The 136,054-nt window shown below is 33.1% G+C and overlaps 1 protein-coding gene across 1 annotated transcript; it reads right to left on the bottom strand.

Moving 5' to 3' along the window:
• Positions 1 to 27,989: 27,989 nt before the first annotated feature.
• Positions 27,990 to 99,028, bottom strand: LOC124366033 (neural Wiskott-Aldrich syndrome protein). The gene is made up of 2 exons (XM_046822237.1): positions 98,960 to 99,028; positions 27,990 to 30,682 (listed from the first exon to the last, which is right to left on the bottom strand). The coding sequence occupies exons 1-2, from the start codon at positions 98,981 to 98,983 to the stop codon at positions 29,774 to 29,776; spliced, it is 933 nt and encodes a 310-aa protein (XP_046678193.1). The 5' UTR covers positions 98,984 to 99,028; the 3' UTR covers positions 27,990 to 29,773.
• Between the last annotated feature and the right edge of the window lie 37,026 nt (positions 99,029 to 136,054).

Here is a 136,054-nt window from a genome sequence, read left to right as displayed (position 1 = left end):
ATATTTATTTTGTTAGACTTCGTCTGTTTTAATGACCAAAGGTATAACTGGCTTTATCAAAATTATAATATTCTAAAGAAAATTTCCATTTCATTTTGGATTCTACTACATTGTTGAAAACTCCTGGAAAGTTGGAACACTGGCTGGGATATAGAATGCTTTACTTAATATGCAAAATTTACAGACTGTGTTAAAAAACCATCAGTTAAAATACTTATTCTAATTTTTACACATCCAGATATGAAATGTTTAAACATAAATAACACCTATCCGACAGTTTATTATCACAAAACATTTACTTAGTATTTAAACAAAACAATCGAGTTGAAATTGTCTTCTCTCTTTATTGATAACTGTCTTCTGAAATTCTGTTTACAATTAAATATATATATATATATCCATATTTATTGTATACAGCATGGTTTGGTTTCTTAAATCGAATGACAATTATTTCAAAAGGTAAATGGCTATTTATTTTATTCCGATTTGATCCTGCTATCCCTAACAAAACAGAAACTGATAATATATATACAATATTAATAGGAATAAAGTTGACGTTCTTCTTCTTCTCTTAGAAATAGAGTGAACTTACTCCTATAATTTCCTTACTTGTTTGTCTTTTTGTGTCGGTTAAATTTAATCAAAATACCCGCTGAATATGTTTTTCTTTAATATATCTATTACAATAATATGGACTTAGATCACACTTATAGTAGTAGTAATGAAAACATTGACAGCAAAGAGTTGAAACTTAAAAGAGATCAGGTCGATGAGGAGTATGATTCTAATAAAAATGGGTTAGCAACCAAAACTAATGTTAAAAAAGTTTTATTAAAAGGTAATATACAGCTAAAAATAAAGGACCATATGAAATAATTATTCAAAATAAAGAAAAATACAAATTAAACCCATTTTAAGTAGGAAAAATAATCAAACAACATCACAATGATATAGATTTTATTACACGTGCCGGTAATAATCTATCAGTCACTTGCAAAAATTACACTGCAGCAAATAACTTAATTGATTCACAACAATTACTGAACTACAATGTTTTTGTACCCTCCAATCTTCCAGAATTTATTAAACTTAATTGTGTTCGTATGAAGGTTGAAACTTTTGTTATTCCTGTTAAACAGTGCTTCAGATGCTTTTCATACGGACACGTGGCTAGTTCACCATGTAAAAATGATAGATTATGCAGAGATTGTGGAGACAAATTCCATTCAGAATCTGAACCTTGTTCACAACCTAAGAAATGTGTACATTGCTATGGTCCACATAGTTAGTAGTTCATCTAAGTTTTGCCCAGAGTTCAAAAGGCAGAAACTTATTAAAAACAGAACAGAATGAGTGCTAATAAGGAAGATTATTTTACTGCTAGTGCACACTATCCTATAACCTATAAAATAACAAGAGATAACCGTTTTATAAAACAATCTTATGCAGAAAAAAATAAAACAAACAAAAAATAAAACAATGATGCGGATGATCCAGAACTACCTGTAACTGGCAATAACAAACCATCTTACTAAAATCCTAATACTAGATTTTCACCTCTGAGTGATCTAGTTGAAAATGATAATAGTTCTAGTTATAGCACCTACACTTACAGAAAACCTAGATCTAAAGTGAATACCTTAAGCTACAGTAGTAACATGAATTCCAGACAAATCGCTTCAAATAGATATGGTAACACAAACAAGCCAAATCAAGGTACATGTTCAGATATCATTGAAAAAACACACTCTTCACAGTCAACAGACAATGAAAGTAATAGAGAGCAGTTAAAAACTCTTTTGCAGAATAAAATTAACGAGTTAATAAGGGGTAAATGCCTTAAAATTAACCTATCAAATACTAACACAGCAAAAAAAAAAATGAAGAGATCTTTTCATCTTACCTTATAGGTCTAAATAAAGATAACATAAGCAAAGGTAAAAATGTAAGACCTCCTGAAAGACCGAACAAAAAAGGTATAAATAGTAAATGCAGTATCATTTCTAAAACTAAATAATGTCAACCTTACTTAACCTTCATCAATGTAATTTGAGATCTCTGAAATCAAATTATCCGGAGATCATACAAATTAATGGTAACAAAAATGATTAATTTTAAGCAACCCCTACAAGGAGCAATACTAGCAGTAATTCATTACATAGTACCACAGGCTCCAAATAAACTGTTAGGCCTAACCAACTTTCTAAGTCGGATTAATACTAACAATATTAGCAATCCACTAAAGTATATGTTATATTAACAACCATGGAAATACACAATTTAAAAGTATTTCAGTGGAATGCCAGGTCATTGAAACATAAATGGCCTGAGGTAATGCGATTCTTTTCCAAAAAGGGCATTCATATTGGTGTTATACAAGACACTTGGCTAACCAATCAGGTCAAGTTGATTGACAACAATTATTATCTACTAAGACTAGACAGATTTGATGGATATGGTAGCATAGCACTAATAGTACACAACGCCATAACTACTCAAGTAGTTAGAGAAATACAGAATACAGAATCTACCCAACTCCTTAGTATTATCACCACCAATTTGAAATATCCAATTAAAATCATAAACTTGTATAGCACCAATAAGAAAATAAACAAGGAATTTTGGTTTCAAAATTTATTTTTTTATGATAAAGGGTATACTCTAGTTTGCGGTGATTTCAATGCCCACCACCCTTTTTGGGGTTGCAATAAAGCTAACAGTAGAGGTAATGATATATACAACCATTACAATAACTCCCTATTCATACTTGCAAACTCAAATAATCCAACCACAACTCCAGCTTTATCCCAACAACAGTCTATAATAGATTTAACGTTTATTACACCTAAGTTACATTAAACGATGCTCAGTTGGGATATATTACATGATCCAATGGGGAGTGATCATTTTCCAATTTCAATCAGCTTTCAAATTAATCAATAAATTTTATTCTAACATAAATCCAAACAAGAATTATACTAGAAATGTTAAGAGAGCTAATTGGGAAATGTATACGAGTACAAGCTACATAGAGCAGGTGTTGGCAGATATCCCTGACCATTCATCGGTAGATATAAATACATTTTATAACTTGATGAATGATGCAATAAATATTGCAACTCCTTGTGTAAGAAAAGCAAACAAAACGGAAAATTTAGGCTTTGTTTCTAAAACTTGGTGGACTGAAAAATGTTCTCTGGCAGTTGCTCATCGAAGGCTGTCTTTTAAAATATTTAAACAAAATATGACTGCACTTACATATAGAAATTATCAAATTGCTCAACTCAAAGCTCAGGAAGTAATTCAACAAGCGAAAAAAACAGGGTTGGTCTAATCTATGCAATCAGATTAGTGACAGAAAGTCATCAACCTATGCTTGGAAAATTATTAAAAAGCTAAAGAACAATACAATGGCCTACAATCATGAATTTGATAAAAATATTGAATTGGCAGAAATAAATTTTACATATTGTTCCAGATTATTTAGCACAAGTCAATGAAATTAACTCCCTTAATCAATATTAACAGCCAAAGAAGCTTTCTTGAGGATAGTTTTAATATGAAAGAACTTCATAATACTATTTATTCTAAGAAAAAGGATACATCGCCAGAATTAGATGGAGTCACATACAGTATGATAAAGAACCTCCCAATGAGTGCACTCTATATTCTGCTAAACTGTTACAATAGTATATGGAACTATAAAATGGAATTACCTATTCAATGGAAAGAAATAATAATAATATCTATTCTTAAACCTAATAAAATAAAGGTAATGAATAGTCATATAGGCCTATCTCATTAATCTTCTGTCTAATGAAGATCATGAATACAATGATCAAGAATAGGTTTGAGTGGCTAGTTTACAAGCAAAAAATCATTCCTGAAAATCAATTTGGATTTCGGAAGAAGCGTGGCTGCTCAGATTATTTACTTTCCACATTTACTAACCACAGATATACAGGTTGCGCTATCAAACTGTTAGGTGTGATAATAGATAATAAACTGTCATTTTCAGATCATATAAATAACCTATGCAACCAATGTCAAAAATACATAAATATCCTTAAACTGTTAGCATGTGGAAGACAGGGATCTCATCCGGACCTCATAATTAAAGTATACAGAGGTCTCATACTTGCTAAACTGGATTATTGTAGTTTTTTGATTGGTCATGTATCTGCGAAGTTACTAAATAAACGTGAAGTTATACAAAATCAAGCCTTGAGGATAACCATGAATGCATTTAAATCTACACCTATCATAGCTTTACAAACCGAAACATCAACATTACCATTAAGTATGAAGCGTACTACCGTTGCAGAAAGAGTCATATACAAAATAGTATTTGATCAAGAACATCCAGCACACTATAAAATTAATTATATCTCAATCTGTTAATCAGCATGTCACGTTATTCGAAGAATAAGAAAATCCCCCTGTATATAAAAGCCATACATAAGATTGGTGAAGTGGATCATAATTACTTTGACCATAAACTTAAAATACCAAACCACTGGGATTTGGACCGTCCAATTTTATTACCCAATCCAAATGTAGTATTTAATACATTAATAGATAATGAAAGGTACAGTAAAAAGACCTGTAATACGGCTGTAATTCATCAGGGCATAAATAGTATGTTTGTAACAAAATATAAAGATTGTTTGGCAGTTTTCACAGATGGTTCAAAATGCAATGAAAGGTTGGAGCTGCTGTTTATATTCAATCACTCCAAATAGAACGCAAATTTAAGCTAAGCCAGCATATGTCGAGTTACTCTGCAGAAATATATGCAATATATTTAGCAGTTGAGTTTGTTCTGCCTTTAAATGAAATCAGCATAGTTATATGCACTGACTCTTTATCATCTATCATGGCATTAAAAAACTGCAGTAAAGGACATAAAGAAAGTGGTATTATTATGATGATTTTAAACTGTTTGTGGAAACACAGAAAAGAATACGTATATTCAATGGATACCTGGACATATAGGAATCCAGTATAACGAGAGAGTGGACAAATTAGCAAAGGAAGCAGCTAATGATGGAGTAGAATCACAATACCTGCCAGTACCTATTGATGATTTAAAGCCTTCCAGAAAAAATGTTATGGTGTACAATTTACAAACCTCTTACAACAATCCTCAAAAGCTGGGTGGTTTAAACAGATACAGAGCCACTTTACAAAATACCCATGGTTTAAACATGTAATTTTAGCAGGTGGGAAAATCATTAATATCAGTAGATTGAGGCTGCGTCATGGCAATGTAAATGCATGTCTATACAGAATAAAAATATATTTCACTCCACTATGCATAAACTGCACAATGGCTAAGATAGAGACGATGGAACATATTTTGCTGGAATGTCCTAAGTACTCTTATGCCAGACAACTTAGCTACAAAAAAAATCAATCAAGATACAAAGCCAATCTACAGAATTCGAAAATTATACTATTATCGATTTGCTGCGAAAAGCAGACACTCAAATTTATAAATAAATGAATGAATTAAAAAAAAAAAAAAATAGTAAATAGAAACCATGTAAATTTGATTAGGGTATGGAACACTTAGAATACATGTTTGTTTCCTTAATGGCCTAGGTTCTTGTTCCGTTGTCCTTCCTTTCGGATTAGGTTATGCCTGACGGGCACCTGGCAGAGAAGAACATCAAAACCTCTATCCTAAAATCCAATCAAAAAGAAATCCTTAGATTTTCCTTCTCTTAACTAACCATAAAATTACACTAAACAGGTTAGAAATCATGGTTCTAAGGTATGATTTTACTCTACAAAGATTTCATCAAAAACATACAAAACAAAATAAACATTTGAGAGTCTAATAGCAATAAAGTTAATTATTAAAAAAAAACATGGCTTGGAAAATGCAAAGACTAACTAAATGTCCTTAGTTTAACCGGTAATATGTTTATGTAGGCTAGTTGTGATTCACTTTATAACTTTGTTGGTAAAAATGTGGGAGATCTTAACTTAACAACTTTATTATTTGTACAGACAACCACAAGGTTCATGTTTAAAAAGTAAATACGGCAAATAACATTATAATATATATAATTAAGTTATAACAAGTGTACAACGTGACCGCGTTATAAGTTTATAAAGGCCAGCCAACAGGCAAAAAGAAGAAGAAAAAAATATTTCTTATTTCTTGCTAGTCACTTCACTGTACTATAAAGCGTTGATGAGATAAAATAAATTTGGAACTATTAAATAAATTGAAATTCTTTGTTTGAAGTTAGGTTTTGACGATGGAAGGAAACAGGATATTTTTCCGGACATTTACCATCGTTCAGTGATACAAAAATCAGTAACACTACGTTTTGACATACCGTAAATAATGAATTATAATATTTTATAGGCCTATTTGATGGTCACTTCTTACATAGTTTTCCGCGGCGAGTTAAACATACACTTCCGATATACGTGTTGTGATATATGTTACAAAAATTGGCCTGTCTCAGTCACGAAGTCAAAATACCACAACCTTTGTCCGTAAGTAATAATTTTGCATTATCGTACCTATATGCTAGTTATTAATCCGAGATTTTACTATAAATAATATCCTTAATTTCAGCGTCCCACTTTCGACTGTGCTGGCATTTGAACTCTTTTCTTCTCGTGCTCGTGAATCGTTGCATCCTCGGTTCATTTTCTCTTATTTTGGTTATTTTTTATTTCTTTTCGTCCTTTTTAAGTGGCAGTCCATAGCCGCACGCTGCAATTGCTAACTACATGTTTATGTACTAATTGTCTTCTCACCTGACGAAGAGCATAGATTTCAATCCTCGAAACGTTGAGTTATACTTTTTGTAACATATAAGATAGCAAATGTCCAAACCCTTGTGCAAATGGTTTACCCTTCGAACCTTCCATTGTATATAACAAACTTTAAAAAGGAACCTTGATGTATTGTGTATTAAATGATAATAATAATTCAGTTTTTGCCTAGCTTGTTTTTGATGATTGAAACCAAGTTACACGTGCTCAACCCTCCTCGTGAAGCAGATATTAATTGATGTTATAACAAATTAGTTTGGAGTTGTTTCATATCGCCCATGCTTACTTATGTTGGCAACACTTTTTGGTTAATTTCGTGATAGTAACAACTCGTGGTAATCATCTAATAATATTCATGGAGCCAAGATATTTGGCCATCCAGTTAAAATTCCCAAGTATTTTTTGTGGAAAGTTATTGAGGAAGCTTGTGAGGTTAGAAAGGGAATGTCAAAAGGACTGAGTTTTTTGTCAGTCAGTCAGCGATATTCGTACCAGGAAAAGTGTCAGTACGTAACACCAGAGCGGTATAATCAGTGATTATTATCAGCTGTGACGGCTAAGATTAATTTATTAGTGTAGATCCCATGCACTCTGGTACAAGAGATTAGTTTGAAAACGCTGTTTCTTGTATCCGTATAAAAACGGCCAAATGGATAGTGGTGGAAGCATTGCTAAATTTTACCTTTTGTACACTAATATTAATAATTGATTACCTTAGTAGCAAGAAAACATCACTTTTTTGGTGAAAAAAAAAATAGTCACAATTATTACTTAAGGAGTGTTTACTAAAAAAGTCGTTATTTCGATATACCTTTAAACGTCCAAGGCTACTACTGTGGTCCATTAAAAGTGGATGGATACTAATCTATCCAAGTCCAATTTCAATATAACATTTGTTCTTTTTGCAGAAGAACGTCGTTAGGTTTATATAAATACCACTGGACATTGCCATAGCATTAGTTTAATTCTAAATTACCATATGTTGAACAATAAATTAGGCTTTTCGAAAACCATCGCGTACAACTATTAATACAAAATCGTTTGATTCATTACTAGCTGGTAAAATGGAACAAAAGTGGAAAGTTACCATTAGAACTTTCTTTATGGAACTTTCTATACAGTAGTATATAATCAAATTTACTTACAATAAAAAAAAAACATATTGAGTTTAGAAACACATGATCTAATTTTATTTATGCACATAATATAATTCCCGCAATATTGATGACAACAGTATTCAGAGTATACTTGGTGTTGAGAGCAGGCCTGAGAATAGAGGTAGGATGAAGTGTTATAATCCCTCAAATCCCATAATGCTGGTGCAGGGTTAAGCTAACAAAGCCAGGATTACTGAACATATACCAGGGGAACAGATCATCGTGTTCCACAAATAAATTCCAATAAAGGATTTAACATTTTTGGAACGTTGACCTAGCAAATACAAATTATAACATATATCCTATTCTAAAATATTTTATTGAATACACTATTTTCAAATATCAAAATACTTAATTGGTTGAAATAAATGCTATTGAGGGTTTTTATTTAATGATTTTCTTAGTGGCGATTTCACTCACTCGTTGCCACCATCGATCCCCTCACTAGCCAATGACATAAGATTACTAGAACTTTTGGCCTAGAAAAACAGCCCTGAGGCCGAAGAATGCTGGTTTAAAAATTCTGGTAAAATTAAACAACTTGAGTTTGCCTTTTTTGAAAATGGGCTAAATCTTCATCCATATAATGTATATTGTTACAACAATCGAAAGAGTCTATCATAAGAAATGTACGGGAATTCTTTGACCCACATTTACTTTTAATACATACATGCAGAACTCTAAAGAAATGACAAGTCTGGCACAGCAAGCTGGGAAAGCAGAAAATTTTCCTTCTTTCGCACATCTACTACAACCTCTAGAAGATTCCGGTATACCCTCAAAAAGAATACCTTGCACTGCCTCGGTTGAAATATTTGTTTATCCAGACAGTGGTGGATACTCAAGATGGCTACTAGCCTTCTGTTGAAGAACCATAAAAGGTGTTTTTATATTGAAAATCGACGATCCACTTAATAAGACCCAAGTATCTCCAAGTTTTTGAAACAACGCTGCTAACAATTGAATGTTCTTAACACGAATATCCAGTTATACCTAGATTAGTTGATGTTATTGTTCCCAGGTACTTGATAATTAACGTTTATTTTATTAACACGTAACTACTGTGTATCTCGTACTATCGATTCTTTGTGATTGTGAGGCAGTGTAATTTAATTTAGAAAATCCTAATTACTAATTGATTGCAGAGCTAATTAAATTTAATCGTACTTCCGGCGATCGGTAGAGATGACAATATTGTCAGTGTAAAGATCTACATTTCGGTTTAGCATGGACGTAATACCGTTATTTATAAACAACAGTATAAAATATTTTCCAAATTGGAGCCTTGGGACCGAAAGACTACAAACCAAAGTGACTCACAAAAACGCGTGAATTTGAACAGCACACGTTACTTTCTTTGTGTGGTTATATATTGAAAATTCATATTTATGCATACGAAGACATAGTCAACTTACTGTATTCTGACTTTTGCTTCAGAACTTTTGCTAATTTACTCTAACCTCTGACTTTGATGAATTTTAGAACATATTGCGATTAATTTCCCAGTACATTAACGTAATCGAATACATTCGTCCAAAATTTCCGTGTTTCACAGTAACAAATCCCTATCCTCATATTGAGAATAATTCTTTCAGTAGAATACTAAATTTAAAACTAAATTTCTGTATGACACAAGAATTTACGGTGATAGCAAAACCAATAACTGACTAATATATTGAAAATGGTGTGAATTGAGGTGTAATTCAGATAGTTTTGGATCTTATTTGGTAAAGGAGTTGAAAACTTGCTTTGTTATTTTGAATGTATAATGAAGGTACGGTTTTTATGACCAAGAATTTAATTTTAATCAGTCACATTATGTAAGATATCCATAACAGATTTCCCTTCGTTAAAATCAAATGGTAATGATGTGTTTTAAAATAAAAGAACTCAAAGTTAAAAAACTTTAATTTGTAGGTACATTAATAGTCTCCAAATGCCTTAAAGAATTTAAGTTTTGTATACTCACCAATCATCAAATGATTTATTTTATATGTTAAATTCTGAATGACATTTCAATTAATTTTTGTTTTTCATACGAGTATTATTATATAATTGTAATTTTCTGTTATACAATACTATAATATATTATTCTAAACTTATTAAAATTAAATAATGAGTTTATAATAAATAAGAGAGACGTATAGCATGGATTCAAAGTGTTTTATGAAGGTAATCGAGATTTTAATATAAATCTTCCATCAAAGAAAGTACATATCTTGTTACTCTTAGCACTTCGATGGCTGTTAATTTGTTTGGCGACGATCTCGTCTGAATTCGGACGAACTTAAAGGGAAAACTCCTATCTGTAACGGTAGAGTAGATTGCTTCGCCCCCACCCCCGCAATCCATCCCTCATACAGTAATATTGCGGTTCCATCTCTTTCTCACTCAATAACTGATTTGTTTGTTAACATCGTCAATATCCATGTTTGGACCCGGTCCACTCCCTGTGATATAGACAACGTCCCCGTTTATATTACCGTCCAACCCCAATGGCATGTTTCATCTAAATAAAAATAATGGTCTTCATCAACTTTTTGTTTCTCTCTTACAGTTAGATGAACTGTAATGTTGCCGATTCAAGTAATTAATTGACTCACAGAGATGTGTGATATGGTACAAACCTGCTGGTATTTCTTATCATAAGACAAATTTAATGTGTTACAGTTAAGCTTCGCTAAATAAATGAGAGCTTCGCAGTTTTCTCTTCTCAAGACCTATAAATAGGTATGCAGAAAATTTGCAGAAACGAGCACTTTTAGGATGAGTCATTAACGAATCTAATGCCGCTCGTTGTTCGTAAATTCTATTCTTGTTCGGCTCTCTTTGTATCGAAATTGTGACGTATGAACAGATTCATACGTGAAACTTTACTCAAGTACATCTATGAACACAAAGGAGTCACAAATCTGTGCTTGCTATAGGATTTAAAGATAGTATAATAGGTGTGCCTAAATTATTTATAGACATATTCGAGTGTATTTCCTGAGCTTGAAATAATAAAGATAGTTTAGTATTTTTATCTGTGTCAATGTCTTTATTACAAAATCAATAAAAAATCAATTGTTTATGTTGGCGAAAAAGTTATTAAGGACTCGTCAGGGCCTTCTTGGAATCATATCATTGTTTATCCGTCTGTTTATGCGATAATTCTTGACGAAAGACCCTAGAGACTTGAAACTTAGTACGTACTTTTTTCTTCGTCCAAGGAAGAACTCTATCGATTTTTTAGGTTAAAATGTCGAAGCCAATGTCTGTCTGTTTTTCGGTGTACCCGTCTGTGCAATTGTTTCAAGGAGTTAATACGTGTATCGAGTATGGTTTGGTCTAAGGAACATTTCTACTGATTTTTAAGTCATCATTTCAAACAGCCGCTAAGAAAGGAAACATTTATAGTCAGTTCGGTATAGAATTTCGGTACATTCTGCCGTGTTCTTCGATACTACGATGTCACATCAGGAAGCCGACACGACAATTGCTACAGTAAAAAAACGTTTTATCTATTTCTTAAATTGTTAAAATTTTATCTCGTTGAGAGAGCCGATGACCAAATGGTCTAAGAGTGGTCCGATAGTTTGAGATAGCGCGGGTCCAAATCCTGTCTGTGACCTTTGTACTTTTTATCAGCGCCATCGACTTTGTACTGTATCGGCTCTCCCTCTTATTCCGTTTGATAAGATCCTCGCAAAGGCCATTGACCCATGAGGACGAAAAGAATAAGGTTCAAAAGGAGACCGTCCTCTCCTTAAAACAAGTAATAACTAACTTCAAATATTACCGGAAAGAAGGTAAAACATTTTTGTTGAAGCGTTGTGGTTTGAACAGGTTTTAATGTGTTTTCACTAACTACAATGTTATTCTATAATATAAATCGCGGCGTGCACGCTAGCTTGAAAACCTACTACGATTAATTTAGAAAGATAAATGAGTATATGCTGCGTTGCTGAATGTTCTATTTTCAGTTGAACCATGCAAGTTAGTTTTCCGAGACAGTATATTCTATATCCAACATTTTTTAAAGATGAAACTATTGTAAATGTAATTATCCAAGGCTGCCCAAAAGTAGATCATGTGTTATAATTTACAGATTTAGGATTTCTTTGTCAGGCAAACTATTCAAATATGATAGGTTAGTACACTATTCTTAAATATCAATGTAGCAAAGAATCATATTTGTACAACAAACCTGATACAGCATTTTTTTATTAGTTATAAGTATAATTATTTTTAACAATTCATAATTTTTTTAACAAAAAGAAGGTATTTGTAGGGTTGGATGAAGCTGTTTTAATTGAATTATTGTGTGTTTATTTAACACTTTAAGGCTTTAAGTTTGTTAAGATAACAAAACTGTGAGCTGAGGAAAGAAAATATTGTTTCATATTATTGTAACTATTTTGGTACCAACCCATTTTGAGTCCTACCAAAACTGGAGTGATTAACGATCCATAATATCTTTCCTATGAATAATTACTCTACCAATTTCACAAAGAACTAGTTTATACGTGTTTACAGTGCAAATTGTCTATCGGCTGCAGGTTTAACTAAATATTACATTTATAAAATGTAACCTTTTTATTTTGTTTGAATATTTTAAGGAAGTAGTATTGTTTGCTTCAAGGAAATAATATAAACCCTCAATAACGGTATACAAATACTCACAGGAACTTCATTAGTCGTAACATAGTATTGTTTAGCACTAAGAGCCAAATTTCAAGTAATGTATATGGAGCAGAAAATTATATAAGACAATGCTGATATAAAGTGATTTCATAATTGCAGCATTGTCACTTCATGTTTTTCACTTAATAATACAAAGATTCCGAAACATTTACTCAGGCAGCCGAGTAGGAACTTCATGAGGTTGGTAAATACCTACAGAGCTTTAGATGCGCTCTCTTCAAATAGATTACCTGCTGTCGAAGCTTCTTGGATATACTAGTGTATTTACTTAAATTATATCCACCATTCATATTGTTGAAGATTCATATTTTCTATGTATTCGTGTTTGTTTCTTACTGTTATATATTCACGATTTAAATTCTTACTGTTTCCTGTTCATATCAATACTCTTTCCAAAAGATCGGAAAATACACGAAGGAAGATTCGCCATATAACGTGATTATCAATGTAAATATTATTACAATGATACATTAACTATATTATTGTTAGCAATATTAAAATATGCATTATAGTAAATAATAAGAATGACACTCTAATTTAGCATTAATCCGGTAGAGAAAGTGAGATTTTAACAACTGAAACCCAGCAGCCTTGGACTTATCCACGAAGTCACCTCTCTCTCTCACATTTAAATTAAAGCTAGAAATGGCAAAATTGTAAACTTAATCCAACAACTAAAAGAATTTTTGTTTTAATAACCACCAACTTGTCTGTATCATTAGTTTACAAACGTTTACAAGGAATGCAAGCTGATTTTTATACATTATTGAATTACTCATGGAGCTTAATGCTGAAATTTCAATTCTATCAGTTTGGTTGTTCGCACGAAACATCATTAACTAACTGACCAAAATACTTGGAATTGTGCATTTAGCTTCATTTCTACATGATGAACACTGAGTTCGGTGATGGTGCTTTACTACGTGGGATTGGGTTGAGCGTTATCAAATATGTTTACATTGGTCTTATGAGTAACTATGATTGCAGCGAGAAAATAGCTGAATAAATCTATCTTATATATATATATATATATATATATATATGCGAATGTTTGTTTGTATGTTCCGTTATAACTCTGGAATCAATGCACGAAACATCGTAAAATTTTGTACAGTGATTCTACACCTTCCTGGAAGTAACATAGGCATACATACTAGAGTAAATTTGGTCCAATTTAAATAGTTTATTTAATTAATTTTTTTAATTATAAATCGTTGTTGATGTTTTATATTGGATCCGACAGACTGCGCTACGACACATAATACAAAGCGAACTGATACTTAACAGCTGTTAATACTTTCAGCTGAAGTTCATCAAAGAGGCAGAAACATTTGTTTACATTTAAAATTTAGAAAATTTTTATTGTAAAGTGCTTGATCAGTAGTGTAATGCAGGTTGCATAGAAGACGTCATTGCCTAATTTTAAATTCAGATTGCACCAATGATCAATAATAATATATAAAAAATGAATGTTTGTGTGTTTGTCCTTTATAGACTCAGAAACTATTGGACCGATCACTATGAAAATTTGTATTTAAGGTTTATATGCAATGCCCATTGATGTAACTCACCACCAGGCTGTACTGCAAGATATAAAAGTTATCAAAGCGCCTGCACATTGTAAACTGCAATTACGACACAGTTACGTATATTAAATAGCCAAACACTGTTTGAAGGCAAAGAAATATACGGGCAAAGCTTAAGAGACGCGTGCGAAGCCGCGGGAAACAGCTAGTACATTTCTAAACAAGCTGAACATAATCATATGAGATTTTGACATGTGACATATTAATTCTTTATTTGGCGGTATATAGTGAGTGCTTTTTACACATGTGATTACACACAGTCAGGATAGTATAAAGGGGGTAATAAAAAAGTTGGCCTGGCTATGGATTTTCATGTTTTATGTGTGATTCTAAGCTAAAGATTAAGACTACATTTTCTCCAATTTCCACTTCGTTTGGCTACTAGCCGACATATTGTGTTTTTATTAACAAATTATTATCTTTAAAACTAGTAAAGCTAAAGAAACCAATTTTGGAACATAGATTTAAATAGGTAAGAGGAAAATAAAAAAATAATTCTGTTATTTTGTTTAATATTAACAAAATTGCGTATGTTGAAAATTTGTAAAGTCAAGTAACAAAAAACCCAGTATAGTTATGAGATACTTACTAGACACCAAATACTTGGAGAATTATTTTGCAATTCCAACGGTACTAGCTTTAACGAAATCCGTCAAGGCATAAGCGAGCACAACCACTTTAAAGGTACGCTTGCACAAACTGTGAGCAGAACAATTTTATCTTTTGATAGGCGCCAGCTGTTATTCATACGTAAAGAGAATAACAATGGAGTAGAAAGGCAATGTTAAAAGTCAGTGACAAGATCTGATTTCAGTGCACCTCACGGAAATATTTATTATATAAACACTGCCATGAAACCTAACTCAATGTACAAAGTTTGAATGTATCTTGTGGCAAAATATCTCGAGAAGGAACATCCCTAGAATTTAAATTTTGCATGAAACTTCATTTCTACACTATGTTCTATGTTTGATTTACTGACAATGTTCTATGTATGTATATGTCTTTGAACAAAAAAATTTTGATTTGGTTGATTGACACAAAGAAAAGAATGAGTTGTATGGTTGTGCATGTTCAACCATGCAATTTCGCTGATCGTCATCGAAGCCCAGCACTCAGTAGGCTGACACAATTTTTCTTTTGTTTACTAGATGAATGTTAACATTTCTTACCTGTATATCTGTCCGCAGGGCATCTAGAGAATTAAATGGGCTATAGATTTTAAATTTTGCATGCAACCTCAGTGAAGCCTGTTGTGAGTGGTGTGGCGTATTCCTAGCTTGTTTACAAAACGTTACAAAAAGAACGCATACTATACTGTTAGTATATAAAGTTATATTTATATTTTCAAAGTAACTTTAAATAACTGTAAACAAAATACTGTAATTAAAACAACTGGATTATGAAAGCAAATATTTGGACGTGGCTTAAAGAAACGAGACGCCTAGTGTCATCATATTCGTACCATATAAACTATATTTCAGTTTTGTTTTACAGTTTCGTATTTTGAACAACTGACAGACCCCTACTGATAGGTAGATAAAAAAGTGTTATAGTTCACTTATAATGCAAGTAGCAACAGTAAGTTCCAGTTCTAATCCGTAAGTTTGTTCTCTTCTCAGGTCCGTATTTCCACCGGTTTTCCGAACAATTTTACCAGGGCTTTTTTCGTTCCATTATGGCACCCGTTCAAACTTTAAAAAGTCACAACTCCATTATTTATGAGGCTAGAGAAACAATAAAGTGTTCTGGAATGCTCATGAAATGTCCTAACTAATATCTCAGTTTTTGTATTATTGAGTACATATAAGTTCGGTGATAGTAAGTACATAATATTTAAGTTCTCACAAAACTACCTACTTCTTCCGACTGAACCGGGAGGAGTAGTTCAATTTATTCTTACAAAGTTATTAAAAAATATACTATATATCAGAAGTAAATCTATACATACCTATTATATTGAGATTTGTTTTATAACCACAAACTTTTCATAAAAGTTTAATTTTAATCACTTAGTTAGGATTTAAGCTTTATTTATTACAGACATTTCCATTTCGCAATTTTACAATGCGTAAGCAAAAACTGCCTGAAACCACTGACGTAGCTTGAGCACATCAGCCTTTAAGTCCTTTAATGAATCCTCTGTAAATCTCTAGATGTGTCAGCACGGTTGTAATACGTCTTTGACGCTTAGCTCATTTTAATTGTTACGGGAATGCACGCTTTTTAATTTGAGGCTGTTCATCTTACAGTTTCATCATTTAATGGTCCAATATTGATGCACCTTACTTTTCGGAATCGAATTGGCTCTAAATTAGTAAAAAACAAATCAGTTTGAAAGAAAATTTATAATTAAGTAATTAAGAGTTTATATAAAAAAGTTCATAAATCTTTATTATTACCAAATTTTACTTACAAAACCAAATTTCTATCGTTATTCGATAAGAGTTTTTCATATTCATAACATCATTCACATTGTATATGAATGTTAATATTTTTGTAATACGATCATAAACCCTCACATTGTTCCTAGAACGCTGAATTTAATCTACATTATTATAAACCTTCAAAAACTTTGATGCCATTAAAGTTCAGAGCTAAAAAAATTAACATTCTTCGTACCACTTTTAAATTCCCCACAGAGCCTTTGAATTTTGTCTTTTCATCAGAATAAAAACACGCAGAGCTAGAAAACATTTGAAATCATGTATGAATCCTGAAAATATAGTTTTATTAAAAAATCGGTTATCATCATTTACAATAAAAATAGATAAAACAAATTGCTGCATAGTATAAAATAAATACAGATTTTAAGTAAAGAATAAATAAAGAGTAAAAAAGTATAACTTACTTTCAGCATGTAGAAATATAAGTAGTCACAATTTACGTTTTTTTCTATACGGGGTATAGTTATACACAATTTTTCAGTGAAATGCTATACAGCCCTTAATACATCTATGGAGACATACGAACACACGAGTATTTCTGGCAGTAATCCTGTGTAGAAATTCTCCTAAAAATTCGTTTCTCATATGCTTTAAATATTTTAAAAACATAGACACACCATAAAACATTAATTACAGACATATCTTTAAAAATGTACCTAAAAGGTTCCCAAGCAACCCACCATGCATGACATTAAGACTTTTCTTCTGTATTTGGCTGATACCATTCACATTTTATAGTCTATTGCCACATTATATATTAGATAAAAAACTAGCCAAGAAACGATACAAAAAGTTCATTTGGACCGTCTTGCCGTTGCCGACTTTTTCAATCTTTTCAGTGTAGGAAGTGTCAACAATGGTCTTTATGGATAAAATTGCACTATCATTTTTTTCGTTACATTTTTTACTATTCTCAGACACTTTTGTAGACTTAAAAGTTATGGATTCATTGTTTACGCAACCATTCCCAATCAATAACTTTGCAACAGCCGTGAGATTAGATTAAAATGAGTCTGTCCCTAACACCTCGTCATGAGTATGTGAGTAGAATTTGGGTAGTAGCCTAACTCAAAATGTAAGTATCTGAGGGTAACCTATCAAAACGAAGTTCGAGGATAACAACAATCGGCGTACAGGTATAGATACCTATATACTATTGATTATACTTCTTCTACCAAAGTATCATTTACAATAACGTTTAAAACACGTTCAAGTTTATCAGCGCATGTGGAAGTTGCTATATCCTTTGGTTTGATTAAAATTGAACTTATTATAAACAAAATGATTGATTTTGAATTATTTCTGTTTATTGCTTTATGTCATTTAAGTACTAACATACTATCGGATAATTTCATAAAAGTCGGTTTTAGATATTTTCAGCATTAAAACAGTTACCACTAGCATATTACTTGACAGCTTTTATACAACGATGAGCCACCGTTGTTCATGTAATTCAAGAATTGAAAAGTAATAATTATGAGTACTTGATTACGTCGTAGCTCATTCAATTTATCTTGAATTAGGTTGGTGGCGTGCACAGATTGTGCGAGTGTAACATTCCTCGCTGACCATAATTTAATTGGTGAGGTTGTACTATACTATGGCCACGAAGTAGAAAACTCTCAAGACGTGTAGGAACACTTCGTGTTTGTTTCCCCTTCGCCAGACATTCTACAGTAATAGCATCCTTCTAATTATTATTACTACGTATGTTACCAATTTTACCTTCTATGAATTAAATTGCTAGGGAGTCGGTTGACAAAAAATCTAAAAAAAAAAAAAAAAAAAAATATTATTTGCTTTTTTAAATCTGTAGACTCTCCTGTTTAATTTGGTGCAAATTTTATTTAAATCGGCCAACAATATCACACCCAAATATAATATTATGTAAATGGCTTCAACATATCTTGGCTATGTTTATGCAATCTTTAAAAGAGTTTTCTGAAAATTCTTGTTTTTCTTTGTTTAGGAACACGTTTCTCTAAAACCACTCAACATATTTTGATGATTTAAAAAATATTTTGTTCCTCGTAATTAGAGCAATGTTTATAGCACAGCAAATTGTTGTATGTAGTCTAATAATAAATAAAAAAAGTTATTTATGAAAAAAAATTGACTTTTATACAAAAAATATTTTTAATATTTCAATTTATGCTATGGAAATTTGCTGTGCTGTAAATGTAGATAAGAAATAGCAGAGTCAAATAAAAAAACTTTATCTTGATATGTTTATTGGTTATTGAGAAACATGTTCCTAAACTTATCTAATTTAACATGTGCGCTATATAGTCAACCGACTCCCCTTAAGTTGTGTCAAAAACATTACATTATGCTTGAAAATGTATATATTTCTTAGTATACGAAATTTATGAGATCGCTAAAAGAGTTTGGATACTCTTATTCCGGGTCTTCCCAAATGATTCAGACATTTCCTCAACTACATACAATTGAGACACTTTTTAAGAGTTATTGAGAAAATTTCCATCTCTTCATGCTCTCGCTGCACCAATATCCGAAAAATAACGTGTTAATGCTCAGCAGGACGCTTCTTATAGCTTAGGAGTTAGCTCTCAGCCTATAACCCCAGGGGCCCGGGTTCGAATCCTGATTTGGGTACGGTATTTTTGTACGCTATCAGATAATTAACTGAGTCTAGTATGAAGGAAGTAATCAGCTAAACAATTGCAGGATAGAGATGGAATTATTAAAAAGTGGTTCTTTTCAAGGAACAAACACACAATGTTATCAACGATTTTAGGGATTCATTTAAATATTTGAATCGCGTGATCAGGTCATTGATCAATATGTTGACAGTCTTTTTTCTAGTCTAGTTTAAATACATGGTGATAACATATTTATAATTAATTTGGTTGTAAAAGGTCAAAAACAGTTGTAGAAATAATTAACATTTAATACATTCTTTACAATATGCAAGGATGATATACTGTAATAAGATAGATTTGCAAATGTTCTTAACTAGTTATCATTGGAATTAATCTGTCTGTGACCTCATGCCATAATATTAGTTACCACAGAGGATTAGAGCTAGTAACATCTGTGCAATATTTAAATACAGTATGAATTAAATTCTTTCATGAATACTCAGTTCTTTTCGGGTAACACTGAGACCTGATTTATAACTGACCACACGTTGTGAAAAAATGTTACAAATAAACAAATATAGTGAATTGCCACCCAAATATTCTCTTACGATCTGGATGCACTCGAATGACGAAGGAACCCCAGTTGTGGGCAGGCGACAATAAACTCACTGAAAGCGCTCGTGGATGCGGAGGTATAGGTGTGGGGATCGTTTCAATATCCACGGCCACATGAATATACATAACGGTTCAATTAGCACACCATCCCCTCCCCCTCCTTACCACCCCTCCCCCTTAACACCCCGGGCGAGATTATTACATGACAAAATGAGACACATTTCAACACCGGGCCTTTGAAAAAACGCTACTGAAATCCCGCAGGATACAATTTAATCGTGAAACGTTTAAACTAGGAGTATTCTTCCTGTAACAGGCTGAGTGAACAAATTGATAATAAAACGTTAGTAAATACAAAATTACTCATCAACCGTTTGTTATCCAAAACACAGACTGTTTAATAGTGTCGAAACTTATTTCCGTGCTTTCTAAACAAAAATATAAGTGTATTTTTTTAATTACGACATTAAAATATATCAATACCAGAAAATACGCGTGGTGTCGTTCGAAATTTCCTGCTTAACAACTGGGACATCGCATTGATACTTTTTAAGTGGTATTCTATACACTCCTGTGATAAGTGATTATTCCTTGAAGGTTTTTGAATTTTCTGATCCATTTTCGAATTGTGAGGCCCTGAAGTAGGGGGTGAAACAGTTTTTTATAAGTACCAATGAAATACATCGAATTTCTCTGCAAAATTCTATAACATTTGAAAGGATAGGATACTGCAATTATTGCAGTAGAAATATTGTAGGCAGTGCTGAAAAGTAATAAAGTCTAAGTTCGTAGATTTTTTTGTGAAAGAACTTATAATGTAATATGATGGGGCCCTTCTTGTTCAGTATTATATCTTCATCGCCTCAGTTGAGTTTATAAATAGCCTCACCGCCCATCCCAGAGTCTTTGCTATTTCTCTCGGTGTTAAGGTACATGTAAACCTGATACAGTATACTCTATATGCTATGCTTTCCAATCTCTGTTCGTTATATCCATCATATTTTCTTGGTTTAATGTAGGATCTGTAATGTTTTTTATATACCTAATCAATATCGAATATCTCCAGTTCTAAACGAATTTCCACTGTTCCCTTAATGGTTTTCGGCCAAACAAAATTGCACTTTGCTTTTAGTGCATTACCGTTAATCCCCATTTTCAATGTCTCACTATGCTTGTTTGTTTCTGCAATGTAATCGCAGAGCGAATGATTTGTTGAATCATGTTCGTGTCCGGTCCTCCATTTTTTCCGTCAGCTAATGTAAATATGCCGTCCCACAATGTCTAAAACTAACTTCGAGTATCTAAATTAATTAAGTGAATTTTCGCATTTAATAGGATTAAAATAGTGTATGGCACCAATTTAATATGGAGTATGACAACAGTTTACCCCAAATTAGGCTACTGGTACCTATAGTTTTTGTCCTAACACCTCATTACCGTGTATTTATTGACTGTATTTGGTCATAATGGTTGCAATATTCTACATTCTACAGGCAAATGTGAGTTATTGGTGTGTATGACAACAGTTTAAGAGGGTCCGGCCAGGGCAAAGTTTTTTCAAAAAGTTTTAAAAAAGTTTTGTTTCTAAATTACTTGTGACTACTTTAATATACGATAACGCCATATTTATTAATCATATAATGCTTTTGTTTAATACTTTGATTTAACATTCACGTTGGTAAAGGCTTCAAATTTCTAACTTATGGACTATACTTTTCTGACTGACGCAATGAATGTTTTTGTTATATAGTAATAGATTTGAAGTGAAATCCTGGTTATTTTGTTTTGGTGCGTTTGAACCCATGGTACATCATATTGCATTCAACCACATATGACGTTTGAACCACGTCAGTGTTATTGTTGTTTGGGGTTTTGTTTACGAAATTGTCATTCCAAAATCATAATAGTCTTTTGAATGGAAGTAGCAAAAAAGTTTGATATGAAACTCAGATGCATCTATGCTCTCCGAGCTATCGGTAGTGGCAAAGTGCAACCAATACATTTTGCGGTATTAAGAGCTTGCCAAATCCTCTTAGAATTTGTTGATACATAGATCATCTTGAGTATGCTGAAAAAAATCTTTGTTTCGACTCAATGAAGAGTCTTTTGCCCTAAACAATAGAAGAAGAGATTTAGTGTTACATAGCAACATAGAAGCCATACCTCTCTAAATGGAGTAGTGACTGCAACAGTGGTTGGTTCCGGAAGAATAGTTGATTATGAGGTCCTTTCCAAACACTGCAGATGTAAAAATAAATATGACAATACAAATGATGATTCATGTTCAGCTAACAGTTCAGGAGTCATTAGAGGAATGGAAAATCTGGGGGTAAAAACATTTCTGAGATATAGGCTACGTATGACGCACGTTATGTCTAATACCTTGGATATGGGACTCCAAAGCTTTCAATAATGTATCAGAGTTGAAAGTCTATGTGGGATAGACTGTCCTATTACAAAGTTAGAGTGTATAGGCCACGTACAGAATGTTTGGGGTCCAGACTAAGAATTCTTAAGTTAAAAAGAACTGATACAATATTTGCCGATTGAAAAAGCTTAGCTGGCCGAGGTAGATTGACGGATAATGCAATTAAAAGTTAGTTTACTATGGTCTAGGTATCAGAAGACATATTAACAAAAACTCTACAGTTGAAGATATGTCCAAGGCAGTATGGGCAGGGCATTTTCATGTTATCTCGAGTGAAGAAAGACCTAATCACGGTTAAGCCCACCTGGCACTGAAAGCTAGTTTAAATTTATACAAACTGAAGCTAGAAAAGAAAGTTACAACATCAGGATCAATTTCACCTCCCTAAAGAAGTACTGCTTACCATTAGCCTTGTTTTAAAATATGTGTGACAAACAGTTACAGCAAAAGTATTTGTACGGCAAAATTCAGAACACGAATGAATAGGTAAATGGCGTAATTTGGTCAAGACTACCCAAAACAATATTTGCTAGTCTAAAAACTCTCAAGTTTGGTGTTGCAGAAGCCATTACATCCTTCAATGAAGGCGCAGTTACAAAGTGGAGAGTTCTTGAGATTAATTAATAATTAATCTATTAATTAATTAATTAATAATCAAAATTCAAAATTCAACAATAGTGGAGTATACAAATTAAATTGCAACGATTGTCAATCCCACTATATTGGACAAACCGGCCGATCCTTCAAAATTAGATTTAATGAACACATAAAAGCATTGAAAACATCGTCAAATTTAAAATATGCAGACCATTTAAATAACACCGGCCATACATACACTAACATCGAAAACAATCTTGAAATTTTACACACAAGCAAAAAAAGTCGCTTATTATGTACTTTAGAACATTTTGAAATCTACAAAAGTGCCAAAATTAATCATAATATATTATTAAATGACAAAGATTTTCTAACAAAAAATGTATTATTCGACATACTTTTAAACAATATACTTTAATATTATGTGTGATCGTACATTGATCACACATAAAATGAAATACAACAAATTTAGCCACCAAGGTAGTGAAAAAACACATGACAAATTGGTTTTAATTATTTATTTTCATAGCTTAACCTTAGTACCTGAAGATGAAATCACAGATTTCGAAATGTACATAGTAACAAAAATAAAAGTTTACAAAAAAGTGTTAAAAGGTTTATTTATATTGTATTATACATGTTCTTGAGAAGTTGGATCTAAAAGCCGGAGAAAAATGCATCAAGAGGATGAATCTTATTGACAGTGAAAGAACTCATCGGGCAAAAAATAAATTGGATGAACTTACTTGGATGAAGGCAAATAAGAAGATGCTAGCAGCAAAGAGCAAGCTTGAAGGGAATCTTGAAGAGGAAGACGCAGAAGCAGGTTCTTCAGGTTTTTTATTTTTTTAAGGGAGACGCCGATCTCCTTTTAAGCCTTATTCTGCCCATCCTCATGGCCCACTGGCCTGTGCGAGGATCTTATCAAATAGTATAAAGGGAGAGTCGATACAGTACAAGGTTGAAAGTACTGATAAAAAGTGCAACGTCACAGACAGGATTCGAACCTGCCCTATCTCTGACAGACTCAAAGTCCAACTTCTTAGACCGCTCGGCAATTGGCACGTCAGATGCTAGTAAGTTTACAAGTATACGGGTAGATTTTCTTAACATGCTTGTTACCGAAATCATTTATATTTATTAACGTATATACCTTATTCTCAAAAACTAAAAGAGATAAAAATATGAAATGTTTACCGTGTGTCCTCATGACAGTATCACAACTTTCTAACATTATAATAACAAAACAATATTTACACTCTAAAGCCTAAGTTATAAAATAACGTATTTATGAAATTCTACAAAAAATATATAATTCTGTTCCAAATATTATAGATAAAATTATAAAAGAAATTAGGAGAAATCCATGTGTTAAAGCCATGACAACATACCTAAGATCAACTCCTAAAAATTATAGCTTTATATGTTTAATAGTCTTTCTACAAAAGGAACATGAACTTTAATAAAATAACATACGTTGTATAGCCCAGGCCGAACTCCGTTAAAGCGACAAGAATATTCATAAGTTTTAAGTAATTTGAAAATAGTAAGATTAATTTTACAGATAAAACGTTTCCTAACATATCAACATAACAAGAAAACTCCGCACCGAAATAACAAATTGGGTTTTATTCTAGGCTAAAATATGTAGGAAACTTATTTTATAGATTAAATATAAAAATACATTATATGACTCAAAAACTACTACTTAACGATGAGTGTGATTGGGCCTTTAAGAATATATCTATATACAGTATTAGCCAAAATAAACAGTACTGAAATGGTAATATCTTAATATGGTAAACACAGTAACATTAAATATATATTTTACCAATAAATACAAGTAAAACGAAGCAAAATCGGAAAAACTTGGGCATTAACATGTTCAATATGACCCTCTTTCAGTTTGGGTCAACACTCGTACCGTTCTTGTAGGTTTTGCATAATTTTTATGAATAGGGGTTGTTCCATTCTCCTAATACACATGGTTATTTTTCTTTGAGATGAACGATGGTAGATGGTGGGTCCTCGCGGAGAATGTTTTCTTTCAACATTCCCCAGATGTAGACGTCCCGTGTTGTTAAATCGGGCAAGTGGGCTGTGTAAGGAAAGTTTGTTCTAAGGGAGATGAGACGGTTGCCAAAGGTTTGTTGAAGGAAAGCAATGTTGTTAACACAATAATATTGCAGTGTGACTTGTTGTGCCATCTTGCTGGAACCACTGTGAATTTAACGGCAGGTTTCGTGCACGACAAAATCTACTGAGGTCTCTCACAAAACGATCAAGAATGGCCCCATATCGATACTGATTTACAGTTACACGCTTACTATGCTGTAGCCTCTCTACAACGTCAGCACGCTCGCACGCTCTAAACGTTTTGTCTGCTTGTTTGAAACCATTAAGGCGCACATGACATTCAATTGTAAACCACACATCACTCAGAAACTTAGGTTCTTCATGGAATATTGCTAAAATTGAAGCACAGTACTGAACTCTGGCTAGTTGGTTTCTACAGTTCAAAGGTTGTCCTGTTTGTTGTTGAACATTCTTTGCATTGACGTATTGCTAGTATTCAGTTTAAAAGAAGCTCGCATTAAGCTTCTTTTCGGTGACTGTAACACGCTGCAACACTTCCGTGGTTTTCATTTGTACAGGCAGTAGTTGGGCGACCTGAAAAGCCCTTTCGCTGCATCAAAACACTGCCTGTTCTTCGAAAGTTTTCAACACTAAGAATCACAGCATTACTAGGTGGGTTTTTGTGGAAATGTTCCTGAAAACGTAATGAAGTGTATGTCAAGCTTGGGCCACCCGCACATCCAATTCCGTATGAGCGAAAGTAATGATCTGCGATAAAAACTTTCTCTACCGTTCTTAGCACAGAATCCTGACAGGATCAGCAAATTGCTTTATTGCACCAATAGACGATTACAATTCAGAAAGGCAATGCTTTATCGTAATTTCAATTCATAAGCTAAGTGCATCTAAGAAGGCTGGCAAACTGGGATTTGGAAAATTATGAACTGTGGACATTCCTCAGCATCTAGAAGGTATGCCAATGAGAGAAAACTCCACCTACCCAAATTACCTTTTTTGTTTCACCGCAATAGATCTCAAGTGACCGTCCATAGCGGCAATATCCTAAACCTGGAATAAATTATGGATTCATTTGAATATGATGGCTCATGGTATCGTTGAACTCAGACATAGTGTGAAGTAATTTGGAGAAAATTCTTAATATCAGAGCTTAGAGACACGTTTTGTTTGGCCTCCCTACCAGGGGCATCATACACAAACCTGACAGTAAAATATTCCCTAGTATAACTGAGGGATATAACTGTCAGAAGAAAAGCCAAAGTTTACGGGTCCCTGAAATATTATTCCAGACGAGTTACACGATGTCTCATAAAGGCAAATATGAATACATAGATTAAAAGTGACATGTCCTGATTATCATAAGTATCTATGAATACCTCATAAGTAAGCTATGGTCATTAGAAGAAAGGTTCTACTGATTGGCATGAACCTCTGCATAGTAAAACATTACAAATACCTTTAGTATATTGATAATTTAGGAAATAAAAATAAAAAACTGCATTACATTATTGTCCATGCTGGAGCACGATTTCAGATTATTTAAAATAGCGCCAGAACCCCAAGATTTCCGGCCATCAACAAAATACAAGTATATCATTCATAAAGTTATATTTTGTCAAACGCAATGAATAAATAATTTTTAAATATTAAAATTTGGTGTTTTAGAGTATTGAAACTTCTTAGAATATGTTTGAAATTGTAATTCCATCTAATGTTACATACGCTTTATCCAAACAAGTAAACTTTAATTACAATATAATATGAAATTGATTGTCTAGGTCCGGGCATTGTTACCCATCCATCGTCCAAGAGTTCTACACTATATTAAGCTGGATGATCGACTATCAAATCAAACTTTGAATCTCAAGACAATAATTTAATCGGATGAGTATATTTTCATTGCATTTATGTTGTAGTAATGAATTGGAATTTGAATAATGAATTTATTCAAAAGCTATCTATGCAAATCTTAATTTTTTTAGTCAGCCATCGTTTTGATAATCCTTCCAATTTTTTTAAACAATTCTACCAATAATATTTCTCTCGGTTATTTAAGAAATCTTTATTATATTTCTCTTGAAGTATACAATCACTAACAATACTAGCCAAGCAGAAATGCTGGTTTAATTAAACACGAAATACTCCAAAGAACTCTTTATTGATTAAAATTACAGTTACATTTGGAAGAAGTTATTAAGATATACACTGATTATGTACAATAGATAACGAAAACAATAATGATACAGTATATACATTTAACAATAACACTTTTATTTTAAATTAACAGGCTACATAAGTGACACTTAAATAGATTTGGTTAGTGACTAGAAATAATACACTTAAGGAACTTACCCTGGAGAGAATGAAATTTGGTGACAACTAAGAATGAAGATGATTTAAATTAATTTTATCACACGTAAATTAGGTAGTACATTCTTATACTCTAACACTGTTGGGATAATTATATAAACATTCTAGAGGAGGTAGATTCGTATCATAAAATATTGTCAATAAAATATCTAAGTGTTCAAAGCTGATCAATTTGTAAGAGGAACAATCTTAATTCTGAATCCTAACAAAGTTCATAAACGAGTGTCTGGTTCCTGTTTTCTTTAATAGAGAAAATCATTACAACCAAAAAGCATTGAATTGTAAATATTTTTCAACTATAATTGATTATTCTTTTCAGCTCACTACAACAACATTGATATGAGTCGTAAAAATATTATTCATAATATCCTACTAATGTATAGGTAGGTTGAAATTCAAATCTAGCAGCAAAATATATTTATAAAAGTAATATTAAAACGTGATTGGGTAACGTTTTCCCGTAATCCTGAAATTGTCTATAATGTGCATATTTAAAATTTAAAATGTTCTATCATTTGAAATATTATTTTTTATATTTAATAAGATTTTCTTTTTTTCTGATAATGCTACCGAGGAATAAAAATTAAATTTTCACTCGGAACTTGTTATTTTATTCAAGGGGTTTCTACGCTATTAGTATTTTAAACAGTTTAACTAAACGTTTTTATGAAAAAAATGATCTTTACCTATTGTAAAATTGTAGTGACCTACCTAGGAATCGAACCCCTTATGTTTGAAGGTGAAGGTTCAATTAAGCGACCATTCGGTCAGTTAGAACCGGATATAAGGTGTATTTCTTATATAGCTGCCATATTAAAAATTCTAACCGAATATCTAAGATCTACGAGATTATTTATATTACTTTTGACAGCTTTTAAATTATTTCGATCAAAATTCGTTGCTATAGTGAATTTTCAATTATTGACATTTAGTACAAGCTATCAGCCATTTCATCGACCACTGTCGAAGTTCAAGAAGATAAATCAAGAAACTGATCACGATATCTAAACTATTTTATCCACCTGGTATAAAAAAATATAACATTTATAATTATATGAATTTGTTTATAATGATAAATATTTGTATACAGTAACCTATGAATTGATATTTATAATGGTTTTATAGAATATTCCCTACCTTAGGCCTTATTAGGATGTGATTAATATTCCTTAACATTAAAATAATATACCGTGTGTTCCAAATCTTATGTACATTAAAGGGATCTTGGAAACTATAAAAGATACAGCAAAGATTAAGTGGATAAAGTTGTGGGTAATAATAAGACCAACAACTCAATGTGGTTAAGTTAATTATTGGTTGCGACGTTCACTTGCTGCGCTGAAAGCACTGTTTTTTGTAAAAATCATCAAACTGTCCCAGTTCTCTTATTAGTAGTTATATTTTAACACTTTTTTACATGTAATCTGTATGAAATTTAATCTAGTTCTTAAAGCAATTTCTTCAGCAAGCACGGTGTGTAGGTTTCGAGTCAACTTGACTGATCAGCTGGTATTTGTACATATTTATACATTGCTGAGCAGCTGATCGTAAAACCTTACAATTTTACCAGCCCTACACTAATTGTAATACAAAATATCCCTTTTATTAAAAATGAATGGTGTATTTTGTAACAGCTGATCCCAAAATAAGTGCATTGTTATATTAAGTGATCAGTTAAATAAACCTCAAGGAAAGTATAACATGTATGGTATTTTGGATATCAGTAACAAATCTACCTTCTTATAATTAAGTAAAAATAGGTCATTGTATTAAGAAAAAATTACTTAAACTGCTGGTGTTACAACATTTTTCATTTAAATATTTAAAAACCAGAAGAATTTCATGCAGATTTCATGTAAAAATATAGCTTTACATGAATACGTTACAATATAGCTACTAATGAGAGAACTGTAACAGTTTTTAAGATTTTGACCAAACACGACGCAACCAATAATTAATTTAACAACATTAATTTGTTGGTCTTGATATTAAGCAAAACTTTGTCCATTTAATCTTTGCTGTGTCTCTAATGGTTTCCAAGATCCCTTTAGTGTGCATAAAATTTGGAACACGCGGTATATATACCATGTAAGTTTTATTTCATGGCCAATAGCAGTTTTTGTTAAAGTTTGCAGTTTTAACAACCTTTGGAAAATCAAGCAATTAATTCATTAACTGTTATATTTATAGAAAATAAGAGTACGAGGTAAATTTTAAATATAAACCAACTCCTACGAATATATTTTACATCGCATAATTTTAAAACTTTCGAAGCAGATTTTCAAAGTCCCTAAAGAAGTAATCGTATAACGCTGCTAAGGAAACTTGTAATAATTTGTTCATATGTTTTAAGGATCCACAGTAATACATAGTATTTTATTTTGTTCCACATTTAGTCCATAACCAAAGGTTCTTGATTTGAGTCTGAGCTGTCGCTTGAGTCATCCCTCACTTCTCTCTCCCCTGGGGTATCCTCTTGTTTTACATAATCCACGACCAATTCTAGTCCGATGAGTGCACGGAGGTCACGGACCTTCTTCTCTTCTGGGGTCAACTCTTCTTCGTCCTGCTCCTTCTTTGTCTCCTGCTTGGTCTTTACCTCCTTATATATTTTGTCCAAGTTCTGCAGAACGTAGTTAGTACCGCAAGTTGACTTCTCCGAAGTCCTTTCGCGCTCCTGGAGTTCTCTCGGTTGGGGAACACTGAAGGCCGAATTGTGCTTCCTGAAAGAAAGGTTGAGGACATTCTTCTTTTCTTCGGTCTGCAGATTCAAAGGCTCAGAAGGGGGAGAGTCTTTTTCCGCCTTACGGTCCCAAATGTGACCAGATACCCTGAGATCTACAAAGAAGTGAGGGTCGAAACATTGAGGAGGAGGGGGAGGGTACATATTCATATGCGGGTACCATAAGGGAGCAGTTGGAGGGGGTAGGATGGGATCTGATGAGGGGAGAGATAGAAGATTGCAAGGAGGTAGGAGGAGACTCTGTGGGACTTCTTTAGGAGGCGATTCTGACTTGACTGGGGGAGAAGGCGGTGGTTTGGGATTTGTCGTGAGTTCCAGAGGTTTGTCATTTTGTGGTGGTTGACGAGCTTCTTTCCAGGACCGCTTGCGCCCTCGTCTTGGGCCTCCTGGAGGGGAGGTTCGTGCCTGCACGAAGCTCCGTAGCATTTCACTGAAGAAAAAGCTGTTGGAGAGTGGCATCGTATAGAGATAGGGCGGGGTGGCAGCAAGGAGTCTGGTCACGAGGTCTGCAGGACGCAAGTCCATGGAGGGTTTCAGAGATGGGTCCGGACTGGCCATCTGAAACACAGAAAACTTACTGAAAAATGTAAAAATTAACCTAAATGTAAAAGTCATGTGAATTATCATAAATATTTATGATGTTGTAGGAACTTGAGTATAAAAGGTGTTTCACATTTTTAAATTTAATACATAAGGCTCAATTCATAACTAGGCGTATCCAATTGAAGATCTAATGACGATTTAAAATGTTATAGACACGATTATTATTTTTAAGGTTCTACAGTGTGATAATATTCTTATATAAATAAAGTTACTGATAAGTATGCCTCTGAAATTTATCTAAATAGCTGATAAAAGCTGCTAGCATACAGAATACAGTCAAATTATTCATTTTGTATTACATACTAAAATAGTAATACGGATTTAAACATCAAACATGTAAAAAGAGACTCAAAAACAAGTGTCCAAGGCAACTCTAAAACACCAAAAAGAACTTAAAATGTGAATGTACTCGTTATTATTTCACGCTTAGTCTTTGAGACTCTAAAATCTATAAAACTATAAAAGTATTCGAAATTAAGATTTCTAAAACGAATTATTGAAGTAATGGGGTAATGAATTAATTTTTCAAATGCTATGAAAACTTGCCCTGATTGCAGTATTGATAAGGGTTGAGTCCAAAACCTCCCGTTATACATTATAATAAAACTTCGCACCACTGTGAGTAAGATCGCCTTCGTCAGCATTGTTTGCAAATAACACCTTGACAAATCGTTTCAATTTTCGCAGACGACACTGACTTGAAATCTTCCCCTCCCCCACAAATGGCACATCATTATTTTTAACCAATCCTGTTTACCGCGTCACAATCTGCCTAATGCCTCCCCCAACCTCTCCTCCCAACAAACAAACCTTTGGTGGTGGAAACACGTCGTTTATCCGTTTTGTTGTTTTCCGTCTTTGTCTCCAGTTCGGTAGCCTGGGGATCTCATTATTTTGAAAGCGCGGCGTTTTACTGATCAAAGAACTCCCGCGTATTCTGGATTCATCGGTGGACCGTGACATTGGAGGTTATGATTCTCCTCCTGGGAGACAGGACGAGGGTTAACTCTGTAGAGGGGTGGCGAGCGATGGTGATAGCTTCCTCACCCCTGCACGATCATAATGTCACTAAAAGGTTTGTGGAAATTAAATACATTCAACACTGCAATTCGTAAAATAATATTTCTATGATTGTACCAATCTCTGGTTGACTGTGATTGACGCAGATTCTATATCTAACGTGATTATGCTTTATTGTTCCATTATAATAGCATGTAAGTAAACTGGGACCGCCTAGCAGACAGCTAGGCTACACGAGGGTTCCGCGACAATCAAATCCCAAAATACAAAATCCCATTATAGAAAAATTGTTATACAAAAATGATACACCTATAATTTACATTCATTCTAAAGCCAGATCCATAAAAAGCAATTCCGTACTTACCAGTAGACACTATTGAATTGAAATTCATGAAAATTGCTTCATAGTTACATGACTTTAAACGTCCAACGTCATATGCGATTCACTAACCCAATTCTGAAAACCCAAGAGAGGTAAATTCTACATGAAACAATAAAGAAGTGGAGAATATACCCCCGTCAACTTGAGTAATTGCGACTTGTCGACTTGCACTCAGGAATATTCCAGGGAAACAATACACGCTGCTATTGTACTCACCAAACAGACCTGTAGGAAGATGAAATCAGGTCTTTTGTGTGGTCGGTGATTGTCAGGTGCTCAAATCCCTCATTAAAACGGCAGACGACAGCGGGCTATGCGATGTGAGGGGAGGGGGGAGGACAGCAAGAGCTCTTTACTGCACATCTAGGTCTTTGTCAGATTATTCGGGAAAAAACATTAATGTAATACCATCCGTCAAGTGAGGGCTGTGTTCTTTTAATATGGATAGAAGGGTTGGATGCTTGTGCTCGCGCCGGGAAATTAATTTTGTATTTAATAAGTTCTTTATGCAGTTGTAAAACACAAACTCGTTAAACATGTACTCCATAAGCATTTTCTCTAATTAGTGAAATCGTCGTAATTGTGATCTTTATCCAAAAAATAAAGAGGACATGTTTTAAAAAGTGTATGCCCTCAAAAAATATCCTTCATTTAACTTACTTTTTCACAGTAACAGTGAAGATTTAAACATAAAATATGGAGGAAAGTTCGTACTTTAGGACAGTAACTGTGAGATGGCATCCATGTAAGACTAGGCCAAAAGGATGATTGCAAGTCTTCATCTAACTGCCTTCTTAAACCTCTGTTAAAATAAGTATTTCAAAAACTACAAACAACAATATATAACATATGAAGACGGAGAAACATTAACGAAAAGATACGTTTTACGTGAAACGTTTTATATGTTGTTTTTAACTTCCTTGTTTCCATGTCTCTTTCGAAGTTTTTCTGTCTATTTAGTTTTGGTGTTCATGTTGATTTTCACGACAAAGGAAATTCTAGATATTGATGGAATGAAATCCAAAGATTTCAGAAACAATTTGCAGAAATCGGTCTTGGTTTATCTGGTTACTTAAAATAAAAGCCCTAAGAAAAATACTGCATTTTTCCTGGAGTCTGGAAAACAATTAAAACTAAAAAAAATTAAATATGGAGCATGCCTTTTCAAATATAACTGTAATTATTAATAGGTCTTCTAATTAAGAATCCATAATAAAACATGGTGTATGTACAGGTAGAAAGTATGTGTAAATATTTTAATTACTGTACCTTTAGTACTTTTTCTTAGTAAAACGTACTTAAATAATAAAAAAACAATCACAAAGACCAAAATGTTCAGTGAAACTCAAATTTGATAATTCCCACAGTATATACATAATATAGTATGATACATAATATATACACTGTACATAATATATTTTGCATAATACGTAAGTTAATTGTTTGATGCAATATGTAAACACCGCAACTTCCTGCAACTTGAAAATCTACTTATATTGTAAGTAAATCTACTAGTAACATTGTAAACCCTCAGTGTAATACATAATTTTAAACAGGAAAAACCAAGCTATTTAATAAAAAATATCTAAAAAACATTCGCCCACTCCTCTGGTACAAGTTTTTGTAAATACTAAAACGTACTTAATAAAACCCAATTTTTAAGATACCTTGATTTATAAAGGAAAATCGTGTTGAAATGCAGTAACTAAATTGCAATAGTAAATGCAGTTCGTAAAGACGATTGAAATAGTAAATTATCTGGAAATAATGTTACTACTCAACATTCTAAAGTTTGAACCATGTATAAACGCGCTGCATAAAAAGCGTTGCTCATTTTAAAAATAACTAACAAATATTAAAAGTACTCTAAGGATTTCGCTATACAATTGGCGGAGATATAACACGCCGTGTAATTCGTCGCGATAGAACATAAATTGGATGGATCCGAAACAGATTGCGGGCAAACTGAGGGAGGGTTGTATACAAATAAAAGGCACCCCCTCCCTCCACAGCGACCGTCTTGTCTTGTCTTGCTGCGGCATTCCTAATTGAATCCCAACCCTTCATCTTGTCGCACCATATTAATTACTCACTCTATTATGTATAACTCCTCCTTCTAGGATTTGATTCGGGCTCTCCAGTTCAACTCGTGACTGCTTTGGTATATCCGAGTGTTCACATTTTGGAGTATAGGGAATTGTAATTTGGTCTAAAAATGTTTGTAAAAAACAAAAGTAATTTAAAATAATCTTTCCGGCTCATTTGAAAGAAATAGTTAGACCTGGTGTCAACTGAAATATTAATAATTTATTTATTACGGGATTTACATGTAAAAAATATCTCGAAAGCCATTCGAGACACAAAATATGCGCATTAAAAAAGTTCAAGAAAGGTTATAACCATTCCAGAACCCTTTTTTGTTCCATAAATAACATGTTATGGTTTTCAAGTTTTAACAGCCACAATATTGGCGTAACCACTAGCCAATGAATCGGGAGAGCTATTTAGAAGATAAAGTTTTGTGCCAAGTTTGGTCTTGTTTCAGATTTTCTATTGCCAGTTCTTAAGGATTTAGAAGTCTTTATAGGATTTACATGTAATTGATGTCTTGAAAAACTATTCGACATATAAATATGTGTATTAAAACATTTAAGAAACGGGACAAGCATTCAAAGTAACTTTTTATTTTTTATTTAAACCCATAAATGATGGAGTTATTAATTCTTATAGTTTATACGGCCAACGTATTGGAAGGAAATGGATTAGCGAGCTGGTCAATGAACTTAACCGAGATATTTAAAGATCGATTTTTGTATTGTTTCTACTTGTTTGGTTTTTTTGGTCAGTCATCTTTCTACAAGCCGCGTTATTTAGCATATATATATATATGCTAATTTATAATATATAATAATAATTTATATATTATATATATTTATATATAAACTTTGAATCGTAGTGGGGTGCTAGTTTTGGGCTCTGGGGAAAACTATGTAAAACTCTTCCTTCACTGCAACCATGAGAACAATACAGGTAGATTTTGTATTCAAAATCTTCCTAAACTCGTATGTCATTTAGAGAAATAGGAGGTCATTAATATGACTTTTAATACTCGATTTCAGACATTTTTACCGTTTTTCAAACCAAACCACTCGTTATTTCCATCACTGTGCGAGCTCTCAACTTCTATGCAATAATTACTGCATCCTCTCGAGCTCCGATTGCTCTTATGACCACTTTATCCCCTCCACTTTACCACTCCTATTCACCCCCCTCCCTCTTCACCAAAACCACTTCCACAGCGCGATGCTCCCTTCCAGTTTCATTAAGCAAAGAACAATTATTGTTTACGAAATTCTTGTCACGTGATGGATTTTTCGTCAAGGGTTTTACAGTAAAAATTAGTTTTACGGTTAGTTTTTACTGCTTTTAGATTAATCCATGGACGTAAATTCATACGCAAATGCAGGCAAAATCTGCAAGCAATTGTGTAGATTGACCGCAAGGGCGGGGTTGACAGAGATTAATATGGACTTGGCAAGCAAGATGGGGTGGTAAGACGCCGGACAGCGTCGCAAGGGTATGTTTCAACAATAAGGGGGGGTGGTCAAGAGCAGAGCTAGGGGATGATATCGGGATATAATACCCACTCTAAATGGCTGAGATGATATTTACGTGATGATTTTTAAAATTGTAAATGAATAAATATTTGTGTTTCTTTATCCAAAGATAGTTCTCACATCTCAATTTAGGACCTTAGATCTTCTAGCTGCTAATTGGTACTACACACACCAAGCTTTATATCAGTCTCCACCAATTCTCCGGGATATTTGGGAAGAACCGGTGGTCGAGCGGTCCAAGGCTCCGGACTTTGGATCTGAGTTAGAGCTAGCGCAGGTACCAATTCTATGTGTGAGCTTTGCACTTTTTATCTGTACCGTTGACCTAGTACTGTACCGACCCTCAGTATTACATTTTTTATAAAACCCTCGCAAAGGTCAGTAAGCCCATGGAGACTTGAATAATAAGGGATTTAAAGAGAATCGGCCCCTCCTTAAGAAGTCGGCATAATAGAGTAATCCATCTCTTTTATCCATTGTGGAGAAGTCATTTGGGGTGAGGACAATACCTATGAATGGGATGTGCACTTCATCAATCTTTGTTTATGAACGAGGTTTTTACCCTTCTAAGACCTTGACGAGGTAAGTATTTCATCAGCTGAGGCTAAGAACGGTGCATTGTTTCAAGGAGGTCAATCATTCTTGTAAAATTATCAACTGAATTATCAAAGAAGACTGACTATTTTTACTACGCAGATGTTTATGGACAGATGTATTTAACATTGCAGGTCCCAGACGTACCACCGGGGTAGGTGGCAGTAACTCCTGAGGGTAAGCTTTGCTAAAGTAGTTAAATATTGAAGCCTTAAATGATTTTTTACACCAAACACATATTAAAACCTAAGTTAAGAGATTTAAAACTGTTTTACTCATACTTTTAAAGACTCCAAACTTAAAATAAGGATTAATGAAAAATTAGACATACACTCAAATGGCGAAAGTTGGATGATCTTAAGGTTAGGATTGTTTTCTATCTGTTTCTATCTCGCTTGTACGCCATACTACTGCCGCCATTGTCTATAAACTGAAACATATTGTTACAGTCTGCATTTACTGGAAGAGATACTGATAAGATTACATGATAATAGATATTTAGTTACGATGTCCTAAGGAACCGTTGACCTGACATGTATGATCTGAAAGGCACATATGACCTTAGTTTAGTCAAGTGAATTAACCCATAAAACCGAAAGAAATCCAAATAAACAATGTATAAGTTCAATGTATAAATATTGAAGCCTTAAATGATTTTTTACACCAAACACATATTAAAAACCTAAGTTAAGAGATTTAAAACTGTTTTACTCATACTCTTAAAGACTCCAAACTTAAAATAAGGATTAATGAAAAATTAGACATACACTCAAATGGCGAAAGTTGGATGATCTTAAGGTTAGGATTGTTTTCTATCTGTTTCTATCTCGCTTGTACGCCATACTACTGCCGCCATTGTCTATAAACTGAAGCATATTGTTACAGTCTGCATTTACTGGAAGAGATACTGATAAGATTACATGATAATAGATATTTAGTTACGATGTCCTAAGGAACCGTTGACCTGACATGAATGATCTGAAAGGCACATATGACCTTAGTTTAGTCAAGTGAATTAACCCATAAAACCGAAAGAACCCCAAATAAACAATGTATAAGTTCATCACACTACGTGTTACGTAACAGGCTGCGCTGAAGTTTCATTTTTGAGACGTTCTGCGATCAGACCGACAAGCAGACAGTTGTACAGGCCAGGAAACTTTTACAAATCTCACGGCAGAAAAAACGAAACTGTGTCAGCTTACTGATTGATAGGTTTCAATGACGCTCAGCCAAACTCCATGATTGGAAAAGCACCATAATAGAAGTCATACTTTTCTATGTAGAAATGAAGTTTCATGCCCAATTTAAAGTCTGTAGATAAAGTCTTTCTTGAGATATCTTGCCACATGATACATACACATTTTTGTTCAACGAATTAAGTTTCTTAGCAGTTTCGAAATAATACAAGTTCAGGTGAAGTAAAGAAGGTACCACAACGTTAGAGTGAGCTGAAATATAATTTTAACGGGTTTTAAAATGTAATTTAAATTGTATTACTTTTCCTTATCGCTGTATGAAAAAGGTACATGTTTTAATGTCACATGTTAAAATTCATATGAATATACTCCTCTTTCATACAAATGTACTCATTCTGCTATTTTGTCGTTGCCATGATTACAACCCAGAAGACCAGTCTAAAAATATTTGCTAGCGCTATTTGCTAGCGCTCTACCAAATGCCATGGAGTGGCATGCACCATCATCGAACTCAGTGTTGCCGATATAAAAATGAAGCTTCGTGTAAAATTTCAAGTCTTTAAGTTATTTAGTTCTCGATATATCGTGCGGACAGACAGACAGATAAACAAACATACAAGAATGGGAATATTCCAGCCCCCTTCGCTAACGCTCAGCTGACAAATATAAATGGCACTATAAACACAGTCTACAAAATATGCCCGTCAGTATCGGATTGTCAATACAAAAAGTAAGTGCACAAATCTGTGTATTGATACTGTGCATTATTAACACAAAATACAAAAATCTACAAAATGTGCCCGTCAGTATCGGATTGTCAACATAACAAGTAAGTGCAAAATCTGTGTATTGATACTGTGCATTATTAACACAAAATAACAAAACACACAAATCTACAAAATATGCCCGTCAGTATCGGATTGTCAACATAACAAGTAAGTGCACAAATCTGTGTATTGATACTGTGCATTATTAACACAAAATAATAAAATAAAAACAGTCTACAAAATATGCCCGTCAGTATCGGATTGTCAACACAACAAGTAAGTGCACAAATCTGTGTATTGATACTGTGCATTATTAACACAAAATAATAAAATAAAAACAGTCTACAAAATATGCCCGTCAGTATCGGATTGTCAACACAACAAGTAAGTGCACAAATCTGTGTATTGATACTGTGCATTATTAACACAAAATAATAAAATAAAAACAGTCTACAAAATATGCCCGTCAGTATCGGATTGTCAACATAACAAGTAAGTGCACAAATCTGTGTATTGATACTGTGCATTATTAACACAAAATAATAAAATAAAAACAGTCTACAAAATATGCCCGTCAGTATCGGATTGTCAACACAACAAGTAAGTGCACAAATCTGTGTATTGATACTGTGCATTATTAACACAAAATAATAAAATAAAAACAGTCTACAAAATATGCCCGTCAGTATCGGATTGTCAACACAACAAGTAAGTGCACAAATCTGTGTATTGATACTGTGCATTATTAACACAAAATAATAAAATAAAAACAGTCTACAAAATATGCCCGTCAGTATCGGATTGTCAACACAACAAGTAAGTGCACAAATCTGTGTATTGATACTGTGCAATATTAGATTTTACGCCGTGTTGATCCGTTGCGTGGCAACCGACAAATCCCACGATAACGGGAAAACAGCTGTAGCGGGGCTTAACTCTACTGGCTGGGATATTTATCCTCCCCAACCGTAGTCCATCGATTGTCAACTAAATCCTGTCCTCGTTTAATTGTAAGTCCTTACTAGAGAATCTTTTCATATTCATAAGAACTGAAGATATTTGTGGTATTTGTACACTTAAGCTAACGCGATTATTTGGATGTTGGATTGATTACAAATATTTTAAATTTACTGAGCCTATCCTTCTTAAAAATGTAGGCCCATAAGATGTTTTCCTTAACCGTAACGGAAATTTTTTCATCTTTCCAACAGAATTCTAAGCGTTTAAAATACTATTGTTGGGTAATTTTGATTTTAACGACGCTCAGAGAAAACGATTGAAAAATTAATTCTGAAAAAAAAACGGTACTTCCCAAGTTCAAGAAATTGACTATATGTGCTTTAATCAAACTCCCCCAGGAATAAAATTGAATTTAAGTATTAACTATTAAAATACATACCAAATAAAGGGATGATTTTTATATTTGTAGTAAATGAAATAAATAATTAGAATATAGTTACACTTAGTACAATATTTGCTTTAGTTTACTTTCAATATGTGTTTTATTATTTAACAAAAAACAACATAACAAATTATTACTTCCATTATTAATTTGTTTCCTTTATAGATGTTTAATAGAATTTCAATTTGTATGAATATATTATTTCATTGAATTAAACAATAAGTACATTATACAATCATTTGTTTAATATCGACTTACTTCAAGAGGAAACTATTAAGAGTCTTCGCTGTCAGAACTATTCTGGCAGTGTGAATGTTGAACTAAGCTCTTCATTTAAGATATAGAAAACTCGATTGCTCCACCATGCTGTACCTGATGAGGATACACCTTCACCTACGTTACACTATATTTTGCGGTCTAGGTGTATCTGATGTGGGCATTATGTGAAGAGTTCATTTTAAACTTCTTCGTTGGTGAATTTTTTCAGACGAAAATCACCCCAGATTTCAGGAGTTAAATCTGTGACAGCGTCAGATTTCAAATGCTGCACTAAGATGATGGCGAACTGGAGCTAAACTCAACATTCACATAGAATAAAATCTTCTCACCATAGCTACGTTGTGTGTAGAAAACTCGGTTGCCCCACCGTGCTTAGAGATCGTGTCTAAAGCATCGTAGTGCACTAAATTGTGCACCTGATGAGACGGTGAGAATACCTCTTCACCTCGACTATACTGTATTTTGTAGTCTGGGTGTCTGTGATGTCAAAACGATTTAGTGAAGTAAAGCGTCGTGTTACATTTCTGACAAGCGTCGTGGTCATTGTGAAATTCTTCATTGCCGACTTTTTTTAATCTCTTCAGATAAACATGACTCCAGATTTCAGAAGTCGAGTCTGTGACAGCGTCAGATTTCAATGTTGCACTCAGAGGAAGGTATTTTGACAATGCAGCTAAATTCAACATTCACACTGATTCCAAACATCCAACCATGGCAACGTTATTTGTATCCCAATAGCTATTTTATATATTTCAGTTTCTAACTTGTCTAAGACTTATCCTTATGTTGTCATTGTTCGATTTATGCAGTAACGACATTTTAGATTATCTGAACCATTAACCCAAACAGTTTATGTCGTTACTTGAAGCAGTTGTTATGTCATACTTGTTACTGTGCAAAAATAGCGTGCCTTTACCGGGATTCGAACCCGGGCCCCTGGGGTGATAAACCGAAACGCCTCAACTGTCAGGGATTGCTATAGATGCGGTCATGCGTTGATATCGATACAGACAAGTCTGATTCACAGACGGATCGATTAATTATGGCGTAGTCCGAGTATCGTCTGACTTCGCAATATCGAATTGCTGCTGCCGGCAATGGTATTTTGTTGAAAGGAAGCAGGTACTCGGTGTTGTTCGAACACAAAGGGCAGCTTATAGCGCATCTATTTAGGGTTAAAAAGAGAAAATGTTTACACAAAAATATATAAAAGGGATAGCAAACGAGATACTGACAGCTTTTGCATTCTTATTCCTAGTAATAAGTGGGGCTTTGTCATAAATAATACAATGCTTTGTTGAAACTAACGTAATTTAATAATTATTGGTTGTGTGATTCGGTTTTCCAACAGAAACACTTATCTCTTTGCTGAGAGCGACACTGTGTAATAAAACGCCTGCGACAGAATAGCTTCTCTATACCCATTAAACCAACACCCATGAAACCCCATAAAACCGACATAATCCAGTCATAAACCACAAACAATGACTCTGGGTCATAAACAGATGATGGACAATGCATTTTAGCACTTTGGCGGGAACTGAGTCAGACACCAGTATCCTCCTAGAGTAGGCGACCTGTCTCAATTTATAAATAAAGGTCTAATAGGGGCCACTATTTCGTGGATAGCTTTCATTCAGGTGACTCTAGAAAAAAATGAAGTAGGATAGAATAGCATTAAGAATCAGTATCGAAACAACTAAGACTAATAAGTATTCACTTATTGACAGTGGTGTATTCAGTGGGGGAAGGAGAGGGGCACAGGGATTTCAAACTATTAGCGTAGAGTCATAACATGTTCTGATAGAGAATTAATTGGCTGAGCGTTAGCGAAGTCTATTTTACTAGGAGCTGGAAAATGTTTCTGCCTATCCCCATGAATCTCGAGAACAAATTGGCATATAGACTTAAAGTGTTGCACGAGCTGTATGAAATATCGAGTTCGATGATAGCGCATATCACCCCATGGATTTGGCTGAGCGCTAGTAAAAGTTCTTGAGCAACAGTAATGGTAACGTGAAATCGTAGCCTGAAAAAGTCATTTTAAATTTGTAATGTGGTCGGTAGGCTTTCAGGTACCGGTTCACTGTACAGGTTTATTTGTTTGTAGTTAAGATAGAGTTCGATGACAGTGGATATACCTCTGTGGGATTAGGCTGAGCATTGCGAAGGCCTACTACTTAGGGAAATATCTCGAGAATGAATTGGTTTCAGTAAAATCCTCGTCTGTCTATACACCTATGTGTATGTTTTCCGCTGGATATATCAAGAAGGAATAAAGGAATTGAGCAATTGACTTGAAATTTTGCTTCTAACTTCATTTCTACACAGGCAGCATCGTGTTTTATGAAGGGCTTCCCCTTTATAGGATTTGGCTGGGCGTTTCCATAGCCCAACTCTTCAGAAGATATCTCGAGAAAGATTTCACCTCTGGATTATAAATTTTGCATGAATCTTTATTTCTACATAGACAAGAATGAGTTCAATGATGGTGTATATACACCCTAAAAATTAAAAATATCAGTTTATCTTCTTACTCAAACACTCAAATCATGGATTCGCCACTTATTTGGGTATACTGCTTTGGTTTTAAAAATGAAAACCATCATACAGTTTAGTTCATTACAATTAATTAATTTATTTATAAAAGTTAAACTATGCATATAAACTAAGGATATGAACCTATAGTTTATTTTCATATCAGGGTCTCTTTGTCTTCTCAAAAACGAAGACTAAAATACTTACTTGTATTGGATTGCATTAAATTTATATTTAAACATCTTGATGAGACTGTGAAAATATTTTATTGCGTTGAGGTAAAATTATAAAAACAATTAAAAATTTACTTAACATGTTTACTTATTTTAGGACAACGTGTGTAATAATCATGTTTCTGTAAGTCGACTATAAGTAACATTCTCAGTAAATCAACATCGTTTTTACAACGTGTCTTGGTTATAAACGCGTTTCTAGATGATAAAAGGCCGCGAGAAGGTTACAAAGGGCAGGAATCAACAAGTTGCGGTGGAAGGAGGGCAAATACTTCATCCCTCACCTGGCCTTATGAACTTGAAATGTCTTTCTCCCTTCGCAAGTCTTTGATTTCGGTGTCTTGTCAGAAATCTAACACAACGCTTTACTTCACTAAACTTTCTCAATCGTTATCTGGGAAACATATGAATTATACGTAGCACAAATGTAATAACGCAGAACTAATTATATCGAATTATAGTTTTGTTCTTGAACAAGATTAATTCAGGATAAAATCAATTCTTTGTGTAATTATTTGTATGATGCACAAAGTATAATATATGGTTATAGAAATCTCACATTAGTCTTTAATATTGTCATGTATCAGTTAGCTTACACTAAAATGCATGTTATTCTTTTAGAGACTGTATCTATTTACCTTAATTACTATACCTGTGGATAGAGAAACAAACCAATATAGGTACCAATAACCACACAAAATATTTACAGAATTAAAAGCTTGAAGTTCTCAATATGTGTATATAATTTTTCACAGTCAATTTAAAACAGTAAAACAGTGAGTTCCAGAAACATAACAACGTAGGTTGACAGTTTGAGTTGACGGCATAGACTGTAACACTATGATCAAACTGGAAAAATGCAAGCGTGAACATTTGTATCCATTTAACTAGAATTTATATGACTTACTTTTTAGGTGAATTTCTTGCTGCACACACTGTGTGATCATAACACACGAATTTAACAAACACACAAACAATAGTAGGGTTTTCAGATACCTTATTACAAGTTACAGTGGAATAATTTAATTTATCATCAATTTTCAGAAGCGTACAAAACATGTGTTTAATTATCGAGTCTTTAAAATCCCAGGATACATACTCGTACATAAAGTTAACTACACAGTTAACTTTAAGTAGTTAAACTTTTAAACAGTGTATGTAAATTTATAAAGTGTTTATTTATATGAACACTATTCGCTGTCTGTTCACTGGAATAGAAAACTGCCCGATAAATAACTCGATCCCTTCATCAACAGCTGTAAGCAGAGGAAGGTTCTGGATTAAATGGAATCTGTCCTGACGGCGAACGTAACGTTCCAACCGGAGAGCTATATCACAGTTAAAACCTCTTTTAAAGCTTAAAACCGATTAGTGTTTAAAGAGTGTCGCCTTTTCAATCTGCAGATCGTTTTTGTGATCTATAGAGCCTCCCCAGCTACGTTTGTTGGGAGGGTGTTGGTGGGGAGGGGGTAGCGGGAGGGGTGCAAATCGTCGCGGAATCCATCCCTCATTACCCACTTGGAGTTAGTGCCCATCGATTTTTTACTGCCGGTTATTTGTTCCCTCCCCTGTTAGATCTCATCCTCATTCAGCCAAAACAAATTTTATTTATTTTAGTTGCCCTCCGTCCTTATAAGTCGTACGGAACCAAGGTCGCAGTCTGTAGGGCAACTTTGTCTATTTCCTTTAAAGGGATTATGTCTGTTTGTTTAATTTTTATACTTATTTCTATAAAATCCATGTATTAAAAATATACTATAATAGTAAACATTATACATCGTATTGTATTATTTGGGGTGAATCTCGAAGAAAAGTCTTCCCTTATTTTCCTTTCGAATACATATTTTCTGTTTTCAGTATAATTTTGGAATATCAAATATGATATGTCATATTAAATTGTTTGCATGGTTTTGACACGATCCATATTTCTCGATTTCTCTAAAATATTTCGATAAAATGGTGTTCGAGGTAGTTTTCATTAAAGATTATTGACAGAGTCCAGACCACGAATACAAAGTCAAATGCTCTATGGTGTTCCTCATTGAGCAATTCTAGATCCAGTTTTTTTTCTCATGCATATCAACACATCGAGTGTAGTCTACTCGTACTATTGAGATGTAGTTACTTATGTTGACGACACGTCTAACTGCATCACATAAATATTGAAATAAGATCTTAAGATTAATCTACAATTAGTTTACTGATTAAAATTTTACAATAAATCGAAAGCTAGTGTGGGTTGTCAGAGCCTTATATACATTCTATCCCAGAGATTTTCATAAAAAACCTTCGGGAAGCTTAGATAGCAAACCAATATTCCAATGTTACTCTGTACGGTCGATTGAAGACAGAGTTCGGTCAGGGCAGGGATGTCAACCAATATAAGAATAGAGACAACGTGAGCATCCGAACTGAACAGCTCAAAGCAAGTCCTTTCTAAAACTTAAATCACAAGTTGGGGTTTAACAAATACTTTCTAAAAATCAGTCAAATCTATTACCCCCCACCACCCAATATCACCACTAGATTGTTTCTGTTTTCAAAAGAACTTCTTTTGACGAATTTACAGAGAACGGCTGGTTTCGAAACAGTGATTTGTATCTCACTTTCCTTCAGTATAACACCAATTTACATAAAACTTATCAAGACACAATATCTTCACCTGCAACCAACTTACCATTTAAATAACTACTTTTAAATAAGTCTTTTTCATTTCAAATAAAATATAATTTAAGTATTAAGCTTAGAATGGGAAAATATTTAAATATTTTGCATAAAATAAGTATAAGCCATTTAGAGTCAATTGTTAAATATTATGTTGAAACAAAATGTATAAATTTATTTTCTTATTAATATTCCGCAAATAACTACTAAAAAAAAACTGTATTGGTACCTTTTTAGGAATCATCATTAACCATTTTAATATTAATACAAATCTTTTATTACATTGACAATGTTAAAATTTATTAATTTCTATCATCTAGTACATACACTTCAGTTCACATAATTTCACAAAAAAAAAGTATTATGCTTAAAAATAGAAACTTGCATAATTCACGCTCCATACTAGTCTGGTGGTTTCCATTTTTGATTTATTATTTCAATCCAGAACTTGACTTTTACATGACATGTACAAATAAAACTAGATTTTAATTAATTTAAAAATGTTATCGCAATTAAATGGTAAATGTAGGCTACGGCGGTTTCATCATAAATTTAGCATAAACAAATCTGCATCATTATAACCAACTTGAGTGGGTGGTTCTACTTGAAAAACAGCGCTTGGGTAGACGCATGTTCGAATAAACCACATCCATCTACATCGACTGTAACACATCGGTGAACGGCGACGCTGTACACAAGGCTTTGCGGAAATGAAATTCACAGTCTTTGATATCTGGACCGAAACATGTAGATAAAACAGAACCGCCCCGGGCTCGATGCTGTTTGAGTGTGTGTGCGTGTGTGGGTGTGGGTGTGCGAGCCTGCATAGGACGTTGATCAGAAAACTCGTTGAAAAACTCTCTATACGTGGATGAAAGTTCCACCTAAAGTTAGGCAACTCAATGCTGTTTTTGACTAACAGATATTATATAATAAATATTTATAAAAATATATTGATTATTTCTTCAACAAATACTATTCTGTCTGATAATTAAACATTATCAGCGTATTTTCGTCACAGTAAGTCAACTGCAGAGAGTTTGTGATCCCTACTGACGTTGCTGAACAGGGGATGTTTCTTACCAAACAGTGATCATCTATTTATGAACAACCACAGGATATAAATGGGAATTCTAATTAGTCATTGAAACTTTCTGTACGTAGGATCCCTAACATCAGCTAATAAGCTGTTAAATTATCAAAATGAAAAATAAAATTTTCACCTCCAACTTTAAAAATATATGTATTTAGTTGATTAGACCACATAATCCATGTTTAATTAGGGAACATTTCCGGAAAGGCAGTTCTAAAAAAACGATGCAGACAATATTGCTTTTAATTTTAAGGATCACTATCAAAACATAAATCTGTATATAAAACCATATGTGGTAAGCGACACGATAGAGCCATTTCGATACATAACTTTGGAAACTGAGATGTGTCACATAATTGGATTTAATATATTTAAAGTATAGATTTTAATATGAACAGATCACAAATGGCTTGACAAATAGAGTTAAAAAAGCAATTGTGTTCCTCGAGGATCGATTCTAGAACCGGTAAGGCTTTTAACTAGCTGTTTAAGTATTATCTTTTTTCAGGTTTACACAGATTAACTTAAATTATCGGAGCCAATTAAAGTGGAATGGAAATGTTTCTCAATATACTTGTCACAACTGGCTTTCGAAAATAAAAGAGCAGTTGGAAATATATACGTCTGTGGATATCACTTTCTGGATAACCAACTTAAAGGAAACAACTTTACGTTCAATGGCATTCATTTTGGACTCTGATGTCAGTAAAGTGAAATCCAAGTGGATAGATTTCACTCGATGTCGGGGAAGTAATTAAAGACTAACCAAAAATAGTCAAATAAGTGAAATAAGTGTCTGTTTTTGAGTTACTAAAAAAGTTTACGAGTTACGATATATTCCAGAAAAGTCGCCGTTGATTGTCTTAGAAGAGTTATGATGTGTTTTAAAACCTCTCTTTATATTTGCGCTATATTAAAAAAACTCTCTGTCATAGACTGATATGTTTTCAAACCACAACCAGTTACAAACATTTATCTAAACTAATGTATGACTTTTGGATAGATTTTTGGTAATTGTTTGTTTCGTTTGTACCATTTTATAATGTTTTTCAACTGTTAAAATTAACAAAATTTTGCTTTATCTACTAACTAGCGGGCCCGGCGCGCTTTGCTGCGCATTTCAATAATTTTTTGCAAAAGTTGCCCGCGGCTTCGCACGCAATTTCCCGTTGAAAACAGTACACTATATTCACTTATTCTTTTTCTATCACATTCTAAACATTGCTGAGATAATTGATAGTCGTTCCATCGTGAGCCTCTTGGGCGTATTATGAAGGTATGTACCATATTCCTGCCTCTATCTAGCTGTTACCCACGGCTTCGCACGCAAATCTTAAGAACCGAAGTCCTTATATTACTTAGTAAATTTTTTTTTACTATAATAAATTTTAGATTAAATTAGTTATATCTCCGATGCCACGATTGAGCTTGCTTTGTTGTCTCGATCGAGAGAATATGTACACACGGAGTTTTGAGAACCATACTTCTGTCAAAAAAAAACAACTAAGGTTGATTTATATAACATTCTTTATATTTGTAGCCAACGTAAGATAGTAATTATGATATCTGCATTACTCTTCTGATCAAGCATGAGCATGGTTTATATTAAATAAATATTGTAGTTAAAGGTGAATTTTTACGTCAAATTTGAATTGTATTATCTGGATAGTAAAGTCTATGTTTTAACAGTGATTGCAAAAACAGTTTAAACAAAATTTGTCGTTTCTCTTAAGCTTACTCTATGCTTTAAAACTATAAGTGTAATATATGTTTACAAAGAACAGCTGATTAAAAATTTGAAAAGACGTTAACATATGTTTGCTGCAATGCATTTCTTATGGGTATTTCTGTAACCAGTGGGGCGGAATCCTGAATCGGGAAAGGGATGGGCATAGCTTATAAACCTTCTCCGTGGAAAAATACATATACGTACAAATTTTCATCATGATCGGTCCAATAGTTCACGATTCCATAAAGGACAAACATACAAACATTCATTTTTATATATATAGATAAAGTATGGGCCATAAAGGGTGAGATATTATTATTACACTAAAAGTGTGAGTTAAATATTAATGTTTATTAAGATATTTATTGAAAAAGGTTGTTTCTTAGATTTCAGATTCCATTACTCATAACAATTCTTATTGAAAATGGCCCAATCAGATACAATACACTGTGAGGCTAGAGGGTTGCTAATCTTGTTTTGAAATTACACCAAACATTTTTTACGTTTTACTTTGGCGCCAGTTGCAGGGAAGGTGGAACATCTGTTACGGGCTGGCGGAGGTAAGAGACACTGCCATTACAATAATGGAGACTCATCTGTGAGGGAAGGGGTTGTTTTGTCTCCATACAATGGGTGGTGACGACTGTGTCTATCTGTTGTTCGGAACCGCTCACTGTACGTAGCACGCGCCCAAGCGAAGTCCGCACCACCCCCGTACCTACACCAGCGGCTCCGGCAGTTTCCGTCAAGATCCGACGTTATATTACTACTAAAATGACGTTATAACAGGCTAATGACTAATGACTATGACAGTGAGGAAAATCCTAACGTACCATCAATAAGGACGTAAAAGACGTAAAATCCACAGACGTAAAATTTCGTCCTAATAGAAATATAGATGAAGTTTTGCCTGCAAGAAATTAGAAGGCGTTAAAATCTTTATATATCAAATATTTTTATGTCAAGAACAATCACAAAAACTTCTTCGTAACCTTACAAATTTTAGTACTCAAAATATCGTCTTCAACTTTAAAGTTTACGCAAAGAGATAGAACATGTTGTGATGTCTATCAAGATCTTCTAAACCGGGAAAGTTTTAGTAGTTGAGTTTAGTCTCCTACACTGTCTGAAAATCTACTCAGAGAGAGCAAGCTCTCTTAATGAAACTGTTTCGACGTTGTTTCGTCTCCTCAGACACAGGTAGACCACAGATTTCAGTTGTCACTGTGTTACAGCGTACTCAGATGAGGATGGAGAGCTTGCTCTCTCTTCGAGTACATTCTCAGCCAGTGTAGTAGGAGACTAAACTCACAATATATACAATATTCGCACAATATTATCTGCCTTTTTACGAATGTGTCGAAAGAAAGGATTATGTTATGGTGAAAAATCCTATAAACTGAGCTTAGAAAGCAATCTTGGACGATGAAAATTAGAGTCCGATTGTATTAGGCTGCAAGACGTTAAACATCCAAATGATTCAATCTTCAAAGCCAACACCATCTTACCATGTTTCTCAGATTCCAAAATCCTGTGTTGGTGCGATTTTGTGGTTTTCATTTCCAGAGCCAAATTTGTTTTGGTGCAGTTTGTATACAATTCTATGCCTTTCAAATGCCGGATTTCGTGGTACAAGAATTCTCCGGCGTCCTGTCATCTCACATCAGACTTCTCCACCCGCGTCACTTTTAACAGTATTCTGCAGACCGATAGTCATCGAGAAGAATTTAAATATGTCCCGAATATTATTCGAGCAAACATATCGCACAAGAGTTATCGGGTGAAACGGTTTAAAAACTTACGGTCTACTTTATACTAGATCACCATGTGTTAATTTATCATTTTAACGATTCTTTAAAATGTAGATAATAGTTAAATGTGAATTTATTGCAATTTCATGTTACATATATTTTTACAGTATATCACTGATGAGTGACCACACTTATTGGTAGTATTAGAAACTAAAAAGAGAATTATTTTACATAAATTAAACAATTTATTACGCTAAAAATGAAATTGTAATATATTTATATTTTAATATTTATTAGAATAATAATATTAGTATATTGCTGATACTGATTAAACATCAAACAATCTTGTAGTACAATAAAAAAACAAGTTTAAATGCGCTGTTATGCAATAAAGGTACGTACTTGTGTGCTTATTGCGTTTTAAAGCAATAAGGGGCATAGAGTCAGTGAAGTAGGGTGCATAGAGAAATACTGAGTGATTTTTAGGGGAAGTCTATCGTTTCCAGGAATATTTTTGAAGAAAAAATAACATAATACAGTGATATTCATTATTTAAACTAGTTATGTAATGTTGAATTGAGGCAGAATTATGAAATAAAGTTTCATGTAGGGTTGTAATTTCTGGCAACACAAAACCCCGACACCAAAATATCGTGGAATTAGATAGATCTAGCATGAAACTAAACTGGCTCTATGTATGCCTGAAATCATAGAAACCATGTACCAGAAAATCCAGAAATTCGGGTAAATATATACAACCCCAAACAAAACTTAATCTCATATTTCTGAAAAACCAAGTTATTTTTATTTATTTACTACTAATAATAACATATTGCTTTTAGGTCTGAGTTCTCTATTTAACAATGTGCATCTATTTATAATTGGCTTAGCGTCAGAGGAACAAATATCTCGAAAATGAACTGACCTATAGAATTTTACACAAGCTTCATTTTTATAATAGACAATCCTGATTTCCATGATAGAGCATACTAACCCATAAGATTTGGCTAAGCGTTATTGAAGCCTATCACTCTTTTATTTATCAGTTTGGAGACAGTATATCTGAAGAATTAAATGAGTAATAGACTTTAAGTTTTCCACTTAACTTCAAGGAAACCTGGTACGCAACGTGTACTATGGCCTGATCCTACTTTGTTATGTAATGTCCTGTTGTAGGAATTCGGGTAAGTAACGCCTTCATGGGGTTATTTCCAAACGGATAGAAGGAATAAAATGAACGAAAGTTCCATTCTTAATACACCAAAAATGAACATTGAATGTTATGAACAATAGGACATTTTCTCCGTCAATTTTGACGGATGCCTGCGATAGATTAATGGCTCATCGCATCTGAATTCCTTAAGATTAGTCATAATATATATTTGACAAACTATATAATCTGATTACTTCATTATCAAACTCCATTCCTCTGTACTGTTCAGTTAACCACTCAATTATGTTCTGTTATGCAATACACTATATCTCGCTTATGCTTCACATTTATTCAAAAATAAGATTTCTGTTATACTTTATTAATGTATCCTGGAAAGTAATTTATTGTATTAATTTACTATATTAGAACGTATAAATATCCCTTTAGAGAAGTCAGATATCAATAAGATTAGAGAAATTTAAATCACACAAGACAAGTAATGCGATATTTTGAAATACAGCAGTTATCTTTAAACTCCAAAGAGATAATATAATGTACGAATATAATAGGAAAATTAATTTGTAATTTATGTCATACCAGAAAGTGAAAGGTTTTTTCAAGTTCCGGAACACTAAAACAGTGAAAATAGTCAACGGACCGACTAAAACAATGAAATCAATCAAATGTACGAGTAAAACAGTGGGATGAGCCAACTGACCGACTAAAACATTGCAATTATTCAACTGCCCGACTAAAACTAGACAAATTAATTTTCGTGAAACAAAATTATGTGGTTTCTATCCATAAATATTTTAACTATTACACATGATACAATTTATTCTAATAAATTCTGTTAAGGTCAGAAACTGCGTTTTTTTACGAGTGAAACAATTTTTTACCCCAATTTTCTCCTAATAAAAGAGAGAATCTATTTTTTTACTAAGAAATCCCAAATTGATTTTTTGAGGTATAAACAGGTATGAAGGAGACAGCATCCACTGATGTTATGTTAAGCTTCATTCAAACTTAATAATATTATTTTTATTTTTAGCCGAATAAATTAAATTAGTAATAATATACTAGGAAAGTGGCTCGTCGGTGCTTTTTGAGAGTTGTTACCAACAGGTCCATCAGTGATGCGGACACACTATCCCTCGTATCGTGGCATGCCAACGCGTGGAGGGCAGAAGTAGCAGAGCGTTGTTTCTGGGTTATGTTTGGACGGTGGCTCACTTTTTATAACGCTAAATATGTCAGGAGCGGATGAGACTGACGTGACATAAGTATGATGAAGTTCAGCAGGCAATGTGTCGTTGTTCTTAATGATAGTGATGCTTTATTAATTCGAATTCGATGCTTACCACTTGGGTGTTACCGGTCTCGTGTTTAGAACATTAAATTAATATATCACATTTTCTCAATTTCCCCATTATTATTTTCGAATATTTAATTTTTATCTTTTTGGAAAAGTGAACACAATATATTCTATCCAAATGTTTTTTAACCCTGGATTGGTTGGCATGTAAATAGTTTTTATTTACTCAACAGCTCCCCCTGTAATTAGACTTTGTTGGGGTGGCTGGCTGCGGAGCCATTTGCAGTGCAAAGTGTTATACTTCTTTTTTATTTTTTAACGCTATTATTAAAGCATTTAATATGCTTAAAAGTGAAATTGTAAGGTTATGATATTAGTTTCTATTACTTGACATAAAACATTACATATATACATGATTAACATTTATTATGGGATTTTAAGATAATATTACTAATATGACTGATAAGTAGGCTATGGTTAAAATTTGTACTCGAATGGTTTTATTTCTTGTAAATATACCGGATAAATATCTACTTATTTATTCCATCTAAATATTGAAATGAAAATATTCATATTTATTATATCCATGCGTGTTTATGAATAGTAGTATAAAACAAAACTAACCCATAGTTATAACATTCTATTAAATTGATCTCAATACGTGTTACGAAATTATGCCATCTAAACATTGCACATTTAACCTCTTTAATATAACAGAAACGTTTATGATCCTCAGTCAGAGCAGTCAAACTATAATTGAAAGCTAAGATCGGAATGCCTGTTTCGATACTTAATATGAGTATTTACACTACTTTGATTCAAAATCTATGTTTAAATAACATAATTTAGGTCGGATTCAACCCTTTAAAACGCTTACGAATGTATGACGCTGCAAAATTACAGAGAGAGTAACAATAAATACAGTAAAGTTAGACATTCCGTACACATATACATCAGAGTACTGGAGCGATTTTTCCCTTTTTCCCCTACAGGGGGGATAATCCTGATCTGTACACAGAAAGAATGGGTTATCCACAAACCACGGGCAGCGTGGAAACTAAATCGCATACACTATGTGTTAATTGTAATACCTCAGACTACAATGTTTGCCCTATTACATCGCTATTATAAGACCCACCAATGTTTGGACATACTAGACCATAAATGGCTATTGTTGAGTACTAGCAATGTCATATCTTATGTCTTGTCACCGCCATGTAGACTGTGTATATATCCAATAAATATACATATCACTTTTGGCTCATATTAATGTTTTTATTGTCACAGTACGAGTTATAACAATACTATTTCAATGCATTGCATGCTACGATACGTTTGAAACCATAAGAGTTTTATTTTAAATCCAATACATACATGGAAGCGAATTTAGTTAATTAACGTTAATCGTTTAACAGGTATAATATTAGTTTTATTTTACAGAATTCACTGGAAAACTTAATCAATGTCAAATGGAATTAGGATAGAGATAAGCTTGTACATCTTGCCAATTATAATTCAACTAAAAGACCTGAATCTAAATAAATGTGCTTAGAAGTTTAATTAAATATCACTGATAACTAATTGTTGGTTGTCTAAAGTATTTTTTTCGGAAATACGGAGGAACTGGAACGCGATCCAGAAGTACAGCGTTTTGGGGTTCCCATATTTTTACTGAACACATTTATATTGGCAATATTTAATAGTACAAATCTGAGCAAGAGGTTGTAATTTTACTTTTAATACAAAAATAAACTAATAAAAATCCAATGAAAGTTTTTTGTTTGAATTTTGTTATTGGCGATTTAAAGTTTTTGCTGGATATTAGGAGTTCGGATATTTGCCATAGTTATGGTTACAACAGGTATAACACAAATAGGTTTCGAATCTATCCTCTTCGTCAGGTAGGGGAGTTATTAATACATACAAAAATAGAGAACAGAAAGAAGTAAGGAAGGGAAAGAAAAGGGTTCAAACATACCCAAAAGCTGTTTGGAGTCTAGTCCAGGCGTTGTCACTACAGAGAATGCCGAGCACAAGTCACGAGTACGAGAACACACATCACACATCACACAGGCACGGATAAAAGTGGGATACTTCGTCCAATCCTCGAAAAGTTGTTTTATACCTTTTGTGACCATAACGATGGCAAATGTCCGAACTCCTGCTTATCCTGCCAATGAAAATGTTATCGACCTTAATCTTAAAAAATTTTAAACAAAGTTGTTTTTGAAGGAATAGAACTTTACAACAAAACAAGCTTGCTTCTGCTTATCAAGATAAGTAGACAAAGCTACAGAATATTAAAGAACGTTTTAGATTAGCGTTTTTATCTTGAAAATGTGGTTTATGAAGTACCCCCACCCCGCGCCCCACCGTGGCTCCTCCGCCGTGAAAAGGTGGAGATTACAAATCGTCTCGGTGGAATCAGCCACTCATTATCTACTTCAGAGTTGGCGCTTATTGATTTTGATGAACGACTGTCGCTCCCCTTGCCCCTCCCCACACTGTCAACCCCCCCCCCCCCCCACAAACCCCGCGGTTATCGCGATCCCTATCAATCGCCACATTGTCACCCGCGGATGAAATGCGTTTGACAATAACCTGACAGGGCTATCTGGCGGCAGGATAAAACCTGCATCACGAAATATTTTATTCGCGAATCCCGCTTTGCCGTCACAGATTCATTACTTATTCATTTGAAAAAAGTGTTAGTGTTTTTCTTTATTCCTGGATAAACCGCTCAAGCATTACAGACTTTAAAAAATAACGAGAAGAAATTTAATATTATATAGCTTTTCTCACTCAAAGGATTTAAACGATCAAACCACATATTTCAAATTAACGTATACGTTCAGATTTTTAGCAGAAGCAAAGGTTCTATTTATTATAATTTCTCTTTAATTCTTCTTTATTGTATGAGCATTTACTTTATTATCGATATCTTTCTTATTTGCTGTGCTTGATTTTTATTCCTTAAACACATTTATTTGAAACTTTTACCACTTCTTCAGTACGAATTGATCTCATAAAAACCATCGATTTTCAAGTCATTATGAAACAGCTATCTAAATAAGCACTGTTAAGTTTTACCATAACTAAGTTTGATACATATATATGTTATGTTAACGCATAATTTATGTGGTTTTGGTATTATAAGTCGAAAGTTTTAATAGAGGTACATCAATATCAATTGAGTCTTACCTACTTAGCGCGTTTTACAAATGTTAATAATTGTTGGATTTCCTCAAGGATCAGTACTGGGAACATTTGTCTTCTTCCATTATAAAAACACATGCCTTAACAAACAACTTAAAACTGTTTATTAATTCTTACATTACGAAATAAATTAACGTAGAAGCATTTCTAGAATGCCAGAAATAGTTCTACTATACTGTTACAAATGTAATCCTATGTATAACAAATCTAAATGTATATAAATTATTTTATGGGTTCATTGATTTATTTCAAAATAAAAATGAACATAATTGATCATAAGTCATGGAATGACAGAAAAAATACTTTTTTAATCATTATAAAGCAAGTCATTGATATAGACTTTTAAACTATATCCAATTTTAGCCAAAACGCCTTGTAATGAACCAACTAGTAATTATAAAAAGTATAGATCTTGTTCGGCACACCTAATAATTGTGGTTTTGATAAAGCGCAGAGATTTTTCTCTATGTTATACTGTTATGTGTTTGCATATTATTAGCAACACAGCTTGTAAATTTTCTGTAGTTACGAAAATCCAGCTCTCTCACCTTCTCGGACGAATGAAATCCATTGTAACTCAGAGCCTTAGGTTTTTAATCCAAGATTACATTTTTGTGGTATTTTCTGTCAAGACTTGTTTAATTAACCACTAATATAAAATATTAGTAAATGTCAAACGACTTTATTAGTATTCATTAAATTTGTTTAAATGGAAATATCCCAATTTATATTACGAACAATAATTACATACTCTGCTATGTCTCGAAACTAACTGTTTCTCCTACTTGATGATAGTACTGTTCTAAATATAAAAGTACACGTGCAATAGAAAACGATAACTATCGTCATTGCTAGCTCATGTAGCCTAAACTTGATTTATGAAGTACTTAAATATGTATGCCTGAGATGAGATTGTTAGCTAATATCACATTTAATAGAGATTCTTAAGCTAGTAGCTGCTTACAATCATGTGACATTGTAAAGAAAATATTGTAATATGCAAAAATTGTTCAAGAAGTTCAAATTATTTATAACTGTCGGTTTTAATAGAGTGACAAAAAATACACAAAGAAGCAGTCATACTAGTCATTAAGCGTTGTAGAGGAAGAGGAAGGCTTGGCATTTTCAAGTCACTCAAAAAAACCTTTTTAAGTATTTCGACATTTCGTAAGGTTTCAACCCTACAAAAATTTGGAAATAACAAAGGATAGTGACTATACGATAAATATAAATATGATAACTAGTTTAATTTTCTCTACGTGTAACCAAATTTGGTTTTGGTCTAGTAGTTAACATACCTTCGATGAATTTGTAAGCCAATATCATGCAACAATCTTTCAGAAGACAGCCACTAACTTAAACTAACGTTTTACCTCGACTACCACACAACATACAGACAAATGATAAAAGTTGTAAGAACTTAAAAAACTTAAATTGATTTCACACAATGTTTATTTCAAAATATTTTTGTCTCATGAACTGCCAAGATCAATTCATAATTTAGTATTGTTACTGTTATCTTTACATAGAACATAAAAGATAAAAAGAACTTTAACTCAGCAAATATATATTCATAAAACTCAACAAAACTTAAATTATTTATAGTACATCAACAACGATGAAGTCAAATATATCAAAAGAACTTATTATTTTAAAATATCAATTACGAATTAAATTATTTATTTCAATGTTCAGGCAGGAAACGATTTAAGGTAAGTTAATTTAATAAAATTCTAATATTTAAAAAAAGTACCTCTGAAGACAATTTAAAATCGTTGGTTATGAATTATAGCCGTCTTTTGAAGTGGCAGCCGCACCTGATGAGTTAAATCTTAAACCTCGTCTTGTTTTAAAGTGACGATATTCAGTCAGAGGGAAAGTTTCAAGATGTTTATTAACGTCAGACAGACAGACAGATGGATGGGGACTCGGCTTAATTTATTAGCGCCACAGTTGGTATCCCTTCTTTAGCTGAGATATCTTGTGTTGGCAGACTGTCTTTGTTGTACTTTACCCCTTTCTTCTCTTTGCTAATCGGCAAAGTTTTCAATTTTCCAAGAGCACAGTTTAAAATGTAGCATTGCACATGAAAGTAAAACATTATTATTACAAGAAAAAATTATAATTTTCCACTCATAGTATATTCAGACTTTATATACGTAATGTGACAAAAAATTCCTTTTAAAATATATTTTAAAATTAGTACTGCAATAATAAATTATAATAGCTAATCACTCTGTCCATACATCACTAATCAATATTTTATTCATAAATCAAATTTTTTTGTTACTCCAATAACATGCTATTATTATTGGATGAGCGTTAGCGAAACCTATCGCTTGTGAAGCTGGAGAACGTTCATGTCTGTCTGTCTGTCCGAACGATATCTCGAAAACGAACCGACCTAAAGACTTGAAATTTTGCATGAAGCTTCATTTCTATATAAGCTACACCGTAATTTAGTGGTGATGCATGTCACTCCATGGGATTTAGCTGAGCGTAAGCGAATTATTTTACATTGGTCTTATCAGTAATTATGATGGCAACAAGAAAATATAAGAATAAATAAATTTATAAATAAACTCAGTACACTCATAAGAGACTATATGGGACATACTAATACATGAAGGCTAATTATCCCAACATTTAAACTTTATAGTGACTTTTTTTGTTGGCTTACATACTTCATACACTTAATTGGCTGAGCCTTAGTGAAGGCAAAAACTCGTTGGGCTGAAAGGATTTAATTTCTGTCTATCTGTTTGCCACACGATATCTCGAAAACAAACTGACCTATACAGGTTTGACATTTTTCAAGAAGTTCCATTTCTATACAAACACTACTGAGTTCGCTGATCGTGCATGTCACTCCAGAGGATGTGGCTGAGCGTTAGCTAACATCTTTAATAATAATAATAAATATTTTATTACAATTGACATTTACAATTAAATGTATGCAACCGTCACTTGATTTTATTTTAACTAAAATTTTCCATTCAATCTTACATCGAGGTCCCATTCAAACTTACAATGTTTTCATTCACTCTCTCTCATTCATTCGAATTATTCCACTCTCATCCGGTGGTCAGTGTGTTTGTAGCGCGTTCTCCCAGTCGTGTGTCATAAACTCGTCTGTGTTGTAAAAGGCTTCTGTGATCAATATTTTTTTGAGATGAGCTTTAAATGCCTTGAGCATTGGGACACTTTTAATAGAATTTGGTAGCCTGTTGACCAGATGAAATCCTACCTGTGAGGGCAAACGTTTATGGACTACCGTTCTGTGTCTCCCAGTTCGGTAGTCCTCCCTTCCTCTGGTTTTCATAGGAGTGAATTTCACTTCCTCTTATATGATTGCACTTTGACCTAAAGAAAAGACAAGTTTCTAAAATGTAGAGGGAAGGTAAGGTCAAGATTTTTAAATTTTTGAAAGCTGGTCTGCACGACTCTCTCCTATGTAGTTTAGCGATTATCCGAACAGCCCTTTTCTACAGAGCGAAAATTCGTTTAATGTTAGCGGCTGAGCATCCTCCCACAAGACCAATCCGTAGGAAAGGTGTGGATAGATTACTCCGAAGTATGCCGTCATCAGTACCTGAGTTGGGCAATACTTCGACAGTTGTTTTAAAACATAAACGCCTGAGGCTAGTTTGGCACAGACATTGTCTACATGACAATTCCAAGTCAAACCTCGGTCGAGGTGAATTCCAAGGAATTTGGTCGTGCAGACTTCCTCAACCTCACTTTCATCCAACATGACTGTGGGAGTGGGAGTTGAGTCTGCCTGTCGTAGGCTGAAGTGGATGAAAGATGATTTTGTCGGGTTTGTTTTTAAGTTTAGCTCATTGAAATTTTGGATTTAAAAGATTAAATCTTTACATTTAAAAGATTAAATCGCAGTGTAAATTAGTAGTGAAACATACATTACAATCATACGACATTTAAAAAGTATCATAGTAACAGATGTCGCCTAATGAAGTGATCTATAAACTGGAAATTCGTTATGGAACCTCAGCGAGGAATGTTGCGCAACACGTGGTATGGCGTTGCCCTACCTTGATTTTTTTTAACAGATCAGCAATTGATTTCTTTGATCGGTTTATTAACGATTGGATCAAGTAATTAGGTGCTCAATACAACCTGCAGCGGTTTATTACGAAAGAAATAAAAACATTTTGTGTTACAACCCCTGTAGCCTTCTGTGTTGTACAAAAAAGCCACTGCGTTACAGTTTTGGAACCACCCATCTTCAGAACTAAAAAACGTGAGATATAAGTTTAAGCAAGCACATATCAGTATACAGTGGTGAACAACTTAAGTCAATTAAACAAAAATAAGCACATTCATGAGAAGCTAATGAATCTGAAACCACAATACAGACGCACTACACTATACATTCTAGATACATCAGAGAGTGTGAGAGACTGGAGAAAAATAACATTTTCAATACATAACAATCTTGTTGTTACAACGTAATGTCCGAATCTTGTTACTTTTTCAAATGATCCATCATGAATAATAAACTTTAAAAAAGAATTGTATTTATATAAAACAGTAACTCCTGTTGTTATATGATGCCAGTATAAACTCGTTTTAACACCTTCGCATGAGCCAAATTTAGTGCAGCCGGATTAGTAACAGCTGGAAAAGTCGCGTCCACCACTGTCAATGTGTTAAGACAAAAGCCTAAAAAATACGTTTTGAATTTTTACGATTTTTATGAAAATTTATGAAAATTTCTAATCTACTACAGAAATGCCTACATGGTATATTACAGAATCCGAATGAATGTGTTCCATGTAATCTACAATCGCCTCCCAAAAAGGTTTGTAAGTGTACATACTCTTCACTTTGGAGTATATGATGCCATAAACTCTTTTAACAAAGGAGATTCGGGTGTATGATTTTACAAAAGCTGGGTATGGTTGTTGGACAGAATTTGGCAACGCCATGATATTTGAAGCTCAGCTCATGGTCTCTGATGTTGCCATGAAAACTCGACAAGCACGTGTAAGTGCGAAGACGGTGCTGGAAGATGAGCGAAAAGACCTGAAGGACCCTAATGATCCCAGTTATGGAGCAGGATGTCACTAAACTATAATTTACAACTTACCAATTAAGTCCTAGTATTAAATTATCTTTACTTTAAATTTCCCGTCGGTTGATTTTTTTCACCTATGTACCTTTTTCTCAGAAACTATAGGATGGATTGCCTTTAAACACATTACAGTTGTTCATTCTATCACACACATTTAAAGCGCGAAACATTGAAATAAAAGATCAGTTAGCAAAATTAGCAATATCATTACTAATTTTCTTAACAATGCTTTGTTTTTTACATAGGTATAAAAAATATATTTAGAATGAAGAACTCATCATGATTAAAGTGGTATCTGTGAAAAATGTACTTAAAATATAACAAAATAACATTGGAAAGATAAGCGTTACCGAATCTCCTTAAGGCTCGAGCATGAATAAGATATTAAAACCTCTTCTCAAAATTTGAAATTTCTATTAAACTCAACTACCCATCTCACCATAGTCCAGTAATTCTTATTTTACATACTGTATAGTTCTTTAAGAATTGTTAGAACATGAGAACAATTCCCGGTACAACGACAGACTCACAACAGTCACATTACAACAGGGGAGCGAGTGACCAATCCAGTAAATGATGGTAATGAATTATACATTACAGTGCGCAAAGTACAACAGTGGAGTTTATAAACTGGCCAGCGATTAACACCCCGTTGCAGCCCCTCACTGCACAGCCTATTATGGTAATGTAGGGTACGGTGATATACTGTAAATGGTTACACTGCTTGTTTATAGCGCCGTGTTATGGTCAATTCTTCTTTTTGTTTTATTCTTCCACGTTCTAGCATTTAGTAGAGTTCACCAAATAAAAGGCAAAGAACATTTAACACCGCCGTTTAATCGTCAAAGTTACAATCGACGAATATAAGATAGAAACAATTTATATAATTATTGATAGATATTATTTATTTAATTATTGTTCTAAAGTGACAATTTTTAAATGCAAACGTATCACTAAAATACTCGTATTAGGAGGTGAAAGAAAAATGCGCAAATGCTTGTGAAATGCTGAAACAATTTCGTAAACATTGAAATTTTTTCTTTGTTTAAAGTGTGTTATTGATGACAAAGGTATGATATGATAATAGAATTGAGATCATTTGTGCATTATATGTTACAACATTTTAAATACAACGTTTCGAGAATTGAAATCTCTTCTTCAGGAGAGATTTCAAATTTTGGAAAATATATTGTATTTCTTATCATTAAGAATCAGACAATGCGTTACTAAAATAATATCTTTGTCTGCCTGTCTGTTCATTGACCGATAACTCTTGATTCAATGGTCCTAGATAACTGAAACTCAGTATATAGGGTCCTCTTTACAGGTTTTAAAACCCACAGTCAGTCAGGTGTTTCGTACTCGTTCCTCAAGGCAAATAATTAAAATGTGGTTGTCCTAAGAAATGCTCTTCTCTAGATACAAAGCTTCTCTCGTGTGAAAATCCTTTGATACATCAAGCTTTTGGATCAGTACGTTTGGACATTTCCGATGTTACTGGGTCAAATAAACAGTCAACTGACTTTCAGAATAACCTGGAGAAGAGGCATCGCCTGTTTTTAGATTGAGATGTGATTTATTACAATGTTGAAATGTATTATGTTGTAAAATATCCTATTTGAACAAAACTCCTGAGGCTTAAGTTTACTTAAGTTTATATTCGATATGCAACATTGATGAAAAAAATATATTCTTACAAAAAAATCTAAGAGTGTTTCAGATCTCTTGTCGGATATTTTAGGAGATCGTTCTTGTGGTTATAGTAAACTTAATTTTAACTATATTAGATTGGATTTCGGTTATCTGTCTGGATGTATGTATGCAATTTTTTATTAAAACTTTTTTTTATTTATTATTTTTCTTTAAAGCTTTTACACATAGATTAACTAAATTTTGCACGAATATTAACATTAATAATTTGAAAGTATTTACAAAGTTTATAATGTAAGTTTTACATTGCCATAAAATGGCAGTAATTTAAAAATATAGACTTAAAATAACTGAAACGTACTGACTCGTCTTTGTTTACGTAAAAATGGTTATAAACCAGTTTAGTATCACTTTCACATTAACCAACCAACAGCGTTTTACACATGTACAATAATAAATTACACGAATTCCTCCCCACCAACTCACCGTACTCTGCATTGGCGTACGCAGCGGTCGCTAGTCCTATAACAAATATCGGCGATCATTACCAGAGGGCAGAGGTGTCCCCTTGTCCCTCGATGAAGGGTTGAAGGACACTTAGGGCCAGTTCGTTACCATCTAGTGCCCTTCCCCTCCCCGCACCCTCTCATAGCTGGCGCAATAATTACAACTTCACATCCTCACGTTCCAATTGCTCGTTTGACTTCCACCCCTACTTTCCCGCGCGTTCTCGCGACATTTTACATAGTTGTAATGATTTTTCATAATTCTATAGCAGTATTATGACAAACAAATTATAACAGAATATAATTTGTTACGAAATTATTATGACGATGATAGTAGTCTGGTTTTAAATATGGCAACATAATTTTCCTTTCTTTTTTCATTAAAAATTTCTGAAAATAGAAGCCTTCAAGTTATTAATATATCGCTTAGTTTTACTGCTACATATTTGTATATACTAATTTACTGGAGAAAAATGCATTGCGTCGAATTATTAACATTATTGTTGTGTCAATACGACTATTCAAATAAAAGTGTATGCCATTTTTGTGTAGAAAATGCTTTTATTGGCAATTTGAATAGTTGCCACATAAAAACTCATTTAAAGTATAATAACCAAAAACAAAAAAATCTGCTCTTGTTGGCTCATTCACAAATCGATGTATAGTATAAAATGTAGTAAAATCAGCTGTAGACCGTTTTGATACTCTCTCATTGAGTATTGTCGATGTCTCATTTTGAATACTTTTCTGGACTTTGCTATCAGCAGAAATCACAATAGAGATAATTTTGTACATCAGATTTCTTATATAAGTAAATATACAGACATCGTAAAAAGCAAACTTCCTTATAAATGCACGGTATATAATTAGACATTCATGACATTTTGTCTAAAAACCATTTTATGAATTCTAAAACACATAAGAATAAACAGAATAGTCATAATTTAAGAAGTAAAATCAAATAACATAAACTCATCTAATTTAATAAAAAATTACCTGACACGGTGGGGATTGACCCTCGAAAAAATTGTTTTCAGACTCTTGCATATTTAGATTGATTTGTCCTGTTTAGATTGATATGGGCAGTACTGTTTACTGATATAATGCAGTATATTAAGTGACCACCTTCACAATCGAATCATCGATATTCATGATTATTTAAACCACCGAATTAAAACAAAAGGTTGATCAGCATTACTTTATAGGTATTTTAAATACAATAAATGTTATAGGTATTTTAAATGCAATAAAACGTCTATCTATTAAAAAGTAAGAATTAAATAATGAATAAAACACAATCTAGACTATGTGTATTTGTAAAATTTAACAAACAAACCTATGTAAAATTTAGTTACTTTTTACTATTTTTAAGGATAAACGTTTCTGACAGCTTTTGGCACAATAACGCATTTATATCGCCATTGTACTTGCAGCCATTATTCAAATACTATACAAATGATTTTACTTTGTTTAAATTAATTTTGATCAATATTGTCATTTAATATATTAAATAGAGCTGGCTATAATTAATTGTAAATATGTTATATTAGAATATTTTTGTATTCGATTGTTATGTTTTTCTAACAGATAATTGGGTATCCTGATAGTGGTGGTGGCTGCTGACTGCATCCTTCATATGAAACACCCAACACTTTTATTTTAGTTTATTTTACTCAATATTTCATACAAGCGTAAGCGTGCAACTAGTACCTAAGTGCATTGCAACCAGTGACCCTAAAATGTGTTATAGTAGGCTACTCTTTTAGAAATATTTTCGTGTTTATTCCCTGTGTGTATATGTGTTTGGTTTATTAAAACTGTTTTATTTGTGTAGTTCGTATTGTATTGCATTTGTGTTCATAATATTAGAAGTTGTAAAACTAATTGTTTATGTAAGTTGCTGTCAGTTTCCTAAATTAGTAAAAGAGTGCCTTCTGTGAAAAAGTAAGTAAGACTGCTACTTTGTGAGGTATTAAAATGTTGCTGTTTTGGAAGATACTTAGAACAGGAACATCAATGTAAAAAGGAAAGTTGTTTGACGACACGGTAGTCCGGGGGGGAAAAACTTTCCTTCAAACCAAACTACATCAAGCCTTTTGGTAGAATAAAAAGCTGAGAGAACCCTTGAGAATAATGTAAAATAGTATAGGCAAGCTACCAGTTTGAAGAGGAAGGTCTAAGAAGGTGATGATGTGGAAGATCCTTCATATGACCTAAGACTATATTTAAACGGTAACTTACAAATAAAAAAGTTTTCAATTGTGGTTCCCAAAACTTTTTTCACAATGTATTACTGTTACAGAGATTAAAATTTGTTCACTTATTTATAAATAAACTATAATCATTAAGGGCTGTGATTATTAAAAAAATAAGAGATAGTGCCTTTATAAAACGTTTGTTTGATTTAATTGTTTTAATTTTTTGCGAGTGTTACTTTTACGCATGCAATATTTTTGAAACAAAATAAGATCAAAACTATTGGTCTAAATGTGTACTGTAGACAATTTCAATGACAAAATTCAGCCCTTAATCTCTGTTGGTTATTTACAAATTCGTACCTAAATTAACAAGTGTCGTTATATAGGTTGGGCTACTCCTTTTGGTCTAAACAAATCGTGTTGCATACATGAATGTCAATATAAAATAAAAAAAATCCCTCATGCTAGCCCTAAACTAATACAATCTAACCTAAACTAAATTAAAATAATATAACCCAACCGTTGCAAAGTAACCTGCCATTTCTATCCGAGTATGCTATAGAATGCATAAAAACTTGCAAATTACTACTTGTTTAATACTTTGTCTATTAATTTTGTAAATATTAAGTAGCGCCCAGAATTTAAGGTACTATTTTATATCGCTATATTCCAGCCCAAAAATATTCGTTCGTTCAGCAATGTTACCCAAAATGCAGCCAATACGCTACCGAGTAATAAGTGAGCCTTTGTCCTCCCCCCCCCTCAGCGATACACCCCTTCCACTACCCCCACAACAATCCACTGTACTCAAGGAAGCTGAGCCGGTTTTGATGAAGACTTCCGTCATTGTGTGCAGAGATAGTCTGAGAGAGATCCACGAAACATCCCCAATGAGTTCTTATAACCGAGCAAACAACCCTACCTCAAAATCGTGAATAGTTTAAGCAGAATTAAAAATGTTTTCTGCACTATTCAGCAATTTTTACAGTTTTAATACTATGTAAGTTCAATAAATTGTTAAAAATCATATGAACGTATTTATAGGCATATAACTACTTGTCTTAGCTCAATACGTGAGACAGTGTTCATCAAACTTTTTTCCAACTAGGAGATGCCTAAATATGAACCCTTGTCAATTTTATTATTTTAATGAAGATCTATATACTACGAATTTCCTACGTAAAACACATTATACATTGTTCAATCTTCAACCAAACCCAAAAGTATTCAACAAAAGAACATTCCTTAAGATGTCGTACATTTATTTATGTTCCAATAAAAACGTTACTTTAAAAATTAGTTTTTGTTGGTATTTTAGGAGGGTTTCAATTTTGAACTTTTTTCATAAATTACATTTGTTTTGAAACATTTTCAAAACATTTATAAAACTGAAAAATCTGACTAAATTAAATAGTGGCATTCTGAAACTGAATTGAACCGTGTGCATTGGCAGATTCTTCTTTCAGAGATACCAATATTCTCTTCAAAAATTAAAATTTCACTCTTTTTCTACGAATATTTTAATGGCCATGGACCGACCTCATTAAATTTCCACGAACAAACACAATCAACTTGATTTTTGACTTGCTATAACTCAAAGTAATGTGGATATCCGTTGTGGATAACCGATGCGGTGACCATGTTTTTAAAATGGCATTCAAATAGTGACTCCTTATAACTATTTTAAAACATGCTGGGATATTCAACCAGAATGTTTGGTAGTAAGTTGAACTGTGACCATAGTGATAAACTTAAATGTGTGGAAAATCTAACTCAAAACCTAGCGTATCAGAGGGCAAGAGCTTCTAGCGTGCCGAAGACTTCAGCCGTGTATAGCCGAATTCACTAATATGTTCCTTACTAGATATTTATAAGGAATAGGAATACTTTTAAAGAAAACCCTTCTGTGAGCTACGATTAAATTACCCTCGTAGCCCAAACCCCAACGCTACATAGGTTTGTAAAAGGCTGAACGGTATCTGGTACTTTTTGGAGTGCTGTGAACTTCACAGGAACGATACAGAGGTTCCGATACACCACTATATTGTACACTTTGGCTTACGCTTTCCTTTAAGTATTTACTCCAAGTTCATCCACTATAACATGCTAAATAACGGCAATGTATGTTAATTTCTGGTTAATATATTATTTAAACTACTTTTCAGTTTCCAGTTTAGTATTGATTGGCCATGTGATTCTCAATATTTTCAAAATTATGAGTATTATGCTGAACAAGATAGAAGTAAACCACACCAACTATCGCGTAACATAAGTTTCATGTTAAATTTACAGTCTATTGCACATTTATTAGGCTACATATTATTACTTCATTACTACGTCACATGTTTAAACATAATGTATTCAGATTGTTTACAAATTTATTTATTCTGCAATTATCTCGTTGCTGTCATGGTTTACCATAAGACCAATGTAAAAACTTTCGCTAACTCTCAGACAAATTCCATAGAGTTATATACACCACCAACGAATTAAATATTGCATATATAAAAATGAAGCTTCTTGTACAATACCAAGCCTAAAGGTAAATTTATTCTCAAGCTATCGTGCGAGTATATAGAAAACAAACAGACAGAAAAGTTTTGACTAGCTGATAGGCTTCAGTCATTGTTTGCATTAGAAAGTATGCTACAGTATCAAAAAATGTTTGTATACTAACCTCAAAAAATGCCATTTTTGTTTAGTTATATTATTTTAATCGCAATGAATTTGGATCTTCAAGACCTATAAGTGGATAATTATAAATAACATATTTTATATTAAGAATATTCACGGCTGGTCGTGTAATTGAGGTGAGGCAGCTAATAATTGTAAATAACTATTTCAATAAAGTACACCGAAGGTAAACATTCTACCTGAAAAAATAGGCACACAGACCATTTTTAGCTTTCAACATTACAACTCTTTCCCACCTTTTTGTAATTTTGAGTACAATCTTCAATTTAAAATTAATAAAACTTCAAAAATGCACACCCGAATACTGCAACTCTTTTCAAAAATACATATGATTTCATAGTGCATGCTGTTTAATGTTTGGCTTTGAAATTTTAATGTTCCACCCAAAAGACAATTCAAACATAGAAGCCTCACTGGGGTTCGTTGTCTAAGGTACAGAGCTCTAGTGCTGTGCTGTTTTTCGTCAATGGTTGTTCCTAAATCTGACCGTCCAATATCGCTCTGAAAGTTATTCAGTGAGGTTTTTATGTTTTGTCTTGTCCGTAGTTGACAAGACAAAACAGATCATCTTACGAATCAAGATTGGTAGCAATCTTGATTCGTAAGTTACATGCTACTTAAATTTCATAAGTCTTACCACATACATTGACGATACCTTACATATACACTCTAAAAATTCTATGTGGTTTCTAATTTATGGATACATTTGAATATATTTAACTGTTTCAATACCAACTAGTCTTCTTACAATACAAGATATGAGTACGCTACATTCTTGTAGAAGTTGATTGCAAAATTTCAAAGCTATAGCTCATTTCATTCTTAAAATGTCCTGCGGACAGATAAACGATTAAACATCACACAGAAAATGATATTTTACATCTGCTAAAGAAATATTGTGTCAGCCCACTGAGTGATAGACTTCAATGATGCTCAGCCAAATTCCATCGTTGGACATACACCATCATGTAATTCATTCTTGTCTTTTGTTCATTCAGTTAGATTTCATAGCAGAAAAGTTTCGGTGAACTAGGGAGAGAGAGTACTACACTGCAAGAGTGTGCTAAAATAAAATATTGTCACCAACAATATAATATTGACATTCCACTCTACTATTGTTTTCTTTTACCTCATGAAAAAACGTCACATTTTCGAACCTCATACTCAGTACAACGTTTGCTTAAAAATTTATCTATTCTGCTATTTTCTCGTTGCCATCATGGTTACTCACAAAAAATTCAAAACTATACACTAATGCTCAGTAAAATCACATGAAGTAACATTCACTACATCGTATGCGGTGTTGCTCATATAAGTATGAAGTTCCATGCTAAAAATTCAAGTCTATAGGTCTATTCGTATTCGAGGTGTCATGTGGACAATCAAGCAGACAGATAGAAATTACATTATTCAAGCGTCTCGATTGAAAATTAGGAAATACTTAACCGAATTCCGATGAATTTGTCACAAACATATATATTATCCTATAGTTGCTTACTAAGAAACTGTTTCGCTATTCAACTTTAGGGCTCCCATTCACTCACTGGCAGACATGTTTCTGGATACTATTAAGAAAAAGGATGCTTATTAAACCCTTGCTATATTAGAGGGCAATGAGTGGTGATCCAAAGGTAAAATAGCTGGTAGCTTACATGTAAGGACATTTGCTCCGATTATGTCAGTGATCAGAAACTATAAATTTAGATCTCATACGTGGCTGATGATGTAATAATCTAAATAGGTATCTCAGTGTGTCAGCTATGTCTATTGCTACGTCTATTTTCATGTAAGTTTCCACTACGACGCTTTATTTCGTTCATTTATAATGCTAGTTCTGTAAGAGTCTTTATTAAACAAATTCTGCCACTATCTTAAGAAAGGTAGATTTCATGTGTTGATGTTATCTCAAAGTATAAAACTAAAATGCATTATTAGTTTTGAAATTAAATAACGATTCTGATTTTATGGGGTGTTTATTATTTGACAAATTAATAAGCTTAAAATTTATAAACAAACTTTAAACTGATAGAATAATTATTAAGTAATTTCGTAAACGTTTAAAACGTAGACTTATTTGGTTGCATTCAATTAGGATTTATGTTTGTCAAGAAATTTATTTGTAATGATTTAATTTTGATGTACTCACAAAAACTGTGTACGGCCACTATTGTAAAACCCTCCGGGGTATCAAAAGAGGCATAGCATTGTTACCTTTGTAGTGTCCAGGTGACGCTATTCCTTTCCTAAAATTTGGACAGCTATCTTCTTAAAAATCTAAGATATATCTAAAAATGTTTTAATTGTTACATTATGATCATATATCAAATGCTGTGAATAGAAGAGATGCAAAATGTTCACAAATTAAAACTACTATCTTGGCGTTTTATTGCTTCAGTCTGGCCAATGAACTAATCTAGGGCAATGTGTAGTAGGCTAGGTGTGAAGTTTATCTAATATATATATATATATATAATATAATATATAATAATATAATATAATATTATATATATTATATATATATATATATATATATATATATATATATATTCTATAAATAAATTAATCATTTTGGTTTGGGTCCATGGATCATGCTTGAAAAATGAAAAATTTGCGACTGCATTAGACAGAGGTGTATGATATCTGCCCAAATCTAGTGTTCTTTAAATTTATTGAAGAAATATTGTAATTTCTGAAATTAATGGGAGATGACACTTTATATTTTTGTTCATCTGTAATTGTCCGAAATCTCTTAGGAAGGCCAGGATCTAAAAATATGTTCATACAGTATGAAACCATGGCCAGAATCAAACCTGGAAATTAAAAAAAGAAAGTATTTTATAATGACTGATATATCAGTATAGTATCTCAAAAGTTCACATTCATTAAAATATTAGAATTGACAAGTTTTAATACTTACGTCACTGATGGTGAATAACGCTATAATATTTGTATTAACAAATTCACCTGATTTCCCGTGGTTTTCCGTAAGTAAACATTGATCAAAGCGGATATTTTCCTCCCTTTGCGCCCTATTTTAAAATATGCAGATCGTATTACATCCCGCGTGTTTGATTTTTGAGCCCCTTCTCTCCTCTTCCCCCTCCCTACCCTCTATCCACCCAAACTCCTCAGTTATTCACACAGCACACTCTGTTTCATTTACACCCTCTACGGTTTCAGGCGGGTGAACCTTTTACCGCATTTGCATTTTAGAAGATCATCGATGTAGAAATTTGAATCGGCTTTAAACGTTGGCGTTGTGTGTAGGGACGCAGGGAAAAGAGGAATGTTGTGTCCGCATAGGAGGTGCTAAGATTATAAAAACGGCGTGTTTAAGTTACTGAGTTGAGGGTTAGCAAGGCCTGTCACTAGAGAGACTGGACAAATTTTATTTCCCTCTGCTTTTCTCGACAATTAAGTGACTTCAAGTGAGTTAGAAGTTTACGTGCGGCTTCATTTCTGTATAGGCAACATCGGGTTTGATGATGGTGTATGTCACTCCAAGGGAATAATTGTTCATTAGTCTTATAGGTACTGTAACAGTAATAAAAGTAATAGAAAAAATAAATTTCTTTATCAAACTGAGTACAATCATGTCACATTTTAACATGTGGTATAGTAACAAATTTTGTATACAACCTCAGAGATGCCGACACTTGGTGTCTCGAGCTCTTACATTGTCATATCAAAGCAGTTCCTGCATTGCTGACTTTTTCAAAGTAATATATGGACGATAAAACGTCAGTTTTAAAAAGTGAGTTTCACTTTTAAACACTCTTCCTGGTGTACTTTTAGATGAATTCTATGAGTTTGTGATGTACAAACAAAGCTAATACATACATAATTGAGGTTCTGATAACAAATAATTGTATTGTACCTCAATTATTTGTTCTTTTGCGATTAAAAAATTCGTATTGCATATTTTATTACTAGTTTGAATTTACAAATAACTAACTGGGTCCCGTTTACTCTCCACATTTATGAATAAAAACGACAATTCCTGCAGAGTTTATAAAAAATCCCACTAATATTATAAATGCGAAAGTTTGAATGTTTGGATATTTGGATGTTTGGAGGTTTGTCCTGGAATCACGCTGAGACTGCTATACGGATTGTGCTGAAATTTGGAAACAGGTATAGCTTTTGGTCTGAATTAACATTTAGAGTGCTTTTTACCACCCATAACACATTCATTTCACCAAACAAAGTCGAATTCAAATTGAAAAATTAGTTTGTTTACATTCGAATGTTATGATAAGAACGAAACGTAATAACGTTTCATAATTCAAATTAAACTGGCACTAAACAGCTGTTGACAGCTATAATTCGACAAACTTTCTGAAACATCTGTTTACATTGCTAACGAAAATAAAAAGATAATGGCGGGCGACTTATTATGCCAAAACACCGGGGGTGAATTTAAACGACCAGAACAGACCCATATTGACCGCAGCAACTTTTTAGTTGTACGATACACTTTCGTCATTGGGATAAAAAGGCTAACTCTTATCGATACTGAAGCCATCGAAAAACTTCAATAAATTATCATGGAATGTGGGAGGTAAAAACTAATCTTATAAAAAATGTTTCACTTTACGACATCAAGGTCCCAAACCTCTGTTCTTTAAACTTAAATCTAAATTGGATTAGGAGATTGGAATAGGTTTTCAGTGACTATCGATTATCTCTAGACTGTTTATTATGTCATAGAAAAAGAATACATAGATATATTGTAAAGTTTTTCGACGGAAAATTGCGTGCGAAGCCGTGGGTAACTGCTAGTATACAATAAATTTTAAAAGCCTGCGTATCTAACTGACCTTTAACTAACAGTGAAACGCGAGTATCATACACTAAATGCATTTATAATGTTTCAACTCAAATTCATTTAAAATATTCAAAGAACAGTAATCAGGATCTAGAGATACTTCATAATGAAGCTTTCACACGTCAACGCATCTAATTTATATAAACCTTAAGATTATAAAAGTAAAGTAATTTGCATATGCTTGCGATAGCCAAAAATTATATATATATTAAATTAAATAAATGGCAATAGCCTTATTTAATTTCAATAAACATTGAATCACAAAGAGAACTTGCTCCGCCAGGAGTCGAACCCGGATCTCTCACTTCCCGGGTGAATGTGCTACGGTTACACCACAGAGCGCTTACTTTTTCCTATTCAATTATTTTGTATTTGGCCGTATCTATCACATATGCGTTTAAATAAGCAAACTAACATATGATCGGAAGACCAAATACCTGTCAAACGACTTTTATTTACATTAAATTGAATAAATGATGTACTTTTTGTGATCCAATGTTAATATATATATATATATATATATATATATATATATATATTATATATATATATATTATATATATATATATATTTTATATATATATATAAATAACAACATTTATTTACATTAATATGGCAGTATTGTATTGTATTAAATAAATGGAAATAATTCTAGCAAAGACTATATATCTGTGTGCAACAGTTAAAATATATGTTTATATATTATATGTTAATATATCTTTATTATAATATTTCGTTTATTTTATTTCATTCTGTTTCTCAAATATTAATGAACAAGTTGTAAGAACTAATCTGAATATTTTATGTGTTTTTAAGATGAGTACTATTCAAGAAAAATCTATAATAATTAAGTTTGTTCTGACATAGGTTTTGATAAAAAAAAGAATTATGTCATAATATCTGGAAAGAAGATTACAAAATTTCAACTATTAATCTTAGTTTAAAAACTAAAAATGGTAAGTATTTAAATTTATGTTCTGATATAAATGAATTTTTGTAATCAAAATTTAATTAATAAAAATTTGTTTTTATTTTAATCAAAATATCTTTGGTTTTCATATACATTTTAAAAATAACAGAAAAATCTGTAAACCAGGGTTTAGTTTCACGTTTAATTTTTTTTTACAAGTAATTAGCTAACGTAATTTCTGAAGAAGCGAAAAAACCTGATGAATTAATACATTAATAAAAGAATTTATGAAAACCCAAGAAATTATTCAAAAAATTAATCAACCTGTAACTTTTTCTATGAAAACTTTAGAAGATAAACTGAAAATGTTTAAATAGTGATCACAATATTTGGTTCCAATTTTTCAACAAATTGCAGATTTTTAAATACCAGGAACCGAAGAAGCATAGTAAATATATAAAATGCCATCTCCAACACTATTTAGACTTTGAATTAGCAAATAATCTACGGTAATTGATCCAATTACACCTGTAAAATAGATGTAATAAATAATAATTGAAAAATTACTAAAATTTTTTCCTAGAGCAAAAGAAGTCATATTTTGTGTGTATTGGGATAGAAAAGAAAAAGGTTTTATGATTTGAGGTGTACCAGTGAATTTTTAACAATTATATAATTATTAATTATTTAAAATATTAAAAACTCAAGCTTTGAAAATATGTTTTAAATAGACATCGATGTTAAAAAAATACATCCTAAAGAAGATTTAAAAAATGATACTGCAGTTTTTTAGAAATCTGATATAACCTATAACAACAATAATTATCCAACGACTAGAAAACTAAAATCAAGCAGAGGTAAAATATACAGTATTTCAAAATTTTATGCACACCGGATAGATCTTGGAAACTATACGAGATACAGCAAAGATTAAGTAGTCAAAAGAAACATGTGCGTTAGATCTCGTTTTGTATATCCATAAAATGACATACAACTGTATCTTCGCATTTGTTTTCTGGCCTCTGTCTACTCTTCATGTCGAGTTAGATATCGAGTTTTATATCCATAAAATGACATACAACTGTATCTTCGCATTAAATGCATTAAATGCGAAGATACAGAGGCCAGAAAACAAATTTTGTTTTCTGGCCTCTGTCTACTCTTCATGTCGAGTTAGATATCCAGTTTTATATCCATAAAATGACATACAACTGTATCTTCGCATTTGTTTTCTGACCACTGTCTACTCTTCATGTTGAGTTGTATATCCATAAAATGACATACAACTGTATCTTCGCATTTGTTTTCTGGCCTCTGTCTACTCTTCATGTCGAGTTAGATATCGAGTTTTATATCCATAAAATGGCATACAACTGTATCTTCGCATTCGCATTTGTTTTCTGGCCTCTGTCTACTCTTCATGTCGAGTTAGATATCGAGTTTTATATCCATAAAATGACATACAACTGTATCTTCGCATTTGTTTTCTGGCCTCTGTCTACTCTTCATGTCGAGTTAGATATCGAGTTTTATATCCATAAAATGACATACAACTGTATCTTCGCATTTGTTTTCTGACCACTGTCTACTCTTCATGTCGAGTTGTCTATCCATAAAATGACATACAACTGTATCTTCGCATTTGTTTTCTGGCCTCTGTCTACTCTTCATGTCGAGTTAGATATCGAGTTGTATATCCATAAATGACATACAACTGTATCTTCGCATTTATTTTCTGACCACTGTCTACTCTTCATGTCGAGTTGTATATCCATAAAATGACATACAACTGTATCTTCGCATTTGTTTTCTGGCCCCTGTCTACTCATCATGTCGAGTTAGATATCGAGTTTTATATCCATAAAATGACATACAACTGTATCTTCGCATTTGTTTTCTGGCCTCTGTCTACTCTTCATGTCGAGTTAGATATCCAGTTTTATATCCATAAAATGACATACAACTGTATCTTCGCATTTGTTTTCTGACCACTGTCTACTCTTCATGTTGAGTTGTATATCCATAAAATGACATACAACTGTATCTTCGCATTTGTTTTCTGGCCTCTGTCTACTCTTCATGTCGAGTTAGATATCGAGTTTTTTATCCATAAAATGGCATACAACTGTATCTTCGCATTTGTTTTCTGGCCTCTGTCTACTCTTCATGTCGAGTTAGATATCGAGTTTTATATCCATAAAATGACATACAACTGTATCTTCGCATTTGTTTTCTGGCCTCTGTCTACTCTTCATGTCGAGTTAGATATCGAGTTTTATATCCATAAAATGACATACAACTGTATCTTCGCATTTGTTTTCTGACCACTGTCTACTCTTCATGTCGAGTTGTATATCCATAAAATGACATACAACTGTATCTTCGCATTTGTTTTCTGGCCTCTGTCTACTCTTCATGTCGAGTTAGATATCGAGTTGTATATCCATAAATGACATACAACTGTATCTTCGCATTTATTTTCTGACCACTGTCTACTCTTCATGTCGAGTTGTATATCCATAAAATGACATACAACTGTATCTTCGCATTTGTTTTCTGGCCCCTGTCTACTCTTCATGTCGAGTTAGATATCGAGTTGTATATCCATAAAATGACATGCAACTATTCTATTTCACGGTCTCTTTCCTACAACTTATAGTACTTAGTTCTCCCAAGAACACGAATTACAGGTGAATTGAAGAAGTTGCTTTCTCGATCCCGTGTTAATCCACTTCCATAAGGACACCAAATTTATGAATTTAGATTTGCCATATTTTCTTATATACACTGTACAGAAGAATATTAAGAGTTTCAAGTATGATTACATTCGTTTGTGAATTGTCTAATTGAGCTGGTGTAGCTGCAAATGCAACCGAAAATAAAAGTATTTAAGCGCTGTAAAAGTATATTTTACGACAGATGAAACTAATTAAATTCCTTTACAAAGAAAATGGTTAAGGATTGTTTCAATTTGCTACCTCCTCCTTCCACAACCCCAACTTGACGGGTCTTTTTGAAACTCGATGAGCCCAATCTAAGACGTTCACTTAGCCACTTACGTTTCAGCAGCTTACACAGACTTGATCAAAGAATTATAATTCCAGCTTCATCAGCTAATTCAAGAACACTTTTCCTTAATTCTGCTCAACCTTACTGTAACCAACAAAATCTATAAATTCTACGTTTTATATTTGTACGCTACCCTTAATAACCTAAGTGGCCATCATATGTAATAGTTTTATTTAAAGTTTAAGGTTGAATTAGTAAAAGCCGTTGAAGGTTGTTTATTTAAAGGCTAAGTAAAGTTTCTACTACATATGTACGGTTAAGCTGTATGTTTCCTGAACTATTCTTCAACCACTTCTCTTATTTCAATTTAATTTAGCCTATTGTTATTTAAATTCTATGAACAATATCCCTATAGAATGCCTTCAGTTAAACACCCACCACTTAGTAAAGCCCGTTACATGAAACGTGACTTGCCTTATCTTTCATAACCAATTCATAATAAGTTATGGTATTAATTTATAACATTTTATTGTTTGCAAAATTTTCTCAAAATTTTTTACCGTTTAAAGTTTTTTGTTTAAGAATTCGATATAGTAAATAATGAATTCTAAAATCCAAGGCAATGGTATAAAGTATCAACTATATATTGCGATAGTAAATATTTTCATACTTGCATTGAGATAAGGTTATTAAATTTAAGAATATCTTGTGTGTTTATTGTTTGGTTTTACATGCTACAGTTATTGCTGGAAATCAAATGGGGTGAAATTATTCACATGATTGACGTTATTGTTACATGTAATGCATTAATAAAGTAGACCCACATTAGGTAATCATTAAAGTTAATTTTGTTCTTTTCTTTTAAACAGAAGCGTCCTACCTACGTAGGATATCTTTAGTTATTCTTAGTTATAATTGTTATTGCTGAAATGAGGCGTAAGCCAGAAGCAAACATCAATAGTATAGTTCATTTTTCTTCTTTGAGACAAACTATTTATGTTTAAATTTATTATCACATAATTTAATGTCTATACTAAGCCTACATTGTGTTGTGAGAGAAACTGGATTTTCCAGACATTTGCCATCGTTCAGATACAAGAAATCAGTAACACTTCGTTTCGAGATCTGTATTCTGGTTTCTTCGTCAGGTGTTCTTCAGGTGGATGTCTACTGTTACGTAGTATTAATGTTTTATTGTATCACTAAATGATAGCTAATGTTCGAAAAACCTGCTTTACTCACCGCCCTTCCATCGTTAAAAACTTTAAACAAACCACGAATTTTGGAAATTTTCGTTATATCCGTCATGAAACACACTTCACGTATTCAAATTCTTTACTTCTAAAAGACGTCAAGGAAATCTTGATTACATATTGAAATCATAGTTTAACGTAATAAACGATGATATTTAAAGAAAATTTTAAAGGAATTGCACTAACAGCCTATCAAGGTATATTTGAAATTATAATTTTGAAATTAGTGCTATCATATTCCATTTTAACATTTCTATTTTACTTTATAATTTTCACCCGATGTTTTATAATTATCTTAAACTTATTTTAAATTATTCAAATATCAAAGGAATAGATAGAACAATAATTATTTTCATGAATAACGTAACTAAATGTCTTTGTATTTGTTTTGAAGCTATATTAGTTACAAAATTCAAACTGTATAAGAGTATATATTAAAATTCCCATTGTGAATATTCTTTAATAATGTTTGCAATAAATCCAACATTGTATATACCAGTACCTCTAAAGATATGTCTCTACGGCAAATTATATTTCTTGTTTCAATGCGAAGGTGTTTATCATAATTGTTATTTACGGTTTTGAAATTTATTTACACTAATCTAAATTTACGCAAATTTATATTTAAATATATTTTTCAAAAATTAGGGGGTTTTGTATATATATACTACCAGTTACACGCTAGTATATTAGCAGTTACACGCGATTGTCTATTGAATAACAGATACGTCATATACATGTGCTTTTAAATGGCCTAATACACATGTCCCTGAAAATAATTAACGGTTACTGGAAGATATTGGAGTTTTCTGGTCCACTTCAGATAACAAGGTCTTTATGTTTGTGGCCCTGAAGTTGGAGAGTGAAACATTTTTAATAAGTATCAATGAATACATAAATTTGTCTGCAACTTTCCATAATGGCACTGTATTTTAATAAATAAATAAATTATATAGTTTATAAATATTTTCAGGCAGAGTAAAAGAATAAAAACTATGTTTTAATAATATTAGTGAAAGTATTGACGATGTAATTTGATGGAGTCCTGCTATAATTCTGGATCGAATGTATATGGTACGTATTATTTTATTTATTGTTAAGAGGTTAGAAACTAAAAATTCACTACCACCGATTCTTATTTGCGATTTAGCATGTAAAGCAGCATTTTTTATTCGAGTCAATTAATACATATAAAAATATATAAATAATTGGTCTAAGATGTCTTCTTCAGAAAAAAGATATTACTTTCGGTCATTATCACATTATTTTGGTCTGAGGTATTTTTGGTGCCGTAGTAGCCATTACATTGTTCTCCTGATCAAGAAAATACACAAATTTTTGTATATGTACACACAGTTCTGGGAAATCAAATGCTTGGATTATGTATAGTAACCTACTTCTGGTCTAAGGTATTTTTGTACGGTAGTAATCATTAATTGTTTCTCTGATCAAGAAAATGCACACATATACAAAAATAAACACAGGCCTGGACAGTCAAATGCGTTTATTATCATGCATAGTAATCTACTTATGAACTAAGGTAATCAGGTGTCGTTGGATCCTCTCTGCTTATTGCCCCGATCAAGAAAATGCACACATATACAAAAATAAACACAGGCCTGGACAGTCAAATGCGTTTATTATCATGCATAGTAATCTACTTATGAACTAAGGTAATCAGGTGTCGTTGGATCCTCTCTGCTTATTGCCCCGATCAAGAAAATGCACACATATACAAAAATAAACACAGGCCTGGACAGTCAAATGCGTTTATTATCATGCATAGTAATCTACTTATGAACTAAGGTAATCAGGTGTCGTTGGATCCTCTCTGCTTATTGCCCCGATCAAGAAAATGCACACATATACAAAAATAAACACAGGCCTGGACAGTCAAATGCGTTTATTATCATGCATAGTAATCTACTTATGAACTAAGGTAATCAGATGTCGTTGGATCCTCTCTGCTTATTGCCCCGATCAAGAAAATGCACACATATACAAAAATAAACACAGGCCTGGACAGTCAAATGCGTTTATTATCATGCATAGTAATCTACTTATGAACTAAGGTAATCAGGTGTCGTTGGATCCTATCTGCTTATTGCCCCGATCAAGAAAGTATATATAAAGTTTGGTTTGAAAAGATTACTTTGGTCAATAATCTAATACTTCCGGCTATTTTTATGGCTATGCCTGGATGGTATTTCTGTGCTGGTAGTGCATTTAAGGCATAATATAAATTTGTAACAAATTTCGCCTTTCTAGGACAGCGGTAGTGGGAAATACAAAATAAAATATTTATCTGGGACTTGTAACACCTCTGGGTGGTTGATCTTCATAAAAATGCTTTTGTTTTTAAGTTTAAGTTATGAGTTATTTTATTAGGTGGTTTTTAGTTTTGTATTGAATTTCACCTTTCTAGGACAGTGGGAAAGTTAAAAAAAAAAACTATAATTCCCGCTACGGGTTCATCTTCATAAAATGCTTTTAATTTTCTATATAAGTCAAGAGGCATGAGTATACCAAATTTCGTCTTTCTGGAACATCAGGACGTTTAAAAACAAAATTATAATCCTTCTAGGGATTGCAACTCCATTTTGACCCCTATGGATGTTTTATTTTTATGAAAATACGTTAGTTTTCTATTTAAGTCATGAAGCACTCGTGTGCCTAATTTCAACTTTCTTGAATATCGAAAAGATGGAGAATTATTAATAAGTTTGTGAGTGAGGGCTTTGACTGTCATACATAGGCATTTGTTAAGATTAACTCAACACCATGGTACAATTTACTGTCATTGAGTATAAGATTTCTGCTCATCCTTCCCCACCCCATTTTGAGAAGTTGTCGCAACACAACAGAAAGATTCCCCGCTCCACAGTTGGAAATTTACCTCGCTAGGAGCGGTAATAAATTAAAACAACCGTACTGTCATTACCGTTTGTCGCATCTTAACTTTCTGTTTCCGACTGTTCGCGATACTGAACAAATTAATTCACTCTTTGAAATGAAACTTTGTACCGAACTCCTAAGAAAACTCTCCCTCGGTAATCTTCTTGTTGAAGCGAGTCGTTAAAATTACACAGATGTATTTTTCTCATTATTTATGAAAGCTCAGGATAGTAGACCGGTTAGAATTAACAAGTTACGTAATGGTTTCTGTCACAGCACAAATGAATTGCACAATGTGATTAAGTTGAGTTACCGTAATCAAAATAGTGGCGTATGAAAGGTTTACGTAACGTTTTACCTAACTTCACTGTACAAAAGCAAAGGGCTGTATTTTAACTATGTAATAAATAACAACTGCTTATTTTACTACTTAAATATTTAAGTACTGTACATACCTAGAGACATTGTACAACACGAAGTTGGATACCAAAGGCAATAAGTGGTTGTACATCATGATAGTATGGCCAAGCATCACTATGGGGCGTACTATAGGGGACTATAATAAAATTAACTATGGCTAGTTAAAATACAGTAATAGCGGGAGCCAATGGGGGAACTGGTGGTCACACGGTTTAAGGTATCGGACTTTGGATGACTTTGAAAGTGAGGTAAGTGTGAGCGCAAGTTCAAATTCTGAGTGTGGCCGAAGCCTTTTATCAGTACTATCCACCTTGTACTAAATCGAATATCTCCCGACATAATGTTTTATAATCATATTAGGATCTACTTCCACAGATCAATAACCCATAAAGATGGGCAGAATAAGGCTCAAACAGGGATCGGCTTCTTATGAAAAAAGCACAGGAAGATACGGGAGAGAGGGCAAAGACAAGCTTTTGCTTCCATTAAAGGATATTAAAGATCATTTGCAATAACAGCAGGATCATTTACACTGGGCCTTTCACCCCTACCTGTAATGATAAGTTAGCTATTATGGAAGCATTAAACAATGGCGGAATAGTGGTTAATTAGGAGAAACAAGGTTATTGGAGGCTAGCCACATCTAGTCACCTACCTCATCAATCTACAGAGTGATTCTATTACTAAACTGTACAGTTCTGAGAGTTACTACTACTTATTACTAACTTAAAGAATTGCGGCATAAGAATGAGAAGGAAGAGAACACATCAAACTCACTGATAGAGTATACCATTGTGTGGTATACAGAAAGGTCGAAAGCTGATGAGGGTGGAAGGGTAGTAGTGACCGGGTCATGGACTAAGCTCTCAGAATTGTTAAAACAATAACCGACTATTGCAGCCTAGGTGCAAGCCTTCCAGAAATGCAGTCAATCGGCATTCACAACATTGAATCTTCCATCACAAGCTTGGATATTTAGTAGAATTGCAAGGAGAAACTCAACAATTTAGCACGATATAGTTAACTTTACCTATTTTGGGTAACCTTACTTCCGGGGCTCAGAGGAGTTGAAAGAAACGAAGATGCTGACAAATCATCCAGAAATGGGGGTCCTCACTCCTCTTATAAGACCAGAACCAGGCTGAGCATTGCATTCTTAAAAAGGAAACAGAGAAAGTGTTGATAGCCAAAGAAGGAGCTTTGAATTAAACCCGGATGCAGAAACAAGCTTAAGAACTAATTGCAAACAATGATCAGATGAATGCTCAAGAGTTAACCAGACTTGAAAGAAACTGGCTAAGAGTATTCATGGGGCTACAAGCTTAAAGAAAAAATAATAAGGGTTCACGATATTTTTATAGACATTTACTACAACAAACTATGAACCAGAAAGTATGTATTATGTACATAGTTATTACATAGCGTAGCATGTAAATGGAGGATGGAGATGATATGCTATATGCAGGGCTGTTGAGTTGGGCGCTCATATTCGCTCACTGTACTTGATTGACTCTTTTTTCCTGAATGTTGATACTTGATTTTTGTCCGATCTAGTGTATTAATTTTCAAATTATAAGGTCTAAATTTTTCTTCTTTTATTTATTTACAATTACACAGCAATTCAAGCAAATCCAGGCTGTAGTTATCTATGATGTACCTTAACATTTACTACGTCTATGTCTTCCTATGTAATATATAATTCATTTCACTTAATCAAGCTCTTAAGCAACCATCGAATAGATGGACTGATCGTAAGAATGTAAATAATTTATTTTGTGCATACAGTAGATCTTTTTTATAGATTAAAAAACCAAAATAGGCTATGATAGAAAACATATTATTTGGTATTATATTTTTAGGTTTATTGGTTGAGCTTTAGCGAAGCATGTCACTACTGGGGCTGGCAATTTTCATTTCTGTCTGTCTGTCTGTCCGGAAGATATCTTGAACACAAACTGACCATTAAACTTGAAATTTTAGGTAAAGCTCCCTTTTTTGGCTGAGCGTTACCAAATATGTTTATACTAGCACATACCGGCGGCTTCGTCCGCAATTTCTATGCAACACTCCGTGTATTTGTCTGGATAGCTCTCACGATCTCAGTAGAGGAAACTCCGAAGTCTAAATTCATAGTATTCTTAGTGAAAGCACTTGCGATGTAGTACGATAGGATCCTATGATATTTTTAAAGTGGAATTAATCATATATCGCGCATCACGTACCCATTTTACATAGTTCATGATTAAGAGGACCAAACATTAAGCAAAAGTGTGAGTATATTACAAGTTTCGCAATTAATTCGGTTTCAAATTAATTATATATTACAAACGCAAAATTAGAGTTTGCTATTTTACCCCGGGAAACGATATAGATAGACCTATATGTAATTAGTAATGAGGTTGGATCCAAAACTATACACTTTTCTAAATGTTATATATATATCCTCGGTTCAGTCTAGAAATTATATGAGTATATACCAAATCGGTATTGTATACCTCATCAGCGAGAAATGGATGCGATGTCACCTCGACGATTTCATGTCATAAAAATTGCATTTAGTATCTTCTGTATTACTTTGTGACCCAGAATACAGAATTGGTTTGCCTAAGATTCTGAAATAAGAGGTGTTACTTATGTTATACTTTCACTCTATAAATGTAAACAAATTGAAAAAATTGGTTAAAATAATTAAACAAATGGTAGTGCTGTCATAATGCAATGTTAACATATAACAGTTGAATACATTTAACTGACTCTTTGAATTCACATTACATAACTGTAGAAACCAAGAGGGAATTGTTGCTGCTTTAAAGACCAGTGGAGCGTAATGGCATAAATGGCAACGAGAAACATCAAAATAGATAAATTTATTAAATAAACTGAATCTAATAATTTGGCATTTAAACATGTGACTTGTATTCGTAGAGTAAAAGGAAAAAGAAAGGAGTTTTAAGTCGATGTTAAAACTCGGTGACAAAATTTGATTTCAGCGCACTCTTGCGTTGTAGTATCCTCCCTAGCTCACCGGAACACTGCTGTGAAACCTAATATAATGCTCAGAAATTTGAATGCATTATGTGACAAGATGCTTTTAAAAAGATTTTATTTCTTAACTTTAACTTCATTTCTATATACACAATTACGTTTCCTATGATGATGCTTGTGTAACCATCAAATTTGGCTGTGCGTCATCGAAGGCTATACTCAGTAAGCTGGCATAGATTCATTTTTCTGCTGAAGGAGATGTAAAAGTTTCTTCATGATTATGATACGTCCAGAAAGACGGACATCTCAAGAATGACATGAGATATAGATTTTTTAGTTTTTGTGCAATTTCAGCGAAGCACGTTACGTGAGGGTGATGTGGCGTACTTATTACTATCTTTCTTGTACAGTTTTTGTTTTTTTTTTTTAGGTGTAATAGTTAATTATTTTATAGTTATAGTGTTATTAAATTTATATAGTTAACTTTTTTATATATGATGTTTTACTTTTTTAATACCACTATCGTGGTCTCAGTCCCAATACTAGTAACTAATAAAAATAAAATGTCAAAATGCTACCGCTGTTTATTAAACAATCATTTTTAACATATTTATGGCCTGCCAACCTCATTTCGTACTATAATACCAGTTACTGTGTCAAAGCGGTCTGAATGTGTCTCACGTATGAACTGGTAAACAATAAGAGATGCTATGGCAAAATCAGCTATTTGTATTTTCCCAGGAAACCCAGGACTTCCTAATGGGTTTCGGTCAGACAAAGTAAAACCTAATAAATACTATGTTAATATTGTTTATCGATGTTTTTTTATCCATGTAATGACTTGTTTTACGATTTTGTGTTCTAAGTTCTTAAAATAAGTACTGAGTGAATGTTTTATCCACCTAACAATAACTTTAACTGTAATTTAAACTGTGGGTTTTTTTTACAACATTCTAACTTTAATTTCCCACAAAATTTGATAGAGTAACATTAGTGACCTCTAGTTTGCGCTATTCTTCTTCTTTTTATTATACCTGTAAAATGAGGTCACTTGCTAGGGGTTTCTATTTAAAAATTTTGACTTACTCCAAAAATACGCCATTTTGGGGGAGGGGAGCCAAACACTTTCTTACTTTGAAGACTCCTCAGTTGGTCATATAAACATCCTCCAGAGTAAATAATTTAATCTATATTTATAAAAATGTTGACAGGGGAGTGGGAACTTTTAAGACACCTGATATCTATAGAGATGGTGTAACTGTCCGTGTACATAAATAAAAATATGCCTATTTAGTGAATTCATAACATCTTCGTATTCCTCGTAAGTACTTTGTATTGCGTTTCTCAAATTTAATTTTGTGAATAACAATTGTATTGAATTGAATATAGTGGAGAAATTAAACAGTATACAGGTTTTATCACTCGCCATATATTTCATTTTATATTAAAAGGATAATATTATTATGACAGTGAACGTTAATAACAAAGACCTATCTTAATATTGTGCCAAAGATTATAAACGGTTAATAATTTGCGTTGCAAGCAAAATCTTTTATAATCAATATTGCGTTAGCGCCGGGTTGAAAAATGGCCATACATAAAGTATCTTTAGATGGGACACAGTTTTTGAAAGCAGTGGTTCAGTGGGACAACTGAGGGATGAGGCAAGAACTGTGGAGATGTCAGAGCCCGTGCTGTATCTGAGGGGGTGAGTAGAAGGGAGAACAGGACGATGGTACAACAGGACAATATGTGAAACCACATCAAGGGAACGAGTGATGCATCCCAACATTCGAATGCACTCAGCTACCCCTACTTCCACCCTTCCACCCCTCAACCCCCAACAGTGTGAAAACAGAAACTGTATATTGTACCATTGAGACACGACGACTATATCCCTTGTTAGATTGTTTCGCTGTTTAATATGTTTGCTACAGAGATAATGATACTAGTCTAGTTGTCTACAATAGGAACAGTTGCAAAGAAAGGTGCAATATATAGTAAACATTAAATGTAAACTTAAAAGAACGTACTCACTCAACCAAAGATTTCTTTACTTTTGTTCTTTTAAGTGACCTGTGTTCTATATTCAACCAAGTTTGGGTTTTATTAACTAAATGAATGTATTTCCAACGTTTGGATACATTGTGTGACGACATATACGTATAAATAAATATCGCTCAAATGATATAAACCTCTAGAAGAGATTCTGTGGAATTGGGTTAACTACTTTATTATATCCATTCTTTTAATAGTTGACTTTAGTGAAAAGACCATTAGTTTATCCCCACGAGAACAATGTTAAACCTCATTCAAGTTTACAGCATCATTTTTAATTCTAGCGTTCTAGGAGATGTCTCAGTTTTTTTCTGCAAAGTGTATACTTTTTTGAATATTTAATGGATATATAAATAAACTGTTCTGATTTTTTCTGAAAACCCCTATTAAATATCGTAAAATCATACAGCGTTTGGCTGTATACTAAACGTATATTTAAAATGAGACATCAGCTATTATCCTGCGACTAAAAAGGAGGTCCATAACATCCTGATGGTGGCCAGTACAACTGGCTCCTGACTCGCTGAAAGTGCTCAACAGCTCCGGTGGTGTCAAAAAACAATTTTATTTGTAACAACAGCAATGTATTTGTATACTTTGCTTTTAAGCACTCTTAATCCTCTTAAACATGGTGTTTTATAAAATAAAACAAAAATTGTATTTTTACTAACTGTATTAATTTTTAATATTGGTCCACTCTGAGCAACATATATATTAATTTGAAACTAAACTAAACTATGTTATAAAGTTTAACTATCTAAATTATAAAAAAATACTAACATTTCTATAAGTTCTTTCATGTTTAAAATTATAGCGTCTTTGAGAGTATAAACATGATTTTTATCAGACATTCTTATTGAGTTTTTATCCAAATTATGTTAAGAATCTATTATATAGTTAGGCCAATTTCATTTGTAACGAATGGTACATATCAGTCGAAACCCCCCCCCCCCCCAGTAAACATTATACGAATGAAAACAATTTTTTTAAATACATTTTTTTGCAAATGTCTTTTAAATATTCTAATCAGCACGCGCGGTTTCCAGCACCCAATATCGATCAGGGCCGGGCTCATCGAGAGAGTACACAGGGGTAAAACAAACACATCAATTCTCCAGTGAAGTCGTCGTCCGTCATCGCCGAATGAAGAGCTCCATCAAAAAACTCCGACCCCAAAACAGCGCCAACCCTTTGTCAGTCCCCACACTGATTAAGGGATGCATTATTGATCAAGATCGATGCGTGGCAGGATGGGGTGTGTGCCGACATGCCGCTGCGGTAGAATATTTTGGAAACGATTTAATCCACGGATAAAAATGATATGGGTCGTTTATAAATATAATAAAATTCTCGAAGTGCTCATATAGAAATTTAATAAACTGTAGTGTTAAAATCTGTTCTTTAATGGGGCGGATATATTTGCTATTCACTAGAGAAATGTGTGAGACGTAGTTGATCAATCATCCCACTGTCGATCAATTTATTATTGGAGCAATACGTTGAACCCACTTGTCTAACTGCATTGCAGAAAATTAAAAGAAGATTGCAGATATCTTACTTTCACAACGATGAGTATTCTATCTGGTTTGAAAATTGCTCATGAAAGTAGTAAACATCATAAAATCCTATTTTATTTATCTATATGATTAAGTATTCCCGAATTTAAGTATAATGCAGACTTTATATGGTAATACCTTGAAGATGAACGCAAAGCAAAAACAACACTTGTCAAATTTAGGGTTAACTTTTAGCAATTTATAAGATTAAAATTGAATGATTTTATAAAACATCTAGTATACACAAATTATTTAACTGGTCAGAATTTAATGTTTCCGAATATATCTAAGATTTATTTAGACAGAAAGCTATTCCGAATCGAAAATATCAAATTTACATAATATATTAAAAACTTAATTTGTTTATCCAATTACTTAAAGGACATACACTAATAACATTACGCATTAAGGCAAGGTTTGTCAATAACACCTGTTGGGATACTTAACCGTAAGGCTAGTTGCACACACACCGATTTTGGACGGTCGGTAAAAAATCGGCCGACTTTTTATAGGCAGCATATATTTGCACACACACCGATTTTAATTTTAATTTAAATTAAAATACTTCATGCCCTTTTAATTTAAACTAAATATAATTTGTATACCTTTCAGTTTTGGAATGACATAATATTCAGTTTTTTAGCAATGTATAAATTTGCAACTTGTTACGGTCAATTAACAATGCTGATACTGTCATAATAACAATAAAGCAATCTAAGATATATAGTTCATATTAATGCTAACCTACTTTTGACATATTTCTATGTAAACAATGTTATACTTTTAATAGTAGTTTTAATTACTAGGAGCAAAAATAGTTGTTTTCTGCACGCATTCGTTTTACGAACAAGGTAAATTCGAGGTCGGAAATACTATTAAAGCGCATAGAGACATTTTGCTCCGTGTAGCACAACGGTTTCTACCAAATGGGAAGCAAAATAAAAACTTACATCTTTTATTTGATTGTTATTATATAACAACTCAATATACTGTCAAGTTTACGTGTCAAATATTTTGGTTTTTGCATTTACTTCTATTAAAAAATTACAAACTTTGAGGTTAGCTCAATGAAAAAACTTGAATTGTGCTCCAGCTGATTTTTCAAAGCTTTGTTATAACGTAACAAAAAATGGTTACTTTATGGAACAACTGAAGTATAAAAACAGGTATTATTTGTGCTGTATGATAAAGAAAATATTTTGTTCTCTGTTTGAAGTTTGTTTTTGAAGATGGAGACCCTGTTTCCTTCTAAATATTTGTATTAAAGTATTCCTTGTCAAATTAAATTTCTTTAAGGGGATCGTAAGCAATAAATAAAACTGCCTGAACTGTTGAATTGTTTATGTGTATTGTTTAATAAATCCAAAGAAACTGTTGATTCACATTCTGAACTACCTGTATTTCATTATGATCAACAAAAAGTATCTACATTTTAACCTAACTTCGTTTTATGACACTGACATGATTACAAATTCAGGTTACAACAACAAAGCCTCTCATAAATATCAATAAATCATGTTGCCATCTCACTCGTTTCATTGAATGTATCCTTTATTTACTTCTTAAATTTGTGTTAAAGAAAGCAGATTCAACAGTAAGACCTTAGTAAACGCTTGCATAATAGACGGGTAAAGTGACGTTAAGAAGGGATTAAAGTTGCCTCGGCCCTTCTTAAGCCGTGTTATAACAACGGTTTAACCAGATTTGTTGTGAGTTCATAAGAACTCCGGCCAGATTATTAGGACTAATTAAGTATTTGTGGTACGCTGCGTATTTTACACGTGAATGGTTAGCTATCCTGCTATTTTTGAAAGAAGTATACATTTTCAAAGTATTGGTGTGTCTTACAAATTCAAATGCTACAATTGTTATATGTCAACAGATTAAAGACGGATATAAGAACTAATGAAAAAAAGATTCTTCTTCTACAGGGTGCCCACAAATTAATCGACTTATTAATATTATTTAACTGCTAATTAATAATTGGTTGATTATTGAAATTACCTCCCTATTCTTTAAAATTTGCACACTTATAATGAAATATGTTTGGATGCAGTACGTGTTGTTTTGCCAAATTGATCTATAATTTTTTTTATTTGTTTATGTGTTGTAACTAAATGCCAGTTATAAGATGACATTACTCACGTTTACATAATTTTATTATTGTATATTTTCTTACTTTTAAGATAACTGTTTACTAAAATCAATTAACAAAAAATAGTTGACAAATTAATTGTTATAATCAACTGAGCATTTCAATAATGAACTGTTTATTTCATTGGTTTTCTTTAGATTATCACCTAAAAAAGTAAAATAAAGTAAAAACAAAACGTTTATAAACCAATTATTGTATGCTTAATAAGAGTTATTTGGTTACAGTATATAAACGAATAAAACAAAATTTAAAGATCAATTTCAGATGCTAGTTACACATATCAGCTGATCATTAAGCACAATTTAAACAACAATAATAACTGGATAGTGCAATAAATTTTTTGAAACATTTTGTTTTAATTCACAATTCTTTAAAATAATTTTCCCAAAGAATAAAAAAATAGAAAAAAGTTTTTATCACTCCACTAGGCATTCAATTACAAGCAATTACAGGCAAATTCTTAGTGGGAAATTAAGGAAACTTGTAATCAAGTCTAACAAATAGGCTAAAGATAAAAATGTAAAATTTTAAAGTATGTACATGAGTGATAACTTCAGGAAGTGACATGATTTTATTACTTCATTATTTGATCGTGTATGATTTTATAACTTCTAGAATTTTAAAACTTAAATATATTAAAAATAGTTTTTTTTCTTAACTATTTATATATAAAAGTAAAAGGAAAAACTGTTATACATAAAACATGTTACTAGTTCCAGTAAACTTTCACGTACATATAGTAAAAGTTCATACCCTTATCTTCAAAAGTTTTTCCTTGGACCTGAGTATATTGTGTTCCAAAAGTTCTGCGTCAAATTCCTGTCCCTTTTGGAATAATCCATTTTTATATTGTTCCTGTACCCTACTTAAACAAATATTGCTCCTATTGTTAAACAAAAATTTACTTTCCAATCTTTCAGAACAAAATACAGAAACAGAAAGGAATTTTGCAGACGCGTTAATTTAAAACTGACAAAAATAAAATTATTGTTGTAAAATATTCACTGAATGCTGATAATGTTGTTCTTTATACACGTTCCAACAACAGCCTGAGTGTCGAGGCACTGTGAATATGTAAACCCCTCAGGTGTCCGCTACTCGTTGCTAAAATCAAACTCTTGTCTCCCTCAAACCCCATCCTCCAGAATTATGCGGAACTCTCAATGCGGGCGCCCAGCTTAGCTATCACACTTCTGATACGTGTGTGAGGTTTTGCATTCTAATCCGTGCATACTGAAGTGCGAGACTCCATCTATAGCCTTTCAATCGCTGATCAGTTTAGGGAGGATTGGGTTTATAGAATAATACATGCAATAAAGGATAAGATAAATGTCACAAATTTGAACCAACATTAAAGTATTAAAATAAATTGATTCCCTAAAACTTCTGTATATAAGGAAACAGTCTTCTACTCGCAGAACAGTGTCAGCGAATCAATTTAATTTGATATATATGGACAAAAAATTGACAAAAAACTATAAAAATATAATTGAATAATAATAAAATAAATAAATAATAATAATTTAATTTTATATATATTAATTATTATTATTGTTATTAAATTAGGCCTATTAATAATTTTTGGAAATGGATAACTGGTAAATTTATGGACACTGAAAGGATTTTGGAAACTATAAGAGATACAGTAAAGATTAAAGGCACACAGTTGTGTGTAATAACAAGAGTAACAAATTAATGATTAACAAATTGTTAATTAGTGTATCACTCGCTTCGCTCCAAAAACCGATTGTGGTCAAACACTTGAAACTGTCACAGATCTCTTATTAGTATATATATTTAAACGTTTTTTACTTGAAATCTGCTTGAAATTTCTTCTAGTTTTGAATTGGGAAGTAAGATCTTAAACTGTACTGTATCAGGGTTACAGATATTTATTCTGTCGAGAAACAAATAAATACTGAGGGTACAAACAAAAGCAGCGAGCCAGGTGGTCCGCTAAGAAGGCATAGATTTCCCTTTAGTGAATTAAACTAACCGTAATCACTACTAGTAACTCGGGTTTGAAAAGTTAATGTCTTGTGTGATTATGTTTATGTTCACGTAGTTTTGTCCATACATTATCTTAAAAGTCGTTTTACGTAGAGTGAAGAGATTAGTACCAGTGTATGTAGGCTATTGAAAAGAAAGACACAGTCGGAAGTTATGTTTTCACTCTACCCCCCTTTACCCAAAGAGGATTACAAGCGCAGAAGTAGACACCTTTTAGCTGTGATGGGATTCTCAGTCCAGATTAAGTACTATATAGTATACATTTAAATTTAACTAAAAGAATATATTGTAAAAACAACCACTTTTTCAAAAGTATGAATAAATAATTGATTTTGTATTGTCCACAAAGACTATTATCTGCAAATGCAATACAACAAAACTAAAATAATTTAGAAATAGCTTCAGCCTAAAAGAGATATTTCATTTACAACTATTAATTATATAATTTAAATGTAATAATATATTTATTATGGAGATATTTCATTTATAACTATTAATCATATAATTTAAATGTAATAGTATATTTATTATGAAGATACCTCATTTATGATTATTAATCATATAATTTAAATGTAATAATATAGACATTGTAAATAAAATAATAATCTATATTCATCCTTAATAAATATTATTTCTTTGTGTTATTTATTTAGTTAAGACTTAAAATTATTCCCCAAACGGATGATAACACTTTTTTTATTTATGATATTTATCCGTTTATTACCATTATTATTGTTTCCGCTTACCATAAACATTGAAATATTTTATGTCCAAAATATCATAGGACTCCATAGTAGTCTGGGATTTTTGACAACTGTTATAAAGTTGTCTATTATTATTGAAGTTCTTTTAGTTTATTTTCATTAAAAATATCTACGTCGGCATATCTTTGTGAATCACCCTGTATATAAGCCTGATGAATGTATATGCAGAAATTGTGCGAACTCATTCTATATGTAAAACTGACGAAAAACGTTTATATAAACATACGTCCAGATATGCTTCGTTAGCGAGTTACGTCTAGCAAAAGATCTCGCCCGGATTTCAGCTCACCATGTAAAACGATGTCATCTTGAAATTCTGGTAAGGTATATTAAAGGGCGAATTCAGTTGATTCTTGTGGTTCGTTAGCATGATAAATTGCGTAAAACAGGTCTCAGAACTGAAACTTGAGTATTTTTTGAGAAAACCACTGTAAAAAGTAAAAATCGTGTGAAAAACACATTTTTGTACCTTCAGGGCTAAAATAATTTGGTTCATTCACCTAAAACCGCATCAAAATATTTAATAACACTTTTTGAAAATGTTATTCTGAAAATACTGTTTAAATTAACTACAGAGAAAGAGAACAGATATTTGATTAAATTCATTTGTATTCATAACAGTACAACCCGCCCTTGACATTTTACTGATAATAACTTTGTTAATTACCCATTAAATAAACTAATTCCTACTAATAAATTGTAAATTTCAATTATAGAATGGAAAATTATTTGATAGAGAATATTGATTTTAGCATTGCACACAGGTGCTGTTGATTTGTTGATAATACGGGTTGATTTAATTTGACTTAAAACAAAGAATGATGTTTGGCGGGAAATGTTTATTTCATAAGTTGGAAATACAATAACCAACTGTTAAACAATGGTATGATTTGAATTGTATAGTTCAAATAATTTTGAGAGCTAACACTAAGTTTCGTAGTAATTGAGTTTCAGTCAGTGTAAGTATTGTTTTTACTGTAGTAATTACTGAATTATTGTCATAGTAATGCCACACTTATTTCTAGTGATGGGTACGCCGATATGGTGTTTATTTATAACATGTCCGATATGGTCTTACTGTTGAAGAATACACAAAACGTTACCCTTACCACAGAATTCCAAATGCTAGAACAGTTAGTCCTTTCTTACGTTACGGGAAACAGGATCACTTCCTAGCTCAAAAACATGCTGCTGCTATTTTCCACTTACATTTCTGGAACATCCAGAAGTCAATGCCCATCGCTTGGAGTACTGCATTTGTAGGCCTATAAGTATATTTAATTTACCGATGAGTTACAGTTCACTCGTAAAGGTATCAGCAATTTACGAAACCATCATTCATGGGCAGAAGTGAACCCTGATGCAGCAATTAAAAGTAACTTTCAACAGCGTTCTAGTATTAACGTATGGTGTGGTATTATTCATGATCAGCTGATGGACTGTTTATTTTTTAAGAGCACGTAACAGGTCAGACATACTTACAGTTTCTACAAGAAAAATTACTGACATTGCTTAAATATGTTCCTCTTGCCACGTAAAGTCAGCTGTACTTCCAACGTGATGGCGCATCGCCACATTTTTCAAAAGTTATTTCCTCCTACTTAAATCAACATCCAAATAAATGGACCGGTCTTGGAGGTTCTATATACTCGCCATCCAGATCACCATATCATACGCCGTTGGAGTTTTGCGTATGGGATGGATGACGCAGAAAGTTTGAGTGGTCAAAGTAAATTCCCGTAAGTTGCTACTAGTATGGATAAAGTTTTCACGCAGTCAAAGGAAAGCCCTGTTGAACTATACGGAAAGCAACGAGAGCCATCCTTAAACGAACAGAAAAATAAATTGAAGTCAATATTTGCTTATAACCCTGTCTTGCTTGCTTCTCCAGTTGCTATGAATTTATAAATGCCATCATCCTGAACTGTGACATGAATCCCAAAACGACTTCTAGCATCTCTGTATTTTTTCTGTCTCGATAAATGAAAGATGATCCCACATTGCCTTCAATAGGGAGGAAACTGTACCTTGAAATGTCAAGAAACAAATAGAGATTGTTATTGTATGTAACGACACCTCAGCCCTCTATTCCATCCTTTTTGCTCAAATGTCATGGTTATAAACCTCTGAGAGGTACGTCACCTGGAACTTTATATTTTCATGTTTCTTCCCATTGTCTAACTTCAAATTGATGAAACTCGAGAAAAATGAGGCCTTATGTCAAAAACTGGCAACGTAATTTTGCTCGCTCCAGTATCAGTCACTAGCGTCGATACAGCGAGTGTCGCATCAGTAAAAATAAGCCAAAAACTATCCATAGCTATTCACCACTATTACAGCAACAGTCGTTCCATTAAAAACGGACCTTAACATCCACAATATAGCCCAACGGAGTCGACAATAATGAATTGTCTTAACTGACATAACGTCATGGCCTACAAGATTATCTTGCAGTTTCTTTCCTACCACTTCAGTCTCTGTTGAACTTACTCATAGAGTCAATAGGAGTTATAAAGAAATAATTTGTATATTAAACTACACTCTTTTTCATTCTAACGCAGACCTACATTTGCAGGGTTCCCTTTTCTTGGTTTTGAACAAAGTCATTGTGAAGTTTTTATTTTAAATTTTTGGAGTCTTTAATATCATAAAATTATTAGACACCTTTGACAGTTTACAAGCGGGTTACACAGATTTGCGTAGTTATGTTAATAACAGTCTATGACATCGTAAGTCAAATATATTTAATATACCTCAACATAAATCAAGACACGAGAGTATTTTATTCGTGCTATGATCATTACATTTTCTTAAAGGGTTTCACATTTTTTCAATACACAGATAGGCCTATTCAAGTATTATTTGCTAAAACAACTAGTTTTAATTTTCTTTTGAAATACAAAACATAGAATGTAAATTTAGTCTATATGTCTAAATAATGTCAAAGTTATTCTCAAAATAAACATAAATAAGTTAACTAAATAATTACACTATGTGTACGCGAGTGCGTGATGACGAAAGTTGCACACAATTAAATAACATTACCTACAATATTTGCCGGTTAAGGAATTATATATTAATAACAGTTGTTTTATATATATATATATATATATTTATTTATTAGAATCAGTCAACCTTACATAGTTAAGAGTACTTAGAGAATTCTAACTCAGTCTAAATACATTCATATAATATTCACTCTTGACGTCATGTACGCCCGGCGCGGCGTCTTAATATATTAATGCAGTCTATACTACTATACTATAGTGTGTATTAAATATATGTACTATAGCAGCCCGCACGAAAATAGTCCGATGCGGTGAGAAATAGTCACCAGTTGTTCCCGCTACGATGTGCTTATTGTCACTACTGTCTGCTTGATTTATACGTTGTACTAAAACATATGAATGAAATCAAACGTATGCGTATTTATGTACTGTAACAACTAATAGTGTGTTTTTATTGCTTCCGACATTGAGACGTGCAGTGCGCGTAAAATTGGCAACATGTTGGACGCGGATTGTGGAGGAGGTTCAAAACGCAACAGTCACCGTTGGATTATTTTGGTGACTACAATACTCTAGAACATACATGGCACGTTTAACGCTCAGTTAATTATTTTATTACTTAATTTTACTTTACTTATTTAACTTTTGTAATGTATTTTTAATTTATTTTTATGTGATCTTTTATGGGAATTTTATTAATCATCAACGCCATTGTGGTATTAATGTGTCACGTTTAATACACGATTACAGAATATTTCATTTACATATTTGAGGATAAAAAAATCCGGAAATTGTACAGTGAAGGAAAATCAAAATGTAAGCATGTATTGAGCATATTTCGTAGTATTTATCAAGGATGTTTTTAACATTGAGAAAAATTACAGTTTTTATTAAGGGTTTCAACTTTGAGATGCAATTGGAAAATATATGTAAACTCGTTATTAGTTGTGATATTATTTTCAATTACATTGAAAACATACCATCATTTGGGAAATATTTATTAAACTATTTTAAATTTTCTAGTCCGTATATTGATTGACTTAAAAACTAGAACCGTAAGGGTGGATAAATTCTACACTTAATGCACAAAGGTCGTCTTAACACAAATGTTTTGGATTTAAAAGTATGTCTCGTATCACATTAAAAGGGAGGTTAAAAATTAAAATTTTAATTTAAGCTTTTATATTTTTAATCAGTATCATTTGGAATTATAATCTCAGTGGTCAAAATCACATATGTGTTTTGTTTCCAGTTTCCTTATTATACTAGCCCATTATACTAATAAATCAAATACGAACTAACTCACTTTAATGACAATGGTTCTTTTTCCAATTAGGTATTGTTTCAAATAAAGAGCACAATTAAAATACAAATCTGTAGACATGATATGCTGCCATTTTTAATAAAAGCAATTCTAATCTCTCTATTTTATGTTTGGTTTAAAAATATCTACAATATGAGGAATTAAACAGTACACGATTATTTTTAAAATACAGAACCATTCATGTTTGCAAACTTCTCTACTTCAAATTTATTGGAAATATAAAGCTTATTAAAAATAAAACGTTCTATAGTCTCACGCTAGTGTGATCATATATAGTCTGGTCGTAGAAACGTTTTACTTTTAAAACTTTTTCTCTCTTTATTACAAATTCGTTCTGAACATATTCTAAAACACTGACCTGGCCAGTTTGGCAGTTTCGACTGTCAAACAAACGGGCTCCAGCTGCGTTATATTGATAAAACGTGTTCAATTAAATCTGGTTTAAAGATTTAGCGCTTTAAATAGTGGCGTTTAAAACGACCAATACAATGAATGGGGAAATATGGTTTAAATTCTATAATGGTTAGACCTTACGAAAATAAAATAATTTTGAAATATTTCATATAAAGTGAATTCGTGTTAATAGATAGGACAAATAAACAGTTTGATTAATAAGGCTCGTCGTTTTTCTTTCCAATTAAAGTCCCATCAAGTGCAACAGCATAGAAACCATAATTAATATTTATCATCATCGATTTCCTCAAAGGTACTTACTCTATTATTTTAAAGACAAAAACACACGATAGGTTTAATTATGTTCCTACTATCACGTACGCCCGCACGACCATGTTCACATATATAATTAAAATGTGTTTAAAATGCCTTCAAAACTTGTTCTGAGCCCTAGGATCGGTGCACATGTCATTACCCTTCCTGTCTTTGGTTTCGTCTGCAATAACTCACACTACCTATCGGAAGTCCACTATAGTGAAAAGTATAATTTGATATAGAAAACACTATAAATTTTATTATACCTTTGTATTACAATGATCGAAAGTAATGTAAAATCGAAGACAGTAAGTAATATTGAGAGAGTGGAGTAATATTTATAATCTTTACTATTGATAAATATGATTTCATTTATACGGCTTTATTTAAAAACGAAAATCTCTGTTAGTTGTTTTAAATGTAAAAATTGTAGTTAAAAATAATAATAAGTATAATGCACATTAATAACTGGCTGATAACTTAAACAAATTTGGTGTTCGTTTTCAGGAAACAGTGTGTGCTTAATTTTATCTAAACTGTGTCATCAACGATATTGCAATAAATTAAAAGTGTAAAATAAATTTCAAAAACGTTATTTTCCAAAAAATATAATTCCAAAAACAGCTTAAAAACATTCCAGCGAACTGTAATAATAAAGTACCTATGCAAAGTTTCGTATTTGTCTATTTTTATAACATCCGTTGAGAATAGTCTTGACTTAAAATTACACGAAGTACAAATCAGACTGTTTATAAAAATATTTCTTGATTATATATCCATTACAAACAAACTCGGAAGTGATAAAACCTAGACACGGCCAAATAAAATAACTTGGTAAGAAACTTTCATAGTTAATAATTACTACCTCTCTAATAATATTATTATTATAATCATTGTAAAATGTGATACCAACAATAAACTATTGTTTTTGATGGTGTCGCAACTATATGTCTTGACATTATAATATCCATGCAAACAAAATACTCGACCTTTTTTACAAAAAATATGTATAGTAAAAATAGAAGCATGTTTCCTTTAAACCATATTTTGCCGTGGCCATTGATTGTCCTGTATCATTTGGGTGAGAATTTATTTCATTTTGTAAAAATGTTTCAAGGGCATAAAAGTTTTAAACATACATTGCAATTGCTTAAACTATTAGTTTTGAGTACAAAAAAGTAATGCAAACTTAACATTGTGAATAATATGTGTTTTTAATTAATTTATTTATTAGTATCAATCAAAAACACTTACATTCTGTTCCAAATGCGATCCCATAGGAGAATCGAAGAGCACTACCTGATATATGCAAATGTTGAAGATCGCGCGGTTGAAAGGGGTGGTGGGAGGGGTGTCAGAGGGGGGAGGGGGTACCCGTCGGCCAATCAAAAGTCTCAGTGGTCCTCCCCTACACCCCCTTATCCGCCTTCACAGGTTGTTTTGTTTTGGACAACAATTGACAGGATTCTGGCATGATTTTGGTTTCGCCGTTTTGATATCTCTATTACACTTTTATGACGGGGTGGAAGCGGGGAGGGTTGGAAGGGGTGGAGAGAAGGGTTGGATGAACCACCAGCTATTAGTGGTGGTGGGTTTCCCCTAATACACCGCAGACAAAACTGTTTACGATACAACTATCGATGTTACGTGTTAAATAGGTTCAATATTGTGTTACCCATCTGTAATGAATTATTGTCTTTATTGAAGTGCACAAACATAGATAATGCAATGCCGATTCAGAGGTAACTCAAGACTTAAAACTATATGAATTAAAAATATTAATAATTGGAAAATAGTAAGAGGCAGTGATCAAGTTCAAATTTGAAATATATAATTGATTTTGTATCTTAGGTTTTAAGATGTGTGCTCTTCCACAAGTTCAAAAATCGAAATTAACTACACGCAAATTAAGAGAACTATACGTAATTAAAAACGATTGTTATAATTTGGAAATAAGACTAATAAAATCTAACTGTTACTGTTATTAAGCCACATTATATTCTATTTTATTTAAAGTAATTAATTAACAAAGGTATTTTATATTTCAACAGTAACAGTTTTTAAATTATTACTTGGTTATTGGAGTTCCGTGATTAGAAATACCTAATACAATGACATGACGACTGCTCCCAAATTATATTTATATACAAAACTTAATTAAAAACTAAATATGAATGAAACTATACACTGTTTAAACTGTGTTATAATAGTTCTTGTAGTTTACTGCAATAAAGCGTAGTTGCCGACAAAGATCTTCACACTGATCTTCTAATGTATGTCTCGGACGAAATATTTAACGTTTTAATTTTCAATTAGTTAATAAGAATAACATTAATTTTTTATTACAATACTAGTGTTTTAATTTTACGTTAGTTACTAATTATAAAATAAAGTTTGTAGTCTGATTGAATAGACTTTTTCGTAAATGAGATGTCTCTATTGATTCCACGACAAAATTAAATCACGGAATTTTCTCTGAAAATCGTATACGAGAGATTATAGCTATGCAAGTATGACATTGTACACAGGTATACATGAAAATTTCTTTTAACGAAGATAGTCGTGGTTTTCATTTCTAACTGTTAAAAGAAAATTAGGATATTACAACTAAATCTAAGGACGTAGCCTCTTTTGTTGTATTCGGTCGCTGTGCTGATACAATCGAATTAGTAATCATTCAAACGTTATTACTCTTAATATAGGTATATCATTGTCAAATACAGAAACTAAACCTAATAGTCTAGGAGCTCATAGAAAATATGCATTGTATAAATACACAAACTGAGTTTTCTTGAAATAGATAGAAGAGAAGAATTTCTCCTTACAATGAAATCCATCGACAGCTGTGCTTGTTTGTGTCAAGTACGAAATGGGAGGGCATGGAAATGGCTAAAATATCAAAAACAATAATATCACCGTCAGATTAATAGACAAAGACACTTAAAATGATCACTTATCTGTCGGTTTGTATATAGTTTGGTGACGCTGATTTAACATTTGTTTACGATTCTGAGTTTAAAATTATTTACGTTAGTTTTACATCTATAAAATTTAATATTTATATTGTTCCTATTTAATAGGAACAATGCGATCTGAGAATATAATCATCGTTTCACATTTCAACCTTTATTTGCTTAATAACGCAAGTTTTGTATTGATCCACGGACTATAAAACTTCAACATGAGACAGGAAATACCCCTTGCGTTGCGCGTGTTCCAGCATCTTCTCATTCATAAATACTGTTGTTATTTCGATTACTGTATCTATTCTAAAAATAGGTAATTAGTATAAGTTGGAATATTTGTAATCGTATAATATTTTGCAGGTTAGAGTTAATACACTAAAACTCTGCAAGCTTGGTCTCAGAGACCAAAAGGTGCATTTTTACAAGGAGGCAACGAAACTTTAAAGGATTCCTATAGGCACACTTCATTTGAGATTGTTTTAAATTGTTAATGGTTATTAAGGGATGTTGGTGAGATTGAATTGAACAAACATTAACAACGAGAGGTAGCCTGAAGCATTTCCTTACCTTATTCTTTACATTTAAACTGTTTGCAAAGTATCATATACATTACCTACTTCTTATAAAAATGAAATAAAACATTTATCAACTTAACGGTTTTTTTCAAAAGTATTATATATAATAAAATATATTATATACTACTAATTATTGTATCGTTTACGATGTATAATCTATGTATTTAATTATATATTATACACCGTAGAAAACAATATAATAATTAAATACAATATTATTTCCATAACCTCTAACATTTTAAACGGTACAAGTGTGAAGGAACCAGGATTTTTCCGGACATTTCCCATCGTTCAGTAAAACCTGAGTGTATTGTATCCATGAACTATGGCAAATGTCCCGAAAATCCTGTGTCCTTCACAATTCTTACAAGGTCGAAAACAAACTTCAATCAAAGAAGTATAAGTGTGTTTCCGACTAAGCGGATCCTGTGATTTCTTTATTTCCTTGGAGAAAACAGGATAGCAAAAAAGAAAATAAACAGTACTGAACACATTTATAATAGTCTGTTTGTCTTATTGATCAAGAATGTTAATCTTTTCCATTTAATGTGGAGTTCCTTAGGGCCAACAATAAATTCTTTCTTTTTCAATTTATTAGAGGCAGCTTTTAACTTAAAACTCCATATTCATTTTTTACAATGGTAATACACTGTTTAGTTCTAATTGTGAATAGATTTTTAAAAATCAGCTTTAGTTTACCTGTTTGGAATCGAATACATCATCTGATTCCGTTTACGTGGTAAAGATTATTGGCGTAAATATGCATTGATTCTGAACCATCATCACATTGTGTACAAGTTGATTGGTCGCTCAGACCAGACGTAGGGTTTTCAAAAAAAGGAAACTTTTAATTTTTCTCTTTTTCCCTCCCCAAACAAACATTAAACAATAAATTGTCAACACTATTTGCGAAAAGTGAGATGAATTTACTTGTATTATAAGACGTAGCCTACTGAAAATAACTTACATTACCTATATTCATATTAGTAATAGTAACAAAATTGGTAAAAGAAATCTTACATCCCGCTTTGATGGATATCTAACACAACTAGAACACAGCGTACTAGAACTAACTTATTTCAAATGTACACCTAATTTTAATAAATCGTACCGTACTGTTTCTCAAAGACCATCATACTGATGGGAAATAATAACATTTTAAAAAAAAAAAACAACTTCAATAAATACACTAAAAGCAAGGAGTTAAAAAAGAAAAGGAAATAATTTTAATTTGACAAACTGAAAGTTACTCAAGATTGTGAGTAACTTTTTCCATTTCCAAAAATCCAAATTGAAATTTTTCATGAGATACAACTACCAATAGAGGTTGAAATAGGCTAGCAACCCCTAAACGAACTGTATTTTGATTTTCAACTCCCCGCTGCCCTAGAAGGGTTAAATGTGACACGTATATGTGTTAGGCACTCAAACAGACAAAGGTTGGAATTAGTAACTTTTTGACTTAAGTTGTCTTTTTATTCAAACGTACGTAAGTATATACTTTCCTGATCAGAACAAGCCAAACGCTACTACGATACCCAAAATACCTTAGACCGGAAATGAACTGGAATAGCCGGAGTAGTCAAATTAGTTTTACAAATTAATGTGGATTTTCCAGAACTATCTATGTGTATTACATCTTCTTCTTTATCGGAATAGCAATGGAAAAGCTACTACGCCACAAAAAAATCTCACATCGGTAAGATTACAAGAGCCAAAAGCAGAAAATTTCTTTACTAAAGTAGGATTCCCAGAGTGAGTATTTATTAAGTTAATTATGACAACAAAGCCAAGTCTAATGTGTCGTATGAAATTCAACTGATTCAAAACAGGAAATGCTTCTTCGCATGCTAAACCCTCAAATAATAGTCAGTGGCAGTATTGTTTAACATTTGAATTTCTCAAAAATGAACAATGAAATAATATGTATCATAAATTTTCCCGCTCCAGATTCAGTTATTTTAATTCTCCTTTAAAATACATCAGATGTGTTTCCACTAAGATTACTACGACGGATTTAGTATTCCTCCACTCTGTCTTAAAATATTTAAAGTGTTACTGAAATTTTTGACGCTATTCATTCAAATATTATGAAGTTTAATTTGGGTATATCATTGGTACTCATAAATCCTATTTCCAACTTATTAACCCAAAACATTGTTTTGACTTTGCAGTCAAATTCTTCCGAAGTGAATTAAAAGAACTATATTATCTTGCAGTGGCCATAATTTATTTTCTGAACTGTTTATTATGCCTTTTAAAAAGGATATATCGATGACGTATCTATTATTCAACATTTCTTTACGTTCAAAGCCGTCATTGCTAGTTAAGTGTATGTGGCATTTAAAATCTTTTAGCTCGATTATTATATAACTTATATAGTTTATATATATATATATATATATACATATATATATATATATAATTTGTATAATATAATAAATAATAATATTGTATTAATTTCAGCATATATATACACACAAATATATTTTTTGTGATTCAATGTTTATTGAAATTATATCACAATATATATGATCACAATATACGTATATATTGTGATATATATATATATCACAATATATATATATATATATAAAAAATGTATGTAACTGTAAACATTCTTAAAATTAAAATAAACCAACTTCAATGCTTGCACAATTTACTAAAAAATTTAAAAAATTATTTTAAGATAATAGTAAGTTACTAAAAGAAATACAACACAGTTTTTGGAACTAGCTCAAACATTTTAAGAGGCACGTGTATTGGACAATTGATTCCATACTAATTGATGATAAATATCCACCTATTATTGCAATCTTTCTAGATGTAATGTGTAATGTGTTTCATAAGTAATAAAAGGAAACATTCAGATTTAAAACTTAAACTATTGTAATAACGAGTTCGATAGTTGAATACCGATGGTACATTGCATTAGCAAAATACTGCACTAGAAATACAATTTATGTTATTATCTACGTGGTTATGTACATAAGAAGGTGTACCCTATAGGAAACTATGAATCATAAATACATATATGTAATCTTGATATTCTTTTGTATAACATGATTACTATTTAATTCATTGAAAATGTGACTCGTCGTAAAAAAATGTGTGTTACAGCTTTAGATAACTTATTTTGTCAAATTAAAACTGTTTTATACCTACACTATGGTTCCTAGATTTTAGTACCTAATTTGAAGTCGTTATATTAAAAATTGCATAATATTTTATAAATATTCATTAGTATTAGTAAATAACTTTTATTAGGAAAGCAACTCAAATATTTAACATGCAATATGTACATTCTAGCCACTTCTGCACCAAATATGGAGTTCTTGAGGGATCTGTAATGAATTAATTCTTTTTAATTTTTCAGAGGCACAGTGGACTTTTGAGGGCTCTAAACATTTATTTTGTTAGTGGCAAAACATTGTTTTGCTCAGTTTTTGATGGTTATTATAGTCCTCTGTTCAGCTTCTAAATGCAACGTATTTAAATAATCAAAATCTAAAAAGTGATTCTGTTTTTGTTTTTTTACAAAAAATGTAATAATCAACTATGAAATAACTTATAGTAATCCAAAAATGTGGAATGAGGCTGGCGTTTATATCACACATTATAGAAGAGAAAATTTTCAAAAGTTTACCGTTTGTTTGTCCCTATTTTGGTATATTATTACATTTACAGAAGTCGCAATAACTTTTAAACATGGAAGTTTTCGGTAACGATGTAGGCAAGCTATTATGTTACTTGAAAATGGCACGAGTCATAACTATGCAGCTTATTCTCGCAATCTGCTTAGTTACGCATAATCTTATTTTTCTTAAGAGTTGCCTTCTTGGATTTCTCGACTGTTTGCAAAATTTGATTTTTGGAGAAATGAAATTCTTCGTCTGGGCGGTTGAAGTATGAGATTAGGAGAGATGTGGGGCAGAGTAGCAGTCTCCTTAAGTAATTTAAATATTTATTTTCTACACTTGTTAACTTTTATAAGTAATTTCTAAATTACATTCAGTATTTTCCTGAGTAATTCTAACATTAATGTATGGGAGCTTAGTTTATAATGTAATATACTTCCTCGTTAAAAATTATAAACACCCGGTTTGGAAGTTAACCACAATTAATTCTAATAAAAATCAGTTTAAATAATTTTAAAATTCTAAAATTACATATTTGAAAACAATACACTTGCGCCTATATTGTATAAAAATGGTCTCAATCGGATCAAAATTGTCGGAGTGATGTATTTTCAGTATGAGTTATAAATTTTCAGTTTGATCGAAAAGCTCCAAAACTGTATACTTTTTGACCTGAGAGAAGGTAAGCTGCACCCAAATAATTGATCTTGTGAAACACACCGTGTGATTGTTTAAAAGTTAATGTAGGAACCGACAGCTAATTTGTGTTCTATAAGCACAAGATCTGGGTTTCCTGGAAGTAACAAAGGAATTTCTCATAAGAAAGAAATCTATCGGCAACCTCCGTAGTATTTGTGGGGGTAGTAATATGAAAGTATCAAAAGGCGTTAAAATGATCAAATAATGAATTTTTTCTCATATCACATTTTTATAAGATTACCACATTAAAAAACGAACCTGAGAAAACTAGATATAGATACTGAATGCCGCCATTTCAAAGATCTGTATATCGTAAGCTGACACTAATTAACATTAATTACGCGTCTGGCTGTTGGCTTTAAGTGCTGTAATGTATGAGAAATATGATCTGAGAAAATATTATCGTTTCATATTTTTAACCCTTTTAATACCTTCCTATTAAAATGGAAAGGGCTGACGCCAGATATCTTACTTAGGAGTAATACCTCTGTCGATTTCAATAAAACGCCGGTTGTATGCTTATACAATGCAGCCAGTTTAGACAGGGGCATAGCTGGAAAAAGGTGTTATAGCCTATATAATTCGTAATATAATTACGGGGAAATCCTTCTTGCTCGTGTCAATTTGACACAATATGGTGATATGACGAGATCGTGAACACCACAGTGCGGTCATGGAAATGTTGGTATTAGCAAGGAAGCACCTGTGAAGAACACTGCGGGAGGAAACGATGTCACTTATTATAATGCTCTTTAATCTTCCCGGCCCACAGTGGTTCTCTCCCAGAAAGATTTACTAACAACCCCTCCCTCCGCTTCCACCCAGTGTCATATTGTGTCTTGTTATTTATTTGGCCACCAGATGTCTCTCAAGTTGCTGATTTATCGTATCATATTAGGACTTTCTTAGAATTTATCTCTTGGGACAAAGTTGGCTCGAAGTTACATTTTATTAAAAGTGCGAATAAATTATCAGTGCTTGCTAGATTTAATACAGCTCTTCCTATTGTAATCACTCTATTAATTAAGTTCTGAAATACTTCTCACTATTTCCAATGATCGTGGTCCGCAGATTCCAAATAGTCCCTTTTAAAACTGTATTATCAACAAGAAATTTGCTTATTACCCTGCGCTTGGACTCAATAATTGCACACTGATGTGCCTTTTGCTTTTATAAATTGGATAAGTTCACCATCAGACTTCAATCCGATCAAAATTTTAAGCGTCTGTTCAAATATGTAAAAGATGTGTGTTTCATCGTTGGTACAACGTTGTGCATAGTAAGCACTTCTTAGATAACGTTCCTTTATACTTTCTTATGGTTGGTAAAAAGTAGATATTACGAAGTCTAAAGAGTACACAGTAATAACAAAAGTTAAAGATATTTATATATAAATATCCTTAGTATGTGGTAATACTGTTCAATCATTTCTACAGATACGATTTCTGTATAAGTCAATAGAAAATAAACTGATAAATCGGATATAGAAGAATAAAAAAAAAAACTTAACAAAAAAGTTTTCCATAAGAGGTACCACACTTGTATTGGACTTACGAAATATTACATTTTCGTCTGATTGCAAGTAATATTTTGAAGCTTATTTGAATCGCCAAAATTAAAATTATTATTGTGCTTGTTAATTACATTTTTTGTATTAATTGTAGTTATAAGATGTGTGCAGAAGTGCCAACCAGACAGATGGTCGAAATGACCTTTGTATTTAGTGCTTAATATTTGTGCCTTACTTTAGACTAAATAAATACTAATTTATTTTTAGAGAGCTAAAGCTATTTCTTGTTAAGGTTAGTGAGGGTAATATTTTGTAATTTTTTTATTTAATTATTTTTTTATTCTTCACGTGATGCCACACATATGAACTGACGGACGGACTGTGGTCTTACTTTTTGACCACAAAATCAATAAGGTTCTGCCCTGAATCAAGAGGAACCTATATCCCAAGGCTCAAGACCCTAAGAACTTTCTTTAAGACTAATCGTAAAAAGTGCAGACGGAAAGAAAGACGGATTGTCCTTTGACTTTCAATTTGGGTTCCGCAAAAATAAAACATTCAGTCTGCCCTGTATACGTTTCTTAATGAAGTCGCTCTTGCTTTGGATGAATCATTGAGTGCTGTCGGGTGTTCCGCGAATTCTCAAATTCTTTCGATTTCTTTGTTCATTCTATCCTAATTTCTAAATTGTACTTATGTGGTGTTCAAGAAAAAAGCAAACGTAGATCTGTTCTTTCTTCAAAATAGCCAGCAAAAGTGGTGAATCATGCTTGTAGTGTACCTCATCTGCTGTACAGTCTTCTTTTCTGGAGCTCATCACATCATAGTCATAACATTTTTTAAATAAAAAAGGATAGCTTGTGTCATTGCTAACTTAGGTATCAGATCTTTTTATAAACGTCGCTTTTCAACATTCAATATTCTTCCGCTACCACATACATTTTGAAACTAACATTTGTTAAACAGAACTCATAGAACCATATTTCCTAAAATGTTTGTATCTCAATCATACCTCAAAAGATATGGTATTAATATGACCATTACATAAAACTTCTTTAAAAACACCTTTATTATAAGGAAAGGACACTTTTTAAGAGATGACCTCTTTACATATGTTAAATGAATGTTGAAATCCAAGTATTGAACATATTTTTTTGTATTTAGCACTATTATATATTATTATAGCCTTTGGCATTATATCCTGTAACCACAGCTTTGGTGTAAAAAATGTAACGTGTGTAAAATGAAACATTTTTATTTTGACCTATGGACTGTTAAAGTTCTTCCTGGGACCACGAGGAGCTTGTGTACCAAGTTCAAGCCCACTAGACCATAATGGCGTAAGGGCTCAAAACTTTTGTTTAGGAAGGTGTAATACCTTTTAAGCAATTGTGCACCGTAGAGATATGGAAATATACATATATATATATATATATATATATATATATATATATATATATATTTACAGCAGTCATAACATTGTAAATTGTAATCCTTTTTGTTCGATAAAGGTATTCCTTACTTTGAAGATCTCGATATGTAGTACACTCAAATCTGTTAAATTGAACTTCAAATATCATAACCAATGTATTTTTAGTTTTGTTACTTTATGTGTAATTGTTGATCAATAATTAGTTCTCTATTAAAACATGCACCATATTGTGAATTTTTATATTCTTTGTTAAATTTACTCACTCTGGTTCAAAGCGTATAGTTTATTGGTAGAAGCGGTTTTAAACCAGCTGTGAAACGGTAATCGGAAAGTATATTTTAAAACCGCTTGTAAACTCAGCGGGCTGCACAGACGATTTGTTTCAATTCCCACCGAGTGAAGGATTAAACTTATCCCCGCAAGCGCCGCGGATGAAAAAATCCCGGATCCTCACGTCGCAGACCGACGGATAATTAGGCGGAATAAATATTGCGCCACGTTCTCGGGGTGGTGCGGGGGGGGGGTGAAGGGTGACAGAGAGAAGAATTACTCAACAGGGGTGCAAAGTTATCGATTCCCATGGGGTAATCGGGAAGAATTTGTTGATTTATAAAAGAACTCATTGTTTTAGCATTTTCTAATACAATGCCTTGGTTATTAATACAATACTATACTATAACTATCTAGCTATAATACAGGTAGATAGTTAAAATGTTCAACCAGTCAAAGCGTTTATTCGTCCAAAACATAATTCACAAGTTATGATCAACTCAGCTTAACTAAATCAGTCCTGTTAGAATAAACAAGAGTACAAAAAATGCAATTTATTTTAACATTATTAAATTACTATCAGAAGAGATGAACGTTTAATTGTATATGCCATTCTTTCCAGGAAAACGTTTTTAATTTATGTTTAAAGGAAAGTTTTAAATTTACGAATTTAATGACACACCATGAACACTAAGATAATTATAATTATGATTCAACTGAACTCCCACACGCGCCGCTTGAGGTGCACTGGGAGGTAAATTGTATGTATATATGTATTTTGAGAAAATAAAGAAGATTGAACTTAAACTTAAACTTGAACTTGAATGACAGTGGACAAGGTATTATAACGTTTCACGCATACGAGAGGTAAAGCTATTTTATATATCCCGTGTTGGAATGTCAGTGAACTGCCAGAATGGCCTGTCTTTCTTATTGTGTGATAACACTCGGTGACAGTGGACAAATTATTATAAACGTTCCCACGCATAACGAGAGGTAAGGCTATTTTACATATCCTGTGTTGGAATGTCAGTGAACTGCCAGCGTGGCCTGTCTTTCTTATTGTGTGATAACACTCGGTGACAGTGGACAAATTATTATAACGTTCCACGCATACGAGAGGTAAGGCTATTTTACATATCCCGTGTTGGAATGTCAGTGAACTGCCAGAATGGCCTGTCTTTTCTTATTGTGTGATAACACTCGGTGACAGTGGACAAATTATTATAACGTTCCACGCATACGGAGAGGTAAGGCTATTTTACATATCCAGTGTTGGAATGTCAGTGAACTGCCAGCGTGGCCTGTCTTTCTTATTGTGTGATAACACTCGGTGACAGTGAACAAATTATTATAACGTTCCACGCATACGAGAGGTAAGGCTATTTTACATATCCTGTGTTGGAATGTCAGTGAACTGCCAGCGTGGCCTGTCTTTCTTATTGTGTGATAACACTCGGTGACAGTGGACAAATTATTATAACGTTCCACGCATATACGAGAGGTAAGGCTATTTTACATATCCAGTGTTGGAATGTCAGTGAACTGCCAGCGTGGCCTGTCTTTCTTATTGTGTGATAACACTCGGTGACAGTGGACAAATTTATTATAACGTTCCACGCATACGAAGGTAAGGCTATTTTACATATCCCGTGTTGGAATGTCAGTGAACTGCCAGCGTGGCCTGTCTTTCTTATTGTGTGATAACACTTGGTGACAGTGGACAAATTATTATAACGTTCCACGCATACGAGAGGTAAGGCTATTTTACATATCCTGTGTTGGAATGTCAGTGAACTGCCAGCGTGGCCTGTCTTTCTTATTGTGTGATAACACTCGGTGACAGGTGGACAAATTATTATAACGTTCCACGCATACGAGAGGTAAGGCTATTTTACATATCCTGTGTTGGAATGTCAGTGAACTGCCAGCGTGGCCTGTCCTTTCTTATTGTGTGATAACACTCGGTGACAGTGGACAAATTATTATAACGTTCCACGCATACGAGAGGTAAGGCTATTTTACATATCCAGTGTTGGAATGTCAGTGAACTGCCAGCGTGGCCTGTCTTTCTTATTGTGTGATAACACTCGGTGACAGTGGACAAATTATTATAACGTTCCACGCATACGAGAGGTAAGGCTATTTTACATATCCCGTGTTGGAATGTCAGTGAACTGCCAGCGTGGCCTGTCTTTCTTATTGTGTGATAACACTTGGTGACAGTGGACAAATTATTATAACGTTCCACGCATACGAGAGGTAAGGCTATTTTTACATATCCCGTGTTGGAATGTCAGTGAACTGCCAGAATGGCCTGTCTTTCTTATTGTGTAATAACACTCGGTGACAGTGAAAACAAGGTATTATAACGTTCCACGCATACGGAGAGGTAAGGCTATTTTACATATCCAGTGTTGGAATGTCAGTGAACTGCCAGCGTGGCCTGTCTTTCTTATTGTGTGATAACACTCGGTGACAGTGGACAAATTATTATAAACGTTCCCACGCATACGAGAGGTAAGGCTATTTTACATATCCTGTGTTGGAATGTCAGTGAACTGCCAGCGTGGCCTGTCTTTCTTATTGTGTGATAACACTCGGTGACAGTGGACAAATTATTATAACGTTTCCACGCATACGAGAGGTAAGGCTATTTTACATATCCCGTGTTGGAATGTCAGTGAACTGCCAGAATGGCCTGTCTTTCTTATTGTGTGATAACACTCGGTGACAGTGGACAAAATTATTATAACGTTCCACGCATACGATAGGTAAGGCTATTTTACATATCCAGTGTTGGAATGTCAGTGAACTGCCAGCGTGGCCTGTCTTTCTTATTGTGTGATAACACTCGGTGACAGTGGACAAATTATTATAACGTTCCACGCATACGAGAGGTAAGGCTATTTTACATATCCTGTGTTGGAATGTCAGTGAACTGCCAGCGTGGCCTGTCTTTCTTATTGTGTGATAACACTCGTGACAGTGGACAAATTATTATAACGTTCCACGCATACGAGAGGTAAGGCTATTTTACATATCCCGTGTTGGAATGTCAGTGAAACTGCCAGAATGGCCTGTCTTTCTTATTGTGTAATAACACTCGGTGACAGTGAACAAGGTATTATAAACGTTCCACGCATACGAGAGGTAAGGCTATTTTACATATCCAGTGTTGGAATGTCAGTGAACTGCCAGCGTGGCCTGTCTTTCTTATTGTGTGATAACACTCGGTGACAGTGGACAAATTATTATAACGTTCCACGCATACGAGAGGCAAGGCTATTTTACATATCCTGTGTTGGAATGTCAGTGAACTGCCAGCGTGGCCTGTCTTTCTTATTGTGTGATAACACTCGGTGACAGTGGACAAATTATTATAAACGTTCCACGCATACGAGAGGTAAGGCTATTTTACATATCCAGTGTTGGAATGTCAGTGAACTGCCCAGCGTGGCCTGTCTTTCTTATTGTGTGATAAACACTCGGTGACAGTGGACAAATTATTATAACGTTCCACGCATACGAGAGGTAAGGCTATTTTACATATCCTGTGTTGGAATGTCAGTGAACTGCCAGCGTGACCTGTCTTTCTTATTGTGTGATAACACTCGGTGACAGTGGACAAATTATTATAACGTTCCACGCATACGAGAGGTAAGGCTATTTTACATATCCCAGTGTTGGAATGTCAGTGAACTGCCAGCGTGGCCTGTCTTTCTTATTGTGTGATAACACTCGGTGACAGTGGACAAATTATTATAACGTTCCACGCATACGAGAGGTAAGGCTATTTTACATATCCTGTGTTGGAATGTCAGTGAACTGCCAGCGTGGCCTGTCTTTCTTATTGTGTGATAACACTCGGTGACAGTGGACAAATTATTATAACGTTCCACGCATACGAGAGGTAAGGCTATTTTACATATCCTGTGTTGGAATGTCAGTGAACTGCCAGCGTGGCCTGTCTTTCTTATTGTGTGATAACACTCGGTGACAGTGGACAAATTATTATAACGTTCCACGCATACGAGAGGTAAGGCTATTTTACATATCCTGTGTTGGAATGTCAGTGAACTGCCAGCATGGCTTGCCTTTCTTATTGTGTGATAACACTCGGTGACAGTGGACAAGGTATTATAACGTTTCACGCATACGAGAGGTAAGGCTATTTTACATATCCCGTGTTGGAATGTCAGTGAACTGCCAGCATGGCCTGTCTTTCTTATTGTGTGATAATACTCGGTGACAGTGGGGTATGGTGTTTTCTGCCAAAAATGCAGCACTTACAACACAACAATATTCATTGCGGATTGCGGAACTATACAGTGATCTTGAATACTTTATCCGGCACGCTATTGTCTGGAAACCCAAGCTATTGCTGTATTCAGGGTGTTCAAAAAGGGTGTCACAAACATCTGTGGATAATAGTACTCATCATTCCAAACAAAAATTCCATTTTAAAGATAGGTCAAGAAATGTGTCGTTTAACCGCTAGACGCTATTTTGTATTTGTATTAAAAAAATTAATGCCTGAAGCTTGTTAAGCTATTACACTTTGAACATAAGTATTAATAAATAAGTGGAAAATTAACAAAAATAATGGTGTGATTATTTTATATTAACAAAATCGTGCCGTATAGTTATAAACGATCTCCGTCAACGCATAAGCGAGCAAGGCCGCGATCAAAAATTAGGTGATGCCTCTCAACTGTGACATGTTTGTTACTCCCGGCTTATTTTTACCTACGTGCAAAGTTTGGTATCGGTAGCTTTACTAATTCTAGGAATATTAATTTTTCATAACGTATACAAAATGGTGGCTAGCGGCTAAACACGTTACTCGGCCTATACTTCGAGGACATTTTTTTTATTTGGAATGATGAGTAGGTACTATCAGCCATAATTTTGTGAACACTCTATACAAAATAATCTATTAATGTAATTAATTGTCTATGAGCAAATATTCATGAGTAACAATAAATGGTTGACCCTAAGCAAAGCTTTTACTGCACGTTGGTGGAGAAAACATGTTGACTGAACTTGTACTCAAATGTTCATCAATAAAAATATCAGTGGTTGTAGCTAAAGGTTAGGGCTTACCTAATCGAGATCCTCATTTTTTTAAGTTGATCATTTAAATTCCCTTGTAGTGACCAATGACCAACTAATAATATTGAAACTGTAGTGCATCGTATTATATAGTATGCTGGTGCTAATAAGAATAAAAAATAACGCAAATAATAATTTATATCTACTTAAAATTGATCGTACACACTTTGTGTTCATTAGAAGTATCATTCTGTTATATATGTTGAGAAGTGTAATTACTGCTGAAGAAAAAAGGTTTATGTGCAATATGAAACAAAATAGCAGCAAAAATAGTTTTTCTTGTATGAATTTTATTCATTCTCTTACGTAGGATTCGAGGAAACTGTGGACCCATTTTTTGTAACAAAAAAATCTAACAAGTAATTTTGAGATTTCTCTGTTTTATACGGTTTTGAAAAATGTCATTGTGGAAAACCTCTATTGTTTGCTATATTACAAAATGACATATATGATCAATTTAATACAATACCTTTGTGTTTTAATAATTTGATTATATTCTTAATTAAAATTGTATAGTAATTAAATTAAAATTAAAATACAAAGAATAGAGATTGCTTTGCAAAACACATTTTTCTTAACTACTTTCCAAAAAATGTTGTTTAACATTGCAGCATTTTTTGTATTGAAATGAAAACAGAGAATTTGATTCTTTTCCCGTTTGTATTACGTTTGAAGGAAGATTCTATACCAGCTCAAGGTGGATTTTTCCAACATAGTAAATGACATTTATTCATTCGCATGTCCCAAGATCGTTTTTGTATGAACCACTCTATCATTGTTTTTTTAATTAATTTTGACGAGAATTCTGATTACGCTATCCATGTAATCCAACAGTCACTATTTGTCACGAAAACTTACGGTACGTAATAATCCCACACTAAATTTACACGATTATGAATTTAGATAGCATTCTCAAAATTCCTTTATTTCCTTATAACCTTTTACCAAAGCCAAGACAGCGTCTGCTCTTGCTGTCCATCTAGTTTCTGACAATAACTTTACTACTGATGTTTGAGTTTAAACCAAATGCTGTTTCAAAATACACCACCTGTAAGTTGATACATATAAAAGTAGTGTACAGTTTCTAGACAAAACCAAATAGCACGGTAGCTGTGCAGCTCTCCGTGGCAACAGAACCAAGAAGATTTAATATATGTGCTGCACACGGTACTGTATTCGGCGAGTGGACTGTGCTGGTTTATTCTGGCCTGAAGACCTGAGTAAGTAACTGACACATTAAAATCATTGTCATAGTTGTACCATATATGCAAATACTTACAATAATACATTGTTTAATAAAATAAAAAAAACGGAAAATTGAACCAAATATTTTTATATGTAATATGCTTAGTTGAATAAAAAAAAATAAAACCTAAGATTGGTATAATGTTAAAATAAGGCATCCCTGAAATAGCTTAAATTTGACAAGTTCAGTTCTGTACATTTAAAACAATAGTACTCCATTGTAAGAAACTGAATTTTTTGATTGGTTCAGAGGTCTAAAACTTGCTGACCAATAGCAAACCTAGTTGGTTACTTGTCTTGGTCAATATGTTAGAACTAAACTACTGGAGAGCTCTGCTCATTATCTTGTGTAGTTTAGCCTTGTAGGCACATAGTTAGTAGTCCGGATTGAAAGAAGACCCCAGTTTACGGGTATGTACATTTTATAAGAACTTGTTAAGAACCAATCAACTAATTGTTTTAATTTAAATAAAAATTCATACATATCTTTACTGTGTAAAAAATTTTAAATATCAATAAGATTTCAATAAAATGTTTTAAATAACTAAGAAGTAAATTGTTTTAACAAAGTAATAAAATCTAAACTACATTAAAATTCTAATAAGATTTGTAATTTGTTTCTTATTAGGGTTTTCGGTGAACCGGACAAGAAACCAAATAAAAGGTGTAAGTGTTTTAGTTCAGTATATGATAAGAAGAAGTATTTTATTTTTGTTGGATATAACAATTCAAGCTAAAGTCAGGAATATAAAATGGTTTAACTGTTGAAAATGTATAATGATATGTGCTCTTAATAAAATTATATTAAGAAATGTAAAAATGTACAAAACATCAAACTAATTGTCAATTGAAGATTGCAACAAGATAAATAAAAAAATTGTTAACATTACAAGACTACAATTTAATTTGGCAGAACACAAACTCCATTTAAATATTATTATTTATGATACAAAACAAATAATCTGGTTATAATTATTTGTCATGGAGTATCTCCACCAGAGGATACAGTGCATAACTAATAATATACATATTTATTAGAGCAACCATGTTACATAGTTTTGACCCCTACACTTCTTGACATCTATATTAAAGCTTTCAAGACGTCCAACTACAGCTGTTTCCATGCCTGCAGCTGTATGTGGTATTCCAGGTAGAATTTTGATAAGCCACTTTACAGGCTTGCGTTCTGTCTCGGATACTTACTGCAAAGCAATAAGTAATTGGTCAGAATCATAACAATTATGAATCGAATCCACAATTAGAGAGAAGTATATCGCTTCTTTGACTTCCTTAACTACAGGTTTCAGCACAGAGATTCTTATAATTCCAATTAACTCATTGCATATTAGAGAAGATAGATATGAAGTGTGTCTTTAACCTTTGTTACCATACTTTCCTATGTGCTACTCAAGGAAGGGGTTATCTCCTTGAAATGGCAACCCTCTAACAGCCAAAAATCGAACTACAGAAACTATTCTTGATGTAACAATTCTCCAATAATTAACTTCTTACTCATGCTGTGCAAAAAAGATATTGTTTACTTGTATTAGTTCTTTTTACCTAGTGAAATACGTAAAAATATTACGTCTATAGTCATGAGACTGTTCGTGATGTTTCAGTAGTTCATAACATTATTTCGTAATTAAAACCTGGTTAAAAATACGTCATGTATGAGCTGGTTGAAACAAACAGCAAGAAGACAAAAATATATTTCCTCGTTTTTTTGGAATATAACATTCAATCTCTTAAATTTGTTTCTCCATTAGGAAGGGTAATTTTAAACATTGTTTGTGACATTCTTCTACTTGCTTCGTTGTATGTTCGTAGTGATTTCGAAAAATCCATCATTAGGTTTTGTTTGAGGCTTTTTTTAAGAATATTTTTGAGAACTAAGGTCGAATTGACATTGCAAGTAGCTGGATTATCAATAGAAAACGAATTTGGTAGCCTAAAGGTTATCTCTGACTCTGCCTGTGAAGTTCCTTCCCTCTGTTGAACAACTTCCACTTCCAGCTCATCATTGACGGTAACATTAGCAGGACATCTCAAGAATGAAATGCACTTTTTTAGACCACTTTGCACGCAACCTCAGCGAATTCTGTTATGCGGTAGTGTGGCGTACCCCTGCCTCGTATATTCAACGATTGGAAAGAATAATAGTGTCCGATCTTCCCACGGCTGTTACTATCTCAATAAAGCTTGGGATGCTATAAAAAGGTTTTGATTCTTCTGTGATATCCGTATACCACTCTATGAATGAAGGCTTAGATTTGTTTTTGGACTGTTCCTAGGATGCAAAATCCTCATGAACAAAAATTGAGACTTATTTGTGGTAGTTTTAATATCCGTTTTGGGACCATACTGATAGAACATTTATTATACTAAATAAAATAATTAATATTTTTTGCTGAAAATCGTCATTAAAGGGATTGTAATCGAATGGAATGGTGGAACTTACATCGAAAATTTCTTAACCGACATTGAGACTGAAGTTATGTCAGATGATATTGTACATACTTGCTTGTCAGACCACGAAGGCCAGCTCATAACATTTTCGTCTCTATCAAATTTCACCTAAAAAATGTTAGAGATTTCAGTGTTTCAAAAAGTATTTTCAAGAAACAATTTAAACAAATTTGTAAGAACTTATTTCAAACAAGAACTATGAAATTATTTTATCATGCCAAGAAGCTGAGACACAATTTAACTCGTTTTTGAAACCTTTGAGGATTGTTATAATTCAGCCTTTCCGTTGTTTAAATGTACCAGGAACAGAATGAAGCATCCGAAATGGCTGACAGCTGATATTCTGAAAGCCAAGAAGCCAAGAAGGATAACAAAGATCCACACGGACATCACAAAATTGATTTTGGTTCTTAGGATGTCTATGATCTTCTATAGCGTGATTATCCTTCTGATTTTTTGTTAGCTCTACAAACACAAAAAGAGAGTATATCGCAATCGTATTTCTCTCGCAAAGCCTTCGTCTGCAGAAAATCACATTAGGAAGAGTAAAAAATAAGTGCAAAGCTATCTGGCAAATACTGTCAGATTTTTCCAAAAGTAAACGGTGTTTTAACAATTTGTCAATGAACTGTCCTTTAATGGACGCTTAATTGACCAACCAATTAACTGTAAATATAAATTAAATTGTCAAATCCTTCAATGAATTTTTCATTAACACCAGCTCAACACAAAATGTTCAATATAGTATTGCTATAGGTCATTCTTTTCCATTTTAACTGAAGATCCAGCTTCTATGTATGTCGTGTTCTGAAGTCCTGGGTGTGATAAATTACCTAAAGTCCAGTGTAGCTACTGATATGTATAGCATGAGCTCCCCTTAATAAAGATATTGATGACCCTTTGTGTGCACCTAAATTTTCTTAGTCGTTACATCGATTCCACCCTTAATTGCACCTATCATATCGACGTATTGTGTTCTAAGCTTAGTAGCAGTCTGTGTATTATTTAAGATACTTTTTTTGTTTCCTTGACAAAAACATTCTTTTAGTTGTATATTTTGGTTATTTTATCCACTTTTGAGTTATGTCTTCAGGTTCTGGGGTACTGCCACAAAATCTTCTTTTGAAAAGAAAATACTGCAGTGTGACCTGGAATGTTGGAAAATGTGCTAAGGCAGGAAAAAACTGTTGAAAGATTTTCCTATGGAATGGGTGTTGACTATATCTTAAATTTTCATGTATTCTGTTTGTTTGCACACTTTCAAAAAAACCTAGCAAATCCTCATCCACAGATTTGTCCTAAAAAGTCGATTCAGTACCTTGGACCAAAGTTATTTAACTGTCTGCCTGAAATAATTAGATACTGTGATAGTTTACATTTGTCCAGAATGAAACAAAAAATTTCAGTCAGTAAGATTCTACTCTTAGAGAGGAGTATTTGACATACTTGTCCTAGCTGTGAAATGTCGTAAATTCTTTTTTGATCCTTTTATTGAGTAGATTTTTAAAGAATATAATACCAGTGGCTCAAAAGTAAAATAAATTGACTACCTCAGACCTAATTCTTACAATGATCTATAAAATGTATTTGTCTATGATCAATAAAGGATTTGACTTTGACTTTGATTTCAGAGTCAGTTGCGCCACCAAAGCGTTACCGCTCTTCAAATTATCTTATCTTCACATTTTCTACACAAGCAGAGAATTCTGCCACTTACGCCCGCTCACCATAGGCCGGCCATCTGTGTATGATATTGTGTCCGGAAAGAGCTGTATGGCGTATCCACTATGAACAGAACCATATTTTCCTTTATATTTTCACTTACCAGTGTGGAAAGTGTCATAATCCTGAGGTTGGAAGTGTCCATGACCGATTGGATGTTGATGAGGTCGGGCTTTTGGAAATTGTGGTCTGTTGAGTTGGAAAAAATGAAACAGTAGTATGATGGAGTAGGGTAATGAGCAAGTGTTTTGTTAGTAATGTTTCTTACTTTTCTCAAGGATTCTACAACCAAACTCATAAATGAGTTACGGTAGAGTTACCACAAGATGGACGTGAAACGCGAGAAGGGTGAGCTCTGTATCCCATTGTGTTGTGGCAACTGAAAGGGTTGATTAGGGAAGATGACGTGATACCCCGTCACTTCTCCCGGAAACGTCCAGCCCTCTCTTTACTGTTGCATTGTTTCCCGATACCGGAAGACTGCCCGACTCCCACAGTTTCCGGTGGCGCACGGTCCATACGGTCGTCACAATGGACGCACTTGTTGGCGCCAATCCGATCATACGGTGGATGGGCTGGATAGGATTCACGTCGATTCTGAACCGTATGTGGTGGGAAGTAAGGGGTGGCTATAAACAGTATCCGTAACGTGAATACTGTGTAACCGTAACTTAATCGTTTCTGTACTATCTCTAGTAAATAACATTGAAACATTCCCTAGGAAGAGGAAGCAAAACAGTCCACTGATTACATTAATTTGTTAATTTAACTCCTTTGTTTGAAATCTAAATGATTCATAAACACATTGCTAGCCTTTTTACAGACTTTATATTAGGATATTATGAGAATGTATTTAGTATTTATCATGATGTACAATTTTGCCAATGTAACTCTCTTTGAGTACTAATGTCCGGATATTTGGATTGTGAAGAAATACCGTGAAATACTGTCGTCCGGATAAAATGAGGTACCAAATTGTATTTTTGTACTTTTTTAACTTACTTTTATTTACAACACACACACACACACACACACACACACACACACACACACACACACACACACACACACACACACACACACACACACACACACACACACACACACACACACAGATATTGATTGTTTTACTTTTTGAACTTAATTTTATTATATATATATATATATATATATATATATTGGAATCATAAAAAGTACTTGCTCCACCAGGACTTAAACCCGGATCTCTTACTTGCCGGGTGATTGCGCGACCACAGAGCCAAGGACGTAACCAACAACGGGGTCTCAAGAAACCGGACCACACAATTTTCAATTTTTTCAATTACTTTTTTAGTTAACGATTATTATTATTTAAATAATTCGGTATTACTGACATGTACTGCTGAAAGATCGTTCTCAACAATGAAACGGGTTAAAGAATAATCCAAATTAAGGCTTATTAACTAAGACTTACACTTACGGTATTCCATTCACACAGTCACGATTCATATAGTAGACCCTCCGCCCGCCACCTCCGGTCCAGGTATTTTCGTCTCAGCTCCGCCACAAACCGTTCCCGGCTCTCAATTTGTTTGACAGGATCTGGTAAGGAGTTCCATAATCTACAGGCGGTAACGGTGAAGGATCGATTATAGGTTTTGGTTCTGTGTATTGGAATTCTAAGACTTAGAGCACCAGACCGAGTTTCTCTTGCGCCACTCCCCGCCAAAATTCGAATCTATCTTGAATCAGCTAATTTTAGAATTGATGATTGAATAAAATATGGCGTAACGTGATCCCTTCGACGTAAATCAAACAGAAAGCGAATGCAGTAATTTTGTGCTCTTTGCAGTTTAGTGCTAAGGGCTACAGTCATGTCATTGATTACAGAGTTGCAGTAGTTAAAGTAGGGAAACACAAGTGATTTGATCAACAGAAGTTTAATGTGAAATGGTAGAAGTCCTTGCATTCGTTTCAGTGTGTGCACAGCAGCGAACACCCTGCTACAGGTGTACACCATTGCATCGGTCCATCCAAGTGTGTTGCTTATGATCAGTCCTAGACTTTTTACCCTTTCAACGTATGGTAAAAGCTTTCCGTCTACAGTTATTGTCCCCATTGAACAAGTCGTTGTATGTCTTCAATCATCCACTTCACAGTCTGGTTTATGTCGATAATGTTAAAGTGTGAGTAGATTTGTAAGTCATCAGCATAACAGTGAAATTTGCAATGTCGCAATACAGTGTTAATGTCATTTATGTACAAAATAAAAAGTAGTGGGCCAAGAATTGATCCTTCCTTGCTGAACTCTGCAGGTCACAGTTCTGAAATCAGACATTGAGTTGTCATTGCACACACACTGCTTTCTGTCCCTCAGATATGATTTTATCCATGCTAAAGCATTTTCAGAGAAACCTAAATTTTTAAGCTTTTTAAATAGAATATTATGAATGATTTTATTGAAGGCCTTGCTGAAATCGAATAGAACTAGTAAGGTATAAAGTCTTCGATCCATGGCTAATTGAATGTCATCAGTTATTTTTAGAAGTGCAATTTCTGTACTATGGTTTTGGCGAAAGCCAGACTGAAAAACATTAATAATATTATTTTTAGACAAGAAATCTGATATTTGGGAATGAACTATTCGCTCAAGGCCTTTCGAGAGAGCTGGTAAGATACTATTTGTTCGGTAGTCTTGAGGTTCAGATGTAGATTTCATTTTATTTAGTGGACGAACTAAGGCGGACTTACATTGTGTGGGGAAAACACCTATTGTGAGAGATTTATTATAAATTGCTGTAATGACAGGGAGAATAGCAAAATGAGTTTTCTTAACTAATAAGATTGATATGTTGTCCGAACCCGTAGCATTCATTTTTTATACGCCTGATTGCTTTAAGGACATCTACCTCTAATACTGGATTTAAACGAAACTGGCTGTCTGAAGGAATATTATGGGTTTGTTGACTCAATTCATCTAAATGGGTTTGAACAACTGCGGATATAGATTTTTGAGAAAATGATGAAAAGTACTCGTTTAGATCACTAAGTGAATAGAGGCAGGAGAGGGTTGCTTACCAAAACCAAGCTTCTTGATATTACTCCATAACGCAGTTGTCTATTGATTTCTGTCTGAAAAAAATACCATTTATGTATTGAAGACGGGAATTTCTAATTTGTTGTTTGACTTGGTTACGAAGATGGCGGTACCGTATCATTAAGTTGACATCTCTAGAGCGCCAAGCCCTCCGAAACAAGGCGTCTCTTTCAGCCATTAGACCGAGAATATTCTCGGTAATCCAGGGAATGGGTCGTTTCTTATTAATTCGCTTGCTAAGAAGAGGGGCAAATTACCTTAGAACCTACAGGTTAAGAACTTTTAAAAAACAAAATGGGGCCTTACTCTCTGTTCACTAAGGGAAAATATCAGTTGTCTGGACCCCCCCCCCCCCCGAAAACGTTTTCCTGGCTACGTTCTTGCACAGAGCCCTTACATTTTACATTTCAATTATTTTTGCATTTGACCGTTGCTGTCACATCTGTGTACAAATAACCTAACAAACATGATTGGAAGACTAAATGCCTATAAAAATTGTGATTTCTCACAGAAAATCCCACATTATTAGAAGCATTGATTAAGATACTAAACTCAGTGCTTGTGTTGATCGTATTTATTTTAAATCTTTGAGGATTAAATCTCATCACCATAATTCTGTATTAACATGATTGTTTTTATTACCTCTAACTTACGGTAGTATAGTGGAAAAGAATGCTCTAACAAGATTAGTTTTTATAACACAAGCGATATACATAAACACAAATACTATTTAAATTACGAGAGAATATGAATAGCAACTAAAACATTTGAAAACAATTCATTTTCCGAAAGTAGATTATCATAACATGAATTTCAATATAGAATCAGAACAGTTTTGAATGAAATGAGATAAAGAATTAATAATTTTGGCCTTAGAAGTGGTAATGATATTTGGAATAGTTATTACCTTGGATTAAGAATAATATAACTGGTTTTTGTATTTAGTGCACTTGTGAGTAAAATGAGGATATGGGTTTTATTTTTGAAAATATATGGAAATATATTTAACAGTTAAAGAAATGAAAGTAATGACCCTATTCCACTAAATGCACAATCCACTTCCTCTTTATCGGAAACCACAGATATTCCTTTCCATTTTCTGTAAAAATACCTATGCAAAAAGCTATTCAGAAGCCATACTATACAACATTAAAACTCAACAGATAATAGTCCAAATATATGGCTTTTAACATATCTAAATGAAAATCTTGGCTATAGGCCAGAGACAGTAAAGCAAGCTAATGCAAACCTGATCGACTACAGACATCCACCTTAGGAATGAAAACCGTTATAGTTTCAGATGGGTAATCGGCTATGAGTTTTTTTGTCGCATCCCTTTAAGGTATCTTTTGATTGACAGGAAATATAGAAATAATTTGTTTATCCTATAGATAGCAAGAGAATAACTTGCATATTGCCAACAGTTAAAGGTGTGAACTGGTATCAAACTTGCTTAATATAGTCTTCCACACCCCTCCCTCCACCCAAGTATCATGTGATAAATAATCTCAATTAGAAAATTTCACTTCTGCAACCTTCTCTGTTTTGCTGTTCCAAGTTATCTTTTTAGATGAATGTAACACAAACCTTACATTTTAAAAGTAATCACTTATCTGATTAATCCTTCTTTGATTTTCAGTACCTAATTTCCCAGATAAACTAAAAATAGGAAATGCAATTCCTCTTTTTAAAATGGGTGACATTATAAACCCAACATTTTATAGACCAGTTTTCCTACTACTGCCTACATATTCAAAATCTTTTGAGTGAGCAGTTTCTATTCTTTGAAGATAACCATATCCTAGATGAACAAGATTTACTGAAAGAAAATCAATAACAGCTGACATTGATTTTGTTCATTCTATAACTTTACTGATGGTTATTGATAAAGGAGAATAAGTGGTGGGTATTTTTCTGGATCTTAGATCTTACTAAAAGCATTTGATAGTGTTTCCCATAGTTCACTTTTAGACACCTTAAACAATATTGCAGTGTAAAGGTTAGTTAGTTTAGCTCTTATTTATAAAATAAAACATAGCTTGTTCTGTTCTATGTGAGTGTGTGACAGAGCATAGGTCCAGTAGATATTGAAAGATGTAGTTCTCGGCTGCAAATTGTGCTATATGGTGTTCTATGGGGATCCATCCTGAGTCCCCTTTTTTCCTCTCATTTACTTTAAACTTACCATAGCAGCTAAAACTTTTGGTCTCCTGAATTTCTACTAGACTGAGCACAGGGCAGTTCTCTTGCTGTGTCCTAAATGTGGCCAAGTTTTATTTTATATATATATATATATAAAATAAAACAAATAAATATAATATATATATATATATATATATATATATATATACCATGTATTGTCTGTAACTTCTGCTAGGGCTGATAGTTATGTTAATCAAGTCATTAAAACTGTAATACAAGGTGATGGAAGAAATATAAGCTAAAAATCTTAGAGGTAATGTTAGCTAACTTAAGCTAACACAGTTAGGTGATGCTGCGCAGTGGTTTGCCACGCCATGCCTGCTCTCTGTTATCGTTTAGCCCTGTAATGGAGGAAAATAAAAGCATTTTGTAGGTGCTCTTTCAGGTATTCAAAATCCTCTACAAAATGTTACTCAATTCAATTCATGTCCACACAGCTCTTGAAAAGTTTGAACTTCCTAAGAATTTTAGCAGCAAAGAGGAATGGTATTTATTATTGAAGATCTCGTCCAGATGATGTAAATGAAGATATATATACCAACTTGAAGACCATGGAAGAATAGATAGCTGCACAAAAAGGTGTTTGGTTTCTCCTTTTTGTTTTTTCCTTGTTGTTCTATTAATGCAATCAGGCATGTCTAAAATGTGACTCAGTTGTGAGCTCTTCAGTCCAGGACCTTCAAACAGTGGAAGTATCTCTTTTCTCTCATCATCTGATGGCTCTTGAGGACTACTCTTGATATAGCTGCCATCACAAGACCTGTTTACATGAGTAAAGTGCCATGAATAGGATTCCATCTCTGCTGTTGCTTGTTTGTTGCCATGCTATCCATGGTTTGCATGCAGATTTCTTGTGGAAATTAGGTAATGATTTAGTAGAAGGGAGAATGTTAGACTATGTGTCTAGATTATGTTGGCCATGGGGATAGACATTATTTTGCTAATATCTCAAGTAAGATGTAAGCAATGAAAGTATACATGAGTCCAAACATTATATATATAACATTATATGAACAGAAAGTCATGATATATTTCATGGCATAACAATATCAGATGAATTCATCCTGGAAAAGAGATATCAAATCATTGGCTCCCATTATTTGTAGTCCAACCATGACCGCCTTCCATTAGATTGACCGATGCTTTGGATATAAGGTTTGTCTTTTGTTTGAGACATGGTGATATGAGAAATATTCTCTCTGCTAAAATTCCTCTCTTGTCTGCATCTAGATTTATTTGCCATAATGCATTGCAGGCAATGTATAAAACAACGTCTTTTTATTCTTTATAAAGCTAAAACTTTATTCACTTTCATTCACACATTACGATATGTTAAAAAGTTTGTTTACTAAAAGTAATATGTTTCTCTTAAAGTAACATATTCTACAGTGTGCATATACAATTCAATTTATTTATGAAAATACAACTAAAAATAAATTTTTTATAGATTAAGTAGATCCCACCACAATTTGCATATATTGAACATCTAAATACTGTTCTCATAGATATTTACATCCTGTTGCACGAAAACTACAGTCTGTGGTGTTTTATAAAGTCAATTTTGATATATTAGTAAAGAAGATTAGATCAAAATGTTGTATTTTAGAAAGGGCTATATTTCCTTAGATTAAAAACTATATGTATAAGTATACAAGTAAGTACACAATATCTGTAAATCAGGGGAGGATATGAAATATTACTACTCATGAGCTATCATGATAGAGCCACATCTCCCCTAACTGATAACAAATGTATAAGCCCCCCTCCCCCACAGCCTACCATCTTTAATAATTTTATTAGTAATTGTCTATTAAAAGATATATCATAAAGCACTAAAATCTGTTGCGAACTATGTAGAAGGAACAGAAAAGATAACTATACTATAGAAAGTATCAAATATGTCACATGAATTAAATTCTGACAAAAAAGTTTTTAAATGAAATTAATTAAAATGAGATCATTAATAGAAAGTTCGAATAGATAAATACTCTTAGCAAAAGATTTAGCACAGTAGCGTATCTGAAAATTGCCACACAAAACTTGTTATACCTCACAAACTTTCTGCAGCACAATCCTCCCATGGATGCACAGTGTTTTCTCTTTTAAAATAAACACTACCACTAACTTCCCTAAAGCTACATGAATAATACTGTATCGTTATATGTAAATTGTGCGGATTGCTGATGCAGTTTATGGGATACTTTAAATGAACATATGTTACATATTTGGCAATCCTATTAATATTATAAATGCAAAAGTTTGTGAAGAACATTGTTTGATGTATTTGTATGTTTTACATGTTTGGATTTTTGATACTCAATCACACGTAATTTAGTGAACAGATTTAGGCAAAATTTGGTGTGGATATTGCATGGATGTCAGAATAATAAATAGATATATTTTCATCCCAAAATACTACTCATCATCAAATATTAGTTTCAGAATTTTGTATTTGCATGAACAAAATATCATCTGTCACAATGTGTTGCAAATAATTGTGACAGTAGTATTATCTGACTTTTACTATGCATGGCAGCAGTTAAAACCATTAATTTATTTTGAACACTTATAATTAGTTTCTGTTGACACTATGAGATGGCATATTTACAGTAGCTGAAGGAACAAAAGCACAGGGATTGGGCACTAATATGATTCAACAAGATTCGCTGTGTGACTACAATTTGAGGAAACAAATGAGTGCAGTGAGTCAAGAGATATCTACTTGATACATGTATATTTTAAATAGAATAGATATACATAGGGCTTCATCATATTACTTTATGAATGGTTTCACCAAAAATGCAATGGCCTACAGCTTTATTATTTCTGCACACTGGTCAAAAAGACTTCAAGTATATTTGCAAAAAATTTGATTTATTTCATTGGTAATATGTGTCCAAAATAAAGTCCAATTGCCTGAAAATGGATCAGCTTATAGGGGTATATCCATGGAAGGATTTTGGGGGTTGTAACCCCCCCCCCCCCGCCCATAATAAAAATATTTAAAGTATATTCTAACTTGTGTGGGACTAAAATTGTACTCGTAGTCAAACCATGTTCATAGTTCAGATTTGTTTTGATTTATTTTGTCTATAAAAATTTGATAGACAGTAAAACAGTATTTGTTTGAGAAATACAATAAAAACCAGCACTTTCGTACACTTCCCAGTCTTCAAGCGAGAGAGACGGCGAGTAATGGCAATGAACACTGACCGATCATGACTTTGAACGGCTAATTTGCAATTGTTTTAAACGCCATTCTTATCTCTATTGTTATTGAATGAAGTTGTGTAATGGTGACTTTTGTTAATAATAAATACCGACAGTGTTAGTAGTAAGGAAAAAATATAAGTACAACACCTTTAGTTGCCATTGTACTATTTAAAAATCTTTTTCTTCATTTGCTGTTACAAATGGAGAATTCTAAAAAAAATCTAAGAGAAGACATAAAAAATAGATGTTTATCAAAATGTATTTTTATAATTGACCTATTTATAAAAATAAAATGACTGCTGATATTATGGAAGTTATGCGATGATGCGTTTTAATTTATTTTATAACACATTTTAACAATCAAATGTTTACAAAAATTGTAAGTACACAATGAAAGTAAGGAGATATCGTGGTCTCTTGTATAATAATTGACTTGAGGTATATATTTTTTTATTTATTTATTTTACACAAGAGATTATTATGTTTTTGTGTATATAAATTAGATGTTACATACCTATATGTAAGCAGATGAGGCTGGACTAGGATATATCAGTAAACCGAAACCATCAGTGAAGAAACCGCCAATAACAGCATTAATTCGGTGTTGGACACAGAGAACCTTGAAGACTTCTTTACTAATCATGTAGACATCTATAAGAAAATTAATGAACACTATCGAATTGGCCATGTTGCACATTTTTTTAGAGGCCTGCCATCTGAAAAAGTTCAAGGAGAAATCGAGCAAAGAGGCCTAAACAAAAAAAATGACAGTTTTCCCATCTCAATGCAGCAAGACGAAACAGCTACCTCAAGTTCAGCAAATCCTCTAAATAAACTTTACATCCTACACCAAAACATGCAAGAAATTAGTAACAAAACAAACAGATTTAATCACTTTCTTGAAGAAATAAACCCAGATGTTATCATCCTAAGTGAACATGGGCTAAAGAAAGACCAACTTGAAAGCACTAGAATACCAAACTACTGTCTAATAACACATTTTCAGCCGTACAAACCACAAAAAAGGAGGTGTTGCCATATTTGTCAAAGACGAACTGGAAACATTGGTACAGCCTGTTGACATAGAAAATAACCAAGAACTACTATGTGAAAATGGGAATGATTAAATTTAACATCGGGAAAAGACAATTGTACATTCTTGGCGTCTACAGAACTCCTGCAGGACAGCTTGAGGAAGCATTAAGCCTACTTTCAGCAACGATTGAAGATACAAAAGCAGAAAATCACCCAATTATAATAATGGGGGACATTAATGTGGATGGATGAAAACAGATAGGGACAACCTAATGCTAAATAACACCTTAAGCAGCCACAACATCACAAGGCTACCACTCCCTCCAACACGAGTCACCCCCACATCCATGTCATCAATAGATTTTATCTGCACAAATCTGGATAGGGAACAAATAACTTTAACCGTAATTCACGCTGGAAATCTCAGAACCATACTGCCCAACTCTGTGAAATAAAACACAATATAAAACCGTCATCCCAGAAGAACATGATACGCAGAGTTTTAAACCAAGAAAATTTAAATTTTCTTAAAGGCACAGTTGGAACAAGAAAACTGGGAAAACGTACAAAACGCAGACTCAGCAGAAACAGCTTACAACAACTTTTTATCAACCATTGTTTGCAGCCATGAACACAGTGTGTCCAAGGAAGATCGTGCGACAAAGGAAGAGGAAAGCACAAATATATATTCAGATGAAGAAAACTAAACGTCTCAAAATAATATATCTGGATTGCCTCCGAAGATACAGAGCTGACAGGAGCACAGACGGATAAAAAATCAAATGTGCAAGGCCAAGAAAGGACTACGACATCAGGCTAAGAACAGTAAAAAAGAAAGCAGCTGCAGATTCACATAGCTACTGCTGGAAACAAAATCTAAAGCCTTATGGCAAGTTATAAACAATGAGAGAGAAAAAAAATATCAAAAATCTTTTCAACCACAACTCAACATACAAGGAGAAATCACGACCAACCTCCTTCTAATAGCTAATCACCTCAACGAGTTCTTCACAAATATAGCAGATCACACCCTAAATAAACAGCCAAGAACAAAAAAAACAGATCGCAACTCAACTCCTAAGTACAAATCATGATTTAACCCAACTGCCTCCTCACTAATAATCATGAGGTTGAGGCTACAATTAACAGCCTTAAGCCTTCAACCTCAGCAGGGCTTGATGAAATCTCATCAAAAATTCTGAAACACTGCAGCAAAGCCCTGATTTCACACCCCTCACCAAAATAATAAACCTATCACTTGCTCAAGGGCATTTTTCCATCAGCTCTTAAACAAAGTAAGGTATATCCAAAGCTAAAAAGCGGCAGCCTCTTAGAAGCTACTAACTACAGGCCCATATCGTTGATCCCAACTTGCTCAAAGGTAATCGAGAAAGTAGTTTTGAAAAGATTAATGGACCACTGTGAACGGCACCATCTTTTGACAGACAAACAACACGGTTTTATCAAGGGAAAATCCACAACATCCTGCCATTATCCAACTTGCAGAATTCATTGTTGATAACCTGGAAAGAAAAAACATGGTCACTGGCATTATGCTAGATTTTAGCAAAGCCTTCGACTGCCTAGGACATGAAATTGATCACACACACAAACTTGAACAACTTGGAGTCAAAGGGCATGCTAAAGAGTGGTTTAAGAGCTATCTAGCGGGAAGAAGCCAGACAGTTGAAATTCAATACACTCAAAAAAACATACTTACATACAGTAAGATCAGAGCCCCTGCCTATCAACAGAGGAGTACCCCAGGGATCGGTGCTGGGACCCAGTCCTGTTCATTCTCATGACCAACGACATGCCACAATACTTGGGCACACATTGTGCCCCTCTGATGTATGCGGACGACACAACACTTTTAGTGGCCGAATCATCACCTAACAACTTGGCAATCAACTCCTACACTGCACTCAACATGGCTTATCAATACTGTCATGAAAACGATTTAGTAGTCAACACAGGAAAAAAACAAAAACAACTAGCTTTTGGAAGGAGGCATGAAGACATTCCTGCACTGCCTGATGTGTCAATGGAAAGTCAGACTAAATTCCTTGGCATGACAATTGATAGCAACTTATCATGGGACAATCACGTTGACACACTTTCCAAAAAGCTGAATTCTTGCTTATACGTCTTGAAAAGAATAAAGCATGCCAGTGATGATGCAACTATACAAAAATCGCCTACCATGCGTTATTTGAGTCCCACATAAGGTATGGCCTTACAGTTTGGGGAGGCACAAGTGCAGGTAACTTGAAAAAAATCCTGATACTACAGAAAAGAGCAGTCAGGATCATGTCCAGCCTTGGTCCAAGTGAAAGCTGTAGGGAAGCCTTCCCCACCATGGCGTGATAACGATTATCGGCTTATATATCATAGAAGTTATAGTCCACGCTGATAGGGAGCACTTGCAACGAGGCCGCGATCTCCACACTTACAACACCCGCCACGCTTCCAATTTCCACCTGCCCCTACACCACTCCGCCGCCTTTCGAGAGGAAACCATCCTACATAGGTAGAAAAACTCTTCAATCATCTTCCAGACGACTTACGAAAGCTTCAAGGAAAGAGACTGAAGACTGCGCTGACCAGGTGGCTCTCCCACCGGCCCTTCTACTCCATGGATGAGTTCCTTAATTGGAAAAGAGAAGAACAGAACTTTTAATAAAAACTAACTATGTAAAACTTGACACCATTGCATTTCTTGATGACTTGTGAATAAAGAGTTTGTCTATTGTCTATTGTCTATTGTCTATACAATTCTCCCAAATATTAAAAAAAACAATATTACTGATAGTAGTTTAGCCTAAAGCTATCAAGATTAAAATTTCTAGGTTTTTAGAATTGAAATAGCTTTAATAATCTATTAATCTGCTGTGACCAAAACCTGAGTTATAGAGGAATTGAACAAGAAAGACAAGAAAGGGGATGGATTGAATCATATTCTTTGAAGTGTAAATTTAAAAAATCAGTTGTAATACTCTTCTTAGGAAAGGTGCATGCATCTAGAGATTCAAATAACGGGATTTTCTGAGAGGAAATTGAATTCAATATATTAATAAGTAATGGAAATTTTACAAACTTAGATTGAACAGTGGTAAGACTGGCCTGTTTGTTGAAAGAAGAGGATTTAGATACCAGAGTACCAGAGTTGTTGTCGATAAAAGTAACTCATATATAATATCCTGTTGAGTTTCAAACAATCCACCTCACAGCTAGATAATGAAGATGATAATTTTTAATTGTTTATAATTTTTTTTATTGCTCTCAAAGGGTTGCGATTGGTAACAATTGAGTCACTGGCATGGTCAGATTTTACAATAGTTCATCAATTCTGGTCGGCCAATAATCTGTAAAATATTAGTATCTCAAAGTTCTTGTCTGTTATTTCTAATTTTATGATTTAAACATTTTTGACTGTTATAAACTGATGAATTAAAAGGAACTCCCTGTTGAAATATTTTTCAACATATGTTTTATTGAAAACACTATTCCAATATTCTATATAGTTTTCAATATTTTCTAAAAGTTTTATTTTATTTCTTAATACAATTCTTTATTTTAATTTTTAGGTTCAGCATGCCTGCTACTTAAAAACTTCTAAATAAAAGGCATCCGAGGTCACACAAGGAGATTAAAGAGTTTATACATTTTTATGTGAAAGATGTTATAAAAAATGTATATGCATTAATGTAGATGTAAAAAAATGTAATCTGTGTTCGTTTATTATTAACAAAAGTTATGTACCGATCGCTTACATGTGATCGACGGGCCGTACTTTGTTTATAAAAAACCCGAAATGATATAACCCCAGTAAAAATATTGTGCTTTCTAAATAGTTAACTAGAAGTACGTATTTTTTATGACTATGTTAGTTTATCGCTGCGCTGTGGGTTTTACGTGTCTTATGCGTGGCTGTCAAGTGCTCAGCTATTAAAAAACACGATTACATATTTGAGGAGTCATGATTAACTGTGTAGTTTTATATATATTATATCCCTGGATATAATTCAACATATATATATATATATATATATTGGTTTGAATGCCACATGGGTTTTAAACATTTAAAAAACATTAAAATATATAATACACATTATTTGAATAAAAATACATTTCAATTCTCAATTAAAACACCTATATTCAATCATTTTATAATCTTTAAATTCAATGTAAAAGATATGACTTTTAATTCCTTAGATATAGCAATTTTTCAGAGCCCCTGTAAATTCCTTAAAAATTGTGTTTTTTTCTTATCTCTATATTTTATCGGGTAGTCGCTAATAATTCTGACTGAAGTTGTAAGCATTTTGGGAGGTATATATAAGAATAATATACCATCAGAAGGCTTACTTACATTAAAACATAAAACCAATATTTAATACTTTTATGTATTTTTTTTGTGAGGCCTTTCAATAGCAAGGCTACCTTCTTCAGACACATCACAAAAACAAAATTTTTTGTGATATAAGCTCCAATATAAACTCCAACTACAACATCAGAAGGCTGTCAAACTTGCAATTTTGAATATTGCAGCATTAAATATATCCAGGGGACATGAACTCGGGCTGCAGCTTAAGTGGGAGGCATGGAAAATTCCCAGATTTTTCTGTAGTGGTAAACCCCCCCCCATTAGGTCATCCAAGATCCGCCTATGGATCAGCATATTTGGAATAACTCATTACTGGAATGTTTGTTTTGTCATTTAAAAAGGATATGGCTATGATGTTCCAATTGTTCAATAGCAGGGCCGTGCGCCGAATTTTATTTAGGGGGGGGTTCTATACTTATTTTATGAAATAAAAAAGAAGAAACTTAAATAAGTAATAGATTAAAAATTAATACGTATGGAAAATGAGTTTATTATTAAATTGTAAAACTACATACTTTTAATACATTTGTAACTCATTCTTTAAACAAAGTAAAAACTTTTTCAAATAAAAACATATGTGATCTACTCTTTCAATAAGTTGATGCGTCGAGGTACAGAAAAAAATTCATCTAATACTGAGTTCACATCTACTTCAATGTCTCGATGAATGTTCAGTGATGCCAATCCGTTCAATCGATTTTCACTCATGGTAGAACGCAAATAATTTTTCAACCTGCGTAATGTTGAGAAAGAGCGTTCGTTTGTCGAAGTTGTTACTGGTAGTACAGTATGTATGGAAACTGATATATGGAAACAATATGATATATCCCAATCTTCAAGGGGGGGGGGGTTTGAACCCCCAAAACCCCCCCCATGCGCACGGGCCTGTTCAATAGGAAATTATGAGTGAAGCTAAGGGTAACTGCTAGTTATAATGTAAAATAACTTAATTAACTGAAGAATAACTGTTTACTGAAAGTAAGCCAATTGGTATATTCTGTCCACTTAAACCTTACATAAAAACTGGTTTAAAACAAATTGATAGGGTAAAATAAAATGAATTTATAACAACATAGCGGATTATATAAATTGATATTAAATAATACTGAATCAATCCAGTTTCAAAATACAATACTATTTCAACATCATAGTGCATCATTTTGACATATGCTTCAACATTCTATGTAAGCTAACACTGAAAGAAAACAGTAGAAATCGTTACACAGATTTAACAAAATTTGGGAATCTTACATCAATGGAGAACTATTTGGAATGGGTTTTTATAGCTATTACAGAGATATTGTTGCGATGGCCACATATTGACTGTAGATGCTAATCTTTTTCTGTATGATTTCTATACAATATGATTGCATCTAGGTTCGGAAACTACATAAGCACAGATCTCACCACCATGATTATGACTGTTTAAGATCTTTTGTTCAAATTGTTAATCTAAAAATAGTTTATATAATGCTGTAATATAATAAAGTATTCCAAGTGTCATTTTATTTTGTGCTAGTTGAATTTAAATTCTCTTAATATAAAACAGCAAAATCATAGTGTAGTGGGTTCGATAGTTATCACAAGATAACCAGAATCAAGCAACGTTGGGCATGGCTCTTGCTTGGATGGGTGACTGCTGAGCAATCCTGTTCTTGCAAGTGGTCCGCTTGCCCAGTCATTGGTCATGGTTCAGAATTCACTTTTCAACCATTGGCCCACAGGTTAAGCGTTAGAGAGGGCTTCTTAGCCCTAACTTCGCCTGGTAAAATAAGACATTCTGTAACTTTTAAAAAATGTATAAAAACAAATTTAACATGAAATCAGCTAACATTCATCATAAAAATTTGGAAATTTTTGGTGATATACGATAAATAATGGAATGGTAGAAAAATGGGTTCAAGAATTTAAGAAGATTGAAAAACGTAATACTTTGTGCAGTCAACTTTGCACTGAACATTTACGATATGATTCACTCAATTTGTTTTGAAATGATGTCTCTTACGATTTGACTAGTTGCCAGACATGTAAGAGTTCCACTGAGTCTTTGATGAGTGATTGGTTTCCTGTTTTAATTTAATTATTTTCAGATAATAGGCATTATGATGGCCAATAATACACAATGATTTGTTTATTGTCATATAGTTGGCCCAGTTGCTAGGTGCACGCCTCAGTTAGCTTATTAAGTTAACGTGTTCAAACCATCTTTTCTTTTCAATAAAACCTTCACCCATAATCTTCTATTTATAAGTTTATTTGTCTCATATTGCTAAGTATCTAAAGTAGTTATTATGAATTAATCATTTGTGCTTAGATAACAACATTAGAACTGAAAACATTCTCAATCAATACGTTACTGTACACTGCAATATGTGAAATCGAACTGTAGTTTGGAAAAAAGTATTCTTGTGACTAAATTCTGTCCACGATAACTGATGTTATCACATGGTTCATTGCATGATCTGTGCATTACGTGTTATCTACCGGTCAAATACAAATTAATTAGATCATAAAAAATGAGGGCTTTGGGATGTAGTGGTAGCATACTTGCCCAACAAGTGAAATATCCGGGTTCAAGTCCTGTTAAGGATAGAATTTTTTTATTCAATCTCTATTACGAGTATATGTGGGTGTGTATATTCAGATGTCCCTATATAGCAGTTTGCTGAGTTGCCCCCCAAAAATCTGCCGCCCTGGGCTAGAGCTCTACAAGGCCATATGTAATCCAGTGCTGGTCTGAATAAGTAAGTAAAATTGTAATTTTCTTTTATGCAGTTTTGTAGATAAATAATGAAATC

The sequence above is a fragment of the Homalodisca vitripennis genome, chromosome 7 (genome assembly GCF_021130785.1).
Source record: "Homalodisca vitripennis isolate AUS2020 chromosome 7, UT_GWSS_2.1, whole genome shotgun sequence".
Lineage (NCBI taxonomy): Eukaryota > Metazoa > Arthropoda > Insecta > Hemiptera > Cicadellidae > Homalodisca > Homalodisca vitripennis.
The sequence above is the reverse complement of the archived record's forward strand: the minus strand, read 5'-3'. Positions and strand labels throughout refer to the sequence as shown.

Bases quoted from the DNA above. Each gene is read 5' to 3' on its own strand.
- LOC124366033 (XM_046822237.1), bottom strand. From the start codon at position 98,983: ATGGGATCGCATTTGGAACAGAAT. The intron at 30,683-98,959 runs GTAAGTGTTTTT...TCTGTGTTTCAG, and splicing joins GATCGCATTTGGAACAGAAT to ATGGCCAGTCCGGACCCATC.